Below are 120,392 nucleotides of genomic sequence, written 5' to 3'. Positions count from 1 at the left end.
ACATACCCCACTGAGAGCAAAACGGGCAAATGAAAGTTATCTAAATGTTATGTAAGGCCCCTGGTGGAAGGGCGAAGGGTACTTTATACAAGACCGATAACATTTATGTTTTTTGTATGTCAAGGCTATTGATTTGGATCTTTCAAAGCTTGCACTATAAGTCTCGGTCCTATTAGTTGTAATGAAAACACATATTCTAAACTAAGATTTTTTTTCTCGTGAAACAATTGAAGTTATGCCAATACGAATCACGTCAACTTCCAAAGAAATATTTTATATTGGCGACATAAGTCGTTAGATCTGTTTTCATTACACAACAAGCAACTGTTTTTGATGCAATCAACTATATCACACTTAAATTAAAAACTGAATCTGACAACAAAATATATATAACGTTATAGTAAATTAATACGCATGCATCTTGTGTTTTCAAATAATCACCATTTAAGCATTATGATAACAGAACAATGCAATGTGTTAATGTGCTATAACCGCTCAAAAGATATGTCAAACAGAATGTCAGATATAAATCAAGGGAAAATCTTGTCTATGTTAAGTAACATGTAACTATGACACGTGCTGTATACTTAATACAAACATTTATACGTAATGCAAAAGTGTTACATAAAACTGTATATCTACACTCAAGATGTTAAGATTACACAGCAAAGCATAAGTTATATTGACTAACATGGTAAATTTCGTTTTTCTTTTTCTTGAATTAACAAATGATAATTACATTAATTTCATAAAATGACTTTGAAGCTAGAAAAATACACTGTAATGTTAACTGATACTCATACTAATAAAAGTTAGAAAAATGAGAATCATAAGGTATGGTACATGGCGTATTATTTAGTTGATTTCCTTACCTTCTGTATTCTCCAAATGCTCACAGCTATATACGTTGTTATAACATAAATTGAAATGAGATTCAGTTTAAGGTGATATAGAGTATATTTTGTGGTTGCAATTTTTTACCTTTATACACTGAGTTTGGCGCATGACAATCCCTCCTCTCAACGTTTATGACGTCAGAGTTTGGAGATCGGAGAAAGGGTGCCAGTTTCTTTACAGTATAGTAATCAAGATCTCGGTACATCTCGAAACCATTGCGGTCATCCACTCGCTATACACCCCCTACTCTCATTGGTTCATTTTACTTACGTTCAGTGACGTTTGCTCTATTGATATACTTTTATATCAAAGTATTTACTTTTTAAGAGTAGATCGGGCACAAACAGTGTAACTATGATTATATTCTTATTGTATACACCTAGCAATACAAATGTGATCGTTATCCATATGTCAACACATCCTGCTGACAGTGTGAATATACTTATGCTGTCCATAAACTTACAGATTAAGTATCATGCCTGCTGTATATACAAATGTATTATGGGATCTGGTAGTTTTGACGGAAGTTAGGTTATCATTTCAAATCTTGTCGACGGCTGGCATTAAAATTCTGCTGTAAATGTCAAGGAACTGTAGCAACATAGGAAATAAAAATATGTTGGGATAACTTTGCTAAAGTTTGTGAGTCGCGGTGTGATGTTTCTCATACACCATTAACAGGAAGTCACGTATGTCGTTGTTAATGCATGATGGGATATACTGATGTGAAAAACTGACCTATAAACCCATCTGGCGTGTAAAGGAAAGATGTTAGTTTTTTTTAAATACGATAAGTTTTTGTGTATAGCTTATTTGGTAACGTTATGCTGATTATAGTGGAAAAATGAAATATGAATAGATGTCGTAAACGTTGCCACCGGTTTTGAGTACTGGCTTTACCTCTGATACACACATTTTTCTAAGCATTTGTTTGTTTATTTGATAAAATATTCGCATTAATTTGTTCCAGCGGATATGTTCAATATTTGGTTCCTTTGATGAGAATATATAATTTCAATGATTTGTGCTAATAATATAAACTGAATTTTACTACAGCTGCAATGCAAATCGTATAAAGTCAAATTTTGCCCGGATTGAAGCGCGCGAGGGGTCTTACTGTGGGGGTAAGCTGGAGTACCTTAGAAAACAGACGTGGTGGGGCAGGTAACCAAGACATTTTCGCAATCGATCGAAAATGAAATGCAAGTGTGTCACCACTGTGTAAACCGACCACCTATATGTAAGAACATCATGTTCATGTATATTAAATCATATTAAATCAATGTCATCACAACACAGATTTCGTAGAGGTGTGGTGCAACAGATACAATTACACGTAATATACGTCATACAGGTTTAGGAAAAAATACTTAAAAACAAAGATAAAAAATACTTCTGAAGAAGAAGGAAAATCCATAAAACAAAGTTAAAATTTAGACAAAAAAATTGATTTGCTCAAAAACCATGGGACATGTACAAGGACAATTAGACGTCGTGATCCGGAAGGGTAAGCGTCTCCTGCTTCATCGACGTCATCCGCCATACAAATCTAGGTCATGGCGACATCCGCCATACAAATCTAGGTCACGACGACTTCCGCCATACAAATTTAGGTCACGACGACATCCGCCATACAAATCTAGGTCACGACGACATCCGCCATACACATCTAGGTCAAATCCAGATCAAGTCTCAAAATAAGGAATTAGGTAGTGAAAAAAAACCCATTTCTGTATACCAACATTCATAAAACATGTCTAGCTTCATATCGCTCAGGGAAATAAAATACTTGCAAATTAAATGATATCGTGTTTCCTGCCATTAAACATCCTCATGGTCTTTATCAACCTGTTTCTATGAGTAACTTGTAGTGCTTAATTGGGTGTTATGTAGCAATGTCCTCTTGCATGCTGCCTAGTTTTAAACAAGTTCCATGTCAGGAAATATCTTTTTGATCAACAACAAAATTGACTAGACGTGTAATTTAAGTCATAAGGAAAATACGAACACGAATAGTATGATATTACATATGAATTATTCTTTATGGAACTGCTCTAATACCTTCCCTAGTTTTATTCTGGTAGTTTTGTGTTACATATTTTATTCGACTCTGATTAACGGTTATGTTAATACGTGTTTCTTCAAAATTCAGTTCAGATTACAGATACTATACAGTCGACGTACAATGTATTATAAACTGCTTGTCATAAAAAAACCCAATAAAATGACACAACAGTATAGAAATATGCCCAAATATTACTGAAAACTATAATAGCATTGTCCGAGGTCGATTAAAGAGACAAAGAAGACATATAGAGGCTGAGAACTACAAAATTACTTCGGGATGTCATTGATAATTCATTAACATTAAAAAAGATTAAAACAGAAGCTCAAATATTTGTAGGCCGGTAAATAAGTATGAAATATATGGTATAGTGTAAAATATACAACAGGTTATTCTTGTAAAAAATATATATATCTTAATTACTCCTTTTCTGAGATGAAGTACATATTCTGTTCTGTTCTTACAATTGTATGTCACGAGGATCCAGGAAAAATAAAGATCTTATATATCATTAGCTATTATGAGATCAATATGTGAATTAGCTGCGTACATAATCTGTTGTTTTACTATGTAATAGGCATTACATAACTATGATATATCAGATCATCTTAAAGTAACACTTTGACCGACTCTTTAAAAAGGATACTAGGATACGTAGACTGCATGATACACACACAGTATTATTTGTTTTGGATATGAAAACGTGTTTATCTTCATTAATATACGAAGATAAACACTGGGTATATTAAAAACCAGATGCAGCTTTTATAAATACATAGTGAACATTTTGTATCATTAATGTTTTGCTAAAAATACATTGCAACAATGGCATTGGACTTCTACTTTTAGTCATGAGAAATTAGATTATTCGTGGAAGCTTGCTGTATGAATTTTGAGTTTCTTCGGCCCAGGGGAACAATTTTTGTTATGCAGAATTAACTGTCAGTTTACAAGAACGATGACCTTCATACATCAAAAGAAAGTCTACGAAAGCCTCATTTGTTAGCAATTACTTTGGAAACCGGGGTCAAGTCACATCTTCAAGATAAGAACGGCTCTTAAAAGAGAATTGAAAATATAAAGCCTCATTTTACAAAAAAAAAAACCCGTCACTAGTCGCCGTTCGTAACGGAAAATCGTGACAAAAGATTAAAGTTCAATGCAATGTATCGTGAATAAAATGAAATTGAAGAATTATTTAGGGTCTCCGTTATCTCTTCTAATAAGAACTTCAATACAATCTACTTTCGAAAAAAAAAAAAAAAAAAAAACATTGGCCAAGGGAGGGCCACAGTTTGTTGTCATGGGGACTTGAATGAGCTCAGTTATCACATAGAAACATTTACCTTGACGACGGTACCGGCGAGGAGTAACTTGGTTTCTATATAATGTCTCTGGTGTAATGATAACAATATGTCATACCCAGCCTGACATGGTTAGATGTTTGAGGTATCTTACGATTGTATAAATCGTCCTTCGACAGTAAAAAAATACAAACACATCTATCAAGATCAGTGATCATTTAATGATAATACAGAAGTGTCATTGATTTTACAGAATATCATACTTTTATCCAAATAACTCTATTGTACCAATTACTTGTGAAGGATAATACTTGTTTGGAGAAAAGTTAGTAAGTTCTAAGAATTTGTCTCTCATCCATTTGTCATTTTGGACAATAAAATATGTCTTAATCGACCACCAATGATCCAAGGACTATCGATTATTACCAATGCAAATACAAGCTACATATACAGTGTACGTACTCGTGTTACTTTAAAATGCTTTGCAGATTCTTAATCAATTAATTGTGAGTAAACGCCATTTTACACTACATGTAAATGGCCGAGATTCCCAAATAGCTAAATACTCATTATCATAGAAATCGTATTATTCAGAAAGCTTCAGAACCTGTTATCTAAAGTGATATTTCTGGTTGTTGAGAAAATATAAATATCATGAGTGACGTTAAAAGCAATTCAAACAATAGAATATAATACGTGAAAAGAGCTTCTTTTCAGTTTTTAATACATGGGCTCAAGTTCCACTGATGTGTTTAAAATATTGTAACGATTCATCCTAGATATATCAATGTCCGATGATACTTTGTTTACCGAATTGATCCAAGTAGACACGGTTTGATATTAAATAATATACTCCTTAACGGCGACTAGATTACCAGCTATTTACACTTTGAAGTTGCTGATCATAATTTGATCATTATTTCTGCATTACTTCTGTATAAGTAGTTGTTCTATTAATATTCGGAGTGCATAAATGTTTGTGCATTGTGAAATAGACATCGGAAAATATCACTGATCCTTTTAATTGTGCCAGTTTATAAAACAATTTCAAAATTAATTTTATCCTAAATTCAAATAAATATATAATATAAACGTTTGATATACACGCATTCATATCATTCACTCCTCTCTTTCATTCCTAGTATAAAGCACTAGTAATTTTTATCACAGAAGTTGATACATAAGTAAAATGCAAGGACACATTAGTTAAGTCCCTTTCCACCTTTCAACATCTATCTATAACACGTGGACGGGGTTAATACAAAGTTATGTTAGATTGACCTTAGTATATGATAAAATGGATATTATTGAACATTAAATGATTTCGGTTACTTTCATTTTGCCGAGGAGGAAATTACATCGAGGTTAGACTAAAATGCACCGTGACAGTAGACTGAGTCCAATGACTTTCCGAATTGTGCCACTGCCATGGTTAAGGGCAGTAATTCGTTTATCACTATTACCATTTTCTGCAGTATACATTTGGATATGAGTTTCCCCCCTTTAAGCGTTCGAAACGAAACAGAATCCTGGAAAGGGAGATAATCATTACCATGTACTAAAAACGTGAACATCTTTCGTTTAAAAGAAATATTACATGACGTATCAATTACTAATCGCCAATTCTCTAACTGTTTCTTGGGTTGATAGTAACAAGGATATCTTATTTTCAACGATTTTCAAACAGTCTTCGAAAAGTGCTTATTCAATCTAAAATATATCGTGCATATGAGTTCATTATACATTGTAGTTTCAGTAATGGGTAGACATTTTCATATTTTTAAAAAAGGATGCTTCAACAATATATATCATTATTTTCAATATAAATTTAAACAAGAGATAAAATATTTTCGAAATATATCCTAAATGTTTGTTATATTTGCTCAGACATATTCGTTTTAACAACAGATATTACAATGTTCTGGTTTAGTTTCCTTGAAAGATGACTTTTGAACCAAATACATGTCACAAATGTTCATGTACTTTCTCAACGCACACGACTTGCACGACTGGCAGCATCGGCTTCGTCTTCTACTGTCAAGTTATACTTCTTTCGCGCCCTCTCAAAGATGTCGGACATGTCGTCATCATCATCACTTTCACTCTCCTCTGCGTAAAAGTCCGGAGTCTTTGCTCTTTGGTTAGATTTAGTGTTTGGTGCATCTTCTACCACAGGGCTCCTCGGCGTCACCCCCGTGTTATTACCTGTATGGAGAGAATGGTTAGTCCCTTTTATTTGTTGATGAAGAATTTAATCACACAGTTACAAAGCTATCAGTGCCATAACTACCTATTACGTAAACTTTGATATTTGAACACAATTTTGATAAACGTAAGCGGAACTGTGCTTGGCTAGGGCTTCATTGGTTCAATCGTGACATGATGTTGAACTTTTGACCTTTGACGAGAATATTTTCCGCTCCTTTTATCTTTTTTTCCTACATATTAAGTCCTCTTCTTAATGGGCGAAATAGCGAAAGTTAAACGGTGGTGCAACTTTCCCGTGATGAAGTTTGTCATTGTTACTATGATTGCTTACCATTGCCAGGCGATGCCTGAAGTTCCTTTTGCGCCTCGTGGATTACGTCCTTTACGAACTTTTTCTTCTCTTTTGTGTTTCCTGGAAAGACAACAGAACCAAAACCATAAGATCATATCAAAAAACAAAACCAGCTATCCCACGTCTTTGTTACTTTAATGTAGAAATGTTCGCGATAGAATGTTCAGATTTCAATAATCTATCTTCCATTTGCATTTATTTAACGAAAATTAATGACACTATTTAAAATAATATAATTTAATAAATTATGATGAATTAAACCATGAATTATTCTATACACGGACACGTCTACTTTGTACAGTATAAGGGTTTCATATAATCATAAATAATAGATGAGCATGAGGTTATCTCCCCTTGCAGATATTCTGTCCTCTTTAATTTGTTGTTTAGCTAGTTTGAAAAAAAAGTTGTATATATAATTCACCAATCTTTTCTTCATAATGGCGAGTGTAATTGCTGTATTTTATTCAAAACAAATAATCATACCAAATACATTTATCTGTAAAATGTAAAGGCAGTGACAAAATTTCTTTTTACAGGAGAAAACAATATTTAAATGCCATGTATTATGGTATTTGACTATATTATAAATATTTTTTTTCTTTTATATGTAAAAATGCATGTTGTAATCTACAAAATGTAAATAACTCCTTGCTTTAAACCAGCCATTTACAGTTTGTAGTCAATTATCGAGTTTTATTTCTCATGAATGATACCATTGAACACACTCGTCTGTAAATAGGAGTGACCTGTCTCGCTGATATTTGTGGGAATATCATACCCGTCTTATAACTATGGAGGAGATACGTTAGGACACGTACATGTAATGTATAATATAAAATTGTTTATAGATGACTCAACACATTCTAGCTGACGGAATAAATATACTAGTTTGAAGACATCTATACTGAAACATATTACACAAACAACCAATATATCTAAACAACCAATTATTCTTTCACATCGCTTAAGATGTAGTCAAGAATTGATTGCGTTATATACCCTAGTACTATTCGTTTGTTTGAGTTTTTTTTAGTTAGAACTACAAAGCAAGTTATATGGAAAGAGAAAGTTGATGCGAACACAATAGTTGCTGAGATGTGTGGTATTCACTACTTTTGTGAGTGAACCAGAATAAATTACCGTGAAGATATATAACAGTGTTTAACACAGTGGTAATCATATGATATGATGTCTTCACACATTTTCTGAACAGAAATAACGAGAGCGAGTTGAGTAATGGTGACCGCGCAGGCCTTACATCAACACTACCAGGGCTCAACTCTTCGATCAATTACGATTCCGAAAGATATTTGATCGCCTTCCCGGTTATTAGGATTTTTTTCTTAGGGTTTTCTGTTTCCACCTATACTGATAACACATACTGGCGTTCAGTTGAACCAAAATGATGAATGAAAGGGCATTGCTATATTTTCCCTGTTTCACAGTTGCTGTAAAGGCTATCAGGACAGTAGCTGTGTTAACATTATATCAAGCCATTTTATCCGTAGAAGATGGACACCAAAAGGAAGAAAAAAGATATAGCAAATAGAGTTATGATTGATTTGAATATCAATAGATTCCAAAATAAAGTATAGTAATAGTCAACATGGATTATAGGAAACGAAGAAAACTTTGATACTAAGTGGCAGACATATGTGGAACTTTATTAAATAGGGTAAATGAAGCGAAACGCCACAATAACTTTTGAACAAGTAACCCAGTCTTCAATACATCGCTATCAAAATGAACTTATAGTATATAACAGAGACAAAACCACATCTCGAAACTCCTATATTTCAAGAGGCATCCATACACAGTTAAATATAAACATATGACTTATAGCAACAATACAGCTTTAAAAAACGGTATAGGAATTTATATTTCTCAGACATTACGAGAAAACAGAAGAGAAACTTCAATCGAGGATTAGGTATCATTTTATGTTATATCGGTTTACAGACCGTAACATATGAAAAGCGTGTAGACGATATAGATACAGAAATTCATTATTTGAATAAGTATGCACAAAGATAGACATAGATAATTTGAATATGTATTTTGTGTGAAAACGTTAATTGAACCGTGAAATCAGACACGAAGATTGAAAAGAAGTGGTTGTGACGTAGTTGTTTACCTTCTTCTTTTCGCGTGATTATCACGCCTCCTATTGGCAAACAAATAAACCATTCAATTTTACCTTTTGTTGCTAAGAAACATGTAAACAAATAACACATCAAGCGTTCATGCAGTGTTACCTGTGTAACATAATGCACTTCACTAGTAATGAAATGTGTTTACATGTAATTACTGTACAATGTTCCTAACTAAGACCGTAGTTCAATATTACACATTAGAAGTTTGAAATAGAATTTTAAATATAAATAATCTATAGAAATTCATTCAGTTGAATATTGAAAATCTGCAAATCATAATACATCAATTATTTACACAAAATGTATGACAATGTATTGAGTTAAATACCTAAACCCCCTTCACACAACCTCAAAAACTCATAAGTTTAATACGATTTAATTGTATCTTAAATTTACGACCCAGAAAAATTCTGAGAAGGTATTTATGTAAGAGTTAGCTTTTCTAGGTATTAATTACAATGTACATGTGTATATTATAAAAAATGAAAACACTTTTTAAAATACAACTTTCGTATCATATACATCAACATTGAAACGAAACTGAAAACAAAAATTACAGTGTTAATTGAATCATTAAACCACAGCATTAATACAACACTAAAACAGAACATGTACATGTAGGTATGTGAATGTTATATCAATAGCCATATATCCTGTATCCATATTTGGTCAGGTCGACTGAAAGAAGTATGAATCATCATTTAAGGTGATGTCAAATATTGACAATGCTGTCGCGATATGAAGGAATAGGCATACTGTGTACAAAGTGATATAGACATTTCACTGAGTGGGTACAATCCTATGTTTTAAAATGTGAAACAAACAAACATATCTGATCACAGGTGCCCAAGATAAAAGTCATTTAGTAAAAAAAAAATACTTGACCTTGACCTACATTATGTAGTTAATATTTTTTTTTATTCTTTTTACGGCATTTTATCTGAACATAACATATTCTTATGACATCGCTTAACATTAGTACAGTAACAAAGATCTAATTGGACAAAAACAAATTCTTTATGCGTAAAGTTGTGAATTTTGAATCAATGAACACAAAAGTACATTTTTGAGTAAACTCCAAATTGAAGGTCATTTTGCATGGCTGATCATGTTATATAAATACTTAATAAAATACCATGCAGCTATAGCATGTGTTATATATTTAGCAACACAATAATGCATACTATATCGCTACTTCTTTGTGTTTTAGAGTGATCTGTTCACTTATTTGGATAACATTGTTTGCCAATATTACTGTTTTACAGGAAGTTTCATTTTGTGCATGCAGGTTAAGAGTCGAAATTTTGCATTGGTCCAGTTACCATTTTTTAATCCATCTGATTAGATATATCGAATACTCAGTTGTCCACCAGTTTTACACTTCATGATATCGGCATGACGCTTATCCTACACATTTGTAACGCTTTAAAGTGAACAACATCCGAAGCGCGACATAGAAATACCAAAGTAAAGGGAGACAACAAATGCCTATTTATAGACATATTTTTGTACAATAAAGATTTACACATTATTGGGTTAATATGCATGTGATTATAATATGCTAATTAGTGTCTTCCCATTGGTCAAGGGTCATTGTGGTCACTGTGGGGCCTCAGTGACCCCCGTGCTAAATACATAACTTTGATTGATCAAGGGCTCAGTCCAGCTCCTGCAACACTAAGGTTATCCCCACTATAGAATCCATCCTTAGAACTTTATGACGCCATCTTGAAAAGTGTCTTAATAAGTGTAATTAATTGTTTATAATGTAGTAGAATTCAGTATTAGAATTATTCTAAAAAGGACATCCCTCCAACCGCCCCTGCATTCCTCCTTTTATGTGTGGATCTTTATTTCTAGCTTTTCTTTTCGGTGCTTTGTTTAGTATATTATTAGTTTATTAGTATTGCTACTTTTTATTCATTTTGATAAAACTTTGCTACTTGACGTGTAGTTGTCTAGTAAAGTTTGATTATTGCATTGGTATAACACTTGTAAGCGGAGTCCCGGTGCTTCCCTTCTGGTCATTTTGCCAATCTGCCGGGCGCAGGTTTCCTTTTTAAAGGTTTTCCTGAAGTGCTTGATGACCCATAAAAGGAGGGGTTAGTTATCTGTAGTTTTTAAAGAGGCATAGTTCTCGCTCACCTTTGCTCAAAAATTACATTTCTAATTCTAAAATATATGATATATATGTTAAAAGTTTCTGTTTATAATAAACGGCTGCCCCCTTTTATCAAGGGGTATGCCAAGATTTTACAGCCATTCCAATTGTTTGGTATTTTATATTCTATCTATTTTTACTCGTGTCCTTTCCGGGCAGGAGAAAACTCCTTCTTTCATCATTAGGTGTTTCTATATTATGTATCTAAGTACAATTTAAGTTAATATCTACCCGAAAATTTAAGATGTTTATTCCCTGTCATAATTTCGCAGTGTTTAGCATGAAGATTTATAATCTTATCGCAGTGATGCAATACATCCAATTTCAATAGATTATCTACGTATTCAATTTGTGTACATTGTAAAATTGTGTTTACACGTGATTTGTGATAATGAATATTGTCTGTGAATAAAATATCATGATTTTACTGTAGCATACTAAACACAAGCCCAACATTTCACATACATAATCCACCACAGCACAAAATTTACCTCTCTTTGTCCTCTGAAAATGTCATACATTTGCATTGTTTTATTCACAATTGGTACCATGTACTGCTCATAACTGAAACACATTGCTTATACCTGTGAGTATTTTGTACAATCCATTCACTAGTACAGTATAGTACAATATTTACTCAATATCAAATTTCCACAATTGCAGGAGGTGATATTTCATATACTGCTACACTTGTAAGTACATGACACTAATCTACTACCAATGAAATGTATGGTATATTATAGTATGATAGTATATCGTACTGTACACATTTGCTGTTAATTAATAAGCACTTCCATCCCAACCCCCACCAACCCCCAACCCCACCCCTTACCCAAAGATAAAAAAAAAGATACGAGGAAATTAATAATCGCAGATTAGAGCTGCAACGGTAAGAATATGTAGCAACATACATATTTCTGTATATATATCTATAGCCTTTATCATTAACTTGGGTGGGTTCTGGAAAACAGCGATTTAACTTACCCTCCTCATCATGTACATCCAACACTACAGTGTCGATCCCCTCCATCTTAGGTTCTTTGGTGTCTGTACTCCATTTTGGCCCAGTGTTCACATCAAACATATCAGAATATCTCTTTTTATTTATTTTGCTTAACTGTTTTCCGTTGATAACCACTTGTGGATTCTTCTTCTTCCTTTTCAATTTCACTGCGAATTCTGGTTCACCGTCCGGTTCCTCGGGAAGTCCGTACTGGAAGCGATTCATTTTTTCGTGCTCAAGAACTCGTGACGTTACATATTGTGTGTGGAACCGATGCCAAGCCTCGTCTTCAAATCGTTGCCTTAATTCCTTCAGCTGATTTGCTTGCCTCGTTTTGTCTTTGTTCTTTTTTACTTCTTTTATTTGCATCTCGTTCATCTCATGTTTTGCCATTTCAATTTGGAAATGTTCAAGTTTCTTCATAAATTCTCGCTGTCTAGACTTCTTTGCAGTTGGTTTATCGTAAACTTGTTTGATACCTTGATAAATTTGAGCCTCTCGTCTGTTGAGTATATACTCATTCTCGTGCCATGGCGGCTGTTTTGACCGCACAGCGAACACTGTAAATGCTTTTTTGAATTCTTTCGCCCTTTTCTTGCCACCAGCACTTTTCAAAGCCTCTCTTGTATTTGGTTCACCAGTATAAGCCATCATAACATCCGTTTGCGTATTTGTCGATGGCTGGTATGTAAGCTCAGCCTTTTCTTCCTCCCACAAATAAGTATTAGTCCTATAAATAGATCTATCCCTTTCTAAATGATAAGACTTTGGCCTAGATGAGTCTTGTGAGGATTTATGTGTTCTTGGAGTTAGAACGGCTTCCTTTTCCTTTGCTTTCTTGTCTCTAGAATACATTGGCTTTTTATGTAATTTAAGTTTAAACACTGGAGGTTTGTTACTACTTCCGGTAGTCTGTGAGGATGCAGAGTCCGAGTTTATAGTTACTGCTTTAGGTTTAACCGGTAGATTGGTACGAGACGTTTCGTATTTTCGTGCAGGCGCATGCCATCTGTACGGACTCTCCTTTGACGCATTACTGTCCGTGATTGTATCATCTGTTGTTCTGGACTGTGGTGAAAGATCCATTCTTTCCCTGAAATAACGAACAGGATTATATACATCGGTTAATTTTTCTCAACAGTAATTATTTCTTGAAAAATATATTCAGAAATGCTACACTATTATTTAAAAACAAGAAATTCAGAAACGAAAATAGTCATTGCGCATTCACACCAATTACGCATGTGTGCACCGGTCTTGCTATGACTTATGCATTCCTACGCGCAAAATTTAATGTTTAAACATTTGTAAATGATGTTTTTGTAAGTAAGGTTATATAACGGACACACAAGAGAATCCAAAACCGAGTGTGAACGTTATCACTGTACGATTGTATAACCATTAATGATTCAACTGGTTAAAAACTAAGTTATTGTCTTTAAATATATACACATTTATAAGTTATCTCCCTGTTAAATTAACAAATATTTCATTACAAGACATACTCCTGGCTAGGACGCATTAAACGTTTGTTGTCTCTTTTTTCATATGCATAATAAAAAATAATGGTATTCAAGACTTTTTCATTAAAAAAGCACTTTCATCCAATATAAACAAACATCACAGTCAATTAAAGACAAACATCATTGCCCTTTAAAGGTAAACACCACTATCCGTTAAAAAATCATTGTGCATTAAAGATAAGAAATTATTGTCTATCTATCATAACCATATTTATCTACTAAATACATTAATGTCAATCATTAAAGATAAACTTTTGTTTTCATTTAAGACACGCGCTATCCTCAATTATTAAAATGGAGGCGCCTCACAAAGTAATGTTGTATTGTATTGTACGACCTGTTTCCCCGGTTCATACGTACTTATTATTGTCGACTTTATTATTCTCCGTTTTTCGTTCTGGACGTGTTCTTGTATACGTAGCTACGAATTTCCATTTGTTCTGAAAGTCAACACGTAAGATTAGTAAGGCATTCTAGATAAAATCAATAATCCACTTAAGATTATTCTTAAACACTTAACATACTTGTATCGATTGACTTTTCTTTGTTCAAGACAAATCGGCTTATATATATTTATCCTTAAGAAACATATATTTTGATACTTACATGTATAGCTGTTATGTAAGACTACACATAATCTAGAAATCTCACAAAAAATTCTGAAGGTCACACAGGTATTTGGCAAAATTCACCAACCCAACAATGACATACATATTTCGTACTAAACCCTTCGGGAGCGAAACATCCCTTTACCCGTCTCTCGGAACTGCATACATATATGCTTTGTGTATAATATAATAGGATATATCGAACGTTGCATCCTTTTTCATTGGCGTTCAATGTATCATACTGTATGTTCTAGCAAACGTTTAGTTTTGTCTGTGTATCTTCTGTACATGATAGACACATACATATGTACAGGTAGTACAGCTTATTGACAGCATATGTATATTCAGCGTAGTGTCAACATAGAGTAAGCGTAGTGTCAGTGTAAAGTCAGTGAAGAGTAAGCGTAGAGCCACCGTAGTGTCAGTGAAGAGTAAGCATAGAGTCAGCGTAGTGTCAGCGAAGTGTCAGTGTAGAGCCACCGTAGTGTCAGCGTAGAGTAAGCGAAGTGTCAGTGTAGAGTCACCGTAGTGTCAGCGTAGAGTAAGCGAAGTGTCAACGTAGAGAAAGCGTAGACTCAGTGAAGAGTAAGCGTATAGTCACCGTAGTGTCAGCGAAGTGTCAGTGTAGAGCCACCGTAGTGTCAGCGTATAGTAAGCGTAGAGTCAGCGTAGAGTAAGCGAAGTGTCAACGTAGAGAAAGCGTAGAGTCAGTGAAGAGTCAGCGTAGAGTAAGCGAAGTGTCAACGTAGAGAAAGCGTAGAGTAAGCGTAGAGTCAGCGTAGAGTAAGCGTAGTATCAGCGAAGAATCAGTGTCAGCGTAGAGTCAGCATATTCAGACATACTTAAAAAAGCATTTATTTTTGAGAGCTTAAACTTTATCAAAACCTGAATTGGAACAGATAAGCCTGATGCTGGATTAAATTGGTGCAGTCACAACACTTATTTGTCATAGAAAACAATGAACAGAAACAGCGCAACCATAACTTAACCGAAGACTTTGAATACGACAACACTTACATATAATTGCTCCGAAAATTAGTACACTAACTTACTTCTGAACATTGTCTTTAGTCAACGTTGGTTGCGTCGGCTCCTGCGATGGCTTCGTATTCTCTTTATTTGACTGAGATTTAACTGTGGCAGCTGAAAAAAATTGTAATAAATCACTATTCAGTAAGATATGTAGTAAGTATAGATAATTTTACAGGATTAGTTAATGTGCACATGAAAATAAAATGTTTTCTAGTTTGTATATCTCTTCCAAGGCAATCACAAAAAATGGCCTGTAGCGTACATTTGATTGCTAATTAAAATATTCTATGCTTTATAATAATGATATGACCCTTCTACACATATGTACATAATATATTAAATTTTGATTTACACTTAAATCTACCAAGGCAAGCATTTATCTAATCAATGATTACATTATGTATTTCATCTCATTGGCAGATCGATCAATAATTCTTAATTTTGAAATGTGAAAAAAGTGTTTACGAAACCAATAACCATGTTGAACATCTTCAATCAAATGTATTATTTCTTTTGAAAATAAAAAGCAAAGTGAGCAGAGGCTCAATTAGATAAATCAATCCCCTCTTACATAAAACAATCATGACCCGGGATTCATTACATTTCTTTTACGCCAGCGTTGATCTTGAAAGTGGTCAAATGCGATTTTTGACTTTTAACCTTGACCGATGACTAACAACTTCTAATAAGGTTTAGAACTTGATGATGTCATGTTGTGATGTTAATATAGACTAAATCTCCCAATACACCCATGACATATCTTGTTCACAAGTTTTTTTAATTTTGAAAATGACCTTGACCGATTACCATCAAAATTATTTGTAGATCTTGATGGTGTGGTGTTAAGGTCTATATATTAACTTAATCAGCTGGGGGATTCATGGGATATCGTTTACACAACCTTATCACGTGTGTACGCATACACGGACATACAGACTCACAGATTATTAATTTATAACCCTTTACTAAGTGAGAATATGTTAACACTTGTTTAGAATTATACGTTTAAAGCAATGCATTTGCTAGATTTAAAGGCAAATAAATAAATCTGGGGGAAAAACAACTATATCCTGATAGAGCCGATGTATAGCCACATGACTTTAGAAATAATTCCTTGTGTCAATTTTAATCAACAATCTAAATATCGTTGTCGGAGCCATTTTAAGAAAATATTGGTGTATCGGTGAAGACAGAGGTATAGAGTATTTGATTATTTGACCCATTGGGGCCTCGGAAAATGAACTCTTAGTCTATGGTTTGCTTTGTGGATGAATTGCTGCATACCTGACAGCGAATATGAAGTCATGTTTGTATCAGAAGCCATTTGAACGAAATACTGATCTGCTTCATTAAAATGTCATTACCCCAAACACATGTTATGGTCGGAAAGAAAATTACTTAATCCTTCAACAGAAAACAGTTACTCTTTAGAACATGATAATGAAATCAGCAATCTAAATATAATTCACCAAAACAGTTAGACGTTACTTATATCAATAAAATTGTTTATGTAAGTAGAATAAATGTCCCAGTGGTCATCGAAGTTACGAAAACAATTATTGTTATTTCTGATTTATATCATTATTGTGTGGCAATCTTGTCGTTCATATGTATTCCGAACCATATATACACCTTCTCTTTCACAGTCCTTTTCACATTTTCTAAGTATACATAAGCAAACATATTTGTATAAAATGCTGCATACTACATTAGATGACTACTGATACCTTTTCTACACTGATAATGCATTTATACGCAAAACGATTCTAATTATTATAAAGTTCGAACAGAATAAATGTTATACAATGTACACAAATAGTTGCATATAGCTGTCAGACGAATATTAATGTATATGGTGTATATATCATGCATTTCATTATAGGAATGTAGTTTAAAAGCTAAGTTAACTCTAAAAGACACGGCTACTTTTGTAATAGATTGATGGATATGACTACAAATGTTTGGAGACAGGAACACTAATGCGAAAGCATCTTTGACATAAGTTAAGCAATAGAATATCTAACAAAACTACAAATGTAAATGAATGGAATATTCTAATAATAATACAAGGAAAATCGAAAATTTCAAATGACTATAGATATAATGAAATCAAGAACAAGGGGTCAAGACATCATTTGAAAGAAAATATGTTGTATAAGCAAAGCAAGTAAAATATTTTACAAAATGACAATATGGAAAGCGTTCTAACAATAATTGAAATATAGACCAGAAATTTAAAAAAGAAAAGAAAAAAGCAAACGATGAAGTTGATATATAAACTCTTTACGCTAATAATATTCCATTTTATTCTATCTCGAGTAAGGTGTCTGGATGTCTATCTAATCAGCAAAACTAACACGTATGATAAAATAAAAGATAAAACATGCCAAATAAATGCAACGATGGGACGTACACAGATCAGGAGATACATTGAAGTAGGAAAGTATGATTCGGGTCAGTAAAGATTCATCCCAAACATACTATACTTTGTCATTTCAGATGTTAGAACAAAGGGTCCATTTGAAAATCAATGCACTTTTTTTTTCACTTTGTTGTCAGTAATACATTATTAAAACATTGGTTTTATTACTTACCACTTTGAGAACTAGTGGGTTTTCTCGACTTGTTTTTGTCAAATGAGGAAGGATGGTTTTCCTTTAATGGGGATGGGGGAGGTTTGTCATCTCTCTTTGATTTAGATGGTGAGGAAGGAGGTTGGTCCTCTCTCTTTGTTTTAGAGGGCGAGGAAGGAAGTTTATTATCATCACGTTTTGTTTTTGAGGGTGAGGAAGGAGGTTGGTCTTCTCTCTTGGATTTAGAGGATGAGGTAGGTGGTTGGCGGGTAGCAAGGGTGCCATCTAAAGAAAAATCAACACATAGAAACACACGGATTATGCATAGGGATCACACATTATTTGTTATATTGTGTAGGAATTGCTTATCTGTCGCCACGTGTGGTGATCACTCATATTGTTTTATAATACAATACTACACCTGCCTTAAAACAACCATTAATATCAATATATCGTTTTTTTAAAATCATGTGACAAGTTTCCTGCACAAAGAATTTCCTTGTGGTGGTTTCTCTATCAACTTTGATATCATGTGATACCGCTTTGCCGAAATTATTGATTCCAGTTTCTATGTCCATCGTCATTAATCGATATTGCATCAGAAGGCACAAGTGTATTTCTACTTCTAAAATATAACATCGCAAAATAACGAAATAATTTCATTTTAAGAATTTATACACTTTGAGCAACTCTCACAGCTCACTTCGTAGGAATTCTTAGATATGTTCAGAACATTCTAAGACATCCTACATATATTTTAAGACATTATTACAGAGGTATCATGCAGAAAAGATAGTATTTGGAAGTCAGGATAAAGTTACAATTATATCAAACACTAATTATACATCATATAATGTAGTATAAATATAATGAGTTTCAGATTTATAAAACGCTTAATTTGAAATGATACATCAATTGCTACAGTACATAGTTTAAACTAAATTGAATCACAAAAAGTAGTAATAGTATTATTAACGTAACAGATGCACTTATATTGATACCTTACGATTCGTCAGAATGTATACTAAATAAATGTTCATACTATATACTAATTAACTCGTCACACTAAAAAAACAGTCATACGTTACACTAAATAAATAGGTCAGATAGCATTTATGATAACTTCTCATCAATATATAATATATAACAAGATATATTTTCCTATATACAATTGAGTTGTCTTAATAGGTTATATACATTATCATTATGAATAACAAAATTAGACAATTTTGCTAATATATTTTCAAGTGAAGTAACATATCACGTTGTCACGACAATAACACCAGAAGTAATCCAATTCGTCCTCCTACAAGCGTGCCAGATACGTTTTCAAAATAAAATGTTTTAGATTCATGTAGAAGAGTCTTGTGTTAATTGCGTTGTACACACGGCATGTGACTGCGTAAGATAAGCGGAAATATACACACAGATAAAAAAAAAATGCTACCACTCGTGAAATGAGGACAAGGGAAGGAAAGTGAGATTTCATAATATACAAACCTTTTACTTTTGTCCGTTTTAATGTTGTTGATGATTTATCTAGAGTAAATGTATAAGATCTTTCTTGTACTGTGTATTTCATAACCTGTTGTTTCCAAATTCATTTAGAACATTATTTTTTTAATATGGATTGAGATAAATGTCGATGACATGACGACGTTTGCCACGATAATGATTGAAAAGCAGTAAACAAATGTGCCTTACCAGAAATATAGTATCGCATTCAGTCTTCAGATACCTTGTCAATCACATCTATCTAATTCACATTTTCTTCATTTACATATTTTTGCAAACTGTTGTGAATGTACTGTTCTCTTAGAGTTATCATCTCTGTTTATGATAAAGGAAGTGTTTGACAAATAGTTTTATGATATTATAACTGTGTAACAAAGCCCTATTGAATCATTTCTTCCGAACTATAAATGCTGTTGGATTCGTCTTTGAAAACTTCAATATAATATCGTTTTGTATGGAAACTTTTGTACCTACTTAAATTTGATAAAACAATAAGAGGAAAAATAATAAAGATATATATATCTTTATATGGCAACGCGTGAAAATTAACCCTGAGACGAGTTAGCAGCTACATACCGATGAAACTCGCTATGTAAGTTTAAATCAACATAAATGTCACGTTCTCAAACTAGAAACCGAAGAAGTAAAAACAAGTCACCATTACGCTTATCAACAACATCGATTCAATGTCGATTTATGCTTTTTCTTCCACATCACGTGCTACCATTTACTTTGACCTTAGTTAAGGGTCACCGAGTAAACGGGTTCATATTTTGCGAGTTAGTATTCTCTCATTGCTTCCAATCGGCGTCATATTGAATCTTTACCTTATGCAATAAACCGTCATAGCAGGTTGTTTTATTCCAGGTCGAGATCATTATCTAAAACCTACCGGCGTTTTTCTGTGAGATGTTTGGTATAGATTGTGTTTTCACGTCAGCTGTAGACCTCTTTGACTTTTCCGGACTTTGTGGTTTACTGGTCTGGCCGCCATCATTTGACGTCACCAGTCCACCATTTTGTTTAGCGGGAGGCAGGGAAGGGGTGGAGTCGATACGAGGCTTGCCAGATGACTTAGCGCTACCACTAGTGATCCTGAAAATACAAACAATAAGAAGATATATTCAATCATCTTTTACTTTAAAATCAGTAGAGTGACTCAAAAACATTTACTATGTCTCAGTAGATAATATGGATTCAATAGTGTAAATTACTCACGCCATATAACCATTCAGTGTATTGAATTATGAATTTAAAGTTCATTACTTTTGTATACTAGTACTCCCCCCTGTTATCTGTTCAGTTGTAACTTTTGTGTATCTCATGTTAACATTTGAAAGATTTCACATTCGTATCTCTTGATGATTTTTTTTATAAATAAAGCTTATATTTCTTTGTCTATAAAACACTTCATTGCGGAAATATTGTTCTATGGATAGCAATGTAGAGTCTAAGACATCACACAGCTCTAAAATCAGAAAAAATACAGATAAAATGTAACCACCTGCACATTTGTCTGGAACATTGACTAGAAGTTCTTTGTAGTTGTTTGCAGAAAGAGTTACATGAAACTTGCTAAGTTCACCATCGTAAATTTGGATTTCTTTAGAGGCACAACCGATGTATAAATCAGTGTATGTTAATACGAACTGTCGAAAGTGTAGAATGTGTTATCTAGATTTCAAATATTTTACGACTAAATCTGTCGATATAAAACGACCCACTCAATGAGAAATAAGTATCCGCGAACGAGTTGACGTTTCCACTTATCAGATTACAACTTCTGATTCAAGACTCAATCGGTTAAAGAATTGTTGGCTTCAAATATAACATCATAATTTCATCAATTTTCAAATATAATTCATTTTCACAAAAATCGTCAACGTGAACAAGTAACTATTTTGGACTGACGAGTTTAAAATATTTTGCTTACGATGGCTCCTACTATTTGTTATGTAGAATCGAAAATATTTTTGTGTTGATGAGTTTAAGACCTTACCATGCTTTCGATATCGTAGTGCAGATGTTCAAGGGGACTTCGGATGGACATTAAATTATTTGTCAATACAAAGAGTGTCTCAATGTGTATGAACTACAAGAAGTCATTTTCTGTTTGCAGACACTTTAATGACAAACACTTCAGATTGTTTCATGATGAGGATTTGTTGCAATAGAACTTGTTAATATGTCTGTCTGGCCTATCTAGCAATAGTATATGGCGTAAGCGAAATATTGTACATGACGTTGGAAAAAAGTGGACAAAAAAGTCTTAAAGAAGAACCGAATGTAGTTTAGTTATGTTGTTGAATCATCAACTTAACAGGATTTATATAATCGAAACTATATTCCATATCACAGTAGTATTTAGAGTTTTACATCCACAGTATATTAATTTAGGTTTTTGGGATTTGTATCAACAAGGTTTTAAGTTGATATGACTTAAATATTTACACATTTAAAGGAATCAACACCGATCATGTCCTAATTTATGTTAATTATCTCCACCAGTCACAAATCACAAACTTTGTAATAGAAAATCATTTGTTGATATAAAAAAGTATTATGTAGGTATATCAAAACAATGGTAAGCACAGTTCATTGTTTTATGTTGTAAATAATGGCTTGTTTTATTGTCTTTATTGTTAATATTATATATAAAACACAAAAAATGTATAATATAGTTGCATATAGCTTATATATAAAGTATATTTCTTTATTAAGAACATATCAAACAACTAGAAAATGAAATAACCCATGGACACACGAAGTTACAAACATAAACTCTGAAAGCACCTACATATCTCATTTGCACCCATTATGTTATGAACTCCATAACGTGGATACACTTGCTATTTGGTACGATTTGGTCTTTTAATAATCTATTGACCAGTACACCTACGTAGGCAACGTCATTTAGTGAAAACATTTGTATTCACGAACCAAATTCATGACAAAAGGTACCTAAGATTACAATCAAGATATATATCTGCTTTCTCTGTATCAATTATATTTAATTGTATACTCTTATTTCTGCACAATCATAGCCATACAAATGTTTTATCAAGCTGTCATACACGTCCTATTCATGTACATTGTAAACAAAATAGAATTACTTCAACTCTATTCGCGCAAATCGTATTGTTGTATGCACTATTGAAAAATATGGCATTCAATTTCAATCATACAACAACATTGATTATTAAACTATGGCTTGCTCTACAGTGTAGACATAATTTGATATTAGAGAATGTTTTCTTTATAATATAAAGTTATTTACCTGGTTAGTATGGTTAGCTTAACTACTATTGACTTGATGTTAGCGTGTTTTTATCAATAATGATAACATATGAGAAAAAGATATAAACACTCTTTTAAATCAACACACAACACAAAGACAGAAATTTGTACTTTTAGGAAAACAAATATTATATATATAATATAATGAACGTTAAACCAATACCTGGTCATGAAATTTTACATGCTGACAACAAGAACCAATTGAATTATCGTCTAAGAAGATCACTATTTGATAACTTAATTACGAATAGGTTAGGTCTACAGTAATCCAATAACTTTACATGATTTACCCTATACAAGATTCAATATAGATACAGGTACACACTGAAGGTGTATTTAAATGAGTCACGGGAAGGTAACCCAAATGATTTTCTTATATATCTATTTGAACCATGTTTAAATGTACATTATGAATCTTTATGAATAGTCCAACAGTTTTGTGGCCGAAAAGTTCTTTTAGTCGGCCGAGGATTTAGAGCTAGATGTTTTATGGCTGTCTCTTACAAATGATGAAAATCAATTCTAAAGACTGTAGAGGTAGTCTATATGATATTGAGTACGATAATCCAAAATAAGTGTTACCTTTTATGTGTATTTCATTAGTACTATTATTGGTCGTTTGTTTGTGGTATTTTAAAAGAATAAATGGCATATCAATAGCATACACTATACTTCATGCTAAAGAAATAAGGAGCTCAACCACACATTTGATTAGTATTGGTCAGGAAACTATAATGTTAGAGCCAAAACACCATAAGTCACCCATCTTCAAAATGAATGGCATTTATCAAAGTATCGGTATTAAAATTAAAATCAAAACTTTGCCTTAACGTTATTACATCATCGAAATATCCTAATGTTGTGATACTATTAGATGTTTGAGGATATATGGCCATGTTTGTCATAGCCAGACGATATTAAGGGTGGCCATGTCCATCAACATATATTTACAACCGTTTTGGGTGGTCGGGTGGTACAGTGATTACACACTTGCCTTCCACCACGGCGGCCTTTATTCGATTTCCTGGTCGGAAGTGAAACGCTTCGATGTCACCTTCGCGACCATGTCGGTTTTTTTCTGGGTACTCCAGTTTCCTTACACATGAAGGCCTCCCTCATGCTCTCATCCGGGTAAACAAGAATGATTGATAGCTTGTTTTGCAAGACTTGGGCTATATAAAGTTTAAATTTTGCATCCGTTTTGAACTTCCAATTCTATAATTCAAACTAAAAATCGATCAAACTAGGACAAGATATGAACAAAATCAACCTTTGAAAAAGGAGAATATAAGACCTAGTCTTCTGCTTCATCGGCGAAATCCGTCGCACAAATCTAGGTCACGACTACACCCGCCATACAAATCTAGGTTAAATCAAGGTTAAGTCACCTTCACAAAATGGAAACTTGGGTGTTGACAATAACAGCATTCATAAACATTCATTGTAGATTTGCTATGATAGTTATGATGCCAATCAGACAGAAATACTATCAGATGTTTCTTTGAGACCAAAATTTATGAAGTCCGAAAGGTCAGTAATTCAGGCGTTTCTAAATCAAATCATTTTATGGAATCTTTACATGTTTCATGTACAAAAGCTATTGTCATGACGTAATACCTTTGCATTTCGTCGTTTTAATAAAAGCTTATCGTATCAATTTAGACACATTCATCTGTATACTCCAATGATGTTTTGATTGTTTTAATTATCCAATAATTTGTTAAACATTTGTATACAGTTGTTGTGTTCATGTTACCTATAAAACACATCCGAAACCCTTACATTACCTGCTTAGACTTCCGCTTGTAACGCTATAACGGGACCCAGAAGTAAGTGACATTTCGACGTATATATCCACTTCCGGTACGGCACAAATTGAAGCAGACTGTTTTTGAAACTTAGTTGATAATCATTCCTATAGAACTGGTAAAGGCTTCCATTCGATTTGCCATATACAAAAATCAAATGATGTCCGCCTGTAAGGCACCTACCTACATGATGTAGGTACCCACGGTAGGTAAAGACGTCTTACTTCTACAACAATGGCCGTTGGTTAGATATCACTTAGTGATATTGTCTCTATCGTGGTTTCATACTAATCCTCCATGCGTCATAATGGTGTATCACATCCATTGTAGGTATTGTGTCATTTGAAACAATATCAAGTCCCAGCAAACAGGTGTATTAGTTAAAGCCATAATCACAATAAGAATAGCATCACATGTTCTCCCTATGGTATGACATACACTGGAAACACGACATTTAAAATATCAGGTATATATTATCTATATATATGTAACGTCTCCATAGGAACAATGACAATAGCCTCTCTCCCCTACTCCTTAGGGTCGGTTTAAATGTCTAGTTCACACCTTCAAGCTGGATTAAACCCGTAGGTGATAATATAAGTATGGGCTTGCTTCCGATTCCATATTATGAAATGAAAGCTTCGGCGATTTCTACCATCTATAGCAATGCTTTGTTGATGTTTACTGCTATTCGTTCAACACAACACAAACTATTTCAATGACTGAGCGTATTCAGCCATTTTTCAATAGATCCAGGTGTCAAAACCTGAAGGACGGAAACTTGAATGATTTAATTAGATTCATTTTAATCTATTTGGAGTTAAAAATAAAGTGGTTATGGTTGGTTGCTGATAAATGTCATTGTACAGGTAAGCTTTGATTTTTTTTTATATATATATTACTTACTGATTACCATTTCATTTTCAAGGATAATTTGTTTTGAATTCGAATCAAATGGTTTAACTCTTCTTGAGAAGTTTAAGCAATAATTTGATGATTATGAACAACAATAGTTTTATGTCACTTCTTTCATATAACCCGTTTACTTATTTAATGGCATCTTTGATTTTCCCGATAAATCAAAATCACATTATAGATTATTTTAGTAACATATATCTACCTAATAACAGAAGGGATATGGTTCTAATGAAATACCCAATACACGAAACAATGCGAAAATAATTAACATTTGATTGAAATAATCCATCGGTTTGGTGATAAGATCATATCACCGCATTTCATTTGAGGGCAAATTATGAATGTTGATATTTATAATCATCTAATACAACAGATAATAGATCAGTATTTAGTTAAGAGGTGTCAGGGCAGTTTCGGAGGGTCAGATGGGGTAGTGGAGAGCTGCATGATGACACATTTGATGACATTTATAAATAGTTGGTTAACTTGCATGACTGAAGTGGTTTTCATAGGGATCATAATTCCCTCCAATACAAAAATCCCATTCACTCTACAATCCGTGCTAACTTAGAAGGAGCTTCTTTCCAAATATCTTCATAAAAGAAATTTTAGACAAACTACATGTATGTGGAACAATGCTGTCGAAGTGAAATCCCATTATAACGACATCTGAAAAAAGCATTTTAATATCTTTTTTATTCCTTGAAATCCTGGTCGTTAATATTAGCATCACAAAGCGAAGAGATTCCAAAGCTGGCATTAATTATATATTTGAATGCGTAAATGAGAAAGTAAGTGAAAGCATAGTTGTAGCTGATGCCATTACGTCATATTCAGGCATTTTCGTAGTTTTAACATCAGTATGATGTATGAACATCATTATTTATGAGAAGTTAATAGGCCTCTATTCATACCAACATTTAGATTTATTTTACGTAGATTTGAAGTGGAAACATAGGGGAATGCCTTAAATAACAAGACCTCTTGATCAAACCGAAACAAACAAAAAAACAATTCAGTGGGCATAATCGAAAACATAAGAAGAGCAATCCAAATGAAATCGATTTAAGTTGTAACCTTGCACATTGCTTACTTTAAAAAATTACCTAATGTAAAATGCATTTTGATATATTCGTATATGTATTTATTCACACAACGTCTGGGCATATGCATAATCCTTCATAGAAGAACTTGGTCGTAATGGCAGTGTAAGGTTTCATTTAAACCACACAACCAACATAAACGTATCTGATTACAAGCGGATAAGATACCTGAGCTCCCGAGTCTTTGTGTGTGACGATATTGTTTGTAAACAAATACTCTTATCAGAGCAAAAACAACCAGCAGAGCAGGGGCCTCGCCGCGTGTGTGAACACACAAAAAATCAACAATTGCGTTGGAGTATAATCAATTTACATCAAACCATTAATTTCTCGAATTATTTATGAACTATGTAAAATCAATTTAGAATACGATCTGGTGTCACTTTTACATTACAATGAAATCGGTTATTAATAAAGAGACTGCATTGATGTGAATATTTAAAAAGTTCATCTTTACTCGACAGGCTGAGCGATTTCGATCAGAAAAAGGTAAACAACGTCAACGAAAAGAATGCGTATGTAAAGGTGATTTGTGTTGTGTAGTCAAGACTTGTCAGTTTAATAAGATATAACGTTATATCAAAAGATATTTCCTACTATCCCTAAAACTGAATTTAACCCATGATGTGGCTCGTGTTTGAAATTAGCCCACGTAAAATACTTTCCACAAGTACACATACGTCTTATTGACATTTAAAGAAAACTAACTTGTTGATGCTATTAAACTGATTAATAAAATACACCGAAGTTTCAACGTTTGAAGTTGTCATGTCTGTTAAAATGTTAATCAGAATAATTTTCAATCAAGTGATAAACGCGAAATATACTTATTTATCAGTGCAATTTGTAATTTTGCATTTAAAAAATTGCTAGTTAGATTGCCAATGCATTAGAACATCGGTAGCGGTGTATGTATAGTACAAGGTAGAAAAGTACACATAGAGCTACCGCACGGATCTACAGCCAACTATTTAGTGTTCTATAAAGGCCTTTTCTTGTAGGCCAGCATGTCATACAGCGTTTAAAATCCACTGTCAAATTGTTAATGTAATGACAAACTAACAATTGAAAATTAATTCAGCTTGGACAAATGAATAGAAAACTAGTTGTATAGTTATTTGTATTAATTATGTCTTGAAAACAGGTATACTGTATTTTCTCATAATATTATAAAATGCACGTCAGGACGATATATATCATTGGCGTACACGTCTGTCATTGAGGTGTGGGTTAATTGTAGACTGTATATTGCAATGTTAAAGGTTTATATATATGAATATTAATAACGCTAGCCGAACACAATGGATATTGAATAGTACCAATTACCTACTGAAGCGTCCTGATATAAAATGTTATTTTCTTTTGGAAAGTTGCTAATTTAATCATCAAACTAAATTATGAGAATGTGATTAAAACTGAAAATTATATAAAAAAAAAAGATGAAGAATTGGTACAATCAGCATAATTGGGCAAAGATATTTTAACTGCAACAAAATGCTACAGTTATTTGATTTGTTTCACATATTATGAAATTAATATAAAAAAATTACAGTACCCCTTTTCTATTACATTGTATATCTGTTCTTGGACTGGATTTCTTAAGTATGAATAATTCTATGAAGCTCCTTATAAATATTTGAATTAACCGCCTTTAATTATTGCCCTATGACAAAGCATTTGTTTGTGATCATTTCATACTTTATATGTTTGGTTATAGCTTAATACGGACCGGTGCACGGGAACATATAAATGCAATGTATTTTGTAATTAAGGGATTAGGTGATGGATATACACTCAAAGCACCCACTTACTCATAATAACTATATTGTTGGATTTAAAAGGGTGCTCACTCTAGTTTGCAGAAACTTATTATCTATGAATGATAACTATACCAATGGTAATCAAAAGGAACAAGCTTATTTCATAACTACATTTACAACCCATTGTTAACTTTCAGATTTCATTTGTTCATATAACACAGAAGGTACATATTGACTGTTTAGGTTTACAGATATAAGAAGTATATATATAACTTATTGTATAAATCAGTGCAATTCTGAACTATACAAATGCTTTTGAGACATCAGTTCAGTAGCTCTATATTTACTTTGCGTACACACAAGGAATTGAATACAATGAACTATATAACCTTATAAAGGGTCATTTGAGTGATTCACTCATATCTTATTTTCCACTAATCAATTAAACACGGAAGATGCTTGTGCAAGAGACACATATGGGGCTTTTTAACCTCCCAACCCACATTTTGCCGTTTTTTCGACCCATTTTGTATATCTTCAGACACCTTCTAGGCTCCATTTTGAGCAATCCTTTGGTGGGAGATCTCCTACTTTGGCAAAGTTTTCAGGGTGGCAACCCTGCTTAGCTATCAACACTTTAAGCCTGATTGACGAATCCTAGAAAAACGAAACAGCTGTTTGAGAGTGAAAACAGTGCAATATAATCCGATGTTGATTATGGACAATTTAAATGCGTCAAAATTAAAATTCATCTTTGCTTGCTCTGCTGTATCTGACTCGTAATTCCTGCTTGGCTGATTACAATGTCTTGTGTGTTTTTTTAATCCTGAATAAATAGCGAATACAGAATAAAGTGATATATTAAAACCTGCATCATATATCATACAACTGTTTGGTCCTTCTGAAACTCGTCAGTGATATTTATTAGTTGAATGCCTCTCTATGTATCATGCATTTTTAAACATGCTGAAAATGTGCTTTAAACATGTTGTTGACAATGCTTAAAAATGCTGCAATATGCTGGGGAAAATGCTGTTAATATAATGTTAACATGCTGTGCTATCTTACCTTTTAAGCACTAACGACGACATTGCTATTTGCTGTACTACAATCTGGTCAAAATTTAACACACCTTATACATATTTTATAGTAAAAGAACAAAATTCTTGTTCAAACAATAACATTGACATCAAGGTATAAGTATAAAGAAATAACGAGGGACATGGTTACCAGTGAAATGGATACAAACACTACAAGAACGAAGGAGACTCGAAATCGAGATAGTTTTCGTAAACATTGATAGGATAAGTGTTCTCCACATGTGACACAATTGACGTTCAAGAATGAAATCAAAATAATTCAAATACCAAACCATTACCGTCGAGCATTGTGAATCCAGTCACCAATAGTCAGTTTGTACTAATATATGGACGGGAATGGTATACAGTGATAATATACATGGATCTTCATAATGAGAGAAGATGGCGGGAGGTGTGCAAAACAGACATTGTTGATAACGGGGTGAAGTTTAGATAAACATTATAATTAGACAACTTTTTTTTATATGTATCGTCAATAAACCATGATGCCACACTGGAAAAACCTCAACTAAGATCACTGTACCTCACCCCCGTATTAGTATAATATACATTCGTTTATAGTAAACTTTCAGAACCAAATATTACTTACTTCGCTGAATCTAATAGTCTTCGTTCGATACCGGGTAAGGAGTGTTCACGAATAAAGTCTATCTCCGCCATGTTACGGTAAAATTGTATCCCTCCAGGGACGGTACACTAATAAGAATAACATTTATAATCCTTCATATAAAAACACATTCTATATAGGTCCGCCATGTTAAATTGCAAAACACAATAGCTTGTCTTAAACAATAGACGATCACCTTGTCCTGTATGCTCGTAGCAACCGATGAGGTCACCCATACGAGTCATTGACGTTATTGTCTTAATGCTATAGGGCGGCCCAAAGGCTAACCGATCGAGTTAATGTTTAAATCATTTACAAACTTACAGTGATGGTTAAATTATAATCAAAAATAATTAAAATAACTTCAGTGCAAAATTCAAGTTTGATTAACGCCATTAATGTTTTACAAACATTATGACAATTGCTGTGACGGTCATTTTAAAGAGATATAATTTTCTTCTTTTTTTATACTATTATGCCATTTCAATACCTGGCAACACCTGTTATCTGATACGCGCGTTCGTAAACACACCTGGCGCACTACGTCGTATATATGTGTGTGTACGTCTTACACCCAGTTAATAAACATTATCTGAATCATTCGTGTAATGTACACACGACCCGTACATATACTTTGTTAGTCACTCGTACTTGTAGGTTATGTCACTTCTGGTTAATATACATGTATATATATATTTAACGTAAAATCGACATTTGGCAAACTAGGGTCACTTGGAGAATTCAATTGATATAATTGGCATACATTGTATACATAAAACTTATTTTACACATACAAATTGGGAACGTTGCTTATACATCTCTGCAAAACAACAGAAAAGAAAGGATATCATTTATATAATCTATTTTTTCCGTCTGTATTTACTTAATTGTCTGGATTAACATTCAATATCTATCACCCATAGTCATAAATTTTGAACTTTGTTTATGTGAATATTTTTGAGACGTTCAATGAAGCACAAATTGACATATATTTGTGACAGTGCTTTAATAAAATTTGATGGATATATATTACATACAAATGTGCATTGTAGTTTATATACAGTATATATAGGGCCTTACATCTTTCTTCTGTACAATTTTTCACAAATAGAATAGTTTTAATGTAAAGAAAAATATACAATAACGTACAGCTATAATTTATGCTTTGCAGCGGTAATGACATTACTGGTACTACTAAGTCTTAATATACGATGGAATGTCAGTATCGTTCATTTAAAGTATAATCAAACGCGGGCACTGACAGAGTTGCGTCCCTTGTTTTCCTTTACTCTCATAATAGCGGTTTGGTTTAAACTTTTCCCACCGCTAGAAATACATGTAACAACAGGAAATGAAACTCTATAATTGGATTAAAAATACAAATTCCTAAAAGGTCAAGATGTAATTTTGTAATATGATAAAATAAATTCCCAGGAAATTACACGCGAAGGTATATAATTGGGAACTCAATACGGGTGTGATTTGTAACAGTCTGTATGACTGATCTGAGTGTCTGTTCCTGTGACTCCATATACCCATGGCCTATATCACCCACTTTGTCATGTTCATGCTACCAACACATCTAGATTTTCACATTCAGTATGTAAGTCTCAATACAAACCATAAATATTTGTATATATAACAATAAGCTTATCCCACACATACAGGTATAACTAAAAATCATCAATTCAATGTTCTTAAGATCTGTCGGAATCATCGAAGCATACATAATTCTCTGCCTAAATAATAATATGGTCCCTTTAAATGTACAAGGTCGGCGGATTCTTCAGCACTCCCCCTTGACAACATGACACTTGAATTTCTTGTTATTTGAAATCCCATATTACCAAGGACGCTAGATGTGGATAACGGAAGTTGTTTATTTACAAGCCGTAAAGGACACCTACATAGTTGACCGACAATACATTCAATAAGGAATTTGCATTTCACACTCTGTTATTTGGCTGCATGGCAAATATATTTCGTTATTTATCAATTCAATGTTTACGTATAATTTCGGATGTCTTATTACCTGTACCCATTATTATCAATGTTAGGATATCACATGAAAAAATACAACTGTTTAAAATCTAGGACTGATTTTGTGAGATCGTTTTACAAACAAAAGTAGATAAGGTATGTAATTGAGGAGACAATTGCATTTGTATGTATAAATACAAACGAATCAGTACATAAATATACAAATAACTAGCACGTAGATATATAATAAAGCTTTCAAATTGATTTATCGGGGTTCAATATCCTCGGAACGACCATATGAATCATATAAAGTAATTGATCTCTACTATATCTTATTGGGACCTCAGAGAGATGGAAACCAGAAAGACGTGCCAGGTATACAATGTATGTATCACAACAGAAGAAATAAAAAAAAACCCACGTAAAACAAAACAACATACAACAATAACCAATCGCTAACAGGAAAACACAAGTGGCCACAGCAATAAAGATAATTACAACCATTATATTCTACATTCTGTGGTTATTACAACAACGAATGTCCTTCATTTCAGAAGACAAGCAAGTCATGCTACACAAGATTACTGTCGGATTACGTAGTGGATAAAAGTAGTAACTACCATATAGAGGTGGAATAGGGCTTCATTACGTCATGCTGTAGCAGATTTGTTTCTTTATTGTACACAAACGACTCATGATTTAGATAGTACATTTAATTGGTATTTAAGTACATTTGTATTAGATACAGTATACTGAAAATGTTCATATTTTGGCTGGTAATTTATTTCTATGGTAACAGGGATCAAGCATTAGGAAATCCAGCAAGTGGGCTGGGCTGTGGAAACATATATTCGCATAACAAAAAGCAAAAATAAAGAAGAAAGTGTCGGTAATGCCATAATTTGATTCATTTGATAATCTGTGATATCAGTAATATCAAAAGAAGACAAACTTTGTGTGTACATGTATTTTATAATATGTGTCACTATTGGCAACAAAATAAACAGGTTACCCTTGTGAGCAGGTTTGCGACAAGCTTTTTTTTACGTCTTGTTTCTTTCGACATTCACCCATCAAACCTAATCAGTGGATTGCTACGACTCCGTTCCTATCACAGGTACTCGTGTTAGAAAGTTGTCTGTGCTAAATACCATTAAAATTAAATGAAATCATATAACGTTTTACATGTACCTCAGCGAAATTGATAACAACAATTGGACACTTACGACAGGTATGGTATATAGGTATACATGGTAAATCCGAGTCCCAGGCGATGAGCATGAGCCAAAGCATCCGTAAGGCGCCCTTGCGCAAGAGCTTTTTGGGGATGTGGCGCCATTATTCGAGAATGCGCTGTCGCTGTATGTCGACGTGTCGACGTCGCCGCCGTGCGTGACGTCGCCCCAGTGTTCATTCGAGTGGAACATGATGTAGCTAGTCTACAGTACGCTGTCAATACTTTACTGTTGGTATATCTCTCTGTTGGGTGTCTATTCATAGTTGGTTTCAATACCTTCTGAAAGACGTCATTGCTTCCTCCGTGGTGTGATTTCAAAACGTGCATTTTCATAGTAGGTAAATTCATATTAAACAACATCTTGGCCTTAATTCAGGACAGAAATACAGTTTAGCTGATGGCACTGAATTTTGCGTAAAAACGTTTTTTTAATTATATATAAGTTCTGCTCTATGTAAATTACAAAACGTATGTTCTTAATCACATATTGATAAAATAATGCATAATAATAGCTATTTTAAAAACGCCTAAAATTAGCGTCGTTCCTTAACAATAAACATGTCTGATGTTCAGTTCTTTCTGAAACTTGTAATGAATATCCATCCAATTCGGTGTTTACACGTCTAGAACATCTCTACAAAGTAACCATGTATCGCTGGTTTCTGCTCTAGACACGACGTCGACATTTTGGCAGTTGTTGACACCGTAGCTCTGTTTTTCTCTCAGAATTAATTCTTGTTCTTTTCTATATTTTGATTAACACCAATGAGTAACAGCTACAGATCTATGGCAGTATTTCCCTCCAATTAATTCTTGTGTAGAGAGAACAACACCACACTCATCCCCTGTGGTATCTAGATGCTCTTGGGTGTCAAAGATGGTCGAAATAGATCTTATATACGCAGATGATAATCCCATATCAAAGCATGTTAAGCTTCAGGGGGATATCTAATCCTTCGGCCTTTGTTTATCGGCACGATACAACAGGATATCTGACAAAATCGGTAATTGGATAATCCTTTCCTATTGTAGTAGGGATTAAAAACAAATATTGACCCTTTGACATGCAATTATGTACTTGGTTGGATACAATTGCCTATTCACGTATGAGTATTGAATAATTAGTCAAACTAATATAAATGTTGATATGCCTAATATCTTGATTTTTTCCAGTATTAATTATAACGGTTTATTGGATGAGGAAATATAACGAATGGATGGAGACATTTCAAATCAAAATGGTGTATCACGATAACTTTTCTGAAAGAATACAAAACATCAAAAAATAGCTATATTATATAATGTATAACAGGCTGTCACATGCATAGGAAAACGTCAGAGGATATTTCGAACACTTCCTCTACCAATAAACATTTTGCATCTAGAATGGTAATCTATGTTTTACTGCGCATTATGGCTTCGTGAACGACATATTAATTACTTTCCTGATTTGCCGGGACGAATCCTGGTGGATGCAATACTTGGAGATGCATAAAAGCGCCTTATATAACAAAAGATTCACTTCCGGTTCCGTTAGGTCGCCCATGTTTTCTGCCGATTATTTGTTGTCTCCTCAGTTTCTTTTGATTCTTTTGCTGTCCTTTCGATCATGAGCTCAGATTTTATCCTTATGTGTTTATAGATATATAATGCATTGTTGTTCATGCTCCGCATGTGTTACATAACTATCGTATAACGTTAAACTATTCATCAAAGTTGGCATTCATAGTTCTTTAAACACAAAAAAAACTTCCATATGGTAAATAATGCCATATCAGTAAACTATCAATAAGAATATATCATACATATTGATAAGCCTCTATATTTCATTGACATCCAGAACAAAACCAATGACAACTGTATTTTCAACAATAGGAATGACACTTACAGTGATATAAAGTACAACATAACATGAACTCAAGCGGAATATAATCTAAAGCATACTGTGCGTTTAAAATGGTTTACAGTTCATGTAAAAGTAACAAGGAAATGTGTTATATACCACACAACAACAGAGTTTGGGACGTATCACTCTGTCCTGTGAGAGTCGCGAATGTATCTTATACATTATATATATTTGCCAATTTTGTTATTCTAACCGAAATTCACAGGGTAATATTGAATGTCAGAGATATGTAGCCACATATTCAGTAAACGTGCAATGTCCGTTACCTTGTACAGCTTGGATTAGCATTATTTAACACTGATTCCATCGCTATGGACTTTTAAGGACAGGTTATGTGCTAAAAACATTATTTATTCTACATACATATTAAATGTTTAAACCAAATTAAAATGAAAACCTTTATGTATTTTTAGCGACGCTAGTTATTTTTATCTGTTACTGTCAATGTTGTCTTTGTGGGTTTTACACGCTATATGTACAATAACAATGGAAACCAACGCCATAATTGCAGTCATAGAGATATGTACCTGTATATAGGTGAAAATTGGACTTACTTGCGGTAGGTGCTTGTGTTGTACATAAAACTGGACTGACGAGAAACAGCTGGTAACATACTGACATGGTCAGTCTTTGATAGTCACACAGAAAATCAAAAGTTGAAAAAGATCACATAGATCCTTAAAATACGTCAAGATAACTCAGGACCAGTGTGGTCAACCCATATCACCTCCATACAGAAACCAAGATACTCAGCTTTGTAAACAAAATCACTACGTCTTTGAAAAGCGTTCCAGTAAATTAGACATTCTTTTGTTAAACGCGACAACTCTCGCCGGCATAAGTAGTTGTCGGGGCTATACTTAGGGTACAATGTTATTCCATTGTTATATCATTTTTGTTAACAAGTCAATTTTCCTAATAGATAATGAAAAAATTAAAAGTACAACAAATATTAAAAACGAGAACTTTGTTTCCGTTGAACACAAATAAGTAAGCATGGCGTATAGAAGAACTGGGATGATTATTGTTGCTAAAATCCCCATAAGGGCCTCAAAGTCAAGTGACTTTAATTGTATTTTTACGCCATTTTGGAAAATTGATAGTTGACTTATCAACCGTGAAACCTGTCTTTACGGTATATCTTAGTAACCCACAGACATACTGTGGTCTGGAGAAAACGACCGTAAATCGCCGTTATCATGTAGAATAGCTTGAATAGAAATGTGTCGCTGCAGACAGAATTTACAATATCTAATCCTTTCAGAGCGTACTTGAGGTTTTTGATAAATACTATTTAAATGGATGGCAATATCTTTAAAGTTTTAAAACGACACATTTGTAAGATAAAAGTGTAATTTTTGTGTTAAATATCCATCATCAAGTCTTTTGGAATCCCTTTGGGGATTTATATTTGATTTGCTGCCATTAAAGCTTATGGTGAAAGGGAATTCGTCATAATGGGATCACCTACCGACTTATATTTAAGTAATTTGAATCTTTAAAAAAATATCTTCATTTTTGTGTATTTGAAAGTGCAAGCAAACACTTCCTTAGAAACAAACACACATAAGACACAGCGGTACCCACACACCAAACTCACGTGACAATGACTCATTAATATCGTATTACCTTACTTGAAATGAAAATCAATATTAAATAAAATCAATATCAAATAAAATCTGTTTTGAAAGGCATGTTTGCTTATACTTTTATTGATCGTAATGAAACGTATGTTATATGATACATTTCCGGGTTAGATAGTTAAGAAAGACTCTATAGTCAAATAGTGCATGGATTGAAAAACGTTTTAACGCTAGCATGTTTTGTGTTCTTAAAATTATGCACCAGAAACGTATCCTAACAATGCAATTATCGTACAACCTCAAAAAGAGTGTGTAACTCGATATTTAAGGTATTTGTTAAGTATGGTTAGCTTTGTGTCATTTTCACCACAAATTTATGCTTGACGGTTTTATTTATTTTTTTTCAATGAAAATGAAACTCGATTTATTACAAAAGCTTATGCGAACCTATCCGTTTCTTATCTCAACCTTTAAAAGAAAACAACACGTTTTCATGACGTTATCTCACATCTGATATTTAAACAGAGGTGTTTAAATTTGGATGAATTGGAAGACATACATTACATAATCAAAAGTATAGCTGTCATCAAGTTGTCAAGGTAGAGAAAATAGGAATGAACCAAGGGGAAAATCTCTCCTGTTTTGACATGTGTCTTCCTTCAAAAGGAATTTCACATTTGATACCATAAGAACAAAAATGTTATAGCAATAGTACATTGGCGGGTGGATACAAAGTTATTATCCAGCGTTTTAGAAGATGCCTTACTTAAAATAGTTTTCAGATTCTAAACCTCTAAACGAACTATTGATATTCACTATGTTCTGTTTCTAAATATCCATCACTGCCACATTTACTGTATTATTAATTTACTATGTTTTGTTTCGATATCAATAACTAAAACATATATAGAGGATGTTGAAAGGTTTACCGTTTAATAAAACATATATTTCACGAGTATGACAGAATATTGATATTTTCACGAGTGCGATACACGAGTGAAAAATATCGAAATATTCTGTCATACGAGTGAAATATATGTTATATTTAACGGAAAACCATTCAATTTTCTTTTTATTGCATTTCATAAACTTAAAAACAAAATCAAAAACATCGAAAATTAAAAGTGTCAAAAAGTGCGGGAATCAGTAATGACGTCATCTCTTTGTGACGTTACTCACGTCAACTTGACGGTGCCATTTTGAAAGGCCTGATCAACGCTATTTAAGCGTTTTCTGCTGTTATAGGAGAATCTGTGCATGAATAGCTAACGTCAAGTGAATATTTTGTCAAAAACTAGTCTGAAAATTTCAGAAATACAGCAAAATAACCAATTTATCTATCTCCGCTTCGATTGGAAAAATTGGCAAGTTTCAACGAGGTGAATACAAAGGTCCGCTCTGATTGGTCAAAAACGGAAAACTTATATTTTCACTGCAAAATCTTATATTTTCACTGCTCATCGTTGCAGTGAAAATATAAGTTTTATTAGTTTGATAAATTTCTACATTTCACTGGCAAAAATGCAATAAACTGTATTACTACTTCACTATCTACCATTTGTTTGACCCTAATGACCTCTATAAAGTCGATGGGCTGTTAAGAGCTAACTAACTTAACCAACTGATTAACTAACTCCGCTATGTTCTGTTTCAAATATCCATGACTAAAACATGTACCGCATTATTATTTCACCGTCTTCTTTTTCAATATCCATAAATTTAAACATTTAATTACTATCAATAACTGTTCGCTTAGTGGTGATAAAATACATTGGTTAAAGCTGCTGTGATAGCTTGTTTACTGCTCGTCACAGAAAAAAAATGGCACCATCGGTATAAAAAATTATACAACTAACACCAACAAATTAAAAAAAATAAGTGTGTTGAATAAATCAAACTGTCCTAAAAACGATCGATTATAAAACAAAAAGTCGAATGCCAAATATAGAAACGGAGTACAAAATATTTTCTTCGGAATGCAATGAGTCACTTATTGATTTTATATTGAAGAGAGAAGTTCAAATTTTGGAGGGTTGCGAAAGTGTTAAGTATGCAACTTCCTGTTGTCAATCGATCATAACTCTTTGTCGGAGATATAGCGTATTTAATTGTAATTAATAGCTTGCATAAAACCTGGGGGTGCTATGGGGGGAGTTATCATCATGAGATGTCGTGACGTCATCTGGTCTGTTGTTTGTAATTCGCAGAAATATTGAAATATGACATAAGATTGTAACATTCATATATATGCATACTTTGTATTATGTAATAACAGTAAATTAGTCATAACGTTGAGCCTCTGTTCGACTTTCTACAGGTTGAAGTACTTCCCGGTACCAAGTGTATACAAAGGCCAACATGGAGTACTCCCAAAGAATGTCAAATAGCATTGTCAGCTTGTAAGTTTACCTACACTAATTTAACTGAATTCTGAACGCCGTTGCTTTTTTAGAATTACCTTAGACATTTTTCTATTTCTGTATGTTCTTTCTATGTATTAAATAAACAAACTAATAAGACATGGAGTTACCGATATATTTGTTTTCCGTCCTTGAGTAAGTGCAATCATGGAATAATTAAAAAACTGTTTTGGTGTAAAATACCAATTACGCGCCTTAATTGTCTATTGACAACTAATGATCAAAACAATTTTTAAATGTTCTTTATTGTGAGACACGCAATAAAATCTTGCATGTCGATAAATTGATAGCTATTTGAAAATTGCACGTTTTATCCAAACAAAAAGTAAAGTACATGTACATATTAATGAAGAGGTAAGTCCGAAAAATAACGCAAAGATAAAAATAAAGATGAAGATTTGGCATTTTTTGTCAAAAGGAAATATTTTATGACAGAGATAAATAAAGTTTAAGTGCAGTACTTATTATCTATTCATATATTTTTCATTTGTTGGCTATTTTTATCAAATTGTCTCTCGCTGCCACTCTAGTTTTAAAAATATTGTTGACGTGCACCGTACCACTGGTCCACAGTTACCGGAGTGAACTGTACACAATATATTCTTACAGTATTTACACAATTAAAGAACCTCGAACAAAAACATGGTTTACTTAATGGTATGCATGTTTTGTAATTGCACCAACTATAATAAGTTTTATTTATTCGTTCTGTTTACATTAAATTACGCCTAAACAGGATATACATAGAAAAGCTGAATGATCACGTTAAATCTACTATATGGGGGCAAAGGCCATATTTATTTACTCGCGTCTCAGTCCTTTCAGTGGAAATATCCTCACAGCGACGTGAGATTTCTATCTTTTTTATCTGTCTAACCATGTGTTTGAATTAACTTAACATCCGATATTGATATATGTATATTGTAGCCAATTATATTGACAAATTCAATAGAAAATAACTAAACGTATAGTTACGAATAGTAGCTGAATATTTGACGCACATCGCATGCTATTGAATATAGCTATCCACAGTGTATATAATTGTCAGTTGTTAAGTATTGAGTATTTATTATTGAACAGTAGTAGACATGGGTATGTATTTAAGTTCGTATCTATACGATTTATTTAATAAGTGATATAAGTATGCTACCATGCATCAGATTAATGTGTTTAAAAGCAACAATTGGTCGAGAAATCGACCTGATTTTTAAACACAAACAAGTCTTTTCTGAGAGAGGAACTAAATTAATATCACCTTACATTTTGGATAGATTTTATTTCATCAAGTTTAGTAATTAGCATTGAGTCGATGAAAATGTCCATGATCCTTAAATTTTGGAACGTCTGATTGTAAAAAACACATACAGATTCATGGCCTTGACCTCATAACTAATCAGTTAGACGACAAACATTATCTGGAATCCAAGTTGAGGTTGATTTGAATGTGCTGACACCAAATTAACTTATCTCAATTGAGCATCAATGTTATTACGGAACTAGTCGAGTTTTGACGAATGGTCCACTGATACCAATCGGCTTACCTCGGCTGATTCCGCTACCCTTCGTCAAGGTACGAATATAGAAAGCGCCTTTTGATAATCAAAAACATAACTCAAATTTTGCATATGATAATATTCATAGAACGCAGTTTCGTTCAGCACATTTATTGGTTTTAGGGACCTTTATAAAAATTGTAAGCCATTTTCTTTACTCTACCAATGAGTTCCTGTCTCGATAGGGGTGTGCTGTTAAGAACTGATATAGATTAATGCGCCCAGGTCATCATATTACAATCTATATATTATAACGAACCGGTTAGTCATTAAAAGGGGTATAGAAATTTATCATTCGTGTAAATTGGACAAGCAACATTTTGTCACATACAAAATGCATATAAGATAACAAATGAACTTACAAACATTGAGGTAATTGATATTAGGTACTTTTATACAGGTTTAAAATCTAAACGTCAGACTTAATGAGTCCATATCTATTCTGCAATGCATATCGCACAGGGGCTATACATATTGAGATAATGTCTAGTCGGCTTACTGTTTTAATTAAACTAGATTACACGCACACACACGCATATATATAGCTATCCCTTTTTTGATTATGAATGTCAAAGTATAAGCTATATGCACTGTATAAGTTCTTAGAATTTAATAAGAATTTAGAAAGCTTCGCGCTAGCACACAGTGTATAATTTATATGTGGATAAATACCAGATGTCTGTTCCCTGTGGCCGATCTGGGGGTCTTAACACCCAATTGACAAATTGTTCCGCAACGTGTAGTATTCTGTACTGGCATTCATAAGTACGTAATCATTTTAAGTGCCACACGTAATCACCTTCGGCGTCAACAGATTGGTTAGCTTAATATCGTTAAGGAAACTTGGACGTTTATCACAGTGACCTACGTGTAAGATCTATCCCTGTCACACATACTCGATTAAAATAAGCATGGTCATCAAATATAACCCATTAAAATCATTACCGTTATATCTACCATTACAATTACAATGTATTAGCGACATGTCAACCATTAGAATTATCAGCGTCATACCAACCATTAGAATTAGCATCGTCATACCAACCATTAGAATTACCAGTGTCATACCAACCATTAGAATTATCACCGTCATACCAACCATTAGAATTATCACCGTCATACCAACCATTAGAATTATCACCGTCATACCAACCATTAGAATTATCACCGTCATACCAATCATTAGAATTAACAGTGTCATACCAACCATTAGAATTATCAGCGCAATATTAACCATTAGAATTATCACCGTCATACCAACCATTATAATTATCACCGTCATACCAACCATTACAATTATCACCGTCATACCAACCATTAGAATTATCACCGTCATACCAACCATTAGAATTATCACCGTCATACCAACCATTATAATTATCACCGTCATACCAACCATTATAATTATCATCGTCATACCAACCATTATAATTATCAGCGTCATACCAACCATTAGAATTATCATCGTCATACCAACCATTAGAATTACCACCGTCATACCAACCATTAGAAGTATCACCGTCATACCAACCATTAGAATTATCATCGTCATACCAATCATTAGAATTATTACCGTTACACCAACCATTACAATTACCACCGTCATACCAACCATTAGAATTATCACCGTCATACCAACCATTGGAATTATCACCGTCATACCAACCATTAGAATTATCACCGTCATACCAACCATTACAATTATCACCGTCATACCAATCATTGGAATTATCACCGTCATACCAATCATTACAATTAACAGTGTCATACCAACCATTACAATTATCACCGTCATACCAACCATTACAATTATCACCGTCATACCAACCATTACAATTATCACCGTCATACCAACCATTACAATTATCACCGTCATACCAACCATTACAATTATCACCGTCATACCAACCATTAGATTGTCAGCGTAATACCAACCATTAGAATTACCACCGTCATACCAACCATTATAATAACAAGTGTCATACCAACCATTAGAATTATCACCGTCATACCAACCATTACAATTATCACCGTCATACCAACCATTAGAATTATCACCGTCATACCAACCATTAGAATTATCACCGTCATACCAACCATTAGAATTATCACCGTCATACCAACCATTAGAATTATATCAGCATCATACCAACCATTACAATTATCACCGTCATATTAATCATTACAATTATCACCGTCATACCAACCATTAGAATTATCAGCGTCATACCAACCATTAGAATTATCAGCGTCATACCAACCATTAGAATTATCAGCGTCATACCAACCATTAGAATTATCACCGTCATACCAACCATTACAATTACCAGTGTCATACCAACCATTATAATTATCACCGTCATACCAACCATTAGAATTATCACCGTCATACCAACCATTAGAATTACCAGTGTCATACCAACCATTACAATTATCAGCGTCATACCAACCATTAGAATTATCACCGTCATACCAACCATTAGAATTATCACCGTCATATCAACCATTAGAATTATCACCGTCATACCAACCATTAGAATTATCACCGTCATACCAACCATTAGAATTACCAGCGTCATACCAACCATTATAATTATCACCGTCATACCAACCATTAGAATTATCACCGTCATACCAACCATTACAATTATCACCGTCATACCAACCATTACAATTATCACCGTCATACCAACCATTAGAATTACCAGCGTCATACCAACCATTATAATTATCACCGTCATACCAACCATTAGAATTATGATCGTCATACCAACCATTATAATTATCACCGTTATACCAACCATTATAATTATCACCGTCATACCAACCATTAGAATTATTACCGTTATACCAACCATTAGAATTATTACCGTCATACCAATCATTAGAATTATCACCGTCATACCAACCATTAGAATTATCACCGTCATACCAACCATTAGAATTATCACCGTCATACCAACCATTAGAATTATCACCGTCATACCAACCATTAGAATTATCACCGTCGTATCAACCATTAGAATTATCATCGTCATACCAACCATTAGAATTATCACCGTCATACCAACCATTAGAATTATCACCGTCATACGGATAATTCACCATTTGATGTAGTAATTTTATCAAAACTCAGTCTTGAGTAGAATTTCCAGGTGTTCATTACTAATAATTCATTATGTCAGTACTAAACGTAGTAGAGGTCTGCTATGTTTTTGTTTTTATCTGATAATATTGACACACTATTGTATTCCCCTTCATAATTATAAACACGTGATCGATGGATAGTTACGAGATATGTTTGTGGTATCCCTGTTTTGAAACACAAGTTTGAGACATATCATAATGAAGTTCAAATTTGTGTTTTAGAAAATGACTAGAACGAATATCTATACCCTGCCTACACTGCTCTCTGACGACCATCTGTCAGAAATCGTCCGTCCGTCGTCCAGAGCTACGTTATCGCAGCTTGTAAATGACTTATCGTTTGGCTTAAGTAATGCTGATCGGACATTGTGTAATGACAATAAGTGACATCAATCTTATTATGTTTTGACAGGTGGTCAATATAGTAACCATGCTAACGTCTTGTTAGATTGATAAAAAGTAATCGTAAAACATTAACATATGTAATGTCAACCGTGACAAACTATTATCACAAAAATACATGCAAATGTGGAAACCAAGTCGATATCACAGGAACTGTAAAACGAGAAAAAAAAACAAGCACGTTTATCGGTGATCAAGAAAACGTGTTATCAATCTAAATGGGTTCTAATATAATATTACCAGTCCATCATGGTTACATAAAAATGCATGTAAAAGATATGAAAATGTAATACCTTATACCTTCAACAAAGACCCAAAAATAAACAGCGCGCAAAAATATGCCTTTTTTGGCCAAACGCCTTGCCCTTTTCAAATCCCAACTGGAAGCTGGAACACTAACAGTAGTGGCAGTAACATAGACGTCTCATTTTTACCGATTAAATACCCCCTCCCCCGGTAATTGTACCACGTGACTTCATGACCGGACATGTTGTCTATCACAAGAAATGTAAAGCACAATGACAAAGTAAAACCATCCAATTAACCTCTCATTAAAACATAGTTCGTGTCCGGGTCCGGAACTAGCGGTTTTGCTTATTAGTAGATTGGTAAACAATTAGTCATAATTGATTTCTAAACCGGATGTTGCACGACTTCTTTTTCATTTGAATTAAACAAGAAATTGGCCCATCTATTTAGCATACCAATACATGTTTGCGTTCTTTAGAATACTCGCAGCTCAAAATCTTGAATATTAACTCAGACTTACGATGTCGTTATATCTAATACCTATTTAGATTTATGCTTCAATTGACCTGATAACTAAAAGTACATTTTTATTTTGTGTCCCCCTGTTATTTGACATTACCCCGTCGCGGATGTGCTAAATTTAACAGCTTAAACTCTATCAGATGAACATTTTCGATTCTGAGCGATGGAATGAATTTCTTTCAAGTCTACATAACAGAGTGCCTGACTTCTGCTTTGTTAGAACTAAATTATGTATATTGTATATCGGCGTTAACACAGGCGATTGACACATTCCATACGTGCATTTTCAGTAACCATAGCAATTGAAGATACAACTAAAATAAGTCAACCGCCAACAGACATCTATCAGTATCCAGAACCTGTGTGTAACTTCATCTAAAGTCTGCTTAAAAACGTACGATATCTTTGCAAAAAAAATAACACTTCGAGGCATGAAATAATTAAACATCGCCTTGTTATCATGTTATCGTTACAGAAACATACACTTTCAAAAAGGATGTTCGGAATTATATTACAAAATAATATTGATTCACAAATCAAAAATTTGTAATATTACTTATATAAATCATGCTGATATCGCACTTGATTAAAATGGTTGAAAATGTCAACAAAACAAGTAAAATGTTATGTTTTCTATGCATCTCTTCATTTTGTACATAACACGTACATTGTTTACTCACCCTTTCTTTTCTATTGAAGGAAGAGAATTCGACGACATATCCATCAGAACTAGCCCTTGTATGAGATCACACTCTCCATAGCTAAATCCCTCAAAAATGTCATAACCGAACACAAATGGTGAAAAATGGAGAGAAAAAAACCTTCCAGATAACGGTGTACGGTCACACGATGTCTACCGAGCTAGGAGTCCAGGTATAGAACTCTCTAGTCGAGGCTCTGTACGTATGTTAACGTGTATACCTTATCCGTCTCTCTTACAGAATAATTAAGCACTATTGTACTTTCACATATTGTTATAAAGTTTAATCAGAACAAAACATCGTGTTTCCCCTTTAAATACCAATATTGTCTGATCTTTGAATAGGAATGATTAAGTCATCGATCTACCACAGGTAAGCTAACAATAGTGTAGGTAAACGGTAACAAAAACACGGAGTTTAATAAATAATTCATTTTACTATAATCTTTTATTTGCTCATTTAACAGGTCCAATATCTATATATTATGTTCGTACAATGTTTGAATTGTTGATCTTCTTTAATAGCATTAATGGAAGCAAGTCTTATTAGTATATATTTAATATATTTATTGATTAAAAAGAGCTTTTGGATTTTTTTTTATCGGTATGACAGTATGTCTTTAGAAAACAAATCTAATCCTGGATACGACACACATCCGGGTTACCCTGGTAGACCGGAAGTTACCAAAACAATAAATAAATGGAGACTATAGTTTTTATACCGAATGATTGAAAGTGGTGGCCGTTAGACTGGTTCCCTCCCTTTGTTCTCTACTCTCCGCTAGGGCTGCGCTCCGCTCACGAAGTGTAGCTTGGGAGGATACTAGACTAGGCAACATTTAATGAAAAGATATGTACAGAGTCCTAGGGGTCAGGACTTTCTTAAAGTTATCCCATCATATTATTATGCTTTCCATCATAAATATTGTTCTGTCGAAGAAGAAAAAACCCATAGATATGCTCGAACCAATGTTTTAGCATTTAACGAGATAAGCATTCGTGTTTCGCTTTAATACCGAGTGTGATATCGACATATATTTACATTCTGTGTTGCATTTGCCTGTATGTCGTTAGTAAACCAAATTGTGTTCATGAGACTGTATACTACAATTTGAAGTGATTCGGTCAGAGTAGGAATACAGCCCCAGGTGTTGCTGGTCAAAACAATGGCCGCCAGTTACTTTCGGCTTGGAGAGATTTCGAATGCTAGCATTTATAATCCACAACACGAAAAATAACGCAACTTCACAAGTTATGAGAGTAATATTTTATAATTAAAACAAAATGTAGTCAACACAAAATAACTAAAGCGCCGTTTTGATCTAAGAATGATCAAATTGTCAATGTCGTCACACTCACAGGGGCTCCGGGCGACATTCTATTTATCTGTCACCCAAATTGTATTCATATCGATTGTATACTACCATTTGGTAACAGTTCAATGCTTAAATAAGTGCATACGTACTATATCACTGTGACAGGATTTAACGCGTTAAAGCAATAGGCGTATTTTATTGTTTCAGACGTTAAATTTATCTTCTTTGGACAGTCTTTCAACATACCTATAATGTTCGTCCGATAGTTCAGTGTATTAAGTCATAAACATTATACTTCATACTTGAAAATAATGTGTATCACAAATGGCATGTCGCGTGTTGGTATAAAACTCCGCTATAGACAAACTTCCAACATTGCCAAGGAGAGCCAAGAGGGATAACTCTTGGTTTGTAGCGGGGAAAAAACTGTCAAAAACTCGGACACTGTGGTCGTGACCAGAGTTCTGGTTCTCGGTAACCCAAGGTCCTATATATATATAGCAGGCTCTGTACATATGCAATATCATATCTAAAATGCAACTGAGCATTGTGGACCAAAATGACAAATATGTATCATGCGTGTTGCTATAGTGACCACGATGATGTTCAAGACGGGCAAGACGAGCTTTTCAAGAGCTTTGACTTTAAAAAAAAATAATAACCGTTTGTACTTGTACGATGTACTTTTCTATGTGGTTTAACAACTTCCTGGTTTGTGGTTAAAGTCAATACAGACACGACAATGATTGGATTAAGTGTACAGTCTCTATGGTGACAGTAGTAACAATGCATGACTTATATCAATTAAAACTAGCAGTTGCTGATAATGATGACATATAATAATATATGTATACTGTATATACCAATGACACATATCATATCCACAACTACACATATATGGATATGACGGGCAATCTGAAAAGGTCTTCAAAGGAAATAACGACATTATTAAATGGTCTTTAAATCCATCTGTATGTCATAGAAATATTGGAATACAATCACCTTGGTAAACAATGAAATTATCAAAAAAAAAAAACCCATCTTGATCTTGGAAAGCTAGGCTTATTATAGACGTGAACATTAGGGGACATGCCTTCGTAGCAACTCGTCTGACGGACTTATCCCTAAAAGCAGTCAAAATACCTAATCCATTTCAAAACGAAAGATTTCGCACCAAAAAGTGTGTGATGATTACTAAGAATTTGCGAATACTTTATTTCGCGAATTTACCGCTTCACATCATTCGCGAATACTGTAAAAGTGGAAATATTCGCGGTGTGGAAATTTTCGCTTATTTCGCTATCGGTAAATCTCCGCGAAAATTTCCACACGCGAATATATTAACACATAAAAATAATAATATAAAAGATACATGTTAGCGCAAAAATATCTTGACGGCGCGAAAATATCCACACCGCGAACACTTTGGAAGCTGGCTAAGCGAAAATTTCAACACGCGAAAACATCCACTTTTACAGTACATGATTTCGAGAACGCTGATATAGAAATAACTTTTAATTCGCGAATGGTGAGCTATAAGTCTAGGATGCAATTACCTATATCAGTAACCAAAACGCCATCCAAATGTACCATTCCACAAAAAAAATCGCGGTGGATTTAAATTCGCGATTGACTCTCCTCGCGAAAATAAATCCCACGCGAAATATAACAATAAATCAGCTGTTACATGGCTACGTTTACTATGCACTACGCCATATGTAACATCAGGCGTAGTGCATAGTAGACGTAGTCATGTGACAGCTGATTTTTAATCAGATTTGACATATAAGTGATTTACAGTAAATACATTCAATATGAGATGGGAGTACATGATTACCAAATCTCACAGGGACTTGGTACACATTCCAACTGGAAATATATGCACACGGTCTTGTGCATGTATTACCTTTACAAGAAAATGGAAGTCCCTGTGCTAAAACCTGTGTTATCACGTGTGTTCGTGTACCTGTATGTACGTGAATAACATAAGATGTCTGAGTTTGAGAACATGAGTTTGCGTATTAAAAAAATCTTGAATATACATATGTAAATTTGAAGTGACTACTTAATTATGATAACGTATAGAAGAAGGTTTAGCCCCCTATCTCCGTTCATGTTATATACATGTCAAACTGTCCGGATATTTAAAGCATGGGTAGCTTAATACTGGCTTGAATATATTTCCTTTTACTTTCCTATCTATTGCACTGATTTCAAAATCTCAAATTCGCGTAAACAGTGTTTCCAAATAATTCCCTTATTTCAGTGTTCACCTGTGAATTCTCTCGACAATTCCTGAAAAGTCTTGATTGAATTTTGAAAAATTAATATGCCTATGCTGACTAAAAGAGACCTTTAACACAAGCTAGTATATATCGAGATTTCAATTAAACGTGTGTTCTATAGAGGTTGGGCCCCATGTTTTCTGATGTAGAAAGTTAGATAATCAGTTTTGAGACCTCATTGATTTTCAAAAAGTTTGCATAACATTAAAAACCTGTCTTGAATACTGTATCTATATTATGTATACGGTATTTGGGAGGAAACTGTTATCTACTTGTACGTATGTGTTATTAAACTTCTGACACAAATGTTGACAAACTTATTAGCCGTACTAGATGGAAGCTGTCGAAGCGTAGTGTTGAATACACAAACATGTTACATCATTATTTACAATAAAAACACCTTAGTTCAAAGTATGTAAATATAATTCATAAATATAATCTTTATAATTAAAGACCTCCAGATTAGATATCAAAGTTTGTCCACCATACTAATAAGTACAGTAGTTCAAATATGTATAGTATTTGAATGTTTACCAATATAAGCTATGAATATATATTTATACATGTAATTATGTAAGACTTTTATTAATGTGTTATAATAAACTTTGATGCCATAAACTGTGTATGTGTCTGTCTGCGAACTGTTGGTATTCAAATAATTCAAACAGGTATATTGATGTTTGACTTGTACATTTTTTATACGGTGTTTTATTTTATAATGCTTTTTGGCTCTTTTATTGTGTGTTTCTTAATGTTTGCGCGTTTTGTTTTTTGTTTGTTTGTTTGTTGTTGTTGTTGTTGGGGGGGGGGGGGGGGGGGGGGGGGGGGGGGTCGTCTTCCTTTTTCCTTATTTTTTTCGATGTGGGGTTTTTTATGACCCGATTCCCGTGAAAACATGAGTACGTAATACATTATCATCATTCCGATTTTTCTATCTCTACTAATAGTACAGCTTTTATTTGTAATATGATCTTGATCAATATTGATAGAATTTTAAGTACTCGTAATTACATATTACCGTCTATGGAGCATTGCTAGGCGCGGTTTTATAAGTCGTCGTTGAGTCTATTAAAGTATTCTAAACTATGTCTACTTCAGATATTAGATATTGTGTAGAGTCTTTATAACAGTCTAGTGTAATTTCTCTGACTTGCTGTAAGTATAACTATATATATTTTGGTAAGACATTATCAATATACAATTAAAGTATGAAGCCCTAAGGCTTTTTTTTTATCGTTAATTCATTTACCATTTTTCAGTGTTGACAGACGTACTGGAATACATTTAAATATTAATGCAGCATTTTCAAAAACAAAATGCTCGAAGGTATATACAACCTTATATATTCGACCTGCAAATCCTTTGAAACATCTTCCCCCTAAAACGCATACTTTGGAATACGTCCCCTGCTTACCAATTAATTCGTATTTCGTTTTTCCATAGCTGTTAAATATAATTAGTCACTAGACTAATGTTTCTATAACAAGCAGAACATTAAGAAGTAACCTTTAGTGTATATATGAAGAGGTATCACACGGTCACAAAAAGCATTTTTCACTCAGAGATTCGCTTCGTAGTGCAAAGAATGAAGGTGTGAGCTTTCAAATAGACTTCAGTAAAACACGGATAAGTTGAAGTCGACGGAACCAAGTCAAATACAATGTATTCGACTTATCCAGTGGTTCGACTTAACCGTGTTTCTATGTTCGACGTAACCGTGTTTCTATGTACGAACACATGCCGTGACATAAATGACCTGACATCATCGGCTGTCTACTCTGTTTACCATTGTCTGATAACATGGTGGGTCAAAACAATATATGAAACAAATATATCAAACAATGCATTCTTAATGAATTAAATATGATATACGAAAAGATTACAGAAGAACACAAAGGTTGTGTAACCAGCACTGGTCATGACACTGACATGTGGATACACATGTAGGTACCCACACGTAAATTAGCATTTTGTATATCATATAAAGCATGCACGTGATATTTCAATGTAAAGTTATCTGTATCATTCCGTCCTATGAGTATTTTAAATTTTATTGGTAATTTTAAATATAAGGGTTGACATTTCCTAAACCATAAATGATTTTCAAATAGTTAAATAGGCATTGGCGCTCAAATTTTTTAACAAAGATTTGTAGCAAATCAACATTATATATGCAACTGGAAAAGCCGGCGGATGTAAATGTAAATTTCATGTGTAGTTAAGTCCTCGCCAGTCGGAAATACATGTACACATCCAAATAACCTAATCTGCCCCTCCATCCCCACTCCCTCACTAAATGTGTCCCGTTCCCCCTCCCCCGCACTAAATGTGCTTTTCATCCCATCTCTCATTCACCCCCTCACTGAATGTGCTCCCCCTCCCTACCCCTCCCCCAACCCCTGACTAAATATGCTCTCCTCCCCCACACCCTCATAAAATGGGCTCTCTACCCATCCCCTTCTTACCCTCTCACTAAATGTGCTCTCCATCCCATCTCTCCTTCACCCCCCTCACTAAATATGCTGCCCCCCCCCCCCCTCCTCCACCCCTCACTGAATATGCTCTCCTTTCCCATCCATCACTGAATATGCTCTCCTTCATCACCCTCTCACTAAATGTGCCCCCTTTGCTACCCCTCATCACCCTCTCACTAAATGTGCCCCCTTTGCTACCCCTCCTCACCCTCTCACTAAATGTGCCCCCTTTGCTACCCCTCCTCACCCTCTCACTAAATGTGCTCCCTTTGCTACCCCTCCTCACCCTCTCACTAAATGTGCTCCCTTTGCTACCCCTCCTCACCCTCTCACTAAATGTGCTCCCCTTCTTACCCTTCCCCGTCCCCTTAATAAATGTACTCTCCTCCCATACCCTCACTTAATGTGCTCCTCTCCCTCAACCCACCCCCTCACTAAATGTGCTCCCCTTCCTACCCTTCCCCATCCCCTCACTAAATGTTCTCCCCTTCCTACCCTTCCACCCTACCCTCACTAAATGTGCTCCCCCTACCCTCACTAAAAGTGCCCCCCCCCCCATCCTCACTTAATATGCCCCCCACTCCGCTCCTCCCCCACCCCCTCACTATATGTGCCCCACCCCCTTCTTTGGCCAAGCTGTTTCCAACTTATCAATGAATTCGACAAATAGTCAATGTTCAGCTATGTTGTTCACTTCAATTGTGACTTTTCTCTCAAAGTCGACAACTTTAGAACAAAATTTAGAGACATTGTTAATATTTTGAAAAATTATCAAAATGGACAGGTGTATAAATGTATCAATCCACTTGTAATCATATTAATATACACTTAACGAAAAATCTGTTGTCGCGTATGTATTACATGTATATATTATTTATGTTTTACTTTGCAATTTTATCCAAAAAAGCAAACATAAACACAAACAAACACCTACCCGTCGGAAGCCAGCTCATCTGAAGACACGAGAAACTGAACCTTTCGTATCGAAGGTAAAGTTAAGGTGTCCGTCGCCATGGTATATCACTCAAAGAATTAATCCATTTTTGATAAACAAACCATCACACATCTGTTCGCTTGAAACTAATCCATATCCACAACATTAAAAACACATTCCACAACCGTAATTATTGGGAACATTTCCACATACATTGGTAAAACGGAGAGTGTCAGAAAGGTTTTAATCCAAATTGGCCATATGTATTATCAATGAGTCAATCATTTCATAATTCAGCATGTACGCCTGTACCTTTAACACACGGATCTATCTCTTCCATTAGTAAATGTCTATAAAATCATTGAGCGACAAACCACACTGAAAGGCTTTAATTACTGTTCCATACTCGGCTTTAACCAATCACAATAGAAGTTCTAATTGGTTCATTAAAGTAAACAAACCGCGGACTTTAACTTTTAAAAATATCACACCCAAACATCAACTCAATTTATAAATTCCACAAATTAAAGATGAAATTTAACCCAGAATTTTAGTTCCGAATGTTCTATTCAAGAATTGCAGACACTTTACATGTATCTAGACGATTCAGGCGCGCTGCTGGTATCAATATAGTCCAAACACAAACTGTTTAACACATGGCAATGCTTTTGATAGTCTTTACCTCAAATCTAACCTAGTGTGTTACGATATGTTTAAATCTAACTAAATAAATAAGACCACAGGTATACCTTCTACCTATCTTGGTATATACATGTACATAAGCATAATATAAAGTCACCAGAGCGTGATGTCACTGTGAAATCGATCGATTCAGTAATATATTTGGTTTACTACCTTTTATGCTCTCTATCATGACGACAATTGTCAAAGTTTTTGCAACAAGTGTATAAATATAATGTACTTTATATAAGAATTCAATAATCAATGCTTTATTTCGACGCCCCTTGAACTGTTTGCATTATTGAGTTTTATCGGAAGCAACAGAACATTTACCGACCGGAATCCGAGGGAGTCTTACACACTACGTAAAGATGTTTAATGAGGCACCAGCTTGTTAAAAGTAATTGAATAAACCTTGACATTTCCGTTTTGGCTACCGTGCGTAAGCCTTTGGACTGTTCAATGAAAAGTCCATCCCCTATAGCTATTCAAGAAAATAAAACATACATATGTATACTGAGATCGGTAAATTATTCTCTAAAGGATATTATACTGCAAATCAATTAATATTTAGATATTGTATTGAATTTAATTTCGTCGCGAATATAATCTACTTTAAATAAGTACAAATTTATAAGGTTTATAACGAGATACTGTCTTTATAGTACGCACGCTATGCGGGATTTCCCTTGCAAACTATATGTTTCGTTTATTCTAATTCTCGCGAGTGAAAAATTCGCGAAAATAAATACCCTCTGCCATTAAATGCTTTACAGCATTGCCCGCAGTTTGAATTCCTAAAGCAAGCCGGGATAACAGTTTTACGGAAACTTCTCCTGCAACTGTGGCTGATTTCGGCCATCATGTACAGCGCGAGATCCACTGTGCAATGGATGAAAAAAACAAATATCCATTTTTCGGAGTAGACCCTAATTCAGTCCGTCAGTGGATATTGTAGCTTAATAAGATTTCCCTTTAACCGAGTTTTAGATTGGGTCTTGGATTAAGTGAATGAGTTACCACATGCTGATTTTATATCCATTTTTGTAACTGTGAAATCACGATTTAGTGTTGGTTGGATGACGAACTGCTGATAATCAATTTAATGGTCATTTTTTTTTCACGCATAACACGCGAACGTCAAGTCGTGTGGTTGGATAGGTACATGGTTTGTCCATTACGGCATTGCCTTACAACTCAGCTGTAAAAATAGAGTCCGGTATCTGCAGGGAAGTAACGTATATTTATTTTTTTGCATGCTGAGACTAGCAGTGAGCACAACTATGTATATATTTCGTATTGCTTGACACAAAAACGCGACACAACCCTAAACATACACATTTCGTTATTGGGAATTGTATAATTGTAACACATTCTTCTGCTTTCTAAGACGATGTTGTGAATTGTTTCTTCCATTTTATGCAGAAACCGAAATTGTAAAAATCTTCAGAATAACACACACCAAGGCGTACACTTTATTTCATCCTTAATCCTTTATCAAATCTTTAAATAATTCATTTCATTTAAAACCCCTTTTCAAATCCCTAAACAACTTTATCTCATCTCCAACCCCTTTCTAAAATCTATAGACACTTTATCTCATCCCCAATTTTTTAAACAATTCTGTAGATAAAGAATATTCATCCCCAATTTTTTCTTAAACCCATAGACACTTTATCTCATTTTACTGCCCCTTGTACCACTTTAAGACCCATAGACACCTAATTATCAGCCTTTGCTCCTTTATCAAATCCCTAGACATTTCTATACACATCTATACATGTACACCTAGAATACTACACCACGCCCAGACACACCTTATTGTGCCCTAAAGACGATCTCGTTCTCGGATCATTTCCCTAGATATCTGTTCAAACAGACGGGTTTCTTATCCTGTTTTGACCTGCCTAAGTGTCAAAATGGTTTGTTAATCGTTCGGGGGAAAACGATAACGTTTTATTGTACAGTCTGTGAACGTGTCAGCATTGGGAATCTTTAAATTGACTTCTTTTCAATTACATGTAAACGCCTCGCAAACGCCTTTGTTATTCAAGAACTACACATACATTGATGCGTATCGGCAGGTTATCAGGTCTTTTTTTTACCTAAACCTTGCGTAGTTGTAAAGACATAAAGACATATTAAGTGAGTTTATGAATCTTTACAGGTAGTCTCCAGTAATATCAAGGTTTGATTGATATACATGTATATTGAAGTATGAGCTCGTGTATTATAGGTGAGTGGTTGTTAATTATAATTTGAAAAACGACACGGACATGAGAGGCAAACAGGGGTAGATGTACCGGTAGCCTACGCATAGAAGAGGTACATATTCTCACAACTGGGTAAACTATAGCACTGAAGGTTTTAGTACTTCGTATTCTAAAAAAAAAAATAAGTGCAATGATTTATTCATTTGATTTTATCTGCTTTGCTACCAAGCTAGATGATGGTAACCTTTTTTTAAAATCTCTTTTCCCACATGAACAAGATAATAAAAATACACGTAATCGCTAGGGGCTAAAATCCAAATCATTATTCAATCTTCATTTTGAATGCACATGCATATGTTTATTCATGGATGTAATATAATACTCCATTTTGTAAATCATTGACTCGATAATTATTGGAATTTGCATGTTGTTGTTCTGTTTTTATATGATACTTATTGACAACCAAAATATATGGAAAAAACCTGAGCATTAATACACCACTACAAACTATAATATTGTATTACATTAGCTTGTACATACTGTCACCAAAAGCGTCAAATGAGAACTTAATAGTAGAAAATTGTATGGACATGTCATAACCGTAAGTGTTGGATGACATACGACATTTATATAATAACCAAACGCTGTTGTATTCCATGGAAATCACACTAAAGTCTATTCGAAAACATTGAAACAGGCTGAGAAATAAGCCGTGTATTTTAAAACACATAGCATGGGCTCACCGTGTATCGGCAATCTTCTCTGGGTCGCTATTAGTACTTAGCCTAAATATAATGTGTATATACTATTTGGTCGACAACATATTAGTTACAACAATATCGGTTCATTCTCAATTCCTAAATATTGACACAATCCACATTTCTGGTCACCATTCTCATGGTATATTGTATAAACAGTAACCAGTAGGTAGCTGTAAATATTGTGTTAACAGCGTTCAAGTCTCTCAAGGGAATTTCAATATCGTATAGAAACGTTAACTGAATAGTTTATTGAGAAATGTAAGTTGTTGCAGATATGTTATATTTTGAAAATAATAAATATATTTACTTAACTTATTTACAGTAAAGTTGTTGCAGATTTTACAGTAAACATGAATTTCAATTAGAAAGTTAAAACTATATTATTGGTTTAAAACATCTTGAAAGATCTCAATATACAGCACTGTAGACTTGGAGACAGAACAAGGCCACATGATAAATTGACTTTGGTTATAATATTTGATGGTATGCGCTAACTCTAAATGAAGTATTTTACCAGTAATTGAAATATGTTACTTTAAATACTTTTAATTAAATTGATAAAGAACCAGATTTGATAAACAGGTTATTGAGTTAAGATGTCGTGATTAAATTACATAAGTTTGAACCCACTAACGTTCACACATGTACACAGTATTGTTATGGACTAAACATGTAGAAAACACCAGGACTTAATATTGAAAGTCAAATCCGGACAATACTTGACGGATTTACACGGTCAGATAAGAAGCCTGACCTATAATTAGAATTAGATTTATAAACTGTGTATATAATTCAGGTCCAATGTTGTATTTATTTTCAATTAACTTGTGTGACCAATACAGTGTATTTAATTTGATAAACACATCAGACTGGTGCTGTTCTTCTTATATTTACCGCCAATTGAAACAAGCGGATGGAAACATTTTCATCGTAATAACTACTCTGTTTTAAACCAATTGTTCTGCTTAGTTACTGCAAAGGTCCATTGAAAAGTGTTGAAAACATGGTTTCGAGGGTTGGTTGACAAGGGGGCCGCGGTGGCCGAGTGGTTAAGGTGTCCCGACACTTTAACACTAGCCCTCCACCTCTGGGTTGCGAGTACGAAACCTAGGTGGGGCAGTTGCCAGGTACTGACCGTAGGCCGGTGGTTTTTCTCCAGGTACTCCGGCTTTCCTCCACCTCCAAAACCTGGCACGTCCTTAAATGACCCTGGCTGTTAATAGGACGTTAAACAAAAACAAACCAAAAACAAACCAAAGTTGGTTGACAAAATCTGTTCAAGATTGTAGTTTTCCTTCCACTAAATTTGTAACGAAATCCTATAAATTGCACACTACCAAAAAGGTTGACACATGGGCATGCGAATTGGTACCATTCTATACGGTTTGGAAGTTTGTTTGAACGACATTCGATAAAAATAAGACCCCTTTATAGTGTAAGTTACCAGGTTCCTGTGAAGTTTTCAAACTTTTAAATGAACAGATTATGGTGGACAATAAGGTACGTCTCAAATACAAAGAAAAAATGTAAACACACACAAATAAACAAACAAACAAATGACAGAATGAATAAATAAAATTTGTAATAGATTAGTAAAGTAAATATGTTATTTTGGTAACTACAGAAACTCGACATAACGAAAATATAAACCATAGCCCTCTTAACACGTAAGAAAATTTGACATAAAGTCGGTCATTCGTTTTGAAAATTATACCAAATACCTTCCGGGTCTGATCGATAATGCAGTCAAGTTGTCAATATTTTCTTGTCGCCTTGGGACCTTGACTGTCTTTTAATGATGCTAATTATCCGCGATGATTTAGTGATTTTTTTTGCGCCTGTACTGGTTTGAAAAGACATTTTTCAGTAATGACGGGTCATTTCGACATTTAAAAAATGAATGAAGGTTGAACTTTTTTGTATACATTGTATATACATGTATATTTTATTACCCGCGGGCTGCCGTTTTTGAAAACGTTGAACCTGTATTAACTATGCACCATTATGACAATGAATATAGAAAAAAAAAAAAAAAAAAAAAAATCAGTAATAGGAAAAAGATATTGGTCTATGCTACAGACATATATATATGTACGTTCAACCGTACATGTAAATTTTTTTTTTTTCCTTTTTATTAAATACACACTCCAACTGATGTTTTCACATTAGACTCTATTGTCATGTTTACACGATGTTGTGTTTTATCATATCTATGCTGTTACATTTGTACGTAACGTCAACCTATATTATAGAGGTGTCGGATTTATATAAATGTCTTGACACTTGTTTCTGATTCCCTTTTGTATCATTTATATGTTGTATATATAATGTCAGATGAAAATTGACAAATTAAACACAGTTTAAATTAAATACATTTTTAGTTAGTTTCACCAAAACACATTTATAGAGCCAAGAAACCTGTCTATATCGGTATGAATCGTGCAATATCAACAAGATAGAATTAACCTTAACACGGGATGTTAAACATTTTGAAGGACAGGATTATTTCTAACCACAAACCTGTCCGTGAAAATGTCTAATATCTGGTATTGGGGTCAGAGGATACTTTGATCATATGTTTATGTGTAGATAGGTCCTGTTTAATAATCAAACCTCTTTATTTCGAACTGAAATATTTGAGTTAGTGATGTTTGTTTCGAAGGGTTGTGTCTTCGTTGAAAAGGATTATTAAAATTTTGAAAATATTTATATTTTGTATAAAATTTATCAACAATAAGGAAAATCCGAAGAAGAAATATGTGAAGTTATGTATAGGGGCGGTAAACCTGTAACCAATCTAACAAACCTAAAGGGCCTAATTATACAGAAGACCAGGTTCATTATGATACATATGTAATTAATGGAATGTACATATACATTGTTTATACAAACATCTTTCTATTTGAAAAACGTGCACGGAACGGAAACTTGAGTCCGTATTTTTTCAGCACGGATGAAAGGACTGTTTGATTTGTTCTGAACGGTTTATGGTTTTAATCTATTTTATATAGCCTTTCAACACTTAAACGTCCTGACAAGGTAACAACGTCTATACATTAGGGTACTATAAATTTGTCACTGGGTAAACCGTAACTTTGTATACAAGTAAATACATCTCGGTACAACGGTAGTCAACGCTCAGTTCTTTTGTCTAGTCTGAAATCTAGTTTTACGAAAACTTAATAAAACGAGAAAGAAGCTAAATCTAAGCTGAATGAAAATTAGACACGGATTTGAAATTCAAAATAATTTTAACAAACAAGATTGGTAAAATGTCAGTTACATGTACATACTTCTCAAAATGAAACTTTAACCATGCGTATGCTGATTATACTTTGAACATCGGGGTCATGTTATCTATAGGTCGACTTCTAAATTACATTTGTATGATGATTGGTTAGCTTTAAAATAATTTCTAAGTTCAGTAAGTTGTGTAGGTTATATGGCCGTTCCCATAAACATTGATTCATGTGTTATGAACATTGATTCATGTGTTATGAACATTGATTTGTGTGTTATGAACATTGATTCATGTGTTATGAACATTTATTTATGTGTTATGAACATTGATTCATGTGTTATGAACATTTATTTATGTGTTATGAACATTGATTTATGTGTTATGAACATTGATTCATGTGTTATGAACATTTATATATGTGTTATGAACATTGACGCATGTGTTATGAAGGAGTCATTCCGGTTGTTAATGCTTTTCGGCACCCGTTTAATTTGTACATTAATCAATCATCCTATCAGACGTACATGGACACTTTAACTGTGCTTCCTGATATTAAACATTCACATTTTAAAGTTGAAAACCAGGCATTAATTTGATTTATGAACGACTCGTTAACGAAAGGGTTATCCTTCGTATCGCTATGTACTTGATACGAAGTATTTTTGTGAAGCTGGTTAGAATTGAAAGACATGCAAAATGACTACGGTATTCTTATTGAATTATATATAAAGGTAATTACATTTTAAAACATAGATCACTATCATGAAATGTTTACAGAGTGCCGTTTTTCCAATGGACAGGAGTTCCGCCATAGCGGTGCCTCGTTCATTGATCATAGAGCGATTAGCGAACGGAATGGCGTAATGAAAATTGTGGTAAAAAATTTCGATTTGTCAAGTCATGTGGTTCCTCTTATCACCTACCAAAATAACCAAATTATACCTGTAATACAATCATCGCTTTAATCACAATGACTTACTCTTTAGTCGGAGTTGCCCCAAATTTTCCATTCTGTGGTTGTTTGGAGTTTGCATCCTCTTCTTCGAAATCATCGTCATATCCGGCATGGAACCGGAAGTCATCACTTCTTTTACTACTAGGGGTTGCTGACGGTAAACTCGCCCCGGTTCTCTTACCAGCTGGTGAAATTAAGGAGTGTGTATCTGGAGTAACGTCCGAATTGGCATAAAACTTAAACTGACTTCCGGTTTCAGTTTGCTGGCTTCTGGCACTTTGCGGAACACTTACAGAGGCGTTAGTGGTTCCATTGGAACCTATCCGATTCGATGTTATACTAGCACGAGACTGAGTTCCAAAAGATTTAGAGGATGATTTACTGACTCTTGAATCAGTCCTTCCAGACTTTTCATTCACTGTATTTCTCGAACTAGCTCTAGAGTTAGAACCTTTCACTAATGACGTACTTCCGGTTTGTGACGTTGATACGAGACCAGGAGATTGTTCCTTATTATCTTGTCCTTCCACAAAACGTACCTTCTTACTTCCGCCGGAAGGAGATGTCTCTTCTTCCCTTTCAGCATCTTTAAGCGTCTGCTCAGTGGCGTAAGTGATAGATACGCTGCTTTTATCACGTGCCAAACTTCGACTTGGCTCATTTGTCTTTTTTATCGTACCAACAAAATATGTTTTATCTCCACCACCTTTCGCCATTTTGTCAGAAGTTGGTCATGTGACTTCCTTGAGGGTTTGATTCATGTGGAGGTACAAAACCAAACTGTAGAATTACACATTTACACGACAGTCGGTTTTAAGATCATTAATAAGTAGTCCTGGGTAGACATTCTTTGACACCTGCGCCGATTTCTAGCGATTCAGAGTACTCCATTCTTAATACTGTACCTAAATTAGGAAAATCCATTAAATATCCATTTTTTTTCAAACCAATTTAAATGATATATTTATATTAGATTCAGTTATCCCCGTGATCACATAACATCACATTATATGTCATTATCAGAAAGATATTTCGTCATGAACTAAAACTAACACATTACACAGGAATACACTCACGAGCTGTAGGATATATTGAGAAAGGTATTCGCGAGCTGTTAGTGTTATATCCGTCATAGTATGAGGTCTTCCATTGGTCACTCATTTATACCCATCATAAAATGGTCGAATGGTTTTTAAAACTCTCTTTTTATCTATTTCAGACACGCATGAAATGACCAAGTAATTTAAATAACTTTTTTTCTTTCAATTTCGGCCACACATAAGTTAATTTACAACTTTCATACACGGATCGGTCAAGCTGGTTTATAATCCTCTGATTTCAACCCACAGACACCTACATGTACACTAAGGAATCTCGCGATTAACTGTTTCCATCAGGCAAGGCTGATGATAATCCTTTGAAGTTACAAATCGAAACTGTTATATTTAACTCGAGCCAATGGACATCATAAATATCCACATTTATTCCACCGTGGCAGTTGAGGTTGGTTTATTTAGTCCCAACAGGGCATTTCTATTAATCAAAATGTCCAGCCGTTTGACAGGCCACCATCCTTTACAAATGGGACATTTAAAGTCAATGTTTGATCCAAAAACAAAACAGTATAGAGGAAACTCCTCGTCCGCTTATATCCAACGTAAATGTGTGAACGGAAGGGCTCGAATAACGCTCCACGGTGCGTCAAGGTTTTATCAATAAAGCGACCTTATTATTGGGAAGGACTTATCCCCATATAGATACACAGTGTATTTAATGTAAGTTGGGATTTGTCACTACATACAACTGTATTCACGGGTCGTTAAGATCTTTTTTCTTTTCTATAACGCTATTTGTTCGGAGCAAGTTGGTACAAGTCAGCATGGCACCTTACTGACCGAGTGCCATAGCATATATACAGACCTTAATCCTTGCTTTGTAAGTTATGTTAATTTTGGTAAAACAATCTACTTTTAAAATCATATTGATGCAAACGCATCCGCAATCCACACTTTTTGTATTGTTTTAAATGTGAGTGAATATTTTAATATATTAGCATGTATTTTGAAGTGGCCCATTTTATACGAGATTAAGTTTGTTAGAGTAGTTGTAACCGACCTGTTCAGAAGGAATTTATTTAATCGCCTTATTACTGACGACCTACATGTACCATCGATAAGTAGCATTTGTTCAGCGAGGTGTAGTACAAATAATCTCGATTAAAATTTGGATACCTAAAAACGGTAAAAGGTATAATTAAATATACATCGAGTCTGCACTATTTAGGTATACCGAAACCAGTACGTGTACAATTATTTCAGGATATTAACAGCACATTGATATTGATAGCTTTTTTATTTAGTAAATTTCCGTTTATGAAGATATCAAACCTATTTGTACTTTGATAAGTGTAAATAGAAACGTATGCATATATCTACAACAGATGACAGCAGCAAATCCCACTTTCACTTTGTTCTCCTTTTTTATTATCTATAATATATTTAATTATTTGATCAAATTACAAATGGTGTTTTCACATTAGACTGTATTGTCATTATGATACGACGTTGTGTTTAATCATGTCTATGTCGTTATGTAACGTCAACCTACATACATGTATATAGATGTCAGATTTATATAAGTGTCTTGACACTTGTTTCTGATTCCTTTTTGTATCATTTATATGTTGTACAGTATATATATTGTTAAATGTAATTTCTTAAATTAAACAGTTTAAACTAAACGCATGCATATCTGTCGGGAGATTAACTAAATCGGTATAATTGTGTATGGTTATTTTGTAATCTGTATAATTGTATGCGGTTATTTTGTAATCTGTATAATTGTATGTAGTTATTTTGTAATCTGTATAATTGTGCGGTTATTTTGTAATCTGTATAATTGTATGTGGTTATTTTGTAATCTGTATAATTGTGTGTGGTTATTTTGTAATCTGTATAATTGTATGCGGTTATTTTGTAATCTGTATAATTGTATGTGGTTATTTTGTAATCTGTATAATTGTATGCGGTTATTTTGTAATCTGTATAATTGTATGTGGTTATTTTGTAATCTGTATAATTGTATGCGGTTATTTTGTAATCTGTATAATTGTATGTGGTTATTTTGTAATCTGTATAATTGTATGTGGTTATTTTGTACTTGGTATCACCAGTTACGCGTATTGTTTTGTCCATCTCCTACATATGTATCTTACATATTGTATAACTGTTGTTGAAATTGATATTTCTATGTACACACTTATGAACCATAAGGCTTCAAGTTGAATAAACCATTGAATTATTGGCAGCTGTTTTGTTTTTCTAACGGTTATCCTGTGGGCTATAATACGACGGTTTCTGAGGTTCGAGCGTGTGGCTTTTCATGGTAAGTTTTCAACTATCAAATAACGTCGTATGGATAGAAAACGTACACTGTACATGTATATATTGAAACATCGACGTTCCTGACCATGCACACATAATGTCGCCAAGCGTAAATACATCAGTTCAATCAATTTATAATTCAACTTTGAATTCCCAAACATTTCGCGGTCATTAGGGATTACCTAGTGACAAAAAGTATTGAAATAAGATAAATCTACATATGCATAAATATATATTAGTCCTACAGAAGAAAAAAAAACGGCAGACGTTGTGTTACAGTATATCAATCAGCTAACACATTGTAGCCTTAATGAGCTCCAGCAAAATACCATCATTGACATTCTTGAAGAAGAAGAAGAAGAAGAAGAAGAAGAAGAAGAAGAAGAAGAAGAAGAAGAAGAAGAAGAAGAAGAAAAAGAAGAAGAAGAAGAGTGAAAATTACTCCACATTGATCACCGTCAGCAATACAACATGCATATTGACGGTCAAAAGTCTATTAATCGAAGACTGACATCGTCTCTATTGAAAGCAAAAAGGAAACAGAATTAAAAAACAACAGGAAAATGAACACTTACATGTAAACAAGAGGCCCATGGGCTTTAACGGTCACCTGAGTTTTAATACATTTCAGCATATTTTGTCCCTGTGACCTTGAATGTCAGTCAAGGTCATCCATTTGAACAAACTTAGTCGCCCTTCATCCACGCATGCTACATACCTAATATTGGGTCTGTGGGCCTTTTGATTATGAAGAAGAAGTCGTTTAAAGATGTTAGCATATTTGATCCCTGTGCCCTTATATGAATGTCAAGGTCATATATTTGGACAAACATGTTTACCCTTTATCCCAGCATGCTACAGACCTAATATTGGGTCTCTGGGCCTTTTGGTTAACAAGAAGAAGTCATTTAAAGATTTCAGGATATTTAACCCCTGTGATATTGAATGCAGGTCATCCATTCGAATAAACTTGGTAGCCCTTCATCCCAGCATGCTACAGACCTAATATTGGGTTGTTGTCCCTTTGGATTATCAATAAGTCGTTTAAAGATATTAGCATATTTGACCCCTGTGACCTTGAATGAAAATCAAGGTCATCCATTCGAACAAATTTGGTAGCCCTTTATTCCAGCATGCTACGGACCCAATATTGGGATTCTGGGCCCGTTGGTAATTGAGAAGAAGTTGAAAATGTAAATTGTTTACGACGCACGACGGACGACGCCGGACAAAAGGCGATCGCAATAAGTCTATTGAGTCTAAGGTGACCTAAAAACGCTCATACAACTTTGGAGATGCTTTCTTTGAATCAATACCTTGTATGATATGAAGTCGGACGTGGACGATATTGGTGATATGTCTGGGGGTTCCGTTGTCATCTCCCAAATCCTCATTATGAGAATGCGACTTAACCTGGATTTAACCTAGATATGTATGGAAAATGTAGACGATGAAGTAGAAGACTCTTATCCCCTGAAGCACAATGTATTCTTCGTCTTGTTCTTTTGCAAGAATGTTCTTGTAAATTGATAGTTCTGGGCTTTTAGTTAGCATCACGGTTATGTCGGTATCTCTGTTGTTTTTGAAATATGACGTCCAAGACAAGCAGAGATGTAAAGTTGTGTATATGCAGCGAGAAGTAAGATAGCTGGAGATTCTTCTTGTAGAAGTTGCCTGGCTGACAAACACAATTTCACTTAATACGCCACACAGGAATGCGACACGCCTCCGCCTTACGTCAATACCACGCGATACTAATTACGACTCAGCCTTACCGACGAGAAACGAAATGTCTGTTCGGAACACCGACAGGGAAGCGTCAACATATTGCCGAAATGTGCCTTCTGGTTCGTCACGATCCACCCTGACATCCAAGGCGAATCATACATTATAAATTACAGGCTGGTGTCCATATTCCATGGTAGCCGGAACAATTACCCGCAGACCAAGGTGTTGGAAACTCTACGAGTCCAACATTTGGGCCAGGTTCCAACCCTAGATTGAATCACCACCATACGAGTTACTAGGATAGTGTGTAGGGAATCTCAATCATATTTGTGGAAAATTAGAGTTGCAAAAATTGTAAATATCATTTGTAAATTTGACGTTGTTTATCTATATTTGATGAAAAAAGATAATGTTTTGGAATTAGATGGTTACGATTGGTTTAGTTTCCCAAGACAGCACGACAAAGGTGGTGGTATTGTAATTCTTATAAGATCTTCATTATCATACCATGTTGCATTATTGGTTATATTAACGACAATATTGTATTAGTGAAGTTTTCCCGAATGCTATCAAATCATGACATTGATACTTATGTGTTTGCCTGTTATTTTCTACAAATTTATAACACTTTTTACGAGAAATGTGAAAAAGATTTAAATGATTTTAATAGTAGAACGGCATGTGATTAAGATTATATTTTTATGATATAATTCGTGAAGTTGCCGCAAACACTATATCAAAAATTATCAACTGCGTTCCCGATTCAAAACTTCCTAAACGTTCCAGTTCAGACCAATTCACCAACCAATTTGGTAAACAATTACTTTCCCTTTGTAAAACTACTGCTTTGAGAATCGTGAACGGTAAACATAGAGATGATACAGATGGTAATATCACTTTTTGTAACAGTAGAGGTACTAGCCTCATAGACTATGTAATACTGGAGTATTCATTCTTTTACAGACCATTCGCCTGTCTGTATCACATGTACCCGTGTTAGAAGTAACGGTATTCAGACTAGAGACAGTAGTCGTGGTGACACTAGTAAATGTATAATGATAATAAAATGGAATGATGTACATACAGAAAGTGTACGGCAGGTACTAGAAAGTAACAACACCGAATTATTAAATGCATGTATTTGTAATGAAGGTGGTTCAGAAGGTTTTGATCAATGTACAATGTATTGATAAATTTACTGACATAATGAACGAATTGTTATTGCCATTTAGTGCTATCACGTGTACGTATGCTTCTAGGTTTGATTAAAAAGTTAATCTGGAAAAAATAAACTATGGTTTAATGAAACATGTAAAAATCTATATTCCGAGTACAAGCAAGCATTGGTCAATTTCAATTTAGATAAATCTCGAGAAAATCGTAATCTACTCGTTCATAAAAAGAGCACACATAAAATCAGAATGTAGATTAAAATGTGAATATAAAGCTTAACGAGGTAATATGATTAATTACTTGGGAAAACACAACCCAAATTATTTTTTTATAGAACATTAAGGAAAAGTAATAACGATGTTAAATGCAATTTGGATAAAGAGGCATTTTTGTAAAATTATTTTCATGGTATATCTTCCACTGAACCTGAAGATAATGAAATGGTAACGGATTTGTTTTTAAAAGATTATGATAACCATATAATGATTTCTGCATTTCAAGAGTTAGATGCTGATATCACTAGAAATAAAATCCTTAAATCTATAGTACATCTTAAGCATGTGGTCATGGTCTACTACTTAATGAAATTTTATTAAGGGAAAAGATGTCCTTTTAGTTGCCTTGTTGAATTATTTAATGTTTTTAAGTCTGGTAATTATCCAACAACTGCATGGTCAATAGCTAACATTGTCCCTGTTTTTATGAAGGGAGACAGGCTTTTACTAATAACTACCGATGTATCACTTTAATCTTGCTTGGGAAAACGTTTTACTTCACGTTTTAATAATAGACTCCTTGATTTTACCTGTACATATTAAAAAAATAAGTGATGTTCAGTTTAGGCTTAAGAAACATATGCCAACAGTTGACGCTATATCTGTTTTTCAGTCATTAATAAGTAAAACACTTAAACCAAAAAGGAGATTATACTGTTGTTTTATTAATTATAGGAAAGCATTCGACTTTGTAAATAGGCTGAACTTATGGTTTAAACTTATCAAAGAGGGAAAAATGCTAACTATAATCCGTTAATGATGTTAAATGTTGTGTAAAATATAACAATATGATGACATATTTTTTTCAATTGTAAGAACGGTTTATTCCAAGAAGAAATGTTATTTTTAATGATTTCCTTGTACGTAAATGTTTGCGAGATGAGTTGTTTAACCAATGATTGTCCTAATATTGAATTACAAGCTATTAATCTATTCTTATTAATGTGCGCAGATGATTTGGTAATTTTAGCAGAAATCGCAGAAGGTTTGCATAAAAACGTTAGATACACTACTTACGTATACTGAAAAATGGAACCTAACTGTAAATACTGAAAAAAATAGAAACGGTGGTAAACTACGTATGAGATGATGAGGTATGGTTTTACAATGGATGTGAACTAGAAACTGTGAGCGATTTTTATTATTTGGGTATATTATTGAATTTCAATGGTAAATTTTGAAAAGCATAGGATAAGATTTATGAACAGGATAAAAGAAGCACTTTTTCAGTAGCTAATTGTATGTAAGAAAAACAAATCTTAATATAGAAACACAGTTAAATGTATTGCATACTTATGTTGCTAGCATTTTAAGCTACGACAGTGAAGTGTGGTGATTTCATAAAGCGACAGGGATAGAAAAACTACATTTAGGTTTTTGTGAGAGATTACTAGGAGTTTAAAATTGCACGGCAAATTGTACGATATATCAGGAACTATGGAGATTTATAATGACCATTATAAGGAAATTGAGGATCTTTAAGTATTGATTAAATTAACAAATTCTAATAACTGTATTCTAAACGCTTGTTACCAAGAAGAGCTTGAGAAAGGAAGTGAATGATCTGATAGTATACGAGATGAATTATATAGAATGGGGTTAGGGAATATATGGTAAAGTGACAACGTCGTTTATAATCATTTTGACATTTTTAAACGTAGAATATATGTTCCAAAAGGATTGTAGAGATAAGATAGATACATCTACAAAATGTTCTTTATACAAACACATTCATGATGGTTTTAGTTTTCAGAAATATTTAACGAAACCTGTAGGCAGTCATAATCTGAAAGAAATATCGAAAATTCGTATGTCGTCACATAAGCTGAATATTGAAGTAGGTATTTTTACAACAATACTGAACGATGCCGTAGAATATGTACATCACCCAATAGCCGGAATATTGAAGATGAGCATTACTTAATCATAAAATGTAAATGTTTTAAAGATATAAGAAACAAGCTTATAAAGAAATATTATTCTTTGAAGCCTAGTATATTCAAATTAAGTTATTATGAAAACAGATAACAACAAAAAAATTGCCAGCAAAGTTTATCAGATTGAGTAACAAAAAAAGAATAGTTCATTAATAGACAAATATATATAAATATGTGGGTCACAGATTAATGTGAGATTGATAAATATAGTGTGAGAATATTTGTTTGATGATCAGATGAATGGAATGGCAGACTATTATATAAATGTAATGTGAAAATGATAGCATAATGTAATGAGAGTAATAAATCGCTGTAATGTGAGAATGATGGATAAATGTTATGTTTTAAATATAGATAAATACTATATGGAAATGATGAATGTAATTTAATATTAATCGATTGGAATAATTTGAGATGATAGATAAATGTATTGTGATAGTAATATATATATGTACTATGAGAATGTTAGATAAATGTGTTGTGAGAATAATAGATAAACAAACTGTGAGAATGATTAATAAATGTATTGAGAGTAATATACCAAAATGTAAGAACGAATCGTTGATGAACGAAGTGTCTTGATGGAAACCAGACCAATTTAACAGAAATCTTATAATTACTGTGAATGTATTCATAAGTGAAATAGACTAGTGCAATAATAAATTGGAAAACCCACAATACTAACGAAGATACAGAAACTGACAATATCGCAATTACAATTTAGTGGAGTGATAACAGTATATGCAAATATGTAATGTTTATACTGTTGTAGCCAGGTGTACATATGATATTCAAAATAACGCGCGTATCGGCAGTTAGGAATGTATGTATGTATGTGCACGTGCGGCACGGACCAACCGTCCAAAATACCAGTCACCGCCGTCTCCCTACCTCATTCTCACCTATTCCATCGACGGTGACACACGGAACCGTCGAGAGCTAGATCCTGAATCACTACTTATACCTTACTCTGGATGTTCCTGGTAAGTATTTTATGTTATGTGAAATATAGTAATTTTAATCCTAATCATTCGTTATATCACATCATTGTATGTCCATTTATGTCTACATATGTATTTATACTATGGAGTGAATGACGTGTGAGTGATTATATGTGTCTATATATTCAATAGGTTTTCTGGTCAGCGACCATAATAAATAGTCATGCAAACTACTGACTGCGTCTGTGATCTATAGAACCTACGCTACATTGTGATTTCGCTCAAATTTGGGAAAGAATTTGAAGTAACATGCGGGACACAGAGTGGGAAATAAACCTCTTATACAAATATTATCTATGGCATGCACGTGGAAAACTGGAAACATTGTGGAGGCCTCATAATTTTTTTATATTTAATTTCTTAGCCAATTTCAGTTGCTTCTATGGCTGGCTAATGTATGTCGGGTAAATTATTCTTAAATGTATGTCACGTTAGGTACATGTTTATGTATTTACCGGTGTACGTTGATGACAGACAAACAGGATAGTGGTATTGCTAATGGGAGATTCTTAATATTTTTAAAACGACATAAGGGAGGCAACCCAAATGGTCTATATCTTTATCTTAAAGAAGTCTGAATATCATTGTGAATTTCACTTTTGGTATGTACTGTATGTCTGCACGTATTTTTTTTTTTTTTTTTTTTAGTTATAATAGCAGTAGCTGAATTAGCATAACGAATACAAGTTACCCTTGTTCGGTCGGATAGAAGCACAAGAAGAGTCTTTTGAGGAAGGAAAACCGGGGATAATCCACCAACACCAACATAGTTGGTTTGTTGACCAGGGTACATTTTTTTTCGTCCGAATCGGGAATCCCCCCCCCCCCCCCCCCCCCCCCCCCCTAAAAAAAAGGATAAAAAAGAGGTTATAAAAGTAAAAGGCTGTCAGTGTTAAGATGAACATTTATCCAATTTGATACCATTTCTGAGTTATAATCTAAATATCAGAATATTACTACTACCTTATTTTTCTGTAAATTTCCCGCGGGCTATACGATTTAAAACATCAAATCAACGGCCAAATAAACATGAATACATCCTTTAGGTAAGTTACATATCCATTTCCCAACCTTCAAAACCCCGTCCAGTGTAAACTACTTTTAGTCATAAAAAAGTGTACAGATAACTCGGGATCATATTCATAGGCAAATCAGCGAAAATCACCGTAAGACAGATGTTAATGAAGTAATAATATTTTTAAATGCTAAAATATGTTTAATAAGTTGAGAGTATATTTCGATTGGTTTAATCTTTTTATTATATTGCAATTCACTGTATGATTCATCAATAATCTAAAACAGTTCATGCTTAATGAGCGTATTACTGGGATGACATAAATTGATTATATTTTCATAACTATCGGAACAGAAGAAAACAAAGCTACCATATTAGCCCTAAGAGATCTAGAAGATTATATAGAAAATATACATTTAGTTTCACACAGAATGGTAAAATCAATTTCAATTTCTTTATAAGATACACTTCACATGCAATGAATATAATGTAAATATGCACGGATCCAGATGGTTTCATTCACGTCCTGCGGACACCCAGCTTTCATTGTGAAGCTGGAATTGATCAAGGGATGTAAATATCACTTGAGTATCAGAACACTAAGATACCATTCCTCTTTACCATTGATATATTTAAACTTTGATCAATAAGTAACGAATCTTTGGTTAAACAATATCTCTCACTAGATTACCAGGCTGCATTCATTTCGATCTCAGTTTCTTACGTAAAGTGTACATCTTCGTTTCCTGATTTCACTCGATATCATGGACATTACAAGGCACTTTCTACCAACGTTACATCTTTTAAACATTTTTTACCAGCTGGGTAAGTACATGATACTACTTATATGCATTCCTGGTAATACGTCATATAATATAAGGGATTACCAAAATGCAAATGAAATCAGTTAACATCGACTATGTTTGTTGACCAGGGTACATTTTTTTTCGTCCGAATCGGGAATCCCCCCCCCCCCCCCCCCCCCCCTAAAAAAAAGGATAAAAAAGAGGTTATAAAAGTAAAAGGCTGTCAGTGTTAAGATGAACATTTATCCAATTTGATACCATTTCTGAGTTATAATCTAAATATCAGAATATTACTACTACCTTATTTTTCTGTAAATTTCCCGCGGGCTATACGATTTAAAACATCAAATCAACGGCCAAATAAACATGAATACATCCTTTAGGTAAGTTACATATCCATTTCCCAACCTTCAAAACCACGTCCAGTGTAAACTACTTTTAGTCATAAAAAGTGTACAGATATCTCGGGATCATATTCATAGGCAAATCAGCGAAAATCACCATAAGACAGATGTTAATGAAGTAATAATATTTGTAAATGTTAAAATATGTTTAATAAGTTGAGAGTGTATTTCGATTGGTTTAATCTTTTTATTATATAGCAATTCACTGTATGATTCATCAATAATCTAAAACAGTTCATGCTTAATGACCGTATTACTGGGATGACATAAATTGATTATATTTTCATAACTATCGGAACAGAAGAAAACAAAGCTACCATATTAGCCCTAAGAGAAGATTATATAGAAAATATACATTTAGTTTCACACAGAATGGTAAAATCAATTTCAATTTCTTTATTAGAAACACTTCACATGCAATGAATATAAATGTAAATATGCACGGATCCAGATGGTTTCAATTACGTCCTGCGGACACCCAGCTTTCATTGTGAAGCGGAAATTGATCAAGGGGTGTAAATATCACTTGAGTATCAGAACACTAAGATACCATTCCTCTTTACCATTGATATATTTAAACTTTGATCAATAAGTAACGAATCTTTGTTTAAACAATATCTCTCACTAGATTATCAGTCTGCATTCATTTCGATCTCAGTTTCTTAAGTAAAGTGTACATCTTCGTTCCCTGATTTCACTCGATATCATGGACATCACAAGGCAATTTCTACCAACGTTACATCTTTTAAACATTTTTTACCAGCTGGGTAAGTACATGCTACTACTTATATGCATTCCTGGTAATACGTCATATAATATAAGGGATTACCAAAATGCAAATGAAATCAGTTAACATCGATAATAGTGAAAAATATTTAGGAAAAAGTTATCACATTGCTTGACTTTTTTTTTTACCTAAGTTTGTTTTACCTGTTTAAGTTTTTTTACTCTTAACCTTTAACCGGTTTACTGGTTGATGCAGACGATAAAATCGACACGATTGGCAATTTACAATTCACATTTCCCGGATCTAGACCAGCTGTCGTTTACAAGAATGCATTATCATATGCTGTCAAAGCACTGGTATGAGGAAAAATAACCGTTTAAATATGGTTTTGCTTTAGTGCACATAACAAAAATAAGGAGATCATTTTCAAAGGGATATTCGACAGAACAAAATTGTAAAACATATCTTTCATATCTGATAATGTATGAAGTAGGAGTCAATTCATAAGAGAGTAGTTACTTTTGATTGTTCGACATTTTTATCGATTAAAAGTAGCACGTTGCTGATTAAAATAATATCGTTGTCTGTTGTCAAAATCAGTATATTTATCCATATAATAAATCATTATTAATAATTTAACACTATTTTACGAATCTGTAAATCTGATACCAATATTTGTGTGACTTTTCATCCATTTGTAATGAAAGTGAATGTTGTTCTTTCAAGCGTCAAAGTCACTCAGATGTTAACACTGACAAACGACAGTCATGGTGACTTCTAGTTCATCATCATCATCAACATCATCGTCAAACATACATGTGTGTATGCCCCTTATCCTCATGTCTCTGGCATTTCCGTGAAGGAGATATGGAAAATAGAGAGGTAGTAAAGCATCATAAATTATCTGATTGAAAAGCAAATTCATTAAGGCTAGCTGTTCCTCTTATTTCAGTTATAGGGCTGTCAACTAGAACCATCAGCTGGTTTGAAGATGAAACTGGAGCTAACAATGTGTACAGGCCACAGTTGTTGACCACTACCGAGGCCTCACCGCTCACTTGTCTCGCCGTCTGCTCGATCACAGTGACATGCAAGGCAGCTACATACAACAACGTGACCGGGGAATGTATTTGTCTTCATAGCAAAACGATTATTACGTCACAACCGGGAAATCGTCTTTGGCACCGTACGTTTTCAAAGTATTTTATTTGCATTTGTCAGCAACGTGCTATTAACATAGTTTATTTTACATTGCTGGAGTCATTAGTTCTTTTGGTTGTTAACAGAAGCGTAATGATGACATTTGACACCTTCATAAACATTTCTTTTGTTTGTTTATTTGTTTGTTTTTGTTTTTGTTTTTTTGTTTTTTTTGTTTTTTGTTTTTTGTTTTTGTTATTATTATTATTTTATTTTATAATGGCAAACATTTGTAAATGTAGTCAATAGTTTGCTTTGACTGATATACACCAGGTGGCGTTAAACTTAAATTTCGGTTAGTTTGTCTATAATTTACTATATATCCCCTGCTTTATCTTACCTATATGTATATTAAGTACAACGATAATATATTACAATGGTCAACACATATAGACTGGGCTTTTGTATAAAAACGTCACTGCTATGCAGTTAAGAAAGCTTTCCTAGTTTCATGGTAGTTTGAAAGACAAAATATATTCAATTATTGCCTGCGAAGTAACATGTAAGAAGGTATTATTCTGAGGAAGATCTCAAAACATCAAAGTCTTTATGGTCTATTATTTTGATCCATGTACGATTGATGCTGCCACTCTTTAAGTTAACGTAAATATCCCCCTCTTTTCGTTTGCTGTCATTGGCTAATTACGAAGGAGGTTCCCTATTTTTAAAGACCTATAATAAAGTACTAGTAGGTAAACCGGAAATATATTGTCTGACGGTCTGTCCGTTTTTTATTTAGTTGTGGACCTGAGCCTATTTTTGTTGTGTGCCTCTTTTAGTTATGACTGTAAAATAAATATCATGTTGGTACGATTTTATCCGAAACTTCCTTGATGTTTTCACCACACAACGAACTTGTGTACATGTTTTATGACAGTTGAGCCCCTTTGCCTATGTAGTATGTATGTAGTATGTAGGTCCCGACTAATCCCCAACAGACTAAATTTCATCCTTTTAGAAACTTTTAATAATAAAAAAATTATGTTTCTCTCTCTCGTTTTTACTGCGGAGGGAACAATTTGTGTGTATAAAAAATAAAGGATAATATTTCCACTTTTTAGATAATTAAACTTGTAAGCTGTATGTAAATCGAGTAATCTTTCCAATAGGGAAGTAAAAAAGTAAGCGACTCTGCAGTTATGTGTAGGAATTAAAACATCTTTTAGACTTTAGATGAAAGACATTTCCGAAACCTAAAATTTTCTCTTAATGTATATGCATTTTACAAGACCTTCGATGAAGACTTTGAAAAATATCATTTAGTTCAGGTACATTGAATAGATTTTATTTTGTATTTATAATTTCGAAAGAAAGGCATAGTATCGATTTCCTTGTTTGTTTTTGCGGCAAGGAAGATATAAAACTTAGATCGGATAAAACAAATATCTCGTTCATGCTGTTTTCATTATAGGCCAGTTTGATGGCTTCATCTATAATGCGCAATTGGGATGGTACATCAGGGTGGTTGGAAACATGTCATTAACACAGCCTGACGCGGAGGCCTTCTGTGGCACCCTAGGTGCCAGGCTGGCCGTCCTGGATACAGATGGGAAGATAAACTACGCCACAGCTCTACCTGACTACTACAGTATGTATGTGCAGTTCAAAAACTACGACGGATATAGGACAAACAATGAAACCTTTATAAGACTCCCTTGTGGGCTTCCACTAGGGCAAACAAGCGTTATTAGTATAAGTTGATATAACTTGTTTCGCATTTCTTTAATTTAAAAAAAATGTTCACATTAAGACATTAGAGCATGAAGTAGTCCATATATAATACTGTATACCCGGTAATTTTCGCCAAAGGTTATTTTCGCCATTGACCAAAACAAAATATTCGCCTCGTTTATAATAATACCTAAATTGTTTTTAAGAAGTGTCTTTTTCCCCGTTTGTAAAATCGGAAAATTCCGGATGCTCTACTGTAACACCACCTGAATCATACATACTTGATATCAAATATAGTGACTTAAAATATCAAGTGACATATGTGAATCTTTATAACTGATTGCGTCAGCAATATTCATGTATATATTCAAAAGGGAAATGTCCAGAACAGGAATAGGTCCATTATAATGTAGAGCAGTCTATAAATAGAAATATCAGTACATGTGGTTCAATATGTACAACTATACTGCAGGCACAGTCAGTTCTACAAAGCAGAAAAGTTACTCACGAAGCTTACTGATTTGAATTTAAGATACATAATTATTTCCGTCCATTGGTTTTTCCCCGTTTTTGTATGTAGACATCCCACCCACCCCCACACATAAACACACACACACACACACACACACAGACACACACACACACACACACACACCTTATCTCTATATAGACAGACTATTAAATGCATTTTTTCCTGATTTTTTTCGTTTCTTCTTTCAGCTTACATACCCTTCTATGTAGGCGCAATGTATAATCAAACTGAGGGAGCATTTCTATGGAGTACCGGCGCTAAAGTATCAACCAATTGGAGAGCTGGTGAGCCGAATGGCTTCTTCCGTGACGAGAAATGTGTGGCACTGTACTGGAGACAATTGGTTGATATTCCTTGTAATTCTGTAATTCTGTTCATATGCGAAATTATGTAGTTATCTGCATAAGCGCACTTTCGTAGAGCTTGTATCAAGACATACAGACCGTTTTGTTTGTTTTTTGGCATTGAATTCAATGGATTTTTCTTAGACTGGAAGGGGTTAAACTTGAACAACAAGCAATTGATTAAAAATTAAATAGCAAACAGTGATCGTGAATTTGTCAGGCATTTAACGTATCTGTGTATTCTTGTTTAGCATCGAGATAATATCACATGACCATAAAAAGCTTATGTGAGTGCGACTGAATAGAAAAGATACTGTAACATCATCCATGTAATAAAGTGACAGAATTTGGACGATGTAAATGACCCATTATCGACATGGCAAGATGTTCGGACGGTATATAGATGTACCGTAGAATAATAGTTTGATGAGCAGATGAATGGAATGGGAAAAATTACATAAATGCAATGTGAGAATGATAGATAAAGGTAATGTGAATAATAAATCGCTGTAATGTGAGAATGATAGAATGTTAGATAAATGTTTTGAGAATATTGTATCATAATATATATACTGTGAGAATGATAAATAAATGTATATATATATATATATAAATTCCTAGAGTAACATTTGAATGTGATGTGAGAATAATAGATGTAATATTTATATAATAGATGTGATTGTAGGTAATTGTAATGTGACATGTCTACACTATATATGTTGTGAGTGTTGTGTCTGTATATAGTTTGTGTCGTTTTTTGAGTTTTTGTTTGCACTGTATATATATGCACTGTACTGATGAACCAAATGGTTTAAAGTAATAAAGAACATGAACATGAAACAAGGGGAGAAATGGTATTTTTGGTGAATTAGTAAATTAATCAACAATCAATTAGGAATTATATGAGGGACAACCAAGTGAATAACAACATGAATTTAGTAACAAAACACACATCGAAAGATAAAGTGTCATAGCATGTCATAACATTAAACAAAATGTCTGACCAAATGTAATTAATATCTAATATGGAGGATTACACGGTGTTAATATTGAAAATAGTTATCAGAACATAAAGGCTGACCATGTGTCATATAAAGGTTGACCAAAGTGTTCTAATTATTAAACATAAATACTGACCCAAGTGTCCTTATTTATTAATATCAATGAGTTATCATTATTGAGCATACATATTGTATACGTTTGTCAGAAATAACTCAACCTCGTGGTCTATAGTTTTCTATAAAACATATAATTAACTACACTCTCGAGAGCATGGCTTAATTTATGATTAAACAAGCTGTGATTTAAAACTGATATTGGTCACATGATATTTCTTAAAAGACCAAAGAAGAGACATGGGTACACTTTTATCATAAAATGACGCTTTACTTATTCCTAAACTGCCCAGAACAAAGGTGTGTATATGTAAATACAAATATAGCTCGATATATATACACGTATATACATTTTACACGCTTGATCACTGAACTGTTATTACACTCAATATAAGAAACGTCTTACCTTTATTTACATCTCGTTAGACACTGACACTTAATATATGTTAAATTTTCCAGTGCTAATGCCCAGTAGTTGTCCCAGTCGGAATTAGTTCGTAGGTATCAAATTTTACACTGCTTTGACAACATTCAGTATAATTGTTTTTATATAGGTATTCGTTGAACATTTACTTACGCGTTATATTAAATAACCGTAAATCCAGCAAAATTATATCTGCAACGAATATTAACGTCTATATATTAATATACAAATAAAGCAGTGATAAGCAAATAAAAAAGTAATACATTTTCATTAGTTATATATGTATTGTTACACGGACTGCTTTGCGTTCATATGCTCTATGTGCCTTCCATAGTTCATTAACGTGTTGATCAATATCATGATCATCCCTTATCTGTTTACATATTTTACAGGTGTACATACAAATGTGTAGCGCTAAGGATGCTTAATTATACTTCCGCTAATATTTCAACGTTAGCATTGTCTGAACATGTACTTAACATCTGCTAGTGCAAATGCAAGGATACTACTTCTGTGGCAGCTAAAACGTATGATAGCACTTTATATACATTAATTTAAGGCCCAAACTCCTTAGCTACAGCAACTATGATAAATTCGCTATCTTCAAACGCACATGTGTTGCTGGTTCAAATGTTATAGCCGATTAATCGTAGATTGGTATTGCGGGTGTCGTGGATGAAGCAGACGACGTTTACTCTTCCGGATCATCTGGTCTTCTACTACTTGTACTCTTTAAGATGCTCCTTTCAAATTAGTATTTTCCGCTTATATTTTGGCCTCTTTTACTCGATTTTGAGTTCGAATACTGGTTTGGTTATTACGTAAGCATTTTTTGTCGCTTTCGAAACAAAAGGATCTTTTTCTGGTAAACATACATAACCGTTTTCTTTCCATTTTTTTCAGTATTTCACATTAATCATAAAAAAAGCATTTTGATAAATATGTGTAACAAAATGATTTAAGAAAACAGGATATCGTTATTTTTTGGAAGAATTTCGAAAGGATTGAATGACTTTCAGCGAAATAATTATGTCTGGAAGCCCATGAAGCGTTAACAGCCTTACGATGTTATAAACATATGTAAGGTGCGGACGAAGGTGGGGCTTCGTCGTTTTATCAATACCAAAATACATATCTTAACATTGGTTACATTTTGATACTATGATAACCGATCATAAAATCAACAACTCATTTCATTCCGAAATAACCATTTCAGACTAATATGATTGATAAAAACTGGTGCTTTACAGATTATTCCAAAAACATACTTCATCCCATTAAACTGACAATACAACTTATCCCAGAAACTTAAAGAAATATACCCATTAATTATGTACGTGAGAAAGAATCGACTTACATGTAAACATAGTATATAACCAAGTGTGTACCTGTTAACGTAATCAATAACAAGCCATCTTCCCAACCGGAGTAGTTGCCAACACTGCTGTGGGTGAAACGTCATTCTGAATGGTAAATCCTCATTCATAGGGTACCTTCTGAGAACCATGAACATCATAAAGAGACTTCTACTCTCATGTCAACTTCTTAATATTGGATATCAACTTGGTAAGTACATATATGTATATCATTTTACTTTTGGCATTAGCCATTTATTGGAATTATGTGCAATGAGTAACAGTGTTGTACTACAAATTTTATTAAGACTGTTGAGAACGAATTTAACTTTATAGTTTGATATAAAAACCAAATCAAAGTGACAACTAATTGTAACATCATTACCAAAGCTCATGTTATAGCTAGACGGTAATCATTCACTGGCCATTTTCTAAAAATCTATATCGATTCTATGAGGATATAGAAAAATATTTGTTATGAATATTTATATATATTCATGTCAGTTTATATATGTATATCAATTTATATACATGTATATTCATATCAAGATATATATTCATATCATTTAAAAATATATATTCATATCAATTTATATATTCATATCAATTCATATACATGGATATTCATATCGATTTATATATTCATTTCAATTAGAAATATATTCATATCAATTTATATATTCATATCAATTTATATATTCATATCAATTTATATACATGTATATTCATATCAATTTATATACATGTATATTCATATCAATTTATATACAGTCAAACCTCGATGATTCGAACTTCGTTGATTCGAATTTCTCGCTGTATCGAACTTTTTGCTTGGTCCCGAATTTCCTTACTATATAACGCTACTAACGAACCTATGCATGATTCGAATTTTTATAAATCGAAGTTTTCGATGTATCGAACTTTTTTCATGGCCCGTTAGCTATGATGTCATAGGTAATTGACATCTCATGATTCGAACAAAAGTTTACCTGTACTGACCACTGGACAGGTGTTGGTCGTGACCCCCGCGGCAAGATTTCACACTTCTCCCCTAGATGCCCTTACTGACAATAGGGATAACGATAGCGTGTGTTGTCACTCCCGATCATGGGGTTAATTAATAATCAGACCAATTTGATAGATAAAAGGTGTATTTAGAAGCCATGACATTTAATCACTCCGGTAAAACATTTCGGTAGTCGTCTCTGATAATCTTCGCCGCCATTGAAATCAGCGGTCTGTGAGTAAATTTTACGGAACTATAAAACAAGCGGACCAATTTTAAACACAAACAATTAGCGATGTCTTCACTCATAAGTGTCACATTGCAAACTTATACATAAATATCCAAGTAAATCGATTATTTGTCATTCAATCATGCATTCTCCAACCGATCGGCATTCCGTATTTTATATGCACATAACGTAACCGCACGTGTCTTTAGCAGAAAAGCCTAACGACTTACGTAAGTGTGCATTGTACTTCTTTTGCTTTATCTGTTAAACGCGATATAAGTGTTTTGTAACCGATACATAGTTTGTTTAATTAATAAAATGCTTAGGTATAATTAATGAAAAGTATTTTTATTTTGTTGTGTTTGAGGTATAAATTAACTTTTGAGCCTGACAGGCGACGATCATCACGAAGACACCGATGACATGTAACGTTAACATATATGGTCATTATCAAGAAAACATCGATCTATTGTCAACCATGAATAATTCGAAGTCCCGCTGTTTCGAAGTTTTTCTGTTAGTCCCTTGAACTTCGAAACATCGAAGTTTGACTGTATATTCATATCAATTCATATATATTCATATCAATTTATATATATTCCTATCAATTTATATATTCCTATCAATTCATATATATTTATATCAATTTATATATTCATAGGAATTTATATATTCATATCAATTGATATATATTCATAACAATTTCTATTTAGTTAGGATAAAGTACCTATATTGGATCATACCGTCGTTATTACTTACTAGACCCTATTCATATCAATACATATATTCATATCAATTCATCATGCGAAAAATTATATAACCAGCTTTATTTGAGTATTCTGACTTCCAATTTAGATTTCTATTACTTTTGTCTATTTGAACAGAACGTTATGAGTACTCAATGAGTCAGCAAGTTGTCTATGTCTATATAATTAAAGGGGCATCCTTTCTTAACATTAATTAGGCAGTTTTATTCTCAAGACTCTTCTAGTATTAAGTCCTGAAAATTAATTCGACCCGAAGTATCACTAATTACTGCAAAGACAAAGGTATTTGTATACGATACGCCTTTCCCGTGTACATTTCGGCGTTAATTTCATAACTGGTAGTCACAAACGCTCATATAATCATCGTTCGGACATATATTTCATGAATAGAAATTGTGCATGTTTCTGATGTCCGAATGATGGATTGCCCCTTGGAAGTATTAATAATTTGTTCCTTAATTTCAGTGACAGGGACTTCGAACAGAAAGTTCAATTGGCACCAAAACGGAGCTGGCGTTGACCGGTCATATAGTCCGTCACTGTTGACAACTATCGAGGACTCACTGGCAATCTGTCTTGTCGTCTGCTCGGTCACAGTAACATGTAAGGCAGCAACATACAACAACGGGACCGGAGAATGCAGTTGCCTGGACAGCAAGACGTCCGTGACATCACAACCGGGAAATACCCTCTGGGACCGTACGTTTGTTAGCTTATGCTATACCGTGGCGATAATACAATTTCTTCAATCGTGGTTTTTATTCTAAACCACTGACTGGAATTTAGATTAATTTGACAGGAACCACCCCTAGGTTGTGATAATTCAAAATAGTACAAATGTTGGGACTGACCTCCTGGGTGCAGAACTAAAAGAAGAAAATTTGTCTTTATTGCTATAAACGACTTACTCTCTGGAACTAAGCATTGGCTATTACTCATATTCCCCAGTAGGGGAAACATAGCTATTCAAAAAACAAATACTTCTCCTATGGGAATGACAGTTTTGGTCCATACTTGGTCTGAAACATCCTTAAGTGAAAGGGAATACGTTTCGTATAAACAATTAGTCTGGCCCCAGGCGCCATATTTTCTTCATATTCACTTTAGTGTATTTAATTTAGGGGCTTTATCTTTTTATCTGGATTTCTTCGTTTCCCAGGGATGTAGTTATAACCATTTATTTACAAGGTGGTTGCGTCGATGAAACAGAAACACCTTCCTTTTTTCTCCAACTTATGTAAAAAATATCATTGATAATTTGATCAGCCATGTAGCAAATCCCCAATGTCTTAGTCTTAGTCATAGCTTTGATTTAAGATGGCATTGTCTTTCTTGTCTATTGTTATATATATTTCCAGTAATTAGGATTTTTTTTTTACTTCAGGTCAGTTTGACGGCTTTATATATAATAAACTACTCAGATGGTATATCAGGATTTTTGAAAACATATTAGCAACACAGGCCGAGGCAGAATCTATTTGCGGTTCTCTAGGAGCCAGACTGGTCGTCCTTGACACAAATGTGAAGTTCGAATACGTAATGAAGTTGACGTATTACACAGGTAAAGTCTACTTCATTAATCTATACTTATAGTTAATTTACAATTACTAATTTCATCATCAAACATATTTAATAAAACACACACGGCTCTTGTCTTTGAGACACGCGATATGCATCCATGAATCAATTTGATGATGTATTTTTACTAAAAAGAAAACCTAACTAAAACATTTGTACTCAATTGACGTTTCCAACACTTTCATTCCGTGTGGAATTGTAACTAGCACAATAATTAAAGATTTATTTCATTTTCTAAGTACGGCAGGCAATAAGGGTTTTGATTTTGATTTATAATTTAAAGGTATTTTTATTTTTTATTTTTAATTTGTGTACGTATTAAACGAAATAATTTGATATAATTTACCTGAATTTACTACTGAAACAACCTCACATTAAAGAATTTTAATTGAATTATATTTCGTTTGCTTATTTTCAGAAAGCTCTCGTTTCTATGTAGGCGCTACTGATAAACAAACAGAAGGGGCGTTTATATGGAATAATGGTGCTGTCGTAGCAAACAACTGGGGTCGGAATGAACCCAACAGCGCGGACGGTGATGAGGACTGTATGGTACTGGAACGTTCCAAATTTTTCGACTTTCCATGTACATACTTATGCAACTTCATTTGCGAAATTGAATAGAATTTGTACAATGTTCTTGTGTTGTACCTGAGCACGTTTATGTGATTGTTCTGTTTTGTAATGACCGAATGAGATTTAAACTAAACACGTAACAAAATGATTTATAAAAGTCTTTACTAACTAGTTTGCTTATTATTATCACTTTTTTATTAGTAATGCACCTGTGTGCACTGTTGTAACTACATTTCAATGTACTAGTATATGTTAAACGTATTTGCTAGAGCTTGTATAAGGTTAAAGCACAGCGTAATTATGATGACGATTGCTACTACCAATATAGTCACTGATTTCTAGGGTTTGTAAAATATTTCAATTTTAATATTCTAAATCATAGTACAATATTCTAATGACATGCCAATTGAAAAGAAGGGGGAAGAAATGTTAAGCGAAATTGTAAAAATAAACAAAATCGAGGAAAATAAGACTAAGCGTTACCCATAATACTTTCATATTTGAATGTTCACATTTCACTTCGCTCCGCCTCAATAAAAGTAGTAAACTCAGTTTACTTCATTTCCCGATAAAGATTTCGAATTGCGTGCCTCTGTTCTGAGAGACGAATCCCAGGGTTTTTCCGGCGTCTGACTACATTCACTGTTTGCATTGGCGATCTAGATTTGTACCGCCTCAGACATGAATGAATTGTGTAATATTGTTATAAACATTAATTAACACTAGTGGAACAGCTAGTGTTTTGCTAAAACAAATGCCAGTGTAATGAAAACAGTTTAGAAAACTACTGTTCTGACAGAACACTGACACTCCCGATATCACCGAGCTCATGGCCTACGGCTACATAGCGCAAGCTGTCTTGAATGCTTGATATCATATCCTTAAAGTGACCCCTAAAAACGAAGCCTCAATTTTGACACTGTAAGACAACACAAAAAAGACTGGTATCAGCAATATGCTAAATCGATTGCATTGACACGTTACTATCATTTGGCGTCCATTTGCCTTATATATTCTGTTCATCTAGTAAAATGGAGGTCATCAGATCTCTAATTATTTTAATCCGAATTTGCATCCCAGTGCAACAATGAAGTCCTAAGTTTCGAGATCATCACATAAATCTTCCTCTAATCTGCGACTAAAATCAACATTGTTACACATTTTTCTTGTGATTTTGAGCCCCAACCATCCCGGCTCTAAGACTGCATCGTGTATACGGTCACATGAGTTCCCTTTTAGATTTTGATTAACATAGGCCATCTGTGAATAACCACAAGACTATGTATCAGACATTTATTCATATTACAAAACTATATAAAATCGATTTTTAAGGTTTTGGAGTGTTGTGGTATTTTACTATTGTCGTCTCGTAGCTCCTGTCTCCAGTGACTAAATCACACACATACACTATTTACACTTCGTGTTACATTCTTATTTATAGGGATGTGTTTCTATTATAAAATGTTTAAGTACCTGTTGAGAATGAGTATTTTATCTTGGGCAAGCCGAATTTATGTATATCAACATCTTGATAATCAAATCGTGTCTAGAGCTTTATTTTGTTTTACCTTAGGGGCGAGAGTACATGTAGCTGGCTGACTGCTGTTCCATTACCTTTGAAACATGTATGATAAGTAGAACAATGTTACAAAAGGATGCACTCACATCATACCATTGCGACCGAATTTCGCAACTGATGGCGTTAATTTTATATTGGCAGACGTAATTATAAGGATCGATTGTCAATGTTGTGTCTTCCATAGACTGATGAAGGGAAGGGAACCTCGTGCAAATGGTACATGAACTGCTTCTCGTTTCACTTCATCTGCACGATGTTCACTCCCTTCATCAGTCCATGAAAGCAACAAAATTGACAATGAATCTTTAGATATCATTTACGACTACTACACATTAATAAATTAGTTTAAAATATCTGTTTATTGTAATTACATTTCCTATCGTGAGATAAGGTAGAGAGGAGGTTTGCTTTCATTTAAAGAAATCCATCAATGATATATTAATACATAGAGCCAACCCTCTTTGTGTCTAGGTTTAAGACACAATTTCATTAAGAGTCATGATGTCATAGACGTCTGCTTGTCTTAAAATTACGTTACAAATTCATTGTGTTTTTTATGTTTTGAAGTTGGATGGAGGTGCTTTGGAATCACGTGCTTTCCTAGCTATGTTCTGTCCTTATGTGACTTGTATATGATGCTTATTGTCATCTTATGTTTTAACCATTCCTCTAAACATTATCTTCACGATTCCTTCTCCATGCTCCATGCACTCTGTATGCATTAAATATTGTACTAAATAAATTCTTATTCGGTGAATGTTTATACTTTGCAGTATTAGTGAATACATATATATATGCATATAGCCATGTGCCTATAGTCATAAAACAGTTTCGTATGAGATTGAGGGGTTCCACGGTGGCCGAGTGGTGAAGGTGTCCCGACACTTTAAATCACTAGCCCTCCACCTCTGGGTTGCGAGTTCGAAACCTACGTGGGGCAGTTCCCAGGTACTGACTGTAGGCCGGTGGCTTTTCTCCAGGTACTCCGGCTTTCCTCCACCTGGCACGTCCTTAAATGACCCCGGCTGTTAATAGGACGTTAAACAAAAACAAACAAGCATGAGGTTTATGCTGACTCTTTTCTGTGTACTTTTCATTGATATATATATTTTTTAATTCTCTCATACTTAGCAAGGATAGTTTTATATCTTTGTTATCTTGTTGTGGTAGTTTATCTTATGTTTGACGAAATAATATACACAGCTTGAGCTGGAGGAGGACGGGGTCCTTTTATCATATACACGATAGTGTAAAAAAGACCAGATTGTAACATACGAGTGCACATCACCTTTAAATGTTAATCATAATATTAATATATATAATTGATATATTATATGAATAAAAACTTAATCTTGCAAAGCTTACGTTCATGTTTGCCTCTTTCAAATGATAGAAAGTCTGGAAATACATGTTTCGGACTAAAAGTGGATATACTCATGTGTCTTCAGCACCAATGGAAAAGGGTTTTGTCTCTAAAATTAAAAGAAAAAAAACCACTTCGACTTATTCACAGAAAAAAGGAATTATGATTATTTATTTGGATTTCCATATTGATTATCGTATGGACTACAACACGATTGATACAGGACTACAACACGATTGATACAGGACTACAACACGATTGATACAGGACTACAACACAATTGATACAGGACTACAACACGATTGATACAGGACCACAACACGATTGATATAGGACCACAACACGATTGATATAGGACTACAACACGATTGATATAGGACTACAACACGATTGATATAGGACTACAACACGATTGATACAGGACCACAACACGATTGATATAGAACCACAACATGATTGATACAGGACCACAACACGATTGATATAGGACCACAACACGATTGATATAGGACTACAACACGATTGATATAGGACTACAACACGATTGATATAGGACTACAACACGATTGATACAGGACTACAACACTATTGATATAGGACTACAACACGATTGATATAGGACTACAACATGATTGATACAGGACCACAACACGATTGATATAGGACTACAACATAATTGATACATAACTACAACACGATTGATACAGGACTACAACACGATTGATAAAGGACTACAACACGATTGATACAGGACTACAACACAATTGATATAGGACCACAACACGATTGATATAGGACCACAACATGATTGATATAGGACCACAACACGATTGATACAGGACCACAACACGATTGATACAGGACCACAACACGATTGATACAGGACTACAACACGATTGATATAGGACTACAACACGATTGATACAGGACTACAACACGATTGATACAGGACTACAACACGATTGATACAGGACCACAACACGATTGATATAGGACTACAACACGATTGATACAGGACCACAACACGATTAATACAGGACCACAACACGATTGATACAGGACTACAACACGATTGATACAGGACCACAACACGATTGATATAGGACTACAACACGATTGATACAGGACTACAACACGATTGATATAGGACTACAACACGATTGATACAGGACCACAACACGATTGATATAGGACCACAACACGATTGATACAGGACCACAACACGATTGATACGGGACTACAACACGATTGATATAGGACCACAACACGATTGATACAGGACTACAACACGATTGATATAGGACTACAACACGATTGATATAGAACCACAACACTATTGATATAGGACTACAACACGATTGATACAGGACTACAACACGATTGATATAGGACCACAACACGATTGATACAGGACCACAACACGATTGATATAGGACCACAACACGATTGATACAGGACCACAACACGATTGATATAGGACTACAACACGATTGATATAGGACTACAACACGATTGATACAGGACTACAACACGATTGATACAGGACCACAACACGATTGATACGGGACTACAACACGATTGATATAGGACCACAACACGATTGATACAGGACCACAACACGATTGATACAGGACCACAACACGATTGATATAGGACCACAACACGATTGATACAGGACCACAACACGATTGATATAGGACTACAACACGATTGATATAGGACTACAACACGATTGATATAGGACCACAACAAGATTGATATAGGACTACAACACGATTCATATAGGACTACAACACGATTCATATAGGACCACAACACGATTGATATAGGACTACAACACTATTGATATAGGACTACAACACGATTGATACAGGACTACAACACGATTGATACAGGACTACAACACGATTGATACAGGACCACAACACGATTGATATAGGACTACAACACGATTGATATAGGACTACAACACGATTGATACAGGACCACAACAAGATTAATACAGGTCCACAACACGATTGATACAGGACCACAACACGATTGATACAGGACTACAACACGATTGATACAGGACTACAACACGATTGATATAGGACTACAACACGATTGATATAGGACCACAACACGATTGATACAGGACTACAACACGATTGATACGGGACTACAACACGATTGATATAGAACCACAACACGATTGATACAGGACTACAACACGATTGATACGGGACTACAACACGATTGATATAGAACCACAACACGATTGATATAGGACCACAACACGATTGATACAGGACTACAACACGATTGATACATGACTACAACACGATTGATATAGGACCACAACACGATTGATACAGGACTACAACACGATTGATATAGGACTACAACACGATTGATATAGGACTACAACATGATTGATATATGACTACAACACGATTGATACAGGACCGCAACACGATTGATACAGGACCACAACACGATTGATATAGGACCACAACACGATTGATACAGGACTACAACACTATTGATATAGGACTACAACATGATTGATACAGGAACACAACACGATTGATACAGGACCACAACACGATTGATACAGGACCACAACACGATTGATACAGGACCACAACACGATTGATATAGGACCACAACACGATTGATATGGGACTACAACATGATTGATATAGGACCACAACACGATTGATACAGGACTACAACACGATTGATACAGGACTATAACACGATTGATACAGGACTACAACACGATTGATACAGGACTACAACACGATTGATATAGGACCACAACACGATTGATACAGGACTACAACACGATTGATATAGGACTACAACACGATTGATATAGGACTACAACACGATTGATACAGGACTACAACACGATTGATACAGGACTACAACATGATTGATATAGGACTACAACACGATTGATACAGGACCACAACACGATTGATATAGGACCACAACATGATTGATATAGGACTACAACACTATTGATATAGGACTACAACACGATTGATACAGGACCACAACACGATTGATATAGGACCACAACACGATTGATATAGGACCACAACACGATTGATACAGGACCAAACACGATTGATATAGGACTACAGCATGATTGATACAGGACTACAACACGATAGATATAGGACTGCAACACGATTGATATAGAACCACAACACTATTGATATAGGACTACAACACGATTGATACAGGACTACAACACGATTGATACAGGACTACAACACGATTGATACAGGACTACAACACGATTGATATAGGACTACAACACGATTGATATAGGACTACAACACGATTGATACAGGACTACAACACGATTGATATAGGACCACAACACGATTGATACAGGACTACAACACGATTGATATAGGACCACAACACAATTGATACAGGACCACAACACGATTGATACAGGACTACAACACGATTGATATATGACCACAACACGCTTAAGTAATGTCTGTGTGCTTGAACTCTCAGCTTGCTTTTAAACACAATGGATCAAAATGATAAAATCATTGCTGACTCATCCAACACACGAAAGTTTAACATTATTGATTGATTCGATACTGGTATTAACATTCAACTTTTAAATGTAAAACCAGTAGTGTAATTTTACGGTTATTTAAGCATGTTTCAACTGTTTCAAAAATATAGACATTAATGCTTTGTTTAAATTATTTACATATATCCATATATAGGTATACTTGTAATAAGCGTTCAGAACTACTTACATCGATCATGGAACTAAATCACAGTATTGTTATCCGGACAGAGTAGAATATACACGATTTTTGTGATGTTCGTGATACATTATAAACGTACAAAAGTGTATATTAATTATTATGTTTTGTTAGGATATTTTAGTCGGCATTTATTAATTTCTATTTTAACTGTAATTTGTGTCATTGAATAAAATATACACAAAATGATTTGATCTGTCTTCAAGTTCTGAAATAGTGCATTTTAAACAAACACAACATGTCACTCCCGCACGAACATAATTCCAGTTGGCTTCCGCCGTAAGCCCATGGAGACTCGTGAACATTTATAGTATTTCAGCGTACGTGGTTTAGGTATAGAAAATAAAAAATGGTGTTGCCTAGTATTGCCATTTATCTTCACATTGTAAGAAAAAACATATTAATACACGTCTTTGAATACAAAGTCAACTGCTATTGCCCTTAATGTTTTACACCTTTTAGTAATCATACAATTTAAAAATAATCAACTGATACATCCATCGTCAAAATGATGTAAAAGAAACTAGATTTGGAAAAGAAGAAAGAAAGGATATCGGATTCCTAAGCCATAACTACAATGAATTTTTCAGGAAACAAAGCTGTAAACCTATTAATAGGTACTTAACCTAAATATTTCTAATTAGTTTTCGTTCAGTTGTGTCTTTAGATTGCGTTAAACTGTTTGAAACCAAGCGTAGAGAGAGTGCTGCATTGAGGAGATATAGAGAAGAGAAGAGCTGTACAAAGTGTACCTCCTGTACGTCACTCCTTTGTATCGTGCTTTGGATACTGATCTTCAAAATGAACATCCTGAGGAACATCTTACCATTGTTACATCTCATACACATCAGTAATCAACTTGGTAAGTGTATATAATTTGTATAAAAATCATAGTTGTGCATTAATTGACATTACTAGTCTTCGATATATTATAGATATACCCCTATGTATTCTAGAGGCAAAAACTGCTCCGCATTGGTATACGAAATCGTCGTATTTACTATTCAGCCTATTAATTAACAACTTACAATGAGCGTCGGCACACAATAACATAGACTAAAATAACATAATATTAGAATATTTTTTATATTGTTTTATGAAATTGATATCAATTGCCACAATTTAATTTGATATAGTCACTCCTTATGAGGATAGTAACATTACGTCGTTTACAATCTTAATCAACATGTTTGTTATCTTTGATAATTTTACTTTGAATGTCCATTTTCTTAAGCATTAAACTGCTTTCCAATTACTGTAATAACTATTTAATAATTGAGGTTACAGAAGGATATAGAAAATATTCAATTTAAGCCATTTACAATTTTGGTTTTAAACCTTATTAAATATTGAATATAAAATCGTTAATATGCAGTGTATTAATATGAATTGAATGACAAGTTTGCACAATCTTAAGTGATACGGAACTCCGCTTCTTGGCTGGAGGACCCGGTCGGTGCTGACCACCTGTATAGTCCATCAATACTTACCAAGAAGGCGTCATCACTGGTCATATGTCTTGCCAGTTGCTCAGACATCGAAACATCCATTGCAGCTACATACAACAATGGATCCGGAAGTTGCCATTGTCTCGAAACCAAACAGAGTATGACATCACAACCTGGACATCGTCTTTGGAACAGGAAGATTGAAAATGATATCCTATCTTTAGGTATATAATGTAGACTACGATGGAAAAATATTTTGCAAAAAATCGGAAAGCTAAATAACAACATTGAAAATAAATGATTATGTATTCAGTAGATCAGCGAAGAGAGTAATAGATAGATACATGTAGATAATAGACTTAAACACACAAATATCTATTTTAAATCATAGTCACGCCAGCTGTGAATCAATCGAATGTATCGATACAGATTAATCGATAAATTTTAGCATATAATCAAGTCTGAAATAAATAGGAAGTAGTGATTATGATAGTAGAAATGAAGTACAATGAAAATTCTTAATCTAAAGTTAATATATATATTAATAACAACACAATTTTCAGGAAGAATACATCAGTTTATTTAATATAAAGAAAATCATACTTTCAAAAATGAATTTGAATTAAATATTTTTTGTTTACTGCTTTAATTAGTTTTTACTATCATTATTATCATTATTTTTACACTTTTTTTTATTTTTATTTTTTTATTTGATAATTTTGAATTGTACATATTTGAATTTATTTTTCGTACAATCTGAGCATTTTTCTTGAAAGCAACAAATAAGAAACAATCGATTTGTAGACAAAATGTGATCATACAAATATGTATACAATACCTGTCTATATAAGACATCAGGTTGTTGACGGTAACAAAGTATTTTTCTCCATTTAAGATGCATCTGGTGGCGTGATAATCCCGTCAACAAGGAAATGGCGTTTCAAACTCTATACAGACATACTAGAGTTTAAAACGTATGACGATGCAGATTCTTTCTGTAGCACTCATGGAGGCAGACTGGCCGTCGTTGATACAGAGGAGAAGCTGAACACAGTTACAAGTCTACCTGACTACATAAGTACATGTATGTACAAGTAGAGGTGACACATCTACCTCACTACCAATCAATGTAGATATAGAGGTGATAAATCTACCTCACTACAAATGTATGTAGATATAGAGGTGACACGTTTACCTCACTACAAATGTATGTAGATATAGAGGTGACACATCTACATCACTACACGTGTATGTCGATATATACAATGTAGGTGACACGTCTACATCACTACACGTGTATGTCGATATAGAGGTGACACGTCTACCTCACTACACGTGTATGTCGATATATAGGTGACACGTCTACATCACTACACGTGTATGTCGATATATAGGTGACACGTCTACATCACTACACGTGTATGTCGATATAGGTGACACGTCTACATCACTACACGTGTATGTCGATATAGAGGTGATACGTCTACATCACTACACGTGTATGTCGATATAGAGGTGACACGTCTACATCACTACACGTGTATGTCGATATAGAGGTGACACGTCTACATCACTACACGTGTATGTCGATATAGCGGTGACACGTCTACATCACTACACGTGTATGTCGATATATATGTGACACGTCTACATCACTACACGTGTATGTCGATATAGAGGTGACACGTCTACATCACTACACGTGTATGTCGATATATATGTGACACGTCTACATCACTACACGTGTATGTCGATATAGAGGTGACACGTCTACATCACTACACGTGTATGTCGATATATATGTGACACGTCTACATCACTACACGTGTATGTCGATATAGAGGTGACACGTCTACATCACTACACGTGTATGTCGATATATATGTGACACGTCTACATCACTACACGTGTATGTCGATATAGAGGTGACACGTCTACCTCACTACGCGTGTATGTCGATATAGAGGTGACACGTCTACATCACTACACGTGTATGTCGATATAGAGGTGATACGTCTACATCCCTACACGTGTTTGCCGATATAGAGGTGACACGTCTACATCACTACATATATTTGTAGATATAGAGATGACACGTCTACATCACTACATATATTTGTAGATATAGAGGTGACACGTCTACATCACTACACGTGTATGTCGATATAGCGGTGACACGTCTACATCACTACACGTGTATGTCGATATAGCGGTGACACGTCTACATCACTACACGTGTATGTCGATATAGAGGTGACACGTCTACATCACTACACGTGTATGTCTATATAGAGGTGACACGTCTACATCACTACACGTGTATGTCGATATAGAGGTGACACGTCTACATCACTACACGTGTATGTTGATATAGAGGTGACACGTCTACATCACTACACGTGTATGTCGATATAGAGGTGACACGTCTACATCACTACACGTGTATGTTGATATAGAGGTGACACGTCTACCTCACTACACCTTCTGGATATCACAATGATTTTGGTATCTTAAGTGAGGCAATGTCAAATTACTTAAATATTGTTAGATCGATAACACTCAGAATTTAACATGTACTGCCTTCTTTGCACAATTCACTATATATAAAATCCTAAAAATTATACCTAAACTTTATCTCATACTTCCTCGATGACAGTGCCTGACTAATAAGAAGTTAATGATTAAGGTCATTGTGTTTAAATTCTGTACAATCAAACTCGAGTTGAGCTCTGGTTAAGAGGAGACACATCACGGGATCTGTTTTGGTGTGTCAGGACTCGAAGTTTCGAGGCAAACACGTGATTGTGTCCTTTCTGACCAGCCAGTACTTTAGTTTTAGAGGCCAACACATAGTGGTGTCCTTTCCGACGAGGTTTAGAGACAAACACATGGTGGTGCTGCCCTTTCTGAGAAGTCAGTACTCGAGGTTTGGGACCAACACATGGTGGTGCTTCCCTTTCTGAGAACTCAGTACTCTAGTGTTAGAGGCATACGCATGGTGGTGCTCTTCCTGGCGAGTCAGAACTCGAGGTTTAGAGACAAACATATGGTGGTGCTGCCCTTTCTGAGAAGTCAGTACTCGAGGTTTTGGGCCAACACATGGTGGTGCCCTTTCTGACGAGTCAGTACTCGAGGTTTAGAGGCCAACACATGGTGGTGCTGCCCTTTCTGACGAGTCAGTACTCGAGGTTTTGGGCCAACACATGGTAGTGCCCTTTCTGACGAGTCAGTACTTTAGTTTTAGAGGCCAACACATGGTGATGCTGCCCTTTCTGACGAGTCTGTACTCGAGGTTTGGGACCAACACATGGTAGTGCTGCCCTTTCTGAGAAGTCAGCACTCGAGGTTTTGGGCCAGCACATGGTGGTGCTGCCCTTTCTGAGAACTCAGTACTCTAGTTTTGAGGCAAACACATGGTGGTGCCCTTCCTGACGAGTCAGTACTCGAGGTTTTGGGCCAACACATGGTAGTGCCCTTTCTGACCAGCCAGTACTTTCGTTTTAGAGGCCAACACATAGTGGTGTCCTTTCCGACGAGTCAGTACTCGAGGTTTGGGGCCAACACATGATAGTGCCCTCCTGACCAGCCAGTACTTTCGTTTTAGAGGCCAATACATGGTGGTGCCCTTTCTGACGAGTCAGTACTCGAGGTTTGGGGCCAACACATGAAAGTGCCCTTCCTGAGGAGTCAGTACTCGAAGTTTAGAGGTAAACACATGGTGGTGCTCTTTTTGACGAGTCTGTACTCGAGGTTCAGAGGCAAACACATGGTGGTGCTGCCCTTTCTGAGAAGTCAGTACTCGAGGTTTGGGGCCAACACATGGAAGTGCCCTTTCTGACGAGTCTGCACTCGAGCAAACACATGGTGGTGCCCTTTTGAAGCGCCAGTATTCGAGTCAGTACTGTAGTGTTTGTTAGATTTGGCTAAATTAGAAACAGCTGATCATGAGGTAGTAAACTTTACGGGGTTTTAAGTGGAGAGTCTAAGAACTTAAACTGACACCAATTTAACACAAGTGTGCATGGGTATTAGATCATGTACTGATTAAAGTGGGTGTCATGTCATTATTATGTAATATGTAAGAAAAAAATTCTTGCAAAAATAGTATAAACATATTTTTTTTAACACGATGTCAAAATAGGTTCTTCAGAAAGACAAACTAGTATCTTAAGCTCAGGACAGGAAAGGATTTGACATGTTTATGATATGTTTAATACAATGGACCAGCAAAATGAAATAAATATGTATTTTTTTTAGTTTTAGTGATGCGGTCCAAAAAGCGCAGATCAAATCGATCGGTTAGTAATTAGCTAAACAAAACGTGAATAAAGTGAAGTAAATAGCACTCATTTGATCAATGAAATATGTCGTTCGTTTCCCTTCATATGATATTATGATACTAGATTTGAATTTATTTCATTTCTACTTGAAAAAAAAATACAAAAATTCAAAACTCGTATCATCAATCAAATGTGAAAGGAACTCACGAGAGATCCGACAATAGATATTCAGAACGACCATTAGTAGTTATATAAATGTTATGTAACGTTTATCGACACCACGTATGTATCTATTTAGTGCCTATTATTTCATTAATTTTGTTTTCATTTTCCTTCCTATTTCGTTTGAAAATAAACCTGCATGCGACACAGTGCATTATTGAATTTCTCTTGCTTTTTCAGCCTGGCTTCACGTCTATGTAGGTGCGACGGATTTGGAAACTGAAGGAGTGTATCTATGGAGCACCGGAACTGCCTTAACGAATAGCAATTGGAGGCTAGGTCATTCCGATATCTTTGGAAAATACACCGACTGTATTGCTTTGCTCGGCGGAAAGTTTGATGACGTCTTTTGCAGGATAAAGAGGGGCTTCGTATGCGAGGCAATGTGAAAACTCATTGAACTAATCCGAAGGTACATGTTTTATCAGTCTTTTGAAACTGATATAAGCAGACTGACATCGGATCTCCTGCCTTTACGATAAGAAAGCAATACAAATTTGAGGGTCAATTATGATCACTCCCTATCATTGAAATAAAATTAAAACCAATTCAGACATTGATAAAAAAAAATACTTGAAAAAAAAATATGTACAGTTTCGGGATATTTAAGGTGAATAAATGAATTTAAAACATAGCTTACATTGTTTCGATTTCACTGTCATAATTGTAATTAAGGAGATATTGATATTGCACATTATATTAATTGGAAAGGACATTTTATTTTAATGAGGAAATACTATAAATCATCTGTGTTTGATATATAAATTATTTATGACCAGGGTTTCAGATGGAATTACATTTGGAGTTAATGACGGTGTCCGACAGAATTGCAAAGTCCGTTGAATCCATTTTTCATGTAGATAGCATCGAGATATTTTCGGAGTATTTGTCACCAAGTGTTTCTGAAATCCTTCTCTTCTAATTTATAAACTTACATTTGTTCCTCGTTTAACGTTGCAAACGTTCCATAGTCTACTATCTTGTCAATAAAAAGTCATCGGCACCACCGGTCCAGAACCTGCGCTAATTAGGTATTTGTTTTCGACGTCATCAAACTTAGTGAGGCATCTTTGGTACGAACTCGTGTTGGTGGATTTTTATATCAACCCGGAGTGCCGATATGGGGTTAATACACGTATAGAGTCATATACACTGTATATAGAGAATATATGGTTTAATCCATATCACATGTCATATCAGCCCGAGGACCCAACATCAAGCCAAGCATTAGTCCGAGGGCTGACATGGCATGTGATATGGATTTTACCATGTTCTGTTTATCATATACTAAGACACTGAATGATTCAAAATTCAAAAAGATGTTTTAATTGATGATAGGAAAAAAATGAACATTATGAAATTCTGACAATATTGCAACACTATAAATAACCTTTTCGTTCCAAAGTTTAGTTCCACTACATAATACCATACAATTTGAAATGTATGATATATCTATATATATGTTTGTGTGTGTACATAACATAGTAACATAAATGACGACGGAAGGCATTATGATAACGTTTCCATGGCACAGTGGTGGTCGTCCCGATACCCTGACATAATTATAGTGACAACTCGTCTATGTATTTGTGGCGCAGTGCTATTAGCTGTGGATATTCCTGGCTTTACACTACACCAAATAAAACCCTTATAATGTACTTAGGCCTTTACACCGCATCAAATAAAACCCTTATAATGTACTTAGGCCTTTACACCGCATCAAATAAAACCCTTATAATGTACTTAGGCCTTTACACCGCACCAAATAAAACCTTTATAATGTACTTAGGCCTTTACACCGCACCAAATAAAACCTTTATAATGTACTTAGGCCTTTACACCGCATCAAATAAAACCCTTATAATGTACTTAGGCCTTTACACCGCATAAAATAATACCCTTATAATGTACTTAGGCCTTTACACCGCACCAAATAAAACCCTTATAATGTACTTAGGCCTTTACACCGCACCAAATAAAACCCTTATGATGTACTTAGGCCTTTACACCGCACCAAATAAAACCCTTATAATGTACTTAGGCCTTTACACCGCACCAAATAAAACCCTTTTAATATACTTAGGCCTTTACACCGCACCAAATAAAACCCTTATAATGTACTTAGGCCTTAACACTGTACCAAATAAAACCCTTATAATGTACTTAGGCCTTTACATCGCATAAAATAAAACCTTTATAATGTACTTAGGCCTTTACACCGCACCAAATAAAACCCTTATAATGTACTTAGGCCTTTACACCGCACCAAATAAAACCCTTATAATGTACTTAGGACTTTTCACCGCATCAAATAAAACTCTTATAATGTACTTGGGCCTATACATGTATTTAAACATAGAATATATGAAAAGATTGCCTAGCATGATATATATGGTACAGTAAAGACTTGTTGAACAATGACAAGAAACACGTAAATCTTCATAGAATCTTCCCGTACCTTGAGGGTGTGACAGAAAATCGCGAACCCTAGGGCTGATATTCTTGGAAGAGCCTCGGGTTAGGTATTCCAGAATTTGACCCTGAGGGTTGGAGATTTCTCCATCGAACCCTTAAGGTAGGGGGTGATTATACGGCACGACTTCATTTTAGGTACATTCGGACTTTGCTTTTTCGAAGTCAGTTAGGCCAATATTCCGAATATTCTAGCTGACTCATCTTCATCCTCATCATCATCGTCGTCGTCGTCGTCGTCGTCGTCGTCATTATAACACCAACGTCATCATTTACCTTAACAACTTTTACATAAACATACGAAATATCTATAGCGCTCAATTTCCGATACCAAGTTCGATTTAAACTAAAATTTATAATATTCACCGAGAGTGTCTTCCTGAAAAGTCATATTACGCGACATTGGCATGAACTTTGTCTTTCAGTACAAATTTTTATATGTCACGACATCATGCAGCCAGCGAACCATGGTATAGTTTGATCCTGGAGTCGCTGAGGAAATATACCTATACATAATCTATGAATCTAGGCCTACTATCAACAAGGGTTAATAAGGCGTTACTAATTCATTTTAACACATCTTTATCTACGCAGTCTGAATTACAATCACGTATTTAGATACACAGTCTCTAGTAACGGTTTGTAACATCTTCTGTGATTTTTAATTCTTTCCGGTAGACTTTCGTCTCTTGGACGCTTTGATCTTTGCCATGAATATCTTACGAATAATGTTTCGTTTGGTGCATCTGCTTAAAATTTGATGTCCGCTTGGTGAATGTATAGTCAGGCGCGTAGCCAGACCTCAATAGAAGTGGAATCCCGGAAGAACCGAAGGTCTGACGGAAGGAAAGACGTATGCTTTCCTACCTTACAAGGGGGAGAGCACGAGAGTGGGGCAGAACCCCTCCCCCCATCTCGTTGGGGGGGGGGGGGGGGGGGGGGGGAGTCTGAGTCCCTCCCCCTGGGGCTTCTGAGGTAGATAATTGAGAAATTCAATAACATATTCACAAAACATACCATGAAAGCCATGGCTAATGTTTTGTGATATGTTGTAAATCTTGTAATGATAATATACTTTGACAAACATGGTCACCACTGTGTCTAAATCTAACAATGTCAGAGAGGACATTCATTATCCGTCCATTGTTGATCTCCGGTATGACAAGGTTCCGAAGTCGTAGACGTAATAGGCACACATAGAAGAATCTCTAGACACCCGGAGACATTCGGATACATTTAAGGTTCCTTGACTGCAATAATTAGTGGACGCTGGCCAGGTAGTTATATAATCTAGACACCGATAAATAGGCATAACTGTTACCTTGTTGTCACGCTGTGAGAGGGGTGAATTTAGGCCTATGGGGTAAAAACATAACGCCAGCTTCGATGTACATGTGTCGACCATGTTATGTATATGGTGTGAGGAGATACAGTCAAAGGGAGATAATTCAACTCCATTTGTACATGAGTTGTTCCCCTTGTTAACCTCTTCTGTAAGAAAAGAACACTTTTTGGAGAGAGAAGAAGAATAAAACGGGAGACATCCATGAGAAGCCTCGTTGATTGTATTTTATTGAGCTCTACCCCAATTCCCCGATCACATGGTGGAGAATCCAAAGTCCGGAAGTGTATGTGGAACAGGACTGTATAAACATTATCGCCTGGCAGTGACCTTTTAGTGGAAATGACAATCGACCGTAGGGAATTTTTTTTTCCCCCACATCGTCAGCCATGATGGGTAGCCATGACGGATGAGCGAGAAAACGGAGACCATGATATATTGACACCACAATTTATCCAACAGTTTCATTTTCAGTCATCACCCGGACCAATCGTAATAAACAGTCCGCGGACGCCAGTTGCGGAACAACTGGAGGAGTCATTCAACAGGTTGGCTATAGACAATACATTGGAGAAATATAAATTTGTGTCATCTGATACGCCTATGAACAATGCTGATTTACATGTAAACCTTACCCCACCCAACGATTTTTGTCACGGTATTGATATGAACACTGCTATGGCCAGTAAAGTGGTTTGTGATACATTTTCGGGTTATCCCCACGAGAACGCTTCAAAATTTCTGTCACAATTTGAATCCTATGCACAATTCCTCAATTTGAATGACCCTTACCAAGATTCACGGAAAGTGGCTGCTTTTCATTTGCATCTACGTGGGCCAGCTGTTTCCTGGTTTAACACTCTAACAGACAAATCTTGGGAATGTGTATTGGCAGCATTCAGAACAAGGTTCTTTCTTAACAGTGGAGAGAACCCGACCCTCTTTCTGGAAATGGAGAACTTTTCCAATCTAAAATTATGCGAGGGTCAACCCATTGAGGATTTTCATGCAAATGTTATGGACAAAGGTATGATGTTGGGAAAACCGGATTATGAAATCTTAGGGAAATTTATCAGCGGGTTGCCTGATAAGCTGCGCTTATTTGTAGGTGCAGGTGCCCCAAAGGACATAATGACGGCTTTAACACAAGCAAAGCTAGGGGAAGCTTCAGGATGGCGTCAAAGTCAGAATGCTACTAGTACTCCTGTGGTGGCAGCACTTCAGAAGAAGGAACTTGAAAGTCATGCAAATGATAGTATTAAAGAAATTAGCCTCCAGGTGGAGCAATTGACCCAAATGATGAACCATTGTATGACAACGGCCAATAATTCACATTCCCCAGTTGATGGACAATCTCAATTCCGCCGACAAACATATGGCCCATGTCACAAGTGTCTTGGAGACGGACATCGGAAGGCCCAATGTAACTGGGACGGCCAAGGAGAACGTGCATCTAAGATCAGCTGTCAAATCTGTGGACAAAATGGACACATTGCCCCTCGCTGTCTTCGATACCAAGCTACCATCGGTCCCTTACCACAGTCGGGAAACGCGTATGCCCCGAGAGGCAGTCGCGGTGTCTCGGGAGGGAAGAACTAGACTCTGTATATCGATACAGGCATCGTAGCCTATCTCTGGAGCGTCCAGTAGTAAATAACATTGAGAATGTTACTGATAGTGAGTCTTCTACCATTACATGTACTGATAGTGATGATTCTAATGAAAATGTTGATTGTAAATTTATGTTCATGTCTGTTCAGATTGATTATTTAAAAGTTCAAGCATTGCTCGACTCAGGATGTGATATCAATGTTATTTCAGAGTCATTTTTTAACTCTTTGCCAAGAAAATGTAAATCTCATGTTCAGAAATCAAAAATACAGGTCAAGGTTGCAGATTCCAGTTTTGTTGATGTACATGGAACTGCAAATGTAACAATGAACACACCATATGGAGAATGTAATTTACATGTAAACATTTTATCGAATACTTCTCACCCCTTGATTGTTGGTTCTAGATTTATGTCAAAATATCATGTTGTGTTAGATTTTGGCAGGCAATCCTTTGGTACAAACACACTCAAAGTAAAATGTACGTCAAAGTGCAGTATCAATGCTAATTCTGAATGTATCATGTTATGTAAATTACCAAAGGGTTCACAAATAGGACTACAGGGTATTTGTTCTGTTAGTAAGAAGGCTCTCAAGACAGGTTTACTTGTTGCCAGATCTATTGTAACTGTACATAAACAGAGAATGTTACATGTGAAGGTTATGAATCCAGGTCCTAGTTCTGTCATTGTAAATAGAAACACAACATTGGCAAATTTTGAATTATTTGATGGATCATATAATGTGTTCCCTACAGAGAATGATTTCGCAAATGTAAAGAGTTCTGAGTTAAACAATGTTGAAGTTCTCAAAGGGGAAAAACTGAATATGTTTGATGACAAAATACATTATCATTCTTGTCCTGAAAGTTCTGGTAATTTTACACAAGCTACTAGTTCTAGTCATGATGTTTATTTTAGTCAAAGTACTGGAAGTACTGCGAACACTACCAGCCCACCAGACAGTGATTTTGATAAATTTGTATCATATTTTGATTTAGATGTTGACTCATGTACACTGTCTAGTTCACAAAAGAGTGAATTACAAAATTGTTTGTACAGAAATAAGGATATTTTTGTGACTGATGAAAACCCATCTTTAGGGTATACTGATGTTGTGAAACACGTTATTCGTTTACAACCAAATGCTGTATCAAAACATCACCAACCTTATAGGTTACCACCTGAGAAGCGTGAGGTTTTACGTTCACAATTAGATGAATTGTTGAAGCAAGGTGTCATTGCGCCTGTCAGTGAGAGGGAAGATATTCCTATATCTAGCCCTATAGTGTTAGTTTCCAAACAGAAAAAGAATCAGTCTTCTGACCCTCAAAAAGTAAAATCCTCACACTTTTCAGCCTATACATTCTGTTGTGACTTTAGATATTTAAATTCTCAGACACAACCGTTCCGTTATACAATTCCAAATATACAAGAGTTAACTGAATCATTCACCAATAATGCTCCCAACTTTATCACTGCTATTGACATGAGCTCAGGGTTTTTCCAAATGGCAATAGATCCTGCATGTTCCAAGTATACAGCTTTCAATACCTGTTTTGGTACATTCAAATTTAACAGACTTCCTACATGTATGGGACTAAGCACGTCACCAAATAGTTTCCAGTTGCTTATGGATACTGTATTGAAAGGTTTAACATTTAAATCGGTTTTATGTTACTTGGACGACGTTCTTATATGTTCATCAACTTTTGAGGACCACTTGAAAGATATACAGGAAGTGTTTTCTAGATTTGCAAAGGCCAGTTTGAAACTTAATCCACGCAAATGCTTTTTGCACGGAATCAGTGTGTCTTTTTAGGTCATGAAATTTCACACAAGGGAATCCTTCCACCGAAAGACCAGCTTGACGTAATTCGTGAGTACCCGACACCCAGATCTCTAAAGGAGCTAAAACGAGCTATGGGATTATTTAATTGGTTTCGGAAGTACATTCCAAGGTTCAGTGACACAGCCTATCCTTTGAATAACTTGCTTAAGAAGGGAACACGCTTTCAATGGAAGGACATTCATCAGAGTGCTTTTGATAAACTGAAGTTTCAACTACTCAATTCTACAGCTTTGGCTTTCCCAAACTTTGACAAAGAATTCAGACTTGCTGTCGACACATCAAGCCACGGAATAGGGTACATGCTTTACCAAATGTCAGATGACAAGGAGATACGTGTTGTTCGCTTTGGCTCAAAAGGTCTTAACAAAACACAGCACAGTTATGGACCTACGAAACTTGAACTGTTAGGCATGGTTTATGCCGTTCTTGATTGTGCTTCGTATCTCCGAGGACGCCAGTTTACTGTAGAGTGTGATCACCAAGCCCTCCAACCATTATTCCAAAAGCAACTACGTGGAGCCATATATGAGCGATGGCTTGCCATTCTACAGGAATTTGAGTTTCAAATAGTGTATAAACCTGCAGCTAGTATGGTAGTACCGGATGCATTATCGCGGTGTCATCCTTTCCCGTTTGTCGGAACACTAGACCAAAGTCCAGATGAGGACGATTTGAATTTTCCATACACTACAGAGTCACCAAAACAGATTACACTACCAACTGGACAGACATTATCATCTTTGTTAGTACAGGATGGGGAATCCACAGAGGAGATTAACAATATCATGATACATCCAAATTTCCAGAACTTATCTACTTTTGACATTCCTGATAAGGCATATGATGCTGACTCCGAGGAAGATATATCAGAGACGCGCAAAAGAAAATGTTATTCTCACAGGAAATCGAAGGACACAGCCAACTTAAGTTTTGGTTCTAGAACAGACTTACCTGTACATCCTGGTCGTGATCAGGATCGGGACGATATTGTACAGAGCGATGTCCATTTCATTGATTCAACAAACATATGTGATTTGACTACAGACATTGACAGTCCTGTACCTGATGGTTTACCGGAACCACTTGTTCCGACAGATATTTATGATTTCACTACAGACATTGATAGTTCTTTACCTGATGGTTTGCCGGAACCACTTGTCCCAACACAAGTTGATCCACATAACACTGTTTATTATCAAAATGACACTGTTGTTGATACATCTGTCTCTGACGATCAATACCAACAAGATACTATGATAGATGTAAGCTCACATGTGGAGGACCTCACCAATGCTGGAAGCTTACCAGATACCCTTGGTAAAGGTGTTGAGGAACTTGCCAACTTACAACGACAAGATCCCGCTCTTAAAAGTATGATAGACTATCTTCAGTCCAACATTCTACCAACTTCGCAGAAGGAAGCACGACGCTTACTATTGGAGAGCTCTGCTTTCGTCATGGTTAATTCACTTTTGTACCATTCTCGTATAGCCAAGTCTCAACGCACAAAACCTATGTGTCATTATCAACTTTGTGTACCACAAACACTAATACCTACTATACTTCACAACTATCATGACTCTTTGTTGACAGCACATAGTGGAATCCAGGATATGTTGGACAGAGTCAGGGAGAAGTTTTACTTTTCAAAGATGTCCACTATTATCAGTGATTATGTTCGTTCATGTGAGCATTGTCAAAAACGCAAACTTGGATCACGGTTGAACAAGAACTCTATCACTGCATTCCCTACACCATGCAAACCATTTCAAGTCTGGGAAATGGATATCTACGGGCCACTACCCATTACACCATCAGGAAAATCTTACATCTTCACAGCTGTTGATTTGTTTTCGAAGCTTCTATTTGCAGTGCCTATTGCTACCTCAGATGCTTTGACAGTTGGCACTGCCATATTTCAACTTGTGTGTACCTTTGGTGTTTGTGACATCTTAATATCTGACAGAGGGACAGAATTTATCTCAAAGACAACTACAGAAACTTGTCGCTTACTAAAGGTACAACAACATTTTACTCCGAGCTATGTTCACCATTGTCTAGGTGCATGTGAAAGGACACATTCTGTGCTTGCTACAAAACTCACACCATATATGAACAATGCAAGAGATAATTGGGAGGAGCTACTACCTGCCATAGTATTTGCAATGAATAATGGAGCAAACTCAACAACAGGATACTCTCCTTATGAAATTGTTTTCGGATATCGTCCACAGTTCCCTCTTTGCTCTGTGGAACAGGATCTTGGAAATGTATTGCCGGACATTGACAACTACATGACGTCTATGAAGCAGAAGATCAATATGATTCGCGAACAGTTACTCGTCAATGTTGAGAAATCTCAAACTGTCATGAAGGATAAAGCTAACTCCAAAGCTAAGCCACTTGTGTTGGAGAAAGGTGACTATGTATTTCTCTACCAGGAACCTACAGGGAAAGGACAAAAGCTTCAAAGTATATATAGAGGTATGTATGTTGTTAAGGATGTAGTTTCGCCTCACTTGGTCACATTGAAGGATCCAGAGACAACAAAGATTTTACCACGCCCCATTCATCTTGATAGACTTAAACGTGCATTTGTCCGTGCTCCAACTCCAGCCAACTACTTTAACATTACAACAACCGTGAAAGTTGAATCGGCATCCCAAACTGATCCAGTTTCATTAGATTATGAGGACAGTGCTGACCTTGAAAAGAACATCAACCTTCATTCTGATAGTGTTGTTAATAGTAGTTCCAGTGATGCTACTTCGTCGATGCCAGAACCTTCAGTTCCAACTCCGAGACGTCCTGCTAGGATTGTTGGAAAGCCTCTACGATACCGTAGTTTTCAGAGTAGTTCTTCTGAGTCTTCTGATGCCCATGATAAACATTATAAGATAAAGAGGATATTAGCTCAAAGGAAATCCAAAAATGGCCTTGAATATTTGATCCATTAGGTTGGTGAGCCATCACAAAACGCACAATGGATCCCTTATGATGATCTTAACACTGCTGCTAAGAAGACTATCTTAGCCAAACCACCACCATTTGTGTAGAGCCTAGAGGTGGGGATTCAAACTGAAATATGAACATTTGTATACAATATGTGAATTTTGAACTGCTTTCCACATATATTTCTTATTGTTGAAATACATTGTTGATTAATTAGATGATAAGTTTTGTCAATAGATCTTGTCATTTTTTTCATTGTAGATGGAATTTCATCCATTCTAGTCATATATATGCATTATGAAGTGGAAAAGTGTCATTCCTTATTCTTTGCAAGGTCTTTATATATGCATGGATGAATTCTTTTGTGTGTTATACTTGGATACACAATGATCAGTTGGTTATTATTGAATTACTTTAAAGTTTAATCAGATATATGTCAACAGATAACTGAACTTTTCTACTTGCCATATGCCAATATTATCTCATAAATTGTTCATTAGCAGTACAGGTTTATGCATATTTGTGTACAATTCCAATTTACATATGATTATAAGCTTTCCAAGATATCTATGAAATAATATGCCAGCCATGCTTTTTGCATGTTTGTTGAAGTTATTTTTGACAATTTGTTTTGATAGTAAAAGTGTGTGAGATAGTGGTAATTTTTTTTTAAGCCATGGCAAATATAAATTAGTAAAAATGTTTGTATGTATGAAATTGATCAAGGTAAATTCTCATGCTTTACCAAACTGCAGAGAAAAGAGTTATAATTTTACTGCTGGTATGGAAGTAATTTGGTCAAATGGATAGTAGAGTCCAGAGGTACCTATCAATATTGCTTTCCTATATTTTTCTGAAGATAACCTTGTTGTATAAGCTGGACACCTGATGTCCAATATGTCAGATATGTACTTATGGATATTGTTGAGATTTGCAGTCTTTTAACAAGTATAACCTGCATACCCAGAGGATAATGTAGTTTCAAGTTACTTGATGAAGTTTAAAAGTCAATGTTTTCATCAAATGTTTCATGAACTTGAGGTGATTATGAACATACCATTGTATGAATGTACTGTATTAATTAGAATGACATCTCTGATGCATGGAATGATATGTGGTATATATTTTAAGAGAAACAATTGTATTTTGATAATGATCATAACATTTAATTGATAATTCGTGCTTCCCTATATGTAATTTCCTCTATGTTAATATTATAATATGCCAAAAAGCTAATTTGATTGTTGGTACTTTAATTTCTTTGCTCAAGTAGAGTTATTCCATTTATATCAATTTTTAAATGTTTTGCATTTTAAGAATTGTCTCCCTTTAATGGGAAACTCCTATTCATGTAATTACCTCTGTTTATAGGATAGTGGTTTTCTGTCTTTTGTCAAGTTCATAATGTTTTAAATCTATGGCCACAGCAGATATTCTTTGACATTTGTTATCTTTTGAAAATATTTTTCTTGACACTATAAGTATCTATCAGTAGTAGTATTCCAATCCAAATAATTACTTTTCCTTTTCATCTTTGATTGTAATCTCCCACACCCATAATAAAATTGTGTATGCCCAATTTTAAATTGGGGGGCCGGATGTTATGTACATGTATATAGTGTGAGGAGATACAGTCAAAGGGAGATAATTCAACTCCATTTGTACATGAGTTGTTCCCCTTGTTAACCTCTTTTGTAAGAAAAGAACACTTTTTGGAGAGAGAAGAAGAATAAAACGGGAGACATTCATGAGAAGCCTCGTTGATTGTATTTTATTGAGCTCTACCCCAATTCCCCGATCATAACCATCTTTATTTTCTTCATCTCTCTTCTAAGCAACAAAACATAGGCCGGACGGACTAATTCCGGAATAAAGTAAAGTAATATTAAAAAATTTAATGTGATATTATTAAAATAATAAATTCTTGAAACAATCAAATGAAAAAAATGTTATCTTGACAAAATGATGTGGAAGCCTGGGCGTACTAGCGTACGCCTGGCTACGCGCCTGGTTTAATTTAATTGATGGAGTTGTCTCCTAAAATGGCACTGAAAAATACTATACTAAGATTGACTTTCATAGTCGCCCTCTATCACCATTCTGGTGTTTGCCAGTGTTTTTTCCGAGACTTAGCTTAAAACTTCGAGACTAGATTTAGTTTAAGTTCATACATACATGATATGTATGAAGTCCCTTTGTAACAACACACGTTCGGACTATTGTGTACTGCCATAATGACGTTATGATCATTTTTATAATTTATAGTAATACTGAAGTGTACGTATGCATATATGTGTATATTAAGCGTAATGGACATGCTCTTTTGTAATTGTATATTGTGTCATAATATATTACATTTTAATGTTGTGTAATGTCTCTCTGATGTGTTGAAACACACAAGGAAATAAAGAATCTGAATCTGAAAGTGATTAGATAATATGATCACCAAGATGTCGTTAAATTCTTTGCAAATCATAAATCGAAATGAGCAGACAACGTGAGGGGCATAATTCCTACAGATGTCCATTCGTTGTTGGGTCAATTATAAAATGTATCCGACTGCTAAGATCTGTGTCGGTTAACCTATAATTCGAATAATTCTTGGATGGATACCATAGTCATTTGTTACTAAGCTTAAATGTCAATATCTGCTTTGTAAATATATAATAATATATTAATTGTATCACAAATATTGGCCATATACCATTGTGTATTGTAAATGGTCATTACTAATAGTGCTTAGAGCTTGGAGGTGGTCACGGTACAACGGTCGGTGAAACCCTCCAGAGATGACCGGTGTTCTTGTATTGACAGCAAGTTCGTGTATAGTTTCTGTCTCATTGGTATCAGTGTACTAGTGCTTATGGAAGTACAATATTCTAAAGATATTTTTATCATTGTTCTGAGCAGAAAGTCCAGCGAGGAACACTGTAATATAATGTGTTCTTTAAAAGAGTATTTGTAGTATAATAATTAATATTGTTAACAATACAAAAAAAAAGTAATCAATTGTTACCGAAAACACGATAATTTTATTAAATTTGTTGATTTTTTCAATTCAATTTAATTGATGATGTTTGTCCAACATGGGAAAATAATCTTACGCAAATATAACATCTGTGTATCTGTACATGTGATATGCATTGTATGATTCAACAGGTCGGAAAAACCATAGATATATATAAAATTTAACAAAATAATATCACAGTTGTTTTGTTTACATGATCGAGAAAGGTGTTCAAACCGTTAAAATCACATAGAAAGTGACTTATACATACAGGAAAGCAAGTAGGAGATTACATCTATTCATAAGCATTAATATTCAGGTACAAAATGTTTCTCGTAACACTAACTTTAAGTAAATTATTCAAGTGAATCATTTATACATCAGAATAATCATGTTTGTATAGATATTTCATATGCATAACTCTGAATAATCATATAGAAAATATTGGTTACATATTTCATAAACAAGATGTTAAAGGTGGTCACCTTTAAGGTAAAAACACTTTTGCGACTAAATTGCACAAAAAATAAAGGTTGTCTATTTCCCTTACAAATTACCGCGTTGCATTTGGTTCCTAAAATGTGTTATACCACAAATCTTCATGTCCATGCCAACACTCGTGATCAACATAAGTTGATATAACTTATTTCGCAATTATTGTAACAACATACAGTTTAGAGTTTAAAAGAAAATATAATATACGGTAAAAAGATAAGATAAAAAGGGCGAGAGGGACATGTATGTTACCACTGACGGTGAATCAACAGTTCTCTGTTAACATTTTTATTCAATTTCGCAAGCAAAGTTACTTAGATATGAACATGGAAGGTCAATGAAGTAAAAGAAATATAAAGCTACACAATGCTCATTTAACAGTCCGCCATTTGGTTCACCATTCATCCAGTTTGTGACAACAGCGCCGGTACTCCACAAAAATACGCCTTCAGTTTGCTTGTCTGTGGCGCCTACATAGACAAATCTGTCAGCTGAAAATAAGAGAGGAAAACACATTTTAATCGGTAAGGTAGATCCGAAGAGTTCAATGGCTTTATCAGAGTAAGTTTATCTAAAAATGAAAAAGTAAACGATCAATATCAGCATATTTTCATTCAGGATATGATTTTTTTGTGTCTAAATTTACTGAATACTCTGACATGAAGTTCCATTGAGCAGTAATGACAATATCATTTCCATAGACAAATATTAGTAAGGTTGTAGGCTGGTAATGTAATATGAAATTCAGGCAGGTAATACGAAACCATATGACATACTATATGACAAAATCTCATAAAAGTAATAACAATTTATATTTATTCCAATAAGTTCTATACCAATACCGTTTTAGTTGTAGACATGGACATGAACATGTAGGTTATGCTTTTTCTTAATTTTAATTTATCTCAGAATGAATAATAACAATATTTAGTGGAATTTTATGACTTTGCATGTCTTCTAACTTTAGAAATTGATGTCCTGGTTTGTATATAAATTCATAGTTGGACTGACTTATTGTGTATATACTTACCAGGGTAATCAGGTAGAGCTGTTACGAAATTTAACTTCTCATTTGTATCTAGGACTGCCAGTCTAGCCCCTAGACTGCCGCAGTGGGCTTCCGCTTCCGCCTGAGTTATTGTCAAGTTTACAAATAGTCGGAAATACAATCCCAATTGGGCGCTGAGTGTGAAACCATCGAACTGACCTACCATGATAAAACAATCAAATCAATATCGCGTATTTTAGTAAACATAACTAATTTATAGATTTTTATCGAGTCATTATTGTCTGCGTTAAAAAGATTTTATATCAACGATGACACCTAGCAATCCATTAATATCGATTTGTCAAGTAAAACAGGTAATATGTGACCCAATGTCCTTGGGTACATATTGTACAGAGTATGGGGTGTTTTTTTTTAAAGTTCAATTCCGCCTACAATTGTAGACAAGGTAATGCAATACCACACGCAATTGAGAAATCCTATATCATACACGCAAGAATAGAATTAGCTATGTACCCAAAGCATATATAAAGGAGAAAAAAATTCCCTCCTCCTATTACACAACATAATGTTTTCGATCATTTGCATCTTTTACTTCTCAAATCCCTAGTTTTGCTTTATTTATGTCAGGTATTCTACAGTTATTGCGGATACCATGATAATTGCCTACATGTAGGTAGATATGTATGTAATTAACGGATTTAGGTTAGGAAAGAATGTGTGTTATCACAAAAAATGTGAAATTCACTACGAGAAAATAGATAGCTTAGGAAAAGTATCTTCTGGGAATGTCAGACGTACAACGGAAAGGGATAGTTAACACCTCTCTGGGAATGCCGGTATAAAAGAGCAATTTATCATTTTGATTCATCCAGTGCTAAGATACATATTCAGAATAATCACAAACATACGATTCCAGAGACGATTTCCCAGCTGTGACGTTATAGCCGTCTTATTGTCCAGACAATGACATTCGGTAGTCCCGTTGTTGTACGTAGCAGCTTTAAATGGCATGTCTGAACAGAAGGCGAGGCACGTGATAAGTGATCCCTTAGTAGTGGTCAGCAATATGGAACCGTACATCATGTCAGCGCCCGTAGCGTCTTCCTGCCAGTTGAATTCTCTGTTTGACGTTCCTGTCACTGAAATTTAAACAAGAGTGGATTAAACTTCATTTGACTAAACTGATGAGATGAATCCGTCCGCCTCTATATTTAAGCACAATATCCGGTTTCCCGAACATTATATGTATTAACCGTACTTTGGAAAACTAATATTGAAAATTTAAAATTAACTTAAGTTTAAGGAAATGATGCGTTTAATATGAATGGTCAACTCAGAACGTAATTGTAAAACCCTTTGAAGTTGAATAACTAACAGTCTCTCCGTCTAATAGACCTTCGGTTTGAACTCGAAGCCGCGTCACAACTATTTGCTACCCTGCCAAGTCATGGTTACAATTGTAAAAGTTTTTGGTTTCATATTTTTCAAATGCTTAATAAGTGATTTGATAAACGCCATATCAAATTAAGGGGATAATAATTAGGGATTAGATAATAAGAAAGTATAATAGCCCTTCGAAGAAAACCAAAACAAAATAATTCATAAAATGGAACTTCTTTTGTTCAATTTTTTAACTGATCAAATGGCGGGAATTCCAATTTCCAACATCATGTAGCTGCTGTTTCCAGAGTTTGTAAAAAACAAAACGATATTACTCAATTTAGACACTCTAGTATTCTTAAATTTACTTCAAAAAACGATTTAGTGGGAAAATTAGAAGTATTGGTGTTGACCTTTCTGTCATTGTTGTCGGCCATTGCACCATTGTTGTTGACCTTTCTGTCATTGTTGTTGACCTTTCTGTCATTAATGTTGACCTTTCTGTCATTGTTGTTGACCTTTCTGTCATTGTTGTTGACCTTTCTGTCTTTGTTGTTGACCTTTCTGTCTTTGTTGTTGACCTTTCTGTCATTGTTGTTGACCTTTCTGTCATTGTTGTTGACCTTTCTGTCATTGTTGTTGACCTTTCTATCATTGTTGTTGACCTTTCTGTCTTTGTTGTTGACCTTTCTGTCTTTGTTGTTGACCTTTCTGTCATTGTTGCTGGCCTTTAGTTCATCGTTGCTTGCTTTGCCCTAAAGCTTTCCCCTATAATGCTGACATATGGTGTCAACTGGTAACCGAAGTTGAAGTGGTGATACAAATGTTGGTTTTCTGTGTACCTAACAGCAGGACGATGACCATTGATGTATTGACGGCTCACTCCCTATACTTGAACAGGTATCATACTCAATTATATTTTAGCTTAAGTTTATTGACCTTTCTGTAATTATTGTTGACCTTTCTGTTATTGTTGTTGGCCTTCCTGTCATTTGTGTTTGCCCTTCTGTCGTTGAAGTTGACCCTTCTGTCATCACGCATGTGGGTTAATGTTGCGTCCAATTTTGTTGCTCATTAGTGTATTCATATAAAATATACTTTGTTGTACATTGTTGCAACTTGAACATTCCAATGACGTCACAATGTTTACAGATCCCGCGTTGTGCTTGCACTGCCTGACAAGAAGGCTTCATTCTGTGTTTGTTTTACTGTTTGATCAGGTATGGTAAAACAACCTCAATCAATATGAGGTGTGAATGTAGTTTGAAGAAAAAACGGCGTGTTGCGCATAAGACTTCAACTTTCACTTTGTCAGTGCATTCGTGATCGCAGCTCGGATCGGCTGTCATGGCAACGACGAGGACGGTGGTATAACCACAGTGGTGAATCTACAAACTTGTATGTACAACCGAAAACTTCTAACTATACCTTATGGTTTTTTCAAATCATGTGTAAATAATGAATTGAATTAATAACGATCCATTGCATCCGTCTATCAACGTTTTTCATTTCTATATGTCGATTTCGATACTTAATTAAAACACTGAAGAGTTCCAATATTGAAGCATGAACATTTTAAAACACTTGCTCTATAAATCGTCCTAGAGCACCCGACTAGCCAAAATCAATACTTATGAAACAGATAAGAGCGTGAAGGTATTTGTACGAGAACAACTAAAGGTGCTGTACATTCTTACCAAAATCAAAACCATCGTCAATATCATTTTAAAAAGTAGTCAATTAGTCGTCACTTCGTCAATAAATACCAGAGTTTATAACATCGTTATGTAACTGTACGTGAATAATTAGAAGAATGTACAGCACTTTTCCTGGGTTTCTAGAGGCCGCGGTGGCCGAGTGGTTAAGGTGTACCGACACTTTAACACTAGCTCTCCACCACTGGGTTGCGAGTTCGAAACCTACGTGGGGCAGTTGACAGGTACTGACCGTAGGCCGGTGGTTTTTCTCCGGGTACTCCGGCTTTCCTCCACCTCCAAAACCTGGCACGTCCTTAAATGACCCTGGCTGTTAAGAGGACGTTAAACAAAAACAAACCAAACCCTGGGTTTCTAAGTACGATGAACAAGTGTATTACGTTTGTTTGTCCGGCAAAATACGTTAGTATGGCGATCTAGCCATATTTACTGACCAAGTGTTAATGTAGTCCTACGAGCCGGTCACGTGACCATGCGAGAACACAAGGACCGACGAAAACATCCCGATAAAGACGTTGGACACCTATCATTAAAAAAACCCCAATGAATTTATTTATAAACATAACGATTTTTGTTCTGTTTAATTATAAATGCAACATTAACCCATATGCGCGGCGTTGACCTTTCTGTTTTTGTCGTTGACCTTTCTGTTATTTTTGTTGGCCTTTCTGTCACTGTTTTTGACCTTTGTCATTAATGTTGACCTTTCTGTCATTGTTGTTGACCTTTCTGTCATTGTTGTTGACCTTTCTGTCATTGTTATTGACCTTTCTGTCATTGTTGTTGACCTTTCTGTCATGGGTGTTGACCTTTCTGTCATCGGTGTTGACCTTTCTGTCATTGTTGTTGACCTTTTTGTCATCGGTGTTGGCCTTTCTGTCATCGGTTTTGGCCTTTCTGTCATTGGTGTTGACCTTTCTGTCATTGTTGTTGACCTTTCTGTCAATGTTTTTGACCTTTCTGTCATTGTTTTTGACCTTTCTGCGATTATTGTTGACCTTTCTGTCATTGTTGTTGACAATTCTGTCATCGGTGTTGACCTTTCTGTCATTGTTGTTGACCTTATCGTCATCAGTGTTGACCTTTCTGTCATCGGTGTTGACCTTTCTGTCTTAGTTTTTGACCTTTTTGTCTTAGTTTTTTACCTTTCTGCTTAGTTTTTGACCTTTCTGTCTTAGTTTTTGACCTTTCTGTCATTGTTGTTGACCTTTCTGTCTTAGTTTTTGACCTTTTTTGTCATTGTTTTTGACCTTTCTGCGATTGTTGTTGACCTTTCTGCGATTGTTGTTGACCTTTCTGTCATTACTGTTGACATTTCTGTCATTGCTTTTTACCTTTCTGTCATTGTTGTTGACCTTTCTTTCATTGTTGTTGACCTTTCTGTCCATTGTTTTTGACCTTTCTGTCCATTGTTGTTGACCTTTCTGTCCATTGTTGTTGACCTTTCTGTCCATTGTTGTTGACCTTTCTGTCCATTGTTGTTGACCTTTCTGTCATTACATTGTTGTTGACTTAGCCCTAATTACAGCTTTCCCCTATAATGCTGACATATGGTGTCAACTGGTAACCGAGGTTGAAGTGGTGATACAGATGGATGTCTGTGTACCTAACAGCAGGACGATGACCATTGATGCATTGACGGTTCACTCCGTATACTTGCACGGGTATCATACTCTATTATATTTTAACTTAAGTTTGTTTCGTCAATTTGTCATTAAATAGAAAATGAAAACCTAATGTTAAATCTGATTATCTCACTCACTCATGTTTTCGCTCGACAGGATGGTCCATATTTTCATATCGATTATATGCATGTTTAAGCAATTCATTGCATTGAATAGATATTTAGAAATACTCGCACATACATAACGTATAATTCGAAACTTCATGAGAGGAAAAGATATAAAAAATACTTACCAACTTGACAACCGATGATGATTATAGGTAACAATGTTAAAATCGTCGTTGTGATGTTCATGACTCGAGTGTGATGATACACGATACAGAGGGTCGTATTAGTGTCACCAATAATTACAACTAGCCAGATATGTTCAGAAAGGAAGCAGAGTTTGCTACATATTGATCAATACATCAACCAATCCTAACCGATAACAAATTAAATGCTCCAGTGATTAGAAGCTTTTAAATCAATAACAAGGACGTAAATAAACACTATTCATGCTGGTCGTCATATTTGTCTAGTTAATTACATACTTAGCCGTCCAGATTTGTTCCCTAAGGTTACAATGCGAAGTGACGTTTGTATGGCACAACTAGTATTGGTTTTATTACACATGAATATACGTTTGTACAGTAAAAACCAGCATTGTATTGTTCTTTTGTGTGGAAAGTTTCAATGACTACTTTATCATCCTTATCATCCTCATTGATCATCAGGCAAATGAGAAATGGAGCGAAGTCTATGTAAATAGATGAGGTATATCTGATGTACAATCCGTGGACATGGTGACATAAAACCACACTTTAAAGATACAAATATGTTTGTCTGGTTATTTTAATAGACTCAGCAATACTGACATTGATTTGAGAGATCTGTAATATTACAAAATAAGACGAATTATTCCGCTTCATCCAAGTGTTCGATATGTACAATACAGGTAAAAGTTACTCACCTGTGTGGTCAATCATGCGTATTTTTTAATCAGAGCATGAGGAGCGCACACTTATTGTGTATTCACAACTGGATAATGTAAACAATGGAGATAGCTGATATGATGTTGTCAGAGGAAAGCAATATAGACGAAAATGAAAACAATACAGAAAATGACATATACTATTCCGTTCTATGTATATAGATTGGACAGTACGATAAAATGTCGTTCAGAGATACTGTAAACATACGTATTTTGGCATGTACAGTACGTATAAATAGACTGACATATAGTAAATTAAACAATTAAATGGCGTTATTACGTTGTTTTATCGCTAAATAAAGGAATCTACCTATCTTACTCAATTCAGAAACATTTTGAACATTGTCTTCTATAATAATATGGCTTAATGTATGTATTTCTTAAACGTTTGACCTTATCATACGTATTCATAAAGCTTCTGATCGACTTTGACAATAACAATGCACGTGCATAGAATTAAACATTACCTGTGTTTTGTAAGGAATAGTTTTGCCGCATGTATCATTTCATTTCTCGACTGGAATTGTTACTAGAAATGTTCATCCCGGCAACACATCATCCTTTAGGTAAAATCGCCTACGTATACTCAGACGAACATGACCTTCCGCATTAAATGGGTAAATTTACAAGAACAAATCATCACATATAACATTTTGTTAGTGATAACTGTTACATTACATCTAGTTAGGTTTATTCTAGAATAGTAAGAAACAGTGTTATCGTTGAATGTAATGTAAAGCTGTGTTAGTTTAACAGCTGATCGGTAGTTCTATAGCGTGTTGTGATAATTCACAACGATGTGATTATATTGTATAGGCCTATCCCAGATCATCGTAGAGTTTAAATCATTGTCAATTTATTTACAAATAAGGAGCGATAGTATATTGTTTCTGTATGATAAATAGTCCACGATTTCGTGATAGATTGGTTGTTAGGGGCGACGCCATCTTTGAAGCCGGCGTTCTTCCCATCGAGAACAACACAGATAACGATGTAAGTTTATGTGTTTATATTTAAGGTTAGATAAGAAAATAAGTAACGTTTATGTTCATTACATTATAACAAGACTATCTGTAATAATAGTGTACTTACAGTTTAATTTAGCAGTATATGGCAGTGTTTATCGCAGTAGTCAAACGAGCCCGACTGCCAACTATCGGTGAAGGCCGCTTACCGGTTGACTGCGTACAGTGTGGATATTGTAAGATATAGAACCGAACCCGGATTGTAATTATTGTAAATGGGTTCCGGATAGGATTTAATATATTTTTATAAGTATAGTTTTTAGAATTAAGTTGTTATTATAGAGTTTCCAATTATTTGGAACTACTTCGCGATTGGCATAACGTTGCCAATTCGCGGCATCATATGTGACGTCATTGACGTAAAACGTCTCAATTGGCAGCATCCGGCTGCCAATTTGGCATTTTTGGCACCTTTTGGCATTCGCCAAAGGTTATAAATAGGAGTGCTGCGCGGTAGCTGGCAGTAGCCTCCTGACTGGCATCGGGTCCATACGGTCCACACGGTCCATACGGTTCACACGGTCTATACAGTCTATACAGTCTATAAAGTCTATACGGTCCATACAGTTCATACAGTCCATAAATCCTATTCTAGGTTGATTGAAAGGTATTAGTCATTTTCTAATGTAATATTGTTAATTGGATCTGCCAGGTGTTATCACCGGCATTTTATAGTATGATGTAACTATAGTCTATTGGAGCACTATTAGCAATGGTTTACCTATATAAATACATGTATCTTATTTCAACATAGATATCTATTACAGTTTACAGGCGGATGATCATAATAGGATAACTTATTGAGGAGTTGTTAGAGTTGTACAGTTACTTTATATTTAATATATTAGCTTGTCTGTTATCAAGAGGTTAATTTATTTGGTTGATGTAATATCTAGTTATAACTTGTTACTGTGTATTTAAGTGTTCCACGAGTGATATTGAATGCATATGGTTAGTGGTTGAATGACTGAGAGTATGGAATTGTTGAATTATGATTATGTAAATTGTTGATGATTTGAACCTTAATATAACATTTATACTTTAAAAGGCTGTCTTTGTTGTTTCTTTCCGGTCTCTTATCATACCATGGTAATTAGTCTGTCGGTCTAAAGTATGGATTATCGGATGTGACTATATTTATGTAACACAGTTACATGCTGAGCAAGTCTGAGACTACAGCTTCGCCATATTAGCGAAGTGAACCCAGCAGAGCGTTACATTGGTGGCAGCGGTGGGATAATTTGATAGTCATATCCGTGGCTTGTTACGTAATTCTTGCTGTTATCAGTAAGACGGAATGATTGCCGTAAAATTCTATAATTAGAATTTGAGACCAGAAAGAAGACGGATATACACTATTGTGTTGTTACCAGCACATTTTGAAGATTAGATAAAGCCATAATTTACATTAAGAAGATACCACCATGGACCCTAGGACAGGAGAGAATCCTCCGGAGAGAGACAGCGAGGTTACTCTTGCTGAACATATCGACGGACCCGATGCCGGGAGGACGTTATTCCCACAGACAGCAACCTTTGTGGATGGGACACCAAGTGGAGAGGTACAGTTCCGCCTGCCTTCACAGGACAGCGGACTAGGAACTGTCACTGATGACAGAACACAACCTATGAGGGGACTTGAGAAAGAAAACGAAAGTCTTCGTCGTCAGCTGCAGATGTTACATACAGCAATGGATGACCTCAGAAATGACATGGTAAAACAGCGACTGGAATTTAATAGTAGTAACCAGTCTCTGGAGACACAACGACCTCGGACTAGTGGACAGGCGTTGAGAGAGGAAGATCAATGTGGAGCCCGAGGTGGTTCTGATATTAGTCGATCCCGGACGCGGGATGTAAGGACGACAGAACAGCGGGACAGATATGACTCTATGAAGGACTATAGAGTCGACTCCATGACGGACTATGGAGCTGGGTATTCAGACAGAGATATCCTGTTTAATACTGTATTGGCACAGAGTACTGGGACATTAGCACGCCATGAGATTGATAGTAGACATGGTCAGAATTTTTCTTCAGCCGGCGTTAATAGAGAAGACGTTTCTGCAGTGGTGCAGAATAATGTCGCCAGTGTGCCAGGATTACGATCTTCAAATTGTCTCGAGCACCCTGCATCTAGAGGAGTGAGTGGGGGAGGAAAACACAAGAAACCAGCAAATTACGATGGGAGTACAAGCTGGCAAGATTATTTGGTACATTTTGGCATGATAGCAGAGCTTAATAGATGGGATATGAGGGAGAAAGCATTGGAGTAAGCAACAGCTTTAAGGGGCACAGCGCAGAGTGTCCTGAGTGATCTAACAGGAGAGGAACGAAGGGACTTTGATCAACTTGTATCATCCCTGACGGCAAGATTTCAACCTGAAAACCAGTCCGTAGTGTATCGG

General features: G+C 34.8%; 2 protein-coding genes and 1 long non-coding RNA gene across 6 annotated transcripts; 1 reads left to right on the top strand and 2 right to left on the bottom strand.

The window, feature by feature from the left end:
- Positions 1–4,467: 4,467 nt before the first annotated feature.
- LOC117339102 (muscle M-line assembly protein unc-89-like) lies at positions 4,468–62,251 on the bottom strand. Of its 4 annotated transcripts, none has more exons than XM_033900480.1 (6): positions 15,330–15,366; positions 14,030–14,109; positions 12,128–13,239; positions 8,964–8,993; positions 6,806–6,886; positions 4,468–6,471 (listed from the first exon to the last, which is right to left on the bottom strand). In XM_033900480.1, exons 3-6 carry the CDS (start codon positions 13,230–13,232, stop codon positions 6,254–6,256), a joined length of 1,434 nt encoding a protein of 477 aa, XP_033756371.1. In that variant the 5' UTR covers positions 13,233–13,239; positions 14,030–14,109; positions 15,330–15,366; the 3' UTR covers positions 4,468–6,253. The 4 variants fall into 4 exon arrangements, with proteins under 4 accessions (XP_033756371.1, XP_033756372.1, XP_033756373.1 ...); XM_033900482.1 differs by lacking the exons at positions 4,468–6,471; positions 6,806–6,886; positions 8,964–8,993; positions 12,128–13,239 and adding exons at positions 17,904–18,167; positions 19,383–19,421; positions 20,290–20,492; positions 60,574–62,251 and having other exon boundaries at positions 14,064–14,109; positions 15,330–15,420; XM_033900481.1 differs by lacking the exon at positions 8,964–8,993.
- Positions 62,252–70,660: 8,409 nt separating this feature from the next.
- Positions 70,661–77,476, top strand: LOC117340023. Its single transcript, XR_004535354.1, has 4 exons — positions 70,661–70,833; positions 73,951–74,184; positions 75,610–75,786; positions 76,590–77,476. It is a non-coding gene; the product is annotated as an uncharacterized LOC117340023 (long non-coding RNA).
- Positions 77,477–109,723: 32,247 nt separating this feature from the next.
- LOC117339644 (mannose-binding protein C-like) lies at positions 109,724–116,337 on the bottom strand. The gene is made up of 4 exons (XM_033901352.1): positions 116,223–116,337; positions 112,119–112,349; positions 111,232–111,408; positions 109,724–110,692 (listed from the first exon to the last, which is right to left on the bottom strand). The coding sequence occupies exons 1-4, from the start codon at positions 116,281–116,283 to the stop codon at positions 110,490–110,492; spliced, it is 672 nt and encodes a 223-aa protein (XP_033757243.1). The 5' UTR covers positions 116,284–116,337; the 3' UTR covers positions 109,724–110,489.
- Positions 116,338–120,392: the final 4,055 nt, after the last annotated feature.

The sequence above is a fragment of the Pecten maximus genome, chromosome 12, assembly GCF_902652985.1.
Source record: "Pecten maximus chromosome 12, xPecMax1.1, whole genome shotgun sequence".
Taxonomy (NCBI): domain Eukaryota; kingdom Metazoa; phylum Mollusca; class Bivalvia; order Pectinida; family Pectinidae; genus Pecten; species Pecten maximus.
The sequence above is the reverse complement of the archived record's forward strand: the minus strand, read 5'-3'. Positions and strand labels throughout refer to the sequence as shown.

Excerpts from the sequence above, each read along its gene's own strand:
- LOC117339102 (XM_033900480.1), bottom strand. The coding sequence starts at position 13,232 with ATGGATCTTTCACCACAGTCCAGAACAACAGATGATACAATCACGGAC. Across the intron at positions 8,994-12,127 it reads GGATGTACATGATGAGGAGG|GAGGCGTGATAATCACGCGA; the intron begins GTAAGTTAAATC and ends GTTTGCCAATAG. Across the intron at positions 6,472-6,805 it reads TCAGGCATCGCCTGGCAATG|GTAATAACACGGGGGTGACG; the intron begins GTAAGCAATCAT and ends CTCTCCATACAG.
- LOC117339644 (XM_033901352.1), bottom strand. The coding sequence starts at position 116,283 with ATGAACATCACAACGACGATTTTAACATTGTTACCTATAATCATCATC. Across the intron at positions 112,350-116,222 it reads CATCATCGGTTGTCAAGTTG|TGACAGGAACGTCAAACAGA; the intron begins GTAAGTATTTTT and ends TTTAAATTTCAG. Across the intron at positions 111,409-112,118 it reads GGGAAATCGTCTCTGGAATC|GTCAGTTCGATGGTTTCACA; the intron begins GTATGTTTGTGA and ends TTATCATGGTAG.